The sequence below is a fragment of the Paramormyrops kingsleyae genome, chromosome 13, assembly GCF_048594095.1.
Source record: "Paramormyrops kingsleyae isolate MSU_618 chromosome 13, PKINGS_0.4, whole genome shotgun sequence".
In the NCBI taxonomy this organism is placed as follows: domain Eukaryota; kingdom Metazoa; phylum Chordata; class Actinopteri; order Osteoglossiformes; family Mormyridae; genus Paramormyrops; species Paramormyrops kingsleyae.
Window position 1 is genome coordinate 26,286,960 of NC_132809.1, and position 130,668 is coordinate 26,417,627.

General features: G+C 49.4%; 3 protein-coding genes, 2 long non-coding RNA genes and 1 other non-coding gene across 15 annotated transcripts; 3 read left to right on the top strand and 3 right to left on the bottom strand.

The window, feature by feature from the left end:
- Positions 1-2,697: 2,697 nt before the first annotated feature.
- On the bottom strand, positions 2,698-8,246 carry LOC111857398 (F-actin-monooxygenase mical2b; the record flags this gene model as incomplete). The annotated part of the gene is given in 7 exon segments (XM_072698466.1): positions 2,698-4,423; positions 4,710-4,783; positions 5,868-5,967; positions 7,260-7,344; positions 7,544-7,648; positions 7,979-8,055; positions 8,135-8,246. Coding segments are annotated over 7 exon segments (627 nt in total), but the record flags the coding sequence as incomplete, so codon positions are not given.
- LOC140577532 (F-actin-monooxygenase mical2b-like) lies at positions 8,240-35,961 on the bottom strand. 6 transcript variants are annotated; one of them, XM_023838214.2, is made up of 25 exons: positions 35,873-35,925; positions 35,409-35,633; positions 31,231-31,541; positions 27,316-27,523; positions 26,742-26,858; positions 25,661-25,762; positions 23,392-23,547; positions 23,078-23,178; positions 22,654-22,911; positions 22,193-22,308; positions 21,841-21,967; positions 21,591-21,681; positions 21,150-21,297; positions 20,559-20,758; positions 20,014-20,099; positions 19,563-19,628; positions 19,302-19,439; positions 17,873-18,059; positions 17,563-17,642; positions 17,032-17,080; positions 12,949-13,030; positions 11,448-11,494; positions 10,630-10,704; positions 9,126-9,214; positions 8,240-8,850 (listed from the first exon to the last, which is right to left on the bottom strand). In XM_023838214.2, exons 3-25 carry the CDS (start codon positions 31,492-31,494, stop codon positions 8,542-8,544), a joined length of 3,096 nt encoding a protein of 1,031 aa, XP_023693982.1. In that variant the 5' UTR covers positions 31,495-31,541; positions 35,409-35,633; positions 35,873-35,925; the 3' UTR covers positions 8,240-8,541. The 6 variants fall into 6 exon arrangements, 5 of the variants coding, with proteins under 5 accessions (XP_023693982.1, XP_023693981.1, XP_023693992.1 ...); XM_023838213.2 differs by having other exon boundaries at positions 35,409-35,961; XM_023838224.2 differs by lacking the exons at positions 35,409-35,633; positions 35,873-35,925 and adding an exon at positions 34,727-34,855.
- Positions 35,962-36,212: 251 nt separating this feature from the next.
- Positions 36,213-36,284, top strand: trnad-guc (transfer RNA aspartic acid (anticodon GUC)). The gene has a single exon. It is a non-coding gene; the product is annotated as a tRNA-Asp (tRNA).
- Positions 36,285-37,868: 1,584 nt separating this feature from the next.
- Positions 37,869-108,060, bottom strand: LOC111857388 (neogenin-like). 5 transcript variants are annotated; one of them, XM_023838192.2, is made up of 29 exons: positions 107,550-108,060; positions 74,592-74,915; positions 68,286-68,561; positions 67,592-67,742; positions 61,816-61,952; positions 59,345-59,499; positions 58,878-58,998; positions 56,148-56,376; positions 55,564-55,718; positions 54,806-54,954; positions 54,177-54,315; positions 53,944-53,993; positions 53,484-53,628; positions 52,219-52,329; positions 50,703-50,897; positions 50,437-50,532; positions 48,465-48,697; positions 46,913-47,051; positions 45,995-46,102; positions 45,290-45,484; positions 44,567-44,599; positions 43,980-44,045; positions 43,405-43,543; positions 41,978-42,216; positions 41,509-41,601; positions 41,010-41,156; positions 40,435-40,662; positions 40,199-40,335; positions 37,869-39,647 (listed from the first exon to the last, which is right to left on the bottom strand). In XM_023838192.2, the coding sequence occupies exons 1-29, from the start codon at positions 107,635-107,637 to the stop codon at positions 39,639-39,641; spliced, it is 4,287 nt and encodes a 1,428-aa protein (XP_023693960.2). In that variant the 5' UTR covers positions 107,638-108,060; the 3' UTR covers positions 37,869-39,638. The 5 variants fall into 5 exon arrangements, with proteins under 5 accessions (XP_023693960.2, XP_023693954.2, XP_023693963.2 ...); XM_023838186.2 differs by having other exon boundaries at positions 37,869-39,496; positions 107,550-108,059; XM_023838195.2 differs by lacking the exon at positions 41,010-41,156 and having other exon boundaries at positions 37,869-39,496; positions 107,550-108,059.
- A 5-nt stretch (positions 108,061-108,065) lies between these two features.
- LOC111857392 (uncharacterized) lies at positions 108,066-115,815 on the top strand. Its single transcript, XR_002841351.2, has 3 exons — positions 108,066-108,199; positions 114,132-114,240; positions 115,179-115,815. It is a non-coding gene; the product is annotated as an uncharacterized lncRNA (long non-coding RNA).
- Positions 109,251-110,577, top strand: LOC140578218 (uncharacterized). The gene is made up of 2 exons (XR_011982309.1): positions 109,251-109,345; positions 109,819-110,577. It is a non-coding gene; the product is annotated as an uncharacterized lncRNA (long non-coding RNA).
- Positions 115,816-130,668: the final 14,853 nt, after the last annotated feature.

Genomic DNA, 130,668 nt, shown 5'->3' on the forward strand with positions numbered 1-130,668 from the left:
TGGGTAAATCTGCAGTGCTGATGTGGGTGGGAAGTGCATGGATCCATCTAAGGGTGATAAAATGAGTATTTTAGGTCCACATCTGTGCTCCCCCACCAATAAAACACTTCAACAGACATTCAAGGTGCTGCTGTCGTAAACCAGTTGGGGGTGCGGGAGGAGGGGGGGGGGGTCGACAAGCAGAACTCTTAACCTAATGGTAACTGGTGATAGCAGCATGGCAAGGACACTGACTGAAGATCTGCTCTGGACATCAAAGCCCCCAGGGAGGGATGAGCGCCCCTCACACAAGCAAAGGAATTCTAATTGGCTCCTGGCATCTTGAAATGATACCAAAGAAAGAGCTCTTTCCCCATAACCCATCTACATAGATGGGTCCTCAATTCTGTTAAACGTCTGCACGTGGACCAAGGTCTTTGTGTCCAAGGTCTTTGTGTCCAAGGTCTTTGTGTCCAAGGTCTTTGTGTCCAAGGTCTTTGTTTTGTGTCCACAGATTTGGAAAATCACAAAAGAAACATTTTTAAGTGGAACACTCCATCCTGTTTAAGGACACTACACAGATTTCTCATGCCAAGTCACCTTTACTGGCTCGGGTTAGATTTTTTAAAGCCCTGAGTGTTTTGAGCCCCCCCATAAGGCCTACTGTAGAAGGTAACTGCAGCCAGAGCCAGACCCTGCGCACCTATTAGAACCCCCCCCCCCCACCACTGCTGTCCTTCTTACCCATAAACCCCTTCATCAGTTTCCTCCTTAATATAATACTTTATATTTGCAGCAGTTTAAAGCTTATTTTGGTAAGGCTTTCTATGAAGGCTGTATCTGTATGAATCTATGAACACGTCCATAACGTACTACAATGCATTCATAAATTATTATAAACATGGCTATAAATGTTTAAAAAAATGTATATTATGTCCATGCTTATTATGCATTATGAATGCTTTATGAAGCTCTCATCTATAATGCATTATAGATACTTTCACAATGCAGTACAAAGCATAAAGCATCCTTAACTCTTATACTGACCATTATAATGCATTGTGAAGGGTTCCTTGGAGCTTCTGCAGTATTATAATTAATGCTATAATGTATTATGACTGTCAATAGAAGATGCTGTAATGCTTCTTAAATCTTACGCCATTATGAAGTAATCTATAATGTGCTATAGATGACAGCTTTAAGTAAAGTGTTACACTTTTTTCTTCCTGGGGAGCTGTGAGGGTTAAGGTAGGAGCCGGCTCTCAGTTGCACTGCACTGGGTAAATTACCGTACCTGGAGGGTGGGGGGCAGGAGCGGGTTGCATAATGATGGCCAGTAGCTGCTGTGAAGCTATTCACTCAAATGCTCCTCTGCCTAACACTGACTCCTGAAAGGGAGGATGAAAGTCCCTACGGTTCGGTTATAATAAGCAGGTAGGACCTGTGACAGAACAATGGCTCATTGGATGTCACTGTCACACCCCCACATCAGCACACTCATTCATCCTGACGTAATACCAGCAGAACAGGCTGGTGCACGGCCTCCCCAGCACTTCCGCACTCACCTACCCATCCACCTGGGCAGCTTGTGAAAGGCAGGGTCATCCTGCCAGGCGCAAGATGTCTTCCAACTGACCATGAGCCGTAGGCCTGCAGAGATTGTTTTGCCCTGATTGGGGCGCCGTGGCCTGTGGTCTCTAGTGGCTTTGTCATGAGGACAGTATAGAATGAGTTCAGAAGAAGTAACTTGGTTCCTGAACACCAGTTAGACAAAACAACTACGACGACTGAAACCTCAGTGAATCGATCTTCCAGGTTCCACGTCAAGCTGAGATGGAAGCCAAGGGCAGCTTGTGAGCCCTCATCCTGTGCTGAGGGTGACCTTTCTGTAAGCTGCTTTCAGCTCGGGGCTTAGAGCGAGCATAAAGAGATCAACAGCACCGGCAATCACAATAAGAGACGCCGAGGCCAGAGCACACAAATGTGATAAATACATAAAATAAAACAAAAGAGAGATGAAATGAATGACCGGTGGAACAGCAGAATCTCAGCAGAATCTCATCCATGGTTGCTTCAGCCCTGGAACATTCACCCTATTCTGTAGTTACCTTTAGTTTCCCGCGAGTGGTGATGCAACCTGAATGGGCCTGAAAAGCCTTTTCGGTTGCAAAGGGTCTTTATTGATCCTGACCGTCTTGGCATTAGACTTGAAAAAAGGCACCTTTCCAGCTATATACTGCTCTATAGAACATATGAAATAGCCCCCTTCCAAGAAAAAAAACACGCTTGTGTTTGAAATAGCGGATAGTAATGGTACTGGAGGCTGACCAGAAAGCCGGGAGAGCAATGCTGCACTCACACAGCCTCCAAGCCACCCTGCGGGTCTCATTCAGGCTGCTCCTACCACACATTCACGGACAGACACATGTGAGTATCAGGCCACGGGATAAGCCAGGCTCCTGAGCTGACGCTCACTGGAGAAGCACATTAATCCTGCAATCTTTGGACTGACAAACAAAAAAAACGGCCACATTATTCCCAAACAGACAGTGACCATCCATGTGTCAGACAGGAAATCTAAATTCATTGGCTAGTTCCACCACGGACGAGACTGGCAATTTAATTTATTTAATCTTGCCCCAAACTATTCTTACATTTAACAATCGACTGACATCCAGCGTTGTGTCACGTTTGTAAGAATTAAACTCCTACATTCCATTGGCATGAACATGAAAACATTTTATTGTGAGGATACAAAAAGCATGTTTTCACAGCCATGGAAGCATGAGCATGGAAATGGTCTCCTGAACCCTCATGTGAGATGTCATTCAGAGCAGACGCCTTACAGCTGCTCTTAAACAACAAACATAAATCAGTCAGGAGCTACAGATCACTGGTCACCAAGACCTTAGCAGCACTAACAATACTACAATTATAAATGGAGTTTAATTAAGACTAAGAAATTACAGTGGTACATTGAAACTTAATTCATTTCAGAAGGCTGGTCAAGTTGCAATTTGGTTAAGGCCCAAGTCGAATTTCCCCATTTAATATAAAGTAAATTAATTTAGTCTGTTCCAGACCCTCCAAATGTTTGCCTATTTTAATTTATCTGACTACCTACCTAATGATAAAAAGCATTAACAATCATTATAAAACTAATACACACAGGAAAATCACAGGAAAAAAGCAATAAACATAAAATAAATGACAATCCCATACAGTACGTGCACCACCTTCAAGTCTCGCTATAATTTCCTTTTAAAGTTCCAATTACTCTCATTACTTTCCACTTTGGTTTGCTGCTATCACTGCTCACTTTCTTAGGGGCCATGATTACTGTATCACTAAATGTACTGTAGATAAAGCACAAAAAATTCACATTGAACACAGGGACACAACTTTCGCATGTCGAATTCAGTTGAGAGGTACTGCAAAACTGAGAGAAATTCATATGCATCAGCATCCCAGTAGGTCCGTTTGCCTTTGTGTCAGTCCATCAGAGACGCGTCTCGATCTGTATAAGTTTTAGCAGGTCTGTTTTATTTTATCGTGTTCTAAGTTTTTGGTCGAGTTGCGGTAAGAATTTTCTCAACTGACCCATTCAATGTCCTAATTGGTAGAGCTGAACGCGTATTGACCCATACAAGTTTTAGCAGGAACAGTCGAGTTCCAAGATTTAGGTTGAGGTATAAGTAAAAAAAAATTCAACAGACCTGTTCGATGTCCGCGTTGGTCGAGTTAAGGGGGGTTCGAGTTCCAAGGCTCTACTGTATTAAGACCAATTACCTCAAAGGAATGAAGACCAGTGATGTATTTTGCACAGTGTAGCAAATAAGCACCAATGTACTGTACGGTCTGGAGGAAGTTAAGGTTTCTGAGGACCTGTATAATAGTACATAATGATCATCTCCAGGCCCGCTGGCTGGGTGTGGGTGATCATCCCCTGGTCCGCTGGCTGGGTGTGGGTGATCATCTCCAGGCCTGCTGGGTGGGTGTGGGTGATCATATCCAGGTCCGCTGGCTGGGTGTGGGTGATCATCTCCAGGTCCGCTGGTTGGGTGTGGGTGATCATCTCCAGGCCCGCTGGCTGGGTGTGGGTGATCATCCCCTGGTCCGCTGGCTGGGTGTGGGTGATCATCTCCAGGCCCGCTGGCTGGGTGTGGGTGATCATCCCCTGGTCCGCTGGCTGGGTGTGGGTGATCATCTCCAGGTCTGCTGGCTGGGTGTGGGTGATCATCTCCAGGTCCGCTGGCTGGGTCTGGGTGATCATTGTCAGGCCTGCTGGCCAGGTGAGGCCACTCACGCCCAGCGAAGCTGATACCCCCCCAGCAGCCGGCTCTCCAGGTCCTGTTCCTCAGCCCTCTATTTCAGCCGTCGCTCCTCAATGAGAACCACCAGCGTGTCCCTCTTGTCCACCACTCACAAGGGCTCTTCCAGGAATCTGCAGAGGGGTGGGGAGCACATGTTGGAATATAACCATGTCAGTCAGTCATAGCCGGCTACCATCCATGTCACAGTGACATCCTCCGTTTAATGTCAGACATTGAATCTACCTCCTTCTATTCGTTATTGGCCAAACAGACAGCACTGAAAGAGCATTTCCACTACACTACAATCAGGCTGTTTCTCCCTATTTTTATAATAACTGTAGGCAGCCGGTATATTTATACTGCAGAGTTCCTCTTATCGATCCCAGCATGCATTGCATATATAGAGGGCTCTCTGACCACCAAGGAGCATCCTCCGGCGTAGCTCCTGTTGAAGCTGGCTCTGAATGTCTTCCAGTTCCAACTCCTGGGCACTGGCACACAGACGGGTAACTTATTAACACTTAGTAAGGAACAGGTTTCTTCAGGATTGTCAGTGATATTAAATCTTGTTTATATGACCCGCGGGTGGTGTGGTTGCTTCGCTGTACCGCTGTAGTCTCTGATCTGCAGGCTTGTGGGTTTGTCTCCAGCCTGGGCTCTGTGAATATGCGGAGCTTCAAGTGCTCCCTGCATTTTTGTGGGTTTCTTTCCAAAGGTGGTTTATGTGGGTTGGTGTCTCTATTGCTAGGTGCATGAGTGTGTGCCCTGTGGTCCTGTGTTGTCCTGACATGCCACTGGGACAGGCTCCATGATGCTAAATTACATGAACACTGAATAAAGTTTAATTATTAACAGATCAACAGATTAACGGTAGGACTCCTATTCATCCTAATTTTAAAAAACAAAATTTAGTGTCTGGGTTTTCTGGCCAAGGACAGAGGGAATATGAGTTTAAGAAGATGATCACTAAGGTGCAACGAGGTTGAGTGAGGTGGAGTTGTGAAGTGAGGTGGGGTGAGATGGAGTGAGGCGGAGTGAGGTGGAGTAAGATGAAGTGAGGCGGAGTGAGCTGAAGTGAGGTGGGGTGAGCTGAGGTGGAGTAAGATGAAGTGAGGTGGAGTGAGATGAAGTGAGGTGGGGTGAGGTAGGGAGGTGCAGTGATGTGGGGGTGTGGTGGAGTGAAGTGTGGTGAGGTAGAGAGGTGGAGTGAGCTGAAGTGAGGTGGAGTGAGCTGAAGTGAGGTGGAGTAAGATGAAGTGAGGTGGGGTGAGGTAGAGTGAGATAGAGTACTGATTTGTGGGTACTGAGCATGTTGAAACCATTGTGACCATCACCAGAAGAAGCAATATGAAGAAAATAATGACCATGGATAGTGATGATGAACATTTTGTCCACAGGCCAAATGTAATCTACACCCCAGAAACCCCTTCAGAAGTGAGTCGGTGTTATTGTTAGCCATATCTAACCTGTATTCTACAAACCTGCACTGACATGGGTTAGGGTTAGTAACATGTTTGCTGCACTCCATAAACCGCTGTCACATCATTATCCAGAACTGCTCACAGTCACACTTACAAGGTCACAAGGTCCGATTCGTACCGCGCCAGCTTGCTCTTCTCCAGGACCAGCCTGAACCAGGCCTGCAGCTTGTGGGACGTGTCACCACTGACGCCATCTTCAAGCAGAAGGACAGACTTAAGCTCAGACTCTTGCGTGAGATCACATCTGCATTTAGCAAGGTGGGCGGGGCTGCCAGACCAGGTCACCGGCACTACAGGCCAATGGGAGGTGTGAATGCGACCTGATGTGGTGAACAATGATGCATCCTTCAGGAGAAGTGAGACTCTTGAATTCATTTATTTATTTATTCATCCATCCATCCATCCATCCACCCTCTAAAAGCCACCACTCTATTGCAGGGCAGGCGTAATATCCTTCTGCAGGCAATTTAGAGAGAAACAGGGAAACATGCAAACTCCACTGACAGAGAGCAGAAGCGGGACCTGAACGCCAGAGGTGTCCGTCACTGCTGCCTGCTGAGCCACAGAAACATTCTTAAAAAGTCCATTACTGTGTAGCATGGTACAGTTAACATGTTTATCTAAGGCAAAAGTTAAAAGCAACAGTATTTGCAAAAAAAAAAAAGTTTTAATAATATTCCACATTTTGGTAGAATAAATCATTTTGAAGTATCTTCCATACTTCCATAGTTTTTTTTTTACCAGGCCCAGTCCAACGCTCCCAGTGTGAGACCCTGACATCCATTTCAGCCAAATACATGAAACACTAAGTAGCTCCTTGGAAACAGAAGGGCTTTCGCTTTTGCATTTGAAAGAGCCACTTGCTTTAATGGCAAGCACGTAGGCTCCTAAATAGCAAAATGTCATTTCTAGAACCTTCTGATTTACTCAGGAGGCCCATTACCGGTTTTGATGCGTCTCTAGCTTCGCATAACCACTTGGAATGCAAATTAAGGCCATTTTATAAACAATTTCCCTCTTAGCCCCGGAGGGCCATTAATTTTGCATTTTTGAGGCACATTAAACAGCAGTATTGGCATAAAGAGCCAGCCACCCCCATCCGGCAGAAGACTGCGGTTCTTTCTGGAAGAACGCTGCTCTCTGATCAGTGGGGACCTGCTGTCCTACCAAAATCTCTTCTCATCTTCCTCAGTCCACCTCCTTCTCCTGCCCCAGTCCTCCCCTGAAGAGGAGCACCAGTGAACTGTGTTGACCGAATAAGGTCCTAGCATCATATAGGAGCCTGGACTATTTAGGATGGGGGGGGCGCTGTGATGTGCAGTAGGAGACACCCCCCCCGATGCCCCCCATAATGATGCACTTGGAGTTCCCATAATTCAGCAGTAAAGATTTAATTTCAGCGTCCATTTATCAGCAGAGATTGACAGATCCTATAATCGCCAATCGCAGGTATAGGGGGGGCAGGTCACACCCCCACTCTGCTCACCTGTCTCTCCTCTCAGGTACTTCTCCAGGGTGACACTCTTTTCCCTCAGCTTCTCCACCACTTCCTCCAGCTGCCTTTGGATCACCTGAGCTTGCAGCAGCAGGACAACACCATGCTCAGGATGGCAATGCTATCAAACTCCTGCCCTCCTGTCTATGACCCAGGCAGCAGGAACGAGGCAGCATAGGTTTGCTTGGCAGGGTCTCAGTTACAGGTGCCCAGCCTGATGCTCCACAGCTGGGGGCCTGGAGCACATCTGCATCTCCACCTGCATCACCCTTCACCTGCTAGCTGCCCATCTGAGCTCTGCGGAGCCTCCTCAGTTGCTCCTGCCTGGCCACCTGCTTCACAACCTTCTCCTGTTTCCTCCTCTGTCTCTCACTGGGACCCTAAAGTTGGCGAAAGACCTGCCATCACATGGTGCTTGCTACTGTGACATCACACTGCTCAGCTTATTACACCAATAATGTCCCCCTAATTAGCAGGTTTAGAGTCCCAATAAGGTCACAATCCACTTAGCTTTGGGTGGCAGCAGAGTATGTATTTGCTTTATAAATATATTGAATATATTGAAATATATTACAAAAATGCAATTACTGTAAGCAACCCAAAGCCAAAGAGGTACTACAGTGATACAAGCATCACAAGCTCCCATGTCCTTCATACCATCTCATTTCCATTTCATGGTTTGACTCTCTGGGGTGTGAGGGAAGACTTACCTCCTGCCTGAAGAGGTCGTCCTCCTCCTCACTGGATGAACCAGATCCACTGGGTTCATGGTGTTTATGGGACGAGGCTGTGGACATAGAGAGTGGGTCCATCACTCAGGTACCAGCAGAGTTCTGAGTCACAGTACCAGGAACCACCGAAGGTACCTTTCTTCTTCAGGTTGGAGAGGATTGTGCAGGTGTCCTGGCCCAGATTTCTCACCACCCCCCTCTCTTCACTTCTCTTCACCCTCAGGGAGGAGAAGTGGTCCAGCTTCGGGGGGGGGGGGGGCAGTGAGAAGAGGTCATCCTTGTAGCCCTCTGGGAGTTGGGATCTCCCTGGCACCTGCTTCTGAAGCTGAGACAGGTCCACACCCTCAGGACCGCTGGGTTCTGTGCTGGTAGTTCTGATGCCGTCCGAAAAGGCAGAGGGGTGGGATTTAGATGCGGGTGGGTTTGTGTTATGGGAGGTGGTCGGAGCCTGTTGGGACGGGCTATCAAACAAGGAGCTAAAGTTGAAGGGTCCCAAAGATTGAGGCCTGATCTTTGGGTGGTGCTCAGGGTTGTGTGCTCCCCTAAAGGCCCTCCTGAGGGCGCCGGTCAGCTGCTGCCAAGCCTTCAGCTGGGGTGTTGCATGGGGGTGCACTGGCTGGGGGGGTAGCCTGAGCCATAGGATCTCCCAAGTCCCACTTTATCAAGCGTCGTTTTTCAGATGGGGAGAGGGTTGGCTTATTTGTCCCCATCTCTGCAGCCTCCAAGTACTCCCCTATTGGCTCTTGAGATATGAGCAGCTCTCTGAGGGTGTAGTTTTGATCAGCATGGTCTGCCTGATTCATGGCACCCTCTAAAGGAGCGATGGCTACACTGGGCATCCCTGCTGACTCCTGTGGAGTAAAACACTGGTGAAGATCTCAAGAAGGCTCCCAAACAGTGCTACCAGAAAAATACCTGTCCAGGGTTAGGGTTAGGGTTAGGGTTAACCCTAAACCTAACCCATTTTGTTACAAAAACCTCCCCTTTAAAGGACTAAGATGCTTATTTGATGGGATTTACAATATATAATTTTCAGACAAAACTGCAGTGAAAGTAATGTTCTGTATTGGCAGAGCTTGTAAAATCAACAGGACAGTGACCTATGCTGGCTGTCACACACACTGACCTCCCCAGAAGGTGAGCCCAGGGCAAGGGGTGCCTTCTCCGTGCCAGTGTTGCTGAGAGATGGCACTGTCACTGGGATGTGTGGGAATGCTGGGAGAGGGAAGGAAGCCCATGCTGGCAAGTCAATTCTATCCATTTTAACATAGATTAGTGTTTCCCAATCCGGTCCTCAGGGCCCCACAGACAGTCCACATTTTTGAGGGAGCATGTGAACTTTGCATGTTTTCCTTTGGCTTCCTCCCACAGTCCAAAGGCTAACTGACGTATCTGTGTGTTACTCTGTATAAATGCCCTGTGATTGACTGGCATCCCATCCAATTCGTACCCAGGGCTTAGGCTCCAGTGCGACCTTAACTAGGATAAGTATTTAGAAAATGAATGAAGATCAATAAAGAAAATGTTAAAGTAAATGAACTTAGAAGTTAGAAGGACTTATACTTAGGCAAAGACTGTTTTGGGGTCAATAGTGACCCCTAGTGGCAAGAATGCTTTTCTGGAAGATCTGCAGCAAGTTCTGATGCTGGCCTCATAATAATGTTGAATGAGAGCCATATGGAGTCAAAGAGACAGATTACAGATGCCCAGGAAGCTAATTACAGCTTGGCAGGCAGAACATATGTGTTGGAGATATGCTGCGCTCTAAGACATTAACATTAACTTCATTTCTTAATGCAATATTAACCTATACAGTCCACTGAAGCTAAACACAGTGATATAACATTCTGGATTAGCCAAAGAATTGTGACTCATCCATCCATCTATCCATCCTGGTCAGGGTCACAGGGGGGCCTGGAGTCTATCCCGGGCAGCACAGGACACAAGGCTGGGGTCCATCCTATATAGAATGAAGGCTGGGGGGGTTGTGTAGCTGAACAAGTTAGGATGCTGCAGCTGTGTTCGGAAGGTTGCAGACTCAAATCCGAAGGCTGACAGTGTGATGTCACTGTCGAACCTCTGAGCTCCAGGGACTGGCTGACTCTGCTTTCTAAAATAAAATGCATATCATTCGGATAAAAATGTCTTTTAAATAAAAAAAATGTAAATAATAATTAATTTGGCTAATTCTCTGAAAGATTTAAGAGTGACCAAACCATGCAGAGACCTTAACATCCCAAAATATGGTTTTATAAATAGAAGCGCGGAAGTGGTCCTCACGGGGTTAATGACCAGTGCCAGTCCCCTGGGACATGAGCTCAGCAGACATATTAATAACTTCAGTAGGAACATCTGGTCCTACTCAGAGGAACCTGCTTTCCCACAGCTCTGATTGGTCCATGACTCTGAGAGAGGGACTGGAGAGGTTAAGAGACCCGTACCACACACGCAAACATGACCCAGCACAGCCGTGCAAGAAGACAAGGAGGAAGAAAGAACAGATAGGGAAGTGGAGAGTGTGGGTCAGGCAAGGGACAGCATGGAATTCTGACAGATGAGTGGGTGAGCTTAGAAAGACAACTAAGCAAGTGTACAGACAGACAGACAGACAGAGAGACAGGGGGCCTTACCGGCTCTGGTCTTCCCTCTCCAGTGGTTGGTCTTGTGCAGGGTGGGATCTCTGGGTGTCTTAAAGCTTGGAGGACCTGCACAGAGAGTTTCAAGGATTAGCCGGCAAGTTCACTTCATTAAACTGTCAGCCAGCAGGGGGCATCTCATGCCCAGAGTTTGGGCAGGGTGTGAAGAACGCACACACTCCAGACTGTCAGTGTGAACCCCCTGGGACCCCCTCACCATGTGGCACAACCACTGGGAATGGCATCACACCCTGGTCAAACAGAGAAGCACATTCAGCAACAGCTGCACTGCTCCAGCGAGCGCTAAGGTCTTTACTCCCATTGCCATCAAATGCTACAAGCCCTCTAGAAAAGTATTTTATTTAAATGTTTAAATGTTGCACACTTTATTTTGCACATCGTAGTTTAGTTTTGCATTGTGTCTTTTGTATATGTACAGTGATATCACATTGTGTGTGTGCTGCAGTAACTTTTGGAATTGCCTTTGGGATTAATAAAGTACTACCACTTATTCCGGGACAGGGGGTTCCCTTTACAGCAGCTGTGGGGTGGGGCACGGATGGGGGCCAAAAAAAAAAAGCCAAAGGTGTCACTTAATCAGTTTTTAGAAAGCCTAAAAGTCAAATGTGATGCTGTGTCTGTCATCAGAAGGTAGCTGGTTTGAATCCCCCAGGAAGCCCGTAACCTCCGATGACCCCAGGGACTGTCCAGCTCTGCCTTCTCAAAAAAATCTACGTTGCTCTGAATAAAAGCATCTGCTAAAGATGAGGTTAAAGTGGACAATGAGGCCGGTCGGGAAGGGGTGGACTCACTGCTGGGACTCATCCAATACTGGGAGACCCCCACTGAGGTGTCCGTCCTGTTGGGAAGCACAAAAGAGAAGGTCTCACCCCCCTTTCCTCTGTAAGGCTCCCAGAAGGCTTTTAAAGCATCTGTCTCTGCTGGTTTCATCATCAGTCACAGCTACTTAATTACCGCCTAAGGGTTCAGCATATCGCACAGCGTCGAGAGCGATGCAGACCTTGTTCAGACTGGTCCCTCACAAACCCCTGACTTGAATGTACTCGAAACGCCTCCAAAGGCCACGGAGAGGCTCCAGGCTGGTGATTTCTAAGAAGCAATGGCATGAAGTACAGGCACAATCCGCACCCGTCGTCCTTCCAGAAAGACCCGCGACGCTGATGTTCCAGTCTGACTTCAGGGGTACAATTAGTTACGCAATCAGCATAGTTCAGTTTTTTTCTTCTCCTGAGTTAAATATCCTATTTGTGCTTTAAGGCTTCTAATCCCGCATGTCAAAAAGAGGCCTCAGTTATTTTGTGTTCTGCAAAGTGTGACATTACAGAAAACTGCAGCACCTGTGAAAAGTATTCACCCACCTTGGATCTGTGTTTTCTCAATTTGCAACATTGTGCCACAGTGAATTTTATTAGGATACTGATCATTTATTTAGTTTTTAAAATATGTGGGGGGGCAGTAGGGCCCAAGAAGCAGTAAATGGGCCCCTCCCTTTCCCCACTGTGCGGCCTGGTGGCAGCGTCACACCTTGGGAATGCTTCTCTGCTGCAGCTCAGATTGGGAAGGTTGAGGGTACAATGACTGCAGCCAAATGCAGGCAGATCCTGGAAGGGAACTGGAGGGAATAGCGACTTGGGAGAAGTTTTTATTTATATTTAAGACAGTGACCCCAAACATAAAGCCAAAGCAACACAGGAAAATGGTTTAAAAATAACAAAGTCGATGTCCCACTGTGGCCAAGGCAGAGTCCAGTCCTCCGTCCAACTGAGCATTAGTGGCAGGACCTGAAAATAGCCGCACTCATGGGTCCCATGTAACTCGACAGAGCCTGAGTAGTTCAGCGCTGCAAGAAATGGGATCGCATTGTTCAGAGGTACGAACTAAGACCTGGTGCAGCACAGACTGAAAGGGGCCTCCATTAAATACTGATTTAAAGAGTCTGGATACTTATGCTACTTATTTTGTGTTTTATATTTGTAATTACTTAAATTCATTTTGTAGAGATTTATTTTTCCCTTTGACATTAAAGAATCTTTTGTGGCTGCCTGATGTCACAAAGTCTAATTAAATCCACCGTGACAGAATTTTGTAAAACAATAAAACATGTTTAAGTCTATGGGGGAGAATACATTCTGTAGGCACTGTTCATAATCTCTGTTCTATCCACGTGGCTAACAGTAACATGCTAGCATGCGGCTCTTTCGATACGACCAGCCAGAGTAGCATGTTACGTACCCCAGCCGCTGTAGTGTTTATACTAGCGTTAGCCTGTGTAACGTAGCATCACACACTTACTGGTCGTGCTGCTGTTGGAGGTGTCTCCTGTCTCTGGGGAGCTGGGTGGCCCCATCAATCTGGCCAGCAGCACAGTACCTGCCTGGAGCATCAGGACAGACATCTGGCACATCAGGAGGAATCGTCTGCCGGTTACCCTCACACCTCCCCCCCATGACACCATGTTAGACCTCACGCATGTCTGAAGGAGACTGAAACCCTTCACATGGGCCAATCCCACCATCTGGAAGCTCAAACCGAAGGTCTTAACATACCACCTGCAGTTCAGCCTAAATAATCCATCTGAAACTAAGCAGGTTTGGGCCGGGCCAGAATTTAGATGGGAGACCAACTAAGAAAGCTGGGCTTCTGCTGAAAGAGACGTTGGTGTGTCCAGAAGGTTAGTCCACCTGTGGTCTATGGGGATGTTGTGCTGTAAAAATGGTGTCGTCCTTCAGATGAGATGTAACACTGGGATCCTGACTCGTCGAGGCCCTATCAAATCTGGCCTCCTAATTATCCCCTGTATCTAATTGGTGAGTTTTCTCCCGCCCCTTCACCACCTTAGCTACAGTGTGGTGAGCGTACTGGGGCAGAATGGCTGCTGATGCATCACCCAGGCAGGTGCTACACAGGGGTGGTGGTTGAAGTGGCTCCCCATTGCTTCTGGAAAGTGCTATATAAATGCAACACTCATTCATTTTCCATGTGCAGCAGGCCCAGGTTTCTCAGCTACGAAAGACACAGCCTACTGGGGGGCTGTCAAGATTTAGAACATCATCTCTGACATGATAACAGAGCCAGCGCTGGTGAACACACTCTATATTAATGCCTGTCATTCCTCAGCATCAGTCCTGACAGGCTATATGATTGTTTCAACACTTCCATGCCTGGAACCCTCTGAGAACATTGACAGAGTGTCACTGGCAAGGCCTGGAGCCCCAGCTTATTTCCCAGGTACTTAGACACCACAGTCTGAGCAACAGAACATCTCTGGCTGCTCTATCTGACCAGAAGATCGCAGTTACCCTCCCCTTCTTAGTTGAGGGGGCTGAAAGTCTTGAATGAAAGGAGATTTGGGCGGGGCAACCTCAGGTCCCAGCCCCAAGGGGGGGGGGGGGGGGGGGGGGGAGGTTAAGGGAAGGAGAGGATGGAAATAGAGGCTGTATGAAAGTATGTGTTCACTTAAAAACCGACCATCTGTGCTGGATCAAGAGTCTAAATCTAGAGTCTCAACCTTCTGATGACCACGGACCGGCAAAAAATTGACATACAGGAAGATTACATTCCATTAATAGGAAAATACCATTAACATCATAGCCTATGTGCTAACTGAGACGTCAACAAGTCTCAGTGAATGACGCACTGGTATTTAAGCTTCCACAACAGAAACAGTAACACCTACTTACAGTCATTGTCAGTTTACTTTTGTCAGTTAACCAACCCCTCCCCCAACCAGCCAGCACCCTGCAGCCCAGTGGACCGGCACTTGGGAGCCCCTGATCTTGGGGAACGGATTTCCTGAACAAATAAAATTGGCCTGCTTTCCCCAGTAGAGGCAGTGATGAAGCTGAAGCTGTGCAGCTCACTGGTCTGCACCTCCTGGTACGCAGAGCGCGACCTCCCTCCCAACTTGGCTACTGGAGCTAGGAGAATAACCAGTTTAATTGCATCTCCTTCTCTTCCCCAACACACTATGGTGGGGTGGGGGGGGCATTCATGTAGGAGCTGGGGAGCCAGCAGGACACGATGATTCATACCTCAAAGGGCGCAGAACCAAGGAGACTCAAAATCCCACGGTCAACTCCAGGAATCCCTCCCATCACCCTGCCCTAGATCCACCACTGCAGAAGCACCAACCAGACAGCCTCATCTCAGGCCAGTCAAGCTGCACTCAGAGAAACGCATGTCGGCTGATGGGGGAAGCAGGAGGCGTGTCCCCTGGCAAACGACTGCCCCGCACTCCTCTTCACTCCCAGCCAGAGACGGCTCCCATACTGCTTCACATGTAGGGACCACAGCTGAACCAGGTCACACGGTCACGGTCAGTCTGAGTTCACCCTGGTACAGAAAACACCAGTTTGGTCTGGTCTTTGAGAGCAGTTGCTTGGGTCTGGTGTACTATGACAGCATGTAGTAAGAAGTCTGTATACCCCCCCAAATTTTTTTATATTTTTCTTTATTCACAATATACAAACTTTTAAATTATAGATATGAGGAACCAATGGACTCAACACCCAAAAAGGTGTATCTGGACTCATTATGGAGGGTGAAGGCCCAGTAGATGTAGCCCAGGAGATCACGGAGCATACCAACATAGGCCATGGAACCCAAGACCACATCTACAATGGTCAAGGACACTGGCATCTGTGATCTGGTGAGAGTGAGGCTAAGCATGACAGAGGTCCAGCCAATGGGAAGGCCTGAGTGATGATGATGTCACTGCTGGTCTCCATGGCATCCATATGTGATGTTTGTTGATCTTAAATAGATACCATCTCAATCTTATCTTCAATTTTTTTTAAACTGTAGCATACAGCTAAATAAAAAAAGTATAATAAAAAAGAATGCACATTATTTAAATAAACATTTATTTTACACATAAACATTCAAAATTATAAAAGAAAAAAATTAACAGGTTCTCACTGTAGTCTTATTTACATATACAGACCAGCAGAGGACACACAAAATGTGCAAGTTCAGGATCTTCTGATCAATGACTCCTGAACACGTCCACATAGATGACAGTACGTATCCATGTGGTCAAAATGCAGAGAAGCTTTGGTATTCTGCAGAGGTCTGGGAGCCGATGGGGGAAGCAGGGATAGTAGTTAAATGTTATCAAAGAGAGGGACAGGCTCTGTCGACAGGCCCAAAGCAAAACACAGTGGCGTTAGTATCGCAACAATGTTTCCCTGAGATTAGAAACTGTTTGTTATGTTTAATACACAAGACCCAGGCTACTGCTCTCAGAAATATGGGTCAGCATGAGGTTAAGGGCTAGCAGTTGCAGCGCAATGAGCCTGGACCGTGTGACACCAAGCCCAACACCATCCTGCCGTGCCCATCCAACCAGCTGGACACTGCAGGAGACAGCAGGACACCTCAAGCAAAATGACAGAACGGAACATTTAAGGTAAGAAAGACGAAGGCTGTTGCTGTTCGGTTAGGGTTAGACCCATTTAAATACAGGAGAGCGAGAGCAAATGAAACAACCCAATGGATGAAGGAACAGAAGCAAAGCTCCCCAACTAGGAAATCTCACAATCATAAGGAACAATGTGTTTAGAGAGACACACAGAGGTGGTTTCAGGCCATGGAAGAACTTGGGGCTTGGAAAATCCATGACCTATGAACAGATCCTGTTTTTTTTTTGTTTTTTTTAAACGGATTAAAATTTTTCAGTCCAGTCAGTACGTTGACTCAGAAGTATGAAGGAACATGTATATCGTAAACATACACTTACGAGTTCCAGTGAAGGCCTATGTTGCGGATGTTACATTAGAAACCGCTTGGCATCAGTGTTTGGCAACAAAATCATAGCGATGCACACAAGAACCAGGACACAGGTACGGCCCAGAGCTGGAAGTTCTGCCTGATGTTCTCCACCTCATTACAGAATATCCTCAAATCCCACATGCAGTGCAGGCATCCCCATAAGTATTCAGGTAGTGCCTAAGGGTTATGATTAGTTGTGATGGGTACCTGCTGCCCATAGGAGCTGATGATGTCATCGGCTATTACCGAGGCCCCAATGCAGCGTGATTACAGGCTGCCCTATAATGTGCCTGTGTACGTTTGCTGTTGAGCACTGTGCGAGAGAGGAAGAGTGGGGACCCAAGTGCAGCACTGAAACCCCATCCTGTTTAAGGGGTGCCTCTCACAGCCTCTAGGTGGTGCTGTGCTGCAGCGGCAGGGACTCAGCATAAACCTGTGTGAGGACGTCCGCCAGCATGGCTAGCAGGGGGACGCCCACGCTCAGCAGCTCGTACAGGAAGGCGTAGTCCTCCCTGCGTGCCCTCAGGTGGCGATTTGCAGCACACGCCACGCCCCTCACACGCCATAGCACCCCCCTGGGGCCACGGAGGAGGGGGCGCAGGGTACCTGGAAGAGGGCTGTGCTGGCTGCCTGTGCTGGACCCTCCTGGGAACACCTGGCCAGGGGCATGAGGGAGGGGGAGCCACATCAGATTACAGAGAGAGAGAGAGACACACACACACACACACACACGCGCACACACGCATGTAGGGTAAACATTCATTTCAATGGGAAAAATGCTAACGCTAACTATGACAACCTTAACCCCTACCCTGCCCTAACCTTAACCATAAGTAACCTAACAAAATACAAGACTTATGGGATTTTTTAGTTTTTTTGATTGCAGTGACAATGGTCCCCACAACAAAACAACAGGTTTTTATCACACTGAGGGATCACTGGGTTCCTACAATGTAATATATACATAACCACCCCCCCACACACACATACAAATACACACACCACCTAACAAACTGTCCTATTTCTGACAGCTATAACACCATCCTGTTTCAGCTGTCAACACACTTCACTTTAAAGGAATCTGAGACAGTTCCACTGTACTCTGTTTGTGAGTCTCAGCATCCTGAGTGTGATTACCTTCCACGAGGCAGACATCTTCTCTCTTTGGCCACTGTTTGCTTTCTGTTGTGCAAAGTGAGTCTTACAGTAGAACTTGCCTGTTGAGACAAAACGGACTAAATGGCAAGTGACCACCTGCGTGGTGTTCACCACCACTCAAACCACACATCCGCCCCCTGTTGGACCCAAACAGTTACTACACTGCTGAGGGGGAAAAGTAACTGTGTGGGACCCCAAAAACAAACAAACCCAGCCCTGGAGACCACTAGACACCCCCTCCCCTCTTTAACACCCAGCAGTGGCATGGGGTGGACAGCAGGTGGCGTACCTTGCTCCACGCTGAAGACATGACTCCCCAGACACAGGGCGGAGTTACAGACGGAGCAGCGGAAGCAGTCGCGGTGGAGGAAGAGCGATTCGGCGCCCAGCCGCTCCATGGCGTAAACACGGCGGCTACAGACGTAGCACGTGTCACTCCCCCTCAGTGGGGTGGGCGGGGCTATACGCAAGGAGGCCTGTAAAAGGAGGGTCACGCATGGTTACACACCCCCACGCGCATTTACCGCCATGAAAACCCTCACCGACGCCGGCTATGAAAATTCTGAGATGTGCTTCTTTAAAAAACAGGAATATACAAAGCCAAATATGATGCACGCAAACAGGCATGACTCAGACTGACACCTGTATTTAACAAAGACAGGACATTGCTGCCTTAGAAAGGGTTCAACACAGGGCTACAAGAATGATACCTGGTCTCAGAGGAATGTCTTATGAGGTTAACTGAGCTGAATCTGTTTGGCCTCAAGCAATGGAGACTAGGGGGCGGACATGATCCAGGTCTATAAGATTCTGGATGCTGTTCAGTCAAATAGTTACTTCAATATTAGTTCAAAAACAAGAAATTGTGGTCATAGGTGGAAATTAACGGGAGAACATTTTAAATTGGATTTGAGAACAACTTCTTTACACAGCAGGTAGAGTTTGGAATAGTCTTCCTGTTAGTGTAGTGCAAGCTAAAACCTTGGGTTCCTTGAAAGCAGAGCTAGATAAGATTTTAACAACTCTGAGCTTTTAGTTGAGTTCTCCCTGATCACCTCTCCTTTGTACATTTATGTTATGTTCTTATGTACAAGCCACCCCCCCAAACACAGCCTAATTAACATTATATTAATATACAGTTGCATTGTACAGAATGGAGTTTAGGTCCTAGATATTTTTGAGTTTTTAATAATTCTGTCGTAAAAAGTGACTTAACACACTGGGCTGCAGATCCTGGACTCCCCACTAGGTGGAGCCTGACTTGGTCCCCAGAGTACCTTCCTGGTGTTAATACATTTGCAGGCCTGATGACAGTGGCTGCTACAGTACAGCACATGTATAGCACCAGAGATCAAGTGGAAAAAAATACTATGGCCCTAATTGACAATTTGGCAGTATGTCACTGCTCATACTGGTCAGACTAGTCCAGAAGGTTGTATGCCTCATACATCCTGGTTACTAGCCAGTTCTATTTCCGTGTACGTGGACGAGGCCATCACGATGAAGATCATGCATTTATGAAGAAGTGGAGTACTGAGCATCCGGCCTGATGTTTGTAATTTAAACATCAAGGTACATCAAGCTTAAAGCCCAACCATAATGTGCACGCCGACCACTGCAGAAGATGTCGTCTAAGCTCCAGCTCAGGCTAGCTGAAGTCCAGCAGGGACAAAGAGCTTCCCCAGCAAACCCGAGGCAGCAGTGGCGGCCGCTCTGACCTGCCTCCGGACCAAAGAGCTGGGGGCGTTCTCCTCGAGCCTGGCCTCCAGCTGGGTGGCCATGAACCTGACCTTGTTCTCCTGGAGATCAGCACCCTTGATCCCAGAGGACGACCTCTGAATGGACAAGTTGGTCACCTGGCAGTGAAACACAGCACTCAGCAGACAGTACAGCACCATAGCCGTTCCCAGGAAGCCACTACTGTGTCATGTTTGGACCAACATCACTGTACAACGCGGGTCTGTTCGGGAGAAACGGACCTCCTCCAAACGAGCCCTCCGTCTCCTTTTGTACATGGACTCATTGTCCTCAGACTTCTGCTGCTCCTGAAAGGACAGAAGCACTAATTTAAAACACATGAATTATTCATCCCCCGCCTGTTTTCTGCCCCCCACCCATAGAACAGTGGCCTCTTCTCCAGCACTGATCCTTTGTTTCATTCCTGCCCTCCACCACCCTGCATAGATACACTCATTGTTCCCCCCCCCCCAGTGATTAACACTAAAATCCACATCATACTGGTGCAGGCTGCCCTTTGCTGCCCTGCTTGATAACAGAGCCAGAGCAATTCAAAATGCACCACCTTCTTGCACTGGAGGCATGGTGCTTTAAAAGTTCTCATTCACTTCGCTTCGATCCTTTAAATTTGATGTCATGTCAGAAGCAGAAGCAAACGTCATTCGAACCCAGGTCTGGGTCATGGGGCGGTACCTTTGGCATTCGCTTCTTCGGCGCCATCGGGATCAAACAGGAGTTTGAACGTTCCTTGCTGTTCTCATCCTTTTCTTTCTGAGGAACTTTAAAAAATAACAATGTGGTCATTTCTCCCCGCTCAGAGGCAGGCGGAAACATCAACAGCTGGGTATTTAACAGACGCCAAAGGAAAATACTGCGGTGAAAGACGGCATGAAAACACTGCGTTTTACTTTTCAATTATCAGACAAAACTCTGGAATGTTTAACAGGAAATACCAGCTCAAGAACCTTTAAAAGAATGTATGAATGACCCAGAGTCCAAGCATCACGTAGAGATTGGCACATGCCCTCTCTCAGCCTATCAGATCTACCTGCCTTTCCCAGTCAGACAGGTGAGCTAACTGGGAGTGTTCTCTACAGATGGAATGCAGAGACAGGTATGCCTCAGACTTCATAACTGATAGGTACACACAGTTGGGACGTCACTCTAAATTGAACACACGCACCCGATCCAACAATGGGGCTTCTGTTTAGGAGAGAGTCTATCAGTCCCCAGTTTACCTGAGACAGAAGAGGGGGCGCTCTGGAGCACATCATAGAGCTGAGACAGATACATGACCAAGCTGAGCTCGTCCGGCTTCAGGTTGGCCGCCATCTTGGCGCCTGTGGTCAGTGGTGGGATGCCGAACTCGCATTCGGCGACATCGAAGGCTATCTGGTTGTTCCTGGCCGAGTCTCGAGGGTTTAGGGTGCTGTAGTCCCTGCGGGTTACCGAGAGGTGGAGGTGTGGTTATGGATTTGCATGTACTAAAATGAGGCTGCTATCGCAGCAGTGAAAAGATTTAGGTGTGTTGGAGGGGAGAGGGTGCCAGGCAGCATACATGGCATGTGCCTCAGTGGGGTAGATGCTGTGTCTGACTGGAAGGTCGTTGGTTCAAATCCCAAGGTTAGTAGAGAGATTTCCCCCCCCGGTGCAAAGTCCCTAATCCTGAATTGCTCAAGATACTGGCTGCTTATATGTATGTCACACTGGATAAAAGAATCTGCTTAATAAACGTTGATATCTTTTAACATGGACTGGGGACTAGTGGGCATGGGGCTTATGAGTTAAAGAACAAAGGGGGGCGGGTCTTTGGGGGGGTCAGTGCTTACAGGAGATCGGGCCGGAACCGGTGAATGAGGGCACAAAGTGCCAGGCCGCTTGTCCAGGATGTGGCCAAGTCCGACACATCCACATGCGGGTAGCCCCGGGTCTGTGCCTGGCACCAGCTCAGCAGCTGCCCGGTCCGGATCTCAGACTCTACGGGGCAGAACATCCAGCGGGACACCACAGATCAGAATACACAGCTCTGAGGCCCGCCCGGACCACAAAACCATCATAAACCTATAAGCAAGGAGACCTCAGAAGACCTCAGAGAAACATCTAGCTTGGCTCTGGCGGCTCAGACGGCTGAAAACATGGTAAGTTTCCCGGATATTTTAAATATGCACTAGCAAAGGAGCAGGTCCACCCTGAAGAGGAGAATAAAGTCTCAAAAGCAGGACCCCCATGCACCACTGGGCACCGAGAGCGTCAGTCACAGCCGCACTCACCGCGCTGAGACTCCTTAACAGACCGGCGCAGTGACTCAGAACGCTGAACGCGGCAGGGCTGCGATTTCCCATCGATAAGCAGATGGCACACCTGCGTCGGGCAGGAGAGAGTCATGGGGAGGAGAGGCTGGGACCATCCCAAAACTCACAGGCACGATAAGGAGACGTATGAGTATATGAAATAATTTCACTTTCTCCCCGCATGGAGAAGCGGAGACTGGTGCAGTAGGTCCACGTTCTTCAGCCTCACCTGATGCAGCCGGACGCAGGTGGTGCTCAGGTTGGGGTACCGGCTGGCTGGGTCGATGGTGTACTGCTCAAAGTTCTTGGTGATGTTCTCAGGGGTTGTCTGGGGCAGTAACCTGTAAAGACTCTCCCTGCAAACAAAACATGAGTAGCCAGGATATCAACCACAAGGACCACACACGCTGACTCACAGATAGCTAAACACCACAGAACAGAGGCTGAGAGCCTCAGAGCATCGTAATATATGGATTACATGCTGTTTTTTGGTTTTTAAATAGCAGTATTGTGGGACCTTATGTCGCGGTAACTGAACACAGTGTAGCCACACGCTTGTTCACAACTGTTCCGTCACTGACCTCTCAGCCAGGAGCTCCAGGGGTGCCCGCTCCTCCGCCCAACCCCTCACCATCCAGGCCGTGTCGAAGGCGGCCAGAAAGCCACGGGCACAGCCCGTGCCCATTGGCCAGAAGGGCTGGGGAGAAGGAGACAGCCAATCAGGAGAGGATACGTAAAACAGGGCACGGCTGAGAGGGAGAGAGCAAACAGAGCGCATGGGGGGGTGGGGGTGACCTGTGCGCGCGAGCCACCGCTGGGGAGGACCCCACTGCCATGTGCCACCCAGGCCAAACACGCAGGGTGGGCTGATGAAAAAACTGAGTGCAGGATCTGTCGTGGATCATGGCTGTACGGCCTGTTCTCCGACCAACGGTGAAACGCCTTCAGCCTCTTGGGCAAGAACACCGCAGAAGCTCGAGCAAAATATCAGTACGGTTGATTACCATGGTGACCTCATACACTGGATCCCGATGTCTCTCACCTCCAGTAGGCTGTCCCCCACCAGTGCCACCAGCAGCCCGCGGCCACCACTCTGCCGCACCAGCGCCGCGTTCTCCGAGGCGTACATGCAGGTGAAGTCGAACATGGCGACGTCTGGCTGCCCGTGGTGATTGGTGGCGAAGTCCAGCGAGGGCAGCTGGTAGTTGGTGCCGTAGTCGGCGGCTTCGCGGGCGTAAGACTGCAGGGCCTCCTGGTCCACGTTCTCCCCGCTCAGGAGCATCTCGGTGTCCATGTGATCCTGGCCAGGAGAGACCAATCAGGAGAGGGAGGTTAAACCAGGAGGTCTGTGTGAAGAGAAACGATGAGAAACGAGCAGAGACGCAGAGCAGCCGCCATGAGACATGCAGGCTTCTGCCAGCCCTGGCGTCCTGCAAAGCAAAGCGCGCACATCTGCGCAGACTTACGTGTAGGATGACGCCCTTATCTAGCAGGCTTTGCTTCTTGGCCGTCATTACAAAGTAGTGGGTGTTGTCCTTGTAGTAGACAATGTTCTCTAGGTCGATACCTGCAGAACAAAAATTCGAATGTTCTTGTAACGTTCTTCAGATTGAACCCCAGTGACCAGGGTAAGCTTTTAGCTTCTCCGCACTGCTCTAAACCACAGACAATCGGTACCTGAGCACCAACCCTGGAAGCCGACCATCTCAGACTGCACCTTACATTAAAGGTGTCTCTGTTAAAAGAAGAAACAAACCTGAACCCTCCCCAGCTAACTCACCCATTTCATCCTTCAGGTCCAGAAAGAACTTCTGGTTGAAGATGAAAGCCACGCCACTGATCTCCTCCACCTTGGCTTCAGCCGTGGTGTTCCTGTTGATGAAGTTGGCAGTGATGGCGATGGCCAGCTTCCCGCGGAACTCCTTCCTCCTAAAACCTGGAGGTGAGGGAGCGATAGGATTGTTATGAGGCACCAATTTCAAATGGGTTCTCTGAATTCAGGACCCAGGAAAGAATATCATATCGGGCCCCTGAACCCAGACCAATCCATCCATCCATCCATTTTCTGTTACCGCTTGTCCTACTCAGGGTCACAAGGGGTCAGAACCCTATTCCAGAGGCTATGGGTGTGAGGCAGGGATCAACCCAGGATGGGGTGCCAACCAGACCAATCCAATTATGTTCCAAATTTTTTAGGGCCCCTGGCCATCTGGGGCTCTTGAAATCATCCTAATCGTACCCGTTTACGGTGGCCCCGCTCAGAAGATACAGAACTGACGAGCATATGAAACAACAAAGACATGGAGGTGCATTGTCATGACATAACAGGAGACACTTTTAAAAGGTGCTGGGAATTTTTCAACGATGTACTGACACAAAGAGAATAAGGAATATAGACAAACACATTTCATACAAAATTTTGCACAAGTTAATTGTAGTAAAACTAGATTGCTTTAATAGCCAAACTCTGGATAAGAGTCTGTTGGAATTCTCAGAACTTTTCTTCTGATGCTTATTAATATATTACACATGGGCGTCGTCAGGCCTATTTCGGGTCGGCTTCAGCCCCCCCAAAATGATCCCAAGCCCCCCTAAAAATATAGTAATTATCATACTATTTTTGAATTATATATACATACATACATTTCATACAAGCCATCACCGAGCGCAGGTACACACTTAAATAGAAGCAAGACTATGGATTGAAATTAAAAATAATACTGTAATTCTAGCTATCATTATTTAATTAAAATTATGTACTGGCTGTTTAAGCTGCTATTGGCAGTGACGTTGTTGGCTATTTTAAAACTAATTTAAACTTACTTGCCCACATAATGCTGCTGTTATTGTGATCAAAAACTTGTACAACAGCAAAAACAGGGACACTGAAGTAGCATGTTTTTAATGAACACAACCCCAACATGTAAGCTGTTAAAAAAAACTCATGGACTCATTTAGACTGTAATTTAAAAAAGGCAGACATCCTAAAGACCAAGGAAACCAGAGGCTGGGAATCCCCCAGAGAAGCCAGTGAAATGAAGTGAGCCAGATAACAGCATAATTACTGTACATGAGATAATAAAATTAAAGAAGCCTGTTTAGGTTTGGTGAAAAAATTTCAGCCCTCTAATTCCTTCCTACAACACTGGGAGCTAAACCCCCCTTGTCTTTCAATCCTAGTGACGTCCCTGATATTACATGTATCAAGCTACACAACAGCTGCCTTTGTTGTGGAGGTCTGAGCTAAAGGCACACAGAATACCTGTCTAATGTACACAGAATACCTGTCTAATGTACTGTCAGAAGCTATGGGGGTCATTAAGGCTGACAAAGGCCCTGTCGAGCATTTACGCATTTGGGAGTGAATCTGCACAATAATTTCACACCATTAGCATATGCGGTCTCATCCTCAGTCATGGTGTCTCATCTAATCTCCTGTCACATGAATCCAACAGGGTGCACAAGCTGCTGCACTCCCTAGGCCTTCCCAGAGACCCGTGAGGGACCGTCATATACATGAAATAGGACACAGAGTAACTCTCATATCCTCGCTTTTGCTAGTTTGCAGCCCAGGGGAGCTTCTCAGTGTTTACTCAATGGAGGACGAGCTCCAGAACAGCTTTCCAAATCCCTAAAGTCACTGTAGTGAGTCCCGCTGTTGGGGCCTTCGCTTGCTGGACACCATCCCGGCTCTCCATGCAAGGCTTCCAGCACGTCTCAGAGGCACGACCTTATCTTCAGAGAAATTTTGCCTCATTTTTTGGCCGAGCCGACCGTCCCGCTATGTTTACACCGATATAGAAGAGTCCCCAATCCCCCCAAACCAGCGCCTCACAGGGGAGACTGCTTCCTTCTTCACTGTGGACGTCTTCTCAAAGGACCATGTGGGCTTATTATCCATATGAATGACTTCAGAAGCTGCCAAATGTGGATTTGGGTGAAACGCTGCATTTCGAAGATCATAAAAACATGGACACTGGCACTAATATCCGCCTTTCGACTAAATATGAAAAGCAGTCAGTAGATGAAGCGGCATTTGGCAGTTTTACCTTCTAGAGTCTCTTTGTGTCCACTGGCACCCACCAGCACGTCGAAGCTGAAGTCTGACACGCGGTGACCCGCAGGTCGGATTTCCGCCCTCCAGCCAGGCCCTGCAACACCACGCATGAAGCCATCCTAAGCGAAGGCATGTGTGCCGATGACCCATCAGCTACAAAAAGCTATCCACTATTCTGAGAGAAAGCAGAGACCCTACAAGAGGGGTCGCCTTAAGATAATCCAGCTCCTACTCGTAGGATTTCAAGCCCTTTTTGCATGACACACTAGTGCACTTGAACAGTCAGCATGTTACACTGTGGCTGTCTGGCTCATCTTATCTCTTATCAGCTCTGCATCAGATCTACCTCGGACTGCTGTTGACACTTGTTTACACAATCACCAAGTCATATGGCCACATTCACCGTATTTTACCCTATAACATATTACGCATCTTATCTTATTCAGGTCTTATGGTACGTTCTACCTACCTTTTACTTGAAATTTGCTTATTAAATTTCATTGCACATCGTGTGAAGCAGATTGAATTTGTGTTATTTATTGCAACCTGTATTATTTGTCCCGTGACTGTCCTTTGACGCGTCTTTGTCGTTTACTGATGCCGCTATGGACTGAGCCAGACAGTTTTTATTGCATGTGTAATCGTTCCATGACAATAACAGTTTAAATTAAATTTACCCACACTTAAGTGGAAGCCCATCCCCATCATGTGATCAGTCATGCCAGAAGTTCCACCCCACAGGGTGAATCTCAAAATGCATGCTTGAGCATACTTGTGTTCTCGTGTGCTCATCTTGCATTGCCGAAAACCAGTTCCAATACTAAGAACAAGTACAGAGGACAGAAAAAAATCCCCAAATGTCTTGCTCCACCCCAAATATCAAGGACACATGGGTTGCATCCTCGCCAAATGAAACCAATCCCATGATTCATAGCGCCCAAGTTCATTCTCGGGGTGCAAGATAGCAAGACCGTTCTTGCCAATATCACAAGTACGATCTTTGCCTTCTTGGTATTGAGATTCACGCCGGGTCTCCTCAGCGGTTCGCCCGCTACTCTGGGGCCCCGGCTCACCCTCTCGGTCCAGGTGTTCCGGCGGCTCTCGGAGTCCGATGAACTCCACGTTGACGTGGACCTCCACGGCGATGAGCAGGCACACCTTCAGCAGGATGAGCTGCAGCTGGCGGATGCCTGTCAGGCCGGGACAAGACACCAACCCTAAGACCCAGAACAAACTCACAGAGACACACAAGCCCACCTGAACGGGGACTCTGAGGACTAAAGCACACGTAGAAAGCACACCAGTTATATTATTTCAGATTAGTCACACCCTTATTAGTCCTTTATGTTAAGAATGCAGGTTCTGTTCCTGCTCTTATTCCCACATACAGGCAGTTTGGTGCCCTCCACTCCCCCCTCAGATGTCTCAAGAACTAAAATAGCTAATGAGTAGAGCTAGCTGGTTAGTAGAACATGTTGCTTCAGCACCTCCTAAACAATGCATTTATATAATAATTTATGTAATGACTGTTTGTGGCCAAAAGGGGCAGTGTGTTTTGAGAGGTGATTAACACCATGCTGCAGAGAAGCTGAAAAACATGCAAAGGACAAGCAAGGAGAAGCCCGCCGTGGACCCAGAACCACTCACTGATGTGGTCTATCGCTCCGGCGCAGAATTTGCCGTAGAACTTTTTGGCACCAAGCCCACGCAGGTCATGGATGGTGTAGGGCCACAGGTGCAGTACATTGTTTCTGGAGAAGGTGTCCCTCTTCTCGATCAGCACCACCTTAGCTCCTAGAAGTGCAAGCTCGATGGCCGTCCGCAGACCACAGGGGCCTGCACCGATCACCAGGCACTGGGGGGGGTGAAGCCAAAGACGTCACAATCAGTGGGGGCAGGGGGGGGTGTTGTTAGATATAAAGCTGTACTGACGCACAGACCCCCCCATTACCTTAATCATAAAAATTCCTTTCTTGAATGTCTGCTGCAAGTACGAAATATACTGTAGTATTGTATTATCATTCCTCAGCCAAAATAAGCATTATTTCAAAACTTTCCTTAGCCCTGTCATGTTATTACACAATCCGGATTTTTGTTTTGCGTGCAGATTGCTGCGTGCACCACGGTGCACCAGCTATGACATGCATCCCGCGGTCTACAGACCTGGACCGCAAGGTGCATGCCTCAGCTTGTATGTTGGGTTCAACGGCATCACTCTGACATTATGGATTAGAAATTATTCATTCATTTCCCATTATCACCAATCCCTAAACTAATCTACTGCCAAATATAGCAGCTTGTTAAAACCTGAACATGACATTTTTCACGTGCCCCAGTAAAGGGGGTCCAATGACAACCGTAAGTGGGACTCAGGCTGCCAGGAGACGACCATAGGCAAAAATCCAGACTGCAAAGTCAGTCATACCCTCCTGGATGTAAACATTATCATATCTGAGCAAGATTATAAGGAAGCATTGCTTTACACAAAGACTGGTGACAAAAGAATTAGCTCTAGCAGTAACAATAGAAGTAGTGTCTAGAATTTTGTCAATTTCAAGAGTTATTGAAAGCACAAAAAAGCATGGTTTTCACTGAGGTTTCACTTGGAATGTTCAAATGAGGTTCCAGGCAACCACTGACGGTGGATGTTCTGGAACTTAAGCAAACTGTAGAAGAGAAGATGCAGCACCAAGCCTCTATGTCATTCAGTTTTCGATCTCACTGCATCAAACATACAAGCTCTGTCACACCCCACCTGATGAGCTGGATCCTTTTTGGAGTGAAGGTCAAAATGAGTCAGCAGAAGATGCACATAACCAGCCTTCTCTACTCGGTGGGTGAGTAGGGTTTCATAGGGCCAAACAGACACGTTGTCTTCCTAGATCTACACAATAACATCCAGGCTTTCAGGCTCCCAAACTGCAAAATGTATGCATCTCAGGAAGCTAGCTGAATGCTGCTGAGGTCTGGCAGGGTATAGATCATTGGTTGCGGCTAAGTTCTGGAGGACAATGCCTAGAGCTATCAGAGCCAGCTGTATGTGCCGAAAGGCACCTGCCATTCAAGCAGTGCTATCTTCCTGGACAGCACCTTCCTGTGCGCAGCTAACCCACAGACTGGATTCTGGGTCAAAATGCTTCTCTTTCCTGTATAGGAGGGGGGCTTCAGGTCGGCTCACCATAAACCATGCGGCAAGCAGGGCTGCAACTAATGATTATAAAGATAATCAAACTGATTATTTTTTCTATTAGACTAGTGATCATCTGCACTGAATTTGAACCATTGCAGTATAAGCAATGACTTTTTTCGGTATAAAAGAACTCAAACTTACTGGATTTACAGTCTGGCCTTCTTCAGTTTAGTTTCCAGTCACCATCGTTTTAACTTCCATAAGCAAGGCAGTAAGTGATACTGCGCTTGGCACTTCCTGTTGCGTACCGCATTCTATTGGAAAGTTAAACATGAACACTATAGTGCTTTTTCAGTAAACAATGAGTCAACAAAAATCCTTGTTGGAGGATTTTCATCGATGATGCTGTCAACCAATCATTGTTGGCCTACCCATAAGCCCATCAGCAGCCAGATGGGTTCTCACGCAGAATGAGACTTGGTGCGGTACTACCAGTGTAACAGAACCGGACCAGCTTCTCATTTTCTTCAGATTACAACTTCTGTTCAAGGAACCCTTGGCATCCAGCAGCGCCAAGTCCCCACAGTTGCCGAGTGAAACCCGAGCAGACTGTAGCAGTCTTAAACTTAAGCAAACTGTAGAAGAGAAGATGCAGCACCAAGCCTCTATGTCATTCAGTTTTCGATCTCACTGCATCAAACATACAAGCTCTGTCACACCCCACCTGATGAGCTGGATCCTTTTTGGAGTGAAGGTCAAAATGAGTCAGCAGAAGATGCGCTTGGCACTTCCTGTTGCGTACCGCATTCTATTGGAAAGTTAAACATGAACACTATAGTGCTTTTTCAGTAAACAATGAGTCAACAAAAATCCTTGTTGGAGGATTTTCATCGATGATGCTGTCAACCAATCATTGTTGGCCTACCCATAAGCCCATCAGCAGCCAGATGGGTTCTCACGCAGAATGAGACTTGGTGCGGTACTACCAGTGTAACAGAACCGGACCAGCTTCTCATTTTCTTCAGATTACAACTTCTGTTCAAGGAACCCTTGGCATCCAGCAGCGCCAAGTCCCCACAGTTGCCGAGTGAAACCCGAGCAGACCACGGCAACACGTTGCTAACGACCGTCGCCACAAAGGAATCATTAGACCGTAAACTCATTACGAGTTTAGCCCTTGTCTACAATTGTCCGCTGAAGGCAGCATCAGGCGGACCAGTTAGTCTCAGTACAGCATACACAACATCAGAGGTGGAAGGTTCAGGTCCACAAAGTAAAAATCCAGACCAAGATTTTGATCCAACCAACCAAGTGAGTACTCTGTGACTATCACTATTTATGCTCAACTGGTTGGTTGAAACAAAATCTGGATCTGGATTTGTATTTTCTGAACCTGAACTTTCCACCTCTGCACAGCATACGTTCAGGCCAGAGTGAAGGACCAATTACAGGACAGGCTGAAGCATCTGTAATACAGTAAGAGCAGCAGGAACCTGCGGAATGTGGCCCTTCGATGGTCCTAAGGCTGCAGTGTAGGTGCCATTTGACTGCTCTCAATAATGCTGCATTCTGGCTTCTCCAGCCCCAGGAACCACAAAGTCATGGAATCGGATCTTGAGAGACACCAGAAGCACCTCCATGCCAACACACGTGCCTGCTCAGGGTAGGGGCACCTCCTATGCTCCAGCAAATGGCCTTACTAGATGCCTCACTCCATACTTATTTTCCATTGTGTTTCTACAAGCAACGTACGCAAATATAAAAACATCAGCGTTAAAGTAGTTCACTTTTGGAAGGTTTATTAAAGTGTGGCTCTTCAAGCAGAGACCTCTAAAAGCCCCCAGAAGAGGGCCAGTGTGATTAGGACCTGGAGCCCTGGGGCTGAAGTGAACATTTAGATTGACATCTCGGTAGTTTCATCATCAAACCAGCTCTCCAGCTGCGCCTACTAAATGCAGTTGCCAAGTATTTTCCCCAGATGCAAATATCAACTTTTATGGCGTGTGACAAAACAGGTCAGAACATTTGCTTCTCTCCAGGCACTGTCTTCTTTTAGAAGTAAGCTGAGGTCAAACTTGAAACGAATGCCATGACTATTACAACCCTTCCAGAAGATTCCAGCTAGGGCGTGAAGCGGTGGCTGAAAGGGGAAAACCAGGCATCGCAGGGACACGGGCTTGGCACAACATATCATCATTCTCAATGGGTCTCCTCAGGGCTATTCTAGGATTTTTTTAAAGGGGGTGGCATAAAAGGGGCCATAATTTATATGGACGGGCCATCCTTATCATTAGCCAGTGATATACTTTGAATTGGTGAGTTACAGGGGAGGGGCACTCTAGGGCCCAATCAGCTTTCACCATATGGCCCCACCCCTGGATTTACTCATTGATGCTGTCTGGACCTGTCATGTTTCTCACCCTCCTTCCTACCTTAGTTCCCGCACAAGCGTTCCCTTTCCTGTACTCCTTGTGGGCCGCCCTCTTGTCCAGCTTGCTCCAGAGGGCCCGGGCTTTCCAGGAGGTGACCCCGGCCTTGAGCCTGCTGTAGAAATTCCTGTGGTCCAACGGGTCGAGCTGCAGATGTCTGCAGAGGGCGCCAAAGGCCTGCAGGGTGTCGAGGCAGGTGGAGGCCTGGAGAAGCTCCTCGAAGAGCTGCGCCGCCCGGGAGCAGCGCTCCTCCTCCGTCTCGCCCATTGCGCCCGCACCTCCTCAGCTACGCTCTGACCTTGGACATCGCCCGTCTGATCCAGGGGAGGAACATTGTTAGACATCAGCTCAAACCAATGGGATGTCAACACATGCCACATGGGACACTGAAGCCACAGTCACGAAGCTCTACGTGAAACAAGCAATGCAGTAGAAGCACGAGCTACAGCGACGGCAAGTCGCTGGTTGAGGAAGAGGGCTAGAGCAGCAGCGGTGTTTACCAGCCTCAAACCACGCATTTGCATGGGGCCCCTGATGTTTGAGGGGCCCCTACTGACCACAAATAGCCACTACAGTGATTTTTCATTTGTTCCTATTAAGAAAATTCTAAAGATGAAACTTCCGCTAACCTGTAACTTCAGCTACAATCTTCTGACTCTGCAGGCTGTTTATTTAGTTTTTGAGTCAGGGCCCCTAGAGACGACAAATCAGCCCCAGTACATTTGTTGAAGCCTCCCCACCCATGACAAAGACTCGCTTGCCCCTGATGTTTTGGGTGGGGGACCCCAGCTACATTAGCCCAGTAACGCTGTCTTTGGCAGGCATCATGACGAAGATGGGTGCTCTCATCCAGGTTCTCCCATGTCATAAAAGCATTATTACTAGGTCACAGTCCTCTCTGACTCAATCCCACATCACAGCCAAGAGGAGCTGAGCCTAAGCCCAAATGCCCATGTTTGGTCATGAAGCAACAAACAGTCTAGACAGAAAAAAAACAAATTTCAGTAGCAGCGCCACTAGCATTGCTGCTATCTGGACAAAACCAACACAATGCTGACCACATCGATATCGCAAGAGGTCTCGACACCATCCACAAGCTTCTCACTTGGGCCAAGTTCAAGCCATCACAGACTAACGTCTGACCAAAGGTAGCAGTTGGGCTCTTACAGTATGACAAAGAAATTTTTTAAAGGACGAAAGTTATTAAAAAAAAAAAAAAAAAAAAAAAAAGAGACATGCTCAAGTTTCATTTCATATAACTGGAAAAATACTGCTTTGGAATGTTCAGGAATGTCAGCATTTATGCTGAATAAAAAAAAAAAAAAAAAAAAAAACAGCTGCACAACAAATAATGAAAATCGGGCAACACTAAAAAAAAAACAAACAAGACAATTGTCAATTCTGATCAGGCAAGATGAGAGCAGAATATAATCAGTCTGTGTTGTCAGGGTAAAAATGATTAACAATTTGGTCAGGCCTGTTTCATAAATACCCAGTCATAAGGACACCTCAGCCCACAAGTATTTCAAAAGCTGCAAATAAGGATTGTCCACAACTCTACGCCTGTCCATCGATTCAACCAGGAGGGCTGGACGACCCTGGTTTTTATTACGCATTTGGCAACCGTAAAGCTTTAATTGTAGAAATGATTGCATGATTTCTCTTAACATTATCATCTGAAAACATTGTGGTAAACAGTCAGTCAGTAAGAAACATTCAGCCCGGATCTAACACCCACTGTCGCAAGCGCCAGGATAATAAACACGGCACCCGGAACATTCCAGCGTCATCTGCTCCAGCAGTTTTCCACTCTACAAGTCATCAAGTTGTCTCATTCCCTCTGAAATATATAGATACTGCTTAAATAAAAATGCCCAAAAATACACCACCACAACCAACAAATCAGGCATGTGACTGCTGTCCATACACTATGCATTCACGGTGTGTGTGTGTGTGTGTGTGTGGGGGGGTGGGTGTGACCTCACGTGTCACAGTGACAATGTGTCTGTGTGTGTGCCCTCTGATGGGGGCAGGTCTGCTTTCCCTTCTCAGCCTTTGATCTCATTTTTGCCCCCTCAACTAAACAGTGCCATTATTGTTACCCACAATGCACTTTGCTTTGCACTCCATGTCCAAACAACTAAAGTCAGTAACAGCTGTGTATTCAGCAGCATGACTGCTGAGTTTTCCACATTTTCTCTCACAAGTGTCAGCTGATTCTGGAGGCCTGGAAACATGCATATTAAAACGACACCGTGAGAGACGAGGGAGCCAAACAAAAAAGGGCGTTCTCTGCACATTAATTAAAAAAATAAACTTGTGTAAGTGTTTATAAAGAAGGGCCAGACATCTACGGAACACCAGACAAGCAGCCTGCCCAGGACACGAACCCCAGAAACAACTGCAGCTAAGGTGGGCTTAGGAAATTCCAGAGGAAATTCCAGAAGGATGGAAAGGAGAATGTGGTTATAGGCAAAAAAAAAAAAGGAATAAATAACCGGAACGCACTGTTTGTCCAACTCCGACCACGCGGCTCTTAGCACACGGTGCTCTAGCAGTGTGTTCCAGCTGGAAACGGTGGTATGGTGAACAAAGCCAAACCCTGCTAGCTCGCACGCCCTGGTCACATGACCACTAGAATATCTGGGCTTGGGTGACCTACGACAGTCTATTAGTGCCACTCCTTATTCATTGTTGGCTCTTTTCTGACACACTACTCCTTCTGTATGGCACAAATTGGTGGGTGGTGGTAGTCCCCAATTTGCCCCATACTGGACACACAAGCCACCCCACACAAAATCAAACCACATGATCCCCCAAACCAGGAATGCACCATTAGATCGTTAGCATCATTGCTAACATCACCTCCAAGCAAGACATACGTGCCTCTTCAAGCAGTCAGCAACAAAGGTAATATCTCCAACAAGCAAGGCATATCAATTTAACTTGTTGGCAGCACGGTAAACACCACCTTTGAGAAGATCATGGAGGCATAGGGGCACCTGTCGTGCTCTCACATGGACTGGGGAGACCCATACGGCACAGAAGCCAGAGGGATCACACTTTCTGAAAGGGCATCTACCTCAAACGTAAATCCAGTCAGAAAAGTTTCTGCGCAGACCAGAGGACCAACAGAATAGATGTGCAGGTCAGTCAGGAAACATGGTCACTTCAGACCAAATAGGTCGTTCAGGGTATGCTTGCTTTTCCAAATTTGTTTGTTTAAAACAGCACATCGGGAAGTGATTGATTCATCGGCACATTATCTGTCTGATAAAAAAAAAACAACTTGCAAATTGTTATTACAAAAAAACACGTTAATAATACATAACTGACACACGTTTGTGTTACAAACTATAGACACATGCACCAACTCGACTGAGGCTGTGAAATTATCTGCTGCTGCCTCTTTGGTTTCATTTGTACTCCATACGCTGAAAACACCCAAATAACTACATAATATCCACTTTTACTTGTAATTCATCCAAAAGCTTCTTACGATAAAGAGACTGACGATGAGGCAGTCCAACTCAGTGGCCGGCAGTTTGCCGTAAACCCCGTATCCATGCTTTCCCTTCTCGACTATCTCCACGCTATTCGTGTAATATTGTTCAGCTACTATCAACCGATTGCATTAAAACCACGTCTGTCTCCCAGCTGTGACAATTAAAGACATGCGCTTACCAAATCCCCATTTAGACCATGTTTTACTGGTGTTTTCCTATTATGTGATTGACAAGAGCGAATAAAAACTTTCTTACATCCTACACATATCGGATCAAGTGTTTTAGTATTCAATAAGTGGCGCCAACTGAGCATATTACGAATATAATAAACTTTGTTAAAGTATATGTATGCAAAACTATCGCGTTTTATTGGCTCACAGTTTTATGTATGAACTTAGCATAAATTAGAGGTTTGGGGCGAATCAGCCCCGCATGAACATGAGAAGCGCTGGCCATTTTAAACTTAATAATTTAGGGGTGATGGTTCACAAAAGCACCGATCGATTCCTTAATAACAAGCGGAGTTTCTCAAATGCGCCTCTAATCACGCATCACAGGCGCTTGATCATGACACACTGACGCTCCTAAAAGTGTCAAGCCTGATTTTGCGTCTTGATGAAGAGCAAGATCACTAATCTCGCCCAAAACGCAGAAGACCGGAGTCACCTTACTCACCTTATTCTCCAGAATAAATGTATGCTTCTGAGGGTCTCCTATGTCCTTCAGACGAGGTGTTCTTCAGACCCTTAACGGGACTGACGGGCTGCTCCCACTGAAGGTCCGACTCCTTGCCGCCCCGCTTTGAAAGGCGGCGCTCCGAGAAGCGCTAGTCCAATAGCCAAATAACAGCCTGCGCCTGGTACAACTACCGCAGTTTCCACTGAGGACCGCTTTGGTGACCTTAATGTCATCATTCACAGACGTTTTTTGGGGACGAGATCAATCACTTTCAATTTATCATTTCGAATAATTGCATAAGCAGTAATTCATAATTCATTATGCTGATAAAAAGCAACTGAGCGTCTTACAAAACAGTGGGGTTGAGACTTATACATGTCAGAAACTTAATAAAACATTTGTATTTTGGACCAGAAACGCACAGCGAGTTGGGGATGCTGACTGTGCAGTTAATCACTCACCTACGTTATCGTTATGTCTGAAATATCATCAGACCGCATTGTCTTGCTGATGGAATTATTTTCTCTAAGCAGAGGAAACAAGGCAGTTAGTGACTGAATCTTCATGGCTACAACAGCGTTTCTGGGTTTATAGTCCGGCAAATCACGTACAAAAGTCTGTTACGCCCTCTAGTGGTAGCTGGCGGTTTGAACAAAAATATGAAGTAGCATCACTGAGATGGTGAAGCCTGTTTTTAATAGTCATATTAAACTTCATTATACGTTTCAGGCATCCGTCCATTTAACCTGGTCAGGTCCTGGTAGGCTGACAGGAAGCTTTCATGGACTATATTGACCGTAGTCCTCGTTAGTATAGTGGTTAGTATCCCCGCCTGTCACGCGGGAGACCGGGGTTCGATTCCCCGACGGGGAGCAATTACCTTTTTTCCTCCCCATGAGCAATAACGTTCATCTAATCTTTGACAACATTGGTTCTGACCAATACCTGAGGACTCATACTACGATCATGACACAAATGATGAAATTGTAATACAGAGTGATCTCAAGATGTCGCACAATGAAGACTGCACCTTGCCGAACATATACGTACCGCATCTTCCTGAAGAATGCCAGGCAGACAGTATAGAATTTGGCATCACACCTTTAAAGAAGACTTAACGCCAACTAACATTAAATGGGAAGAAATGGAGGACACTGGGAAAGACAGAAGGCACTGGAGAGAGCTTGTTGACCAGTGGGCACAGGCGGTCCTAAGTCTAAGTCTATTTTATCACAGGACACAAGCCTGGGGTACATTCTGGATAAGACGTCTGGCCATCTCAGAGAACATACATCATCACACAGCATGGGCAACGTACTGACACCTAACTGCATGTCCCTGAACTGTGGGAGCACATTTCATAAAGCGTGGGGTGAACATGCGCGCACACACACACACACGCATATATATATATATATACACACATAGGTTTGTAATTATATCTTTGTGGGGACTCTCCATTCATCTCTATGGGGAAAACTCTACTCCCAACATGACAACCTAAAACCCCTGCATTCATTCATTCATACATACATACATACATACATACATATATATATATATAGTATTTTATTAATAGTTATCTTAGGTTTTATTCATATTTATACCATGTCTACGAGACTGTATTCTATATTAATGTGGTACATTAATGTACCTCTTTGCTGCTGAGCCGTGAGCTACCAAACAAAATTTCGTTGTATTTCTGATACAATGACAACAATAAAGTCTCTCTCTCTCTTTAGTTTTTTGACTACATTTGCATGAAAAATGGTCCCCACAATGTCAAAACAACAGGTTTTTATCACATGGTGGGGGCCACACAAACACACACACACACACAGGTGAGATGCAAATCCCCAGCCCAGAAGATGTGAGACGACAGCGCTGCCTGCGGAGGCACCATGTGTAGAAGGTTCCTGTGTCACATACCCACCTCCAAACCCTATAGCTAATTATAACCAGCCCATTAAATCAGTAACAGCATCTCGCAGTGAAGAGAGAAAGCAGGAAAGTGAGCTGGGGAGGTGTGAAGTGTGAGCCTCTGTGGGTATGAGGAGCCAACCTCATCTGAGGTTCGGAACATCAGTATTTCATACGAAATCAAAGCACCCTCTTCAGTCCTTACATCTCTGGAAAAGGCTCTAATGGAGACTCTGGGTGGATTTAAAGGGATATACTTCACAGCTGCCATGTTTGCCAGAGAAAATAATCAGCAGAATCATCCCTTTAAACACAGAATCAAAGAGACATGCAATATACTGACAACACCGCATTTCCACCCAAATGCAGAATATAAAATGCATCAGAGCACCACTTTAAATCAGGATAATGAATGTGGTGTTTTTTTCTGGTCTCTTATTTTTAAGCCACAGAGATTCTTAAAAAAATGCAGAAGAATGTGTCTGTGACCCCATTTCCTAGAAAAGTACAAAACCAAACAGCAGCAGGCCTGCAGACTACAATCACACAAACAGTTTTATTCTTAAAAACACAGGATACGTAAGAAATGCAGTTCTGAAAATTGTGGGAAAAAGTGCAATACTATTCGGCTTACAACATAACAAACGATCCCCCGGTCGATCCTTTAGAAACGTCTTTTGTTTTCAGAAGCAGGATTTCATAGTTACATTAACATTCAAGAAGATGTAATTCATGAGAAGTGTGACATTCAGCAAGGTGCAGGGGAACAGCGATTGCAGTGACCTCTCTCTTTGGGTAAAAATGGGGAAAATTAAGAGCAGCGTCTGCCACACGAGCATTCTGGTAACTTCTTTCTAACACTGACTCTGTACACAAAGTTCACCCAGGCATCCCCTGCACTGGTGACCAGTATGATCAGCAGGCTGTATCCAGCATGAGGGCCCAGCCAGCCCGTACAGAACCCAGCCCAGCAGCCTCGCTTAGAACCAGGGCGGTGGAGGGGTGGGAGACAGAGAGCAAGGGGGGGCGACTCTGGTGATCATGTCAGAGAGCGGTGATGTGTGTTCAGTGGGGTGCGCTGGTGGGCGGGGGGCGGGGGGGCAGCTGTGGTGTTTCTGGGACAAACCTTGAGCTTCACTACTCTTCAAGGGATGCAGAATTGGGGTCTACAGAGGCCCCCTAAGGCCTCAGAGCATCTGTGCTTCTTGGCTGGAAGGCAGGGAGAGCGTCGCGGCAAAGCAAAGGGGACCTGGAGCTGCTGTCACCCTGCAGACCCCTGAGGTGACAGACAGCAGGGATGGACACTCACTTTCCAGTGGGATGTTCTCACACATCCCCCTAGAACAGCTAATGGGTGTGTGTGGGGACGGAGGTGGCGTACTGCACATATGAATCCTTGGAAATGCCCCCCCCAGGTAACAGCATATGTTAACCAATCAATGACAAGCGGCGTGTCCGCGGCGGAGATCCGCGATTCCGGAAATACAACAATACAGAACGGAAATGAGGCAGTTAAAAAACATATATACATATCTATATGCATACGAATATAAAACAATACATATCAGCAACATATCAGACCATAATAAAAGCATGGCACAATATATGACAAAGGAGGGAGGTACGAGGCCTTCATACTGAACAGTCGATATAAAAATGTCCAGACGGTAGGAATGACGGACTGTGGTTCCATGTTTACTTCGTCAGAAAGCGCACGTTAACGACAAAAGCCCTGCAGTCTGAGCGCAGCGGGGGCTTCAGGGGCGAGCACCACAAAACACAGCACCCTCCATCTCAGGGAGGGGTGCTAAAGTCACCTCCTTCGAAATGGGTTCCCCCGGCAACCAGAGGAAGCCTCTGTCTGTTGTGTTTGTTGTTCTGGAAAGAGCAGTCTTCACGAGTGAGCACCAAGACTTGCGAACGAAAAAAGGTAATTTATTCCTAAGGATACGCAGCTGCTCTCTTAAAATCGGCCATCTCACTTCCTGAGACAAAGTGAGTCAAGCCAGATGATGTCCTCAAAGCTTGATATGAGTCAGTCCATGCAGCCTGTCGGACGGTCAGCCCACGTGGCGCATGGCTCATGCAGTGGTGATGGTGTTCAGGTCCTTCATCAGCCCCTCCAGGTGAGCCATCTCCTCACTCAATTCATCTCGCTCATAACTCTGCAGGAAGGGAACAGTGTTACTGCGGAGGCGGAGCCAGCAAGGGGTGGGGCTATTTGGGGGCGGAGCCAGTCAGCAGTTGGCCAGGAAAATGGGAAGCATTGCAGATTAGAATAGGAGGGAACGGGAGGCAGGACATGGGTCAGAGGGACTGTAACATAAATCAAGGAATTGGGGGGAGGTGTGGAATAAGGTTATATTTAAGAGCCAAAGCATGAGGAAGAAGCAGAAAGACAATAACACAGAGCCCAACAATCCATGGGAGTTAGAACAAGCAGCAATGTGGTTAGAAAGATATATCGGCCAAACAAAGACAGAGCAGCACATCAGCACAGGAGAAAGAAAAATGAGAGGGAAAAACATCATTAAAAAATACAGGTCAAATTAAGGATGGGACAACGAGTGTATAATTACAGAAATAGGGAAAACTCAACGGTGATGTGCACTGCGGACACAAGGGAATAATCCCACATTCAGGACATATCGGAGCGCCTTTAGGTCACCTTCTAAGTAATGCCGTTCAGTAGCCGTTTGCTGAGTAGACTAATTGCGTCTAAGGTTCATTCAGGCGTGCCTGGGAGGCACAAAACTCAAGAGCATTGAATTGGTGTGAATCATCTGCCTGCAGTACAATAGGGTTTACACACGCCCCCTGGTGTACTGGAGGGGAAGTGATTTGGTGGGGGGTGGGTATCCACTCACACTCTCTGCTTCCTCGAGCATCTTGCTAGTCTCGGGGATGTCTGGGGCACTGGGCACCGTCACGGCCATGGGGGGGCGTGCCCGGTTCAGCGTACCGACAGAGGCAGTCTTTACCGAGGCCAGCTGACTGGGGGGGCCTGAAACGACAGCACCATACCACTGAGCACCTGGGGGGGGGGGGACCTAAGGAAGATACACTGTGAAGCGAGCCTTGGTACTGATCCAAAAGGACTGACCTGTCAGGGCAGCTGGTTCAAAGGCGGGGCCGTGCGCGGGTACAGGGGGCACAGCAAAGCTCTTGAGAGGGTGTGAGGGCCGGACGTGAGCAGTGGGGGGGTGGAAGCCAGACTCGGCATCAGGGGCAGAGCCGTGGAAGCCGCCTTCGGTCTGAGCGTGCTCAGTCGGGCCGCTGTGCGGGATGGAGCCCGGCAGCGGCTCCACGCTGGGGGTGCTTCTCGCAGATTCTGTAACCGCACAGGTACAGGCGTCACGCGGTGGGTGGGCTGGGTAGCAGGTTACTGAAGACAAATGGCCCCTTTAAGAGTGCGCCACCTAGTGTCACAATCCCAGCTGCTCTGCCTTCCCTACAGATAGCGGGCCAGCTGGCTATATTCTATAATTGCTCAGCTTAACAGGCCCAGCTGGGTGTCGCTACTACTGGAAACACTGTCCAGAAACAGAGACAGAGCAGAGCATCTTGGGGATATTGATGCCCCGAGGATATTCATTATTGGGTCTTCATTGCTTATCACAGGCATTATGGAATGTGAATGACCATGAATGGAAGGTTAGAAATTACCAGGGATATTACCTGCGGAGTCAGACAGGTCTGACTGGGGGGGGGCGGGGGGGCCAAGGCTGACAGGGTAGCGGAGGTGACCGCATGAGGGTGGGGCTGCCCCACCCACAAGCGGGTGGTGGTTATCGAGCGATCGGATGGGATGGGCACTAATCACAGCTGCGGATGGACACACACAAGCACACGTGATTCAGCATGGGTAACGGAGGCAAACACGCAAAGGAACACGCGTGACACACGCTAAAGTGACAAATGGGGACACACACTTCAGTGAATGAGTTAGATGTACATACAGTGACAGGCTTGTTATTTTTCTACTTATTAATTCACCATCTAACATCACGCCTGGCTGATTTACATGCCCCTTAGGGAGCCTGAAACAGCAGCATGAACAGGCCAGGAGTCATTAAGAAGTGACTGTTGATGCCATCGATCAGAGCAGACTGGGTTTGGCCTTTGGTGAACCTGAGACGCTGGACTGGTGGTGCCTGGTGGGGGGGGGGACACTCACGCTGCGGAGGCTGCGTGTCAAACGGCATCACTATCTTGGGCCTGATCCCACGCCTTCCTCCGAGTGCCGACACGCTGTCCTCTGCCTCGAGGCCTGTGGACGGTGAACGAGAGCGCTCAGGTGGTCCTTGCATGCCCAACGTTATGATTCATCATGACAATGGCTCCTCCTGACCTCCCCCCCCCGCAAAATACTTGGAACCCCCATACATGTTGGAACATCGACCCCCTGGTGGAGGAGGCTGGGAGATGCTCCTGGCTTAATCATGGAAGCATTTCACAGTTAGATCTGATCATGGGATTATTGAAACCCTGACACCTGTAGATGTCATCTAGATTTGCCTTACACTAGACTCAATCTCATTCAGTTTCATTTACTTCAACACAGAATGAAGGCTGTATCAAGCTTCTGCTTATAGTGAGGTATGAATCTCTCTAAAGTGGGTGAGTTTCCACGGTGACAGCCTTACCGCGGTACGAGTTGCGCCTCTGGTGGCCAGAAGTAGTCACGCTGGTGTCAGTGGGCACGACGTCCTGGGAGGAGTGGGTGATGGACGTGTCGCTCACAGCCGGGTTGGGGTCCGGAGACTTGTCCATGGGCTTCAACTCCAGCCGCTCGTGGTGGATCCACAGGTCTGGTGGCTTCAGGTCCTTGGAGCTGCCCTTATGCTTGTGGGAGCTGTTGGCGGACTTGCTGGCCGCCCGTTTCCTGTGATGTCATAAGGGCGAAGGGGGGCAGAAGTCAGCCTGTCAGCTGGCTGCGTGGTATAGGACCACCTCATGGAGCAAGTGAGGGCCTCAGCCGCCAATTTGAAATATCACATGGCATTTATCACAGGTAGGGGTTTCATACAGAACTGTGAGTCAAGAAGCGTATAGCAAAATGAAACTATAGAGGAACAGAAACGACAGCAAAGGAAACACAGGTCAGGCCTTGAAAGGCTACGATCATGGGGAGGATCCAGGAACCCAGTCTATCTGAATCATAATCAGGCTCAGACTTAATCAACCTACCAGCTTCCCAGGAAGCTGTCGCTAACAATGTTAGACTAACAACATAAGGCTAACGACATGATGCTAAGGACGTGGCGCTAACAACATGAGGCCAGCAAGATGGTGCTAACAACATGATGCTAACAATGTGAGGCTAACAACATGATGCTACCAGCCTAAGGCTAACAAAGTGAGACTAGCAGCATGACGCTAACAACGTGAGGCTACCAACATGACGCTAACAACGTAAGGCCACCAACATGACGCTAACAACATAAGGCTAACAACATGATGCTAAGAACGTGGCGCTAACAACATGAGGCCAGCAAGATGGTGCTAACAACATGATGCTAACAATGTGAGGCTAACAACATGATGCTACCAGCCTAAGGCTAACAAAGTGAGACTAGCAGCATGATGCTAACAACGTGAGGCTACCAACATGACGCTAACAACGTGAGGCCACCAACATGACGCTAACAACATAAGGCTAACAACATGATGCTAAGAACGTGGCGCTAACAACATGAGGCCAGCAAGATGGTGCTAACAACATGATGCTAACAATGTGAGGCTAACAACATGATGCTACCAGCCTAAGGCTAACAAAGTGAGACTAGCAGCATGACGCTAACAACGTGAGGCTACCAACATGACGCTAACAACGTGAGGCTACCAACATGACGCTAACAACGTGAGGCTAGCAACATGATCTTACAATGTGAGGCTAGCAGCATGACGCTAACAACGTGAGGCTACCAACATGACGCTAACAAAGTGAGACTAGCAGCATGACGCTAACAACGTGAGGCTACCAACATGATCTTACAATGTGAGGCTAGTAACATGACAGTAACAACAATGCAATAACTGAATATGAATACTATTTCGCCCTCCTACTTACTTCTTCTGATGGGAGCTGCTGCGTCGTGTGCAGAAGAAGGCCCCCACCAGCACCACGATGATGGTGAACACCCCCATTGAGATGACGATGACAATGACCAGCAGGTGGCTGTCACTGCTGCCTGACATGCCGGGCTTATCTGGATGGGAGGTACGCAGTGGGCAGTGGGGATTGTTCAGAATCTGCTGGCTTAATCTTTGAACTGGCCTTAATTATAATATAAAATTACATTTTTAAATATAAATTTAAATAAAATATAACGTACAGTCACTTGCTATAAATCAGCCCGACTAAAATAACAGCGCAAGGTATATGTGTGAACATATGCTGTGATTTCAGACCAAAAAGCGTTAGCTTTCTCACTTAAACACCATCTCCCTGTTTTGTTGTGAAGTATAAATGTCTCCACCACACATAGTCATTACTGAGCTGAAAATCAGCGTGGGGGAATCCATTCACCGCATCAGAGCAAATTTGAAGTGGGGATTCCATGGAGACAGACACGGGACTGGTGTGTTAGCAATGCCAGCTGTGTATGACCAGTGCAATGGACCTCGTGGTTGAGGGTACGTTACCAAATGGGGACCTGGGGCTGTGGTCTGGGTCAGAACCTCGTCCACCAGGCTTCATTGGACCGGATGCTGCAGGAGAGAGGAGCTTGTCAACCAATCATTATATACCGATCATTCTGCCTTTGAATCCTAACCTTGATAACAATAAGCTCTTTATTAAATGAAAAGGATGCTTGGGTCTCTGTGCCGCTGTAGCCACTAGGCAACATAGGCGGGCGCCTAGGGCGCTAACATAAGAGAGGGTGCTGACTTAGCAAGATAGTTTTGCTTTGTCGGAGGGGGGGTGCCAGCAGGGAAGCTTGTCTAGGATGCCACATGGGCTTCGACTGGTTCTGCTGGGTCTAAAACAGCTGGTCCATTTCCTGAGCTGTGGTCATTTCGTAACATGAAGGTGAGATCAGGGGATCAGGGTTAGTAAACATCAGAGACGTTCTGCGATCACAGCACTGTCTTGTTTCAACTGGGCAGAACAATCTGTCATCATGGAATGGGAGATGGGACTTTAGAGGAGACGAAAGGCTTATCACTGGTAAACAATCAGTGGGGGGTGGGTAGGAGGTGGGATGACAAAGGGAATGTGAGATCGATACCTTGGTCATTAGGCATTTTGTCAGAAGGTTCCACTAAGAGGCCGAGAGCAAAAGGAAAGGGAGAGAAGATCGGTTAGGGAGGAGGCCGGTGTGGGGGAGTCACTGGGTCCCAGCAAGGGGTGGGGGAGGGGCACGGCTAATTAATCCAGGGACATCCCCGATGTCCAAGCAACCGCATGGGCTGGCAAACTATGGGAATACTGGACTCAAATGACAGCCAAGTTGGACCCATAAAGGCTTTGCTGAGAGCTTGGCTTGAGTCCCTCAATGACATCTTGGCAGAGGGAGTTGTCTTTGAGGGATATATAGATGGCATTCATCAAACAGCAGATCTGCGCAGTCGAGCTATAAACAAAGCAGCCCTGGTAACCAAATGTTCCTCAGCTGAAGGTCAGGTCTTCATACAGCGGTGGTTCTGGGGACTTACTAATGAAACCGTGAACATATTTCAAGGCCTATCTGCACTGCTACGCTATGTAACTAATTCCAATGGGATTTTTCTCCCTAATGATGTGCAGTTATTAAGTGAAAAGTGAACATTCCCCACAAGGGGAACTGATAATTATAATCCGAAGCAAAACCAAACAATCTGCAAAGACACAGAAGGAAGTCAAATGAAACCAAAATATTAAATGAAATAAACTAAAAAGACTTGCACAGGTGCAGAGGAAGCAGAATATCCGGCGATTAAGGAGAGAGCGCCCCATCGGGTGCTGCACTTACCCTTAGGGGTGCGGAACTGAACGGCCTCTGACATGGGCCCCATGCCCTTGGAGTTGCGAGCCTGGAGCTTGAAGTAGTAGACAGTGTCCAGGGTGAGCTCCTGCACCTGGTGTGTGAGCCGGTTCCCCACCACGGGCTCGATCACCCAGTTGTGCACCTCGGCATTGACGTCTGTGCTGTAGTAGATGATGTAGCCTGTGGCAGGGTGAGGGGAGCGATGAAGGCCTGTACCCTCCCCCACTACAACAACGCCATTCCCCAAAGACACCTTCTGTGGCACAAATAACCGTTGTGGTGAAGAGAACCAAAGTCCTAGATACCGTGGAATAAATCTGAGTGAAATTACGTCATCTACTGTCCAGAGTTACTTTAAAGACTCAAATAAAAGATGAGACAGGGTTAAATCCTGCATACAGAGCTGTACAGAGCTGTACAGAGCAGCAGCTGTCAGTCTTTGAGTTAAGTTAAGTAGGGGTGGGAAAGTTCAGGTCCAGAAAGTTCAAATCCAGACCAAGATTTTGGTCCAACCAACCTGCTGAATACTCTGTAAATGAGATTATTCATACTCAAGTGGTTGGTTGAAACAAAATCTTGGTCTGGATTTGAACTTTCTGGACCTGAACTTTCCACCTCTATTATTAAGATCAGAATCGCTCTCATTAACACAAACGGGTGTGGACTATGTCCCCCCCCACCAAACCCAACCTGTGATTTTCCCATTGGCCTCTGAGGGGGGCTGCCAGTTGACGATGATGGTGCGCGGACGGCCCTCCTTGCTCACTACCGTCACATCTTTCGGGGGCGAGCTGGGAACTGAGGACAGAGCAGGAGGTTGGTTTTCACAGCCTGCATAATGGGGAATCTTTTCAAAGCAGGTGGAGCTCATTATCACTTCTCCATCTACCACCCAAAACACACAGCAAGGAGGAGAAGAGTCATTTCAACGGAGAACCAGGTCACACTGCAGAGGAACATACCAGCTGTCACGATGGTGTACACCTCAGGCGAGGTGAGATTCACATTACAACACAGCAGCGCATCTTTTGGCGCTTTTCCACTGCCACCAGGAACCGAGCCATACCGGAGCCATAACCACGCTGACAGAAGTGTGACCCAACCAAGCTGGTTGCATCACCATCATCTGATTGGTCGATGATGCGATGTATAAATTAGATTATCAATAACTCAGAATTTTTTCAATTTCCAACCTCCTACTTAAAAGAGCACCATAGAACAGCTGAACAGAATGGATTCGTAACGCAAATTAGCACAAGTGGATGCTAATTCTGCTAATGTTTGATGTTTGCATAACGTGTCTCACAGATGTGTTAGAAAATTAAGAAATTAGCGCACAGTAAACCATGGTGTACGCCATATGAACAGTAAATAAGCGTCTCTTTGGTTTTACATCACTGCGACTCTACAAACCCGGAAACGCTTTTACTGAGCCAACCCTTCTGCAGTAGAAAACCGAAGCAAGCTGGAACTGCACTGTAACCGTACTGTAACCAGTCTCTTTCTGCAGTACGGCTCCGGTACTCCTGCACGGCAGTGGAAAAGCACCATTTCACCCTGCCAGTCTCAATCCCGGCCCTGAATGGTTGGTGTTAGGGTTCCGCTTACTGCTCTCAAAGGTGGTCCCATGGGCCGTCATGCTCCAGGTGCTGATCCTCCTGCCCTTGGTCACCATGACCGAGAATTCATACAGCGTGTTGGGCTTCAGGCCCGTCACCATGTGGCTGAGGGTGGTCGTGTTTGCAGTCTGGAGGGAGGGTGGGGAAACAGCATGGGAGGGGCATGTAAGCACAGTCAGGGGGCTCATAACTGAAAATTCATATCATCCAGTAAACACATGCTCAACAACCCTTAACCTTGATTCTTCACACTGAGATGTTTTACACAAACACAACAGACCTGCTGACAGTTAGCCAAAAAAGGAATTAAATACACCAAGCACTACACAAGCGGCCTATGTTCTGAAGTGCCAATGTCACATTTCCAGACTGAATGGCTTTAAATATGATGAAAGTTGTTGAAACAAGAAAAGCATCTAATTTTGGCATCACTTCATATCTCAGCCACTTGGTGGCGCCAAATACATGCTGAAACAGTTATGGGATAATATATATATATTTTTTTAAGAAACCTTCTGACATGTCTTCCACCGTGCAGGCAGAAGAGATTTATCTTGGGAAAATCGATCAGAAATACCTTTTACCTTATAACAGGTAAAGATTTATATACATGCTGCATTTGTTTCCTTGGTTAGTATGAACATAAGCTTTAAACATGACAGGATCCGGCTTGTCAGATCGAGACTGAGAAGCAGATGGAGCAGAGAGACATTCTTTCTGATTTAGTGTCCCGAACGCGCCCTGCGCTCTGTGTCTACGCCTGAGAGATGCTGCCATCGTATCCTGCGACCTCGCTGCAGAGGCATGCGCCGTGGGGGGGGGCGATCTGGCTGCCAAAGAGGAGAGCCTGGCTGTGTGCCACGTCCCCCCTGAAGGTCCTCCACAGCACACAGGCCAGAGTTTGGCATCCTGCCTGCTGTATTTGGGAGGGCGGTGGGGGGTATATTGAGGGCTGAACCGAGGCCCCCATCTTTAGCACCCAGCTCAGGGAGCCCCAAACAGGCATGAATTCAGGAGGGTTAGGCCCACAAAGCAGCTTTATATGAGCAATTAACACCCCTCCCCCCACACGCTCACACACTTACCACCTTGATTCTTTTGCATAAATGATTCAGCGACAGCCCGTCTATAGCTGAGAACCCCCCCCCCCCCCTCCCCCCGAAAAAGCCGTCCGTAGCTGTCCAACAGTCACCTTTACAGGAAGCTCCTCTGGAGGGAATGTAGAGAGGCCAGGCTCCCTGACTCAGCATTGGCACCAGGAGACACACAGACCAGCAGCTGACAGACAGTATTATGGGTAACACCATTGTAAGTCTGTTCTTTACACCCTAGGCGTGTCAGTTTGTCTGTTCTGTGTGTTGCAGGGCTGTCAGGTGTCACATATACATCCTTTCTGGATTTTATTAAGGTATCTCCTAGCATGTTTCTCTTGACACTTGCTCTTCAGCTCCTGTTAACCCAATGTCTCCCCATGTCATTCAGCCCCTCCAGGGCCAGGGGGGCATGGATGTTCCTAGCTGTCCCTCCCAGGGTAGGCGTACCTTGAACTTGGTGTTGGCAGGGATATTGGTCTTCCAGCGCACCGTGTACCACCGGCTGTCCGTGATCTTCTGGTTCTTGGGCAGCGAGTTGTCGGCCCAAGAGACCTTGATGGTGTCATGACTGAGGACAGAAGCCTGAACACCCACGGGTGGCAGCATGGGGCTGGGGTCTGGTGCTGGGGTGAATGGGGCATGTAAGATTTCGTAGAAATCAACGTCAGGGTCTATGGGGTCTGCAGGCGGTTAACGTAGCACAACACAAGCAAACGGTAATGGGGGGTGTCAATATAAACCCAAACAAACAGGAATCAAAGGAACAAATGATGTGGGAGGAGCAATGGTGTGGGAGGGGCAGGGTTTGAGAAACGTTAATGGGTTAAGATGAGGGGTTAGGGTTCAATGGAGTTGGGAGAAGGTGAAGAGAAAGAGAGAATATTCTATTAGAAAGCACGTCAAGGAGCACTACGCCAACGACGCCCATCAGGCACTCTACATACTGACAGCTAAGTGATCTACACAGGCATTACTTCCACTACATCAACAGTTATAACAGGGGAAATGATGTGTCTACAACAGAGCAGAGTCATTTACACAAATCATGCTGCGTTTGAGTGATTCATGGCGGGTGTCGCGGGGCTAGCGTGCCAACGACAGCGGCTAAAAATAATTTCTAAAAAGTCATCATTTCTGAATCTCAGCTCATGCATACAATAGAAACAGACCCACAGAGGCATTTTGTCCATAAATAATGTCCCTTGTCATTTAAATGATGTGGGGACTACTTAAACTCAAATGTTACAATCACGTGCAAGACGCCCCAATTTCCGTGATGGTCATAACTGCATCGCACCGGCACCAACTTCAAGGGGATGGTCGCAGAGAAACACTGCAATCTGGGTAAAGATATGATTGGCTCCTGATCAGGAGGACTCATTCCTCCAGCCGGGTTTGAACGTCATGGGCTAAAGAGGGCTCTCCGGAGAAGCAGAGCAGATGTTTTCTGCCTAGTCCATCACTCTAGGAAACCGCAAATCCGGAATGCTGGAAATTTGTCAGTCAGCAAACACACACAGAATGGAAAACCATTCCAGAACATCCCGGAAACCAGTTAGGAGGGTCACATCTGCCACATTCAGACTAGGTAACTAAAAAAGGCGTCCATTTAATCCTCAGTTACATAAAGTTACATAAAGGAGGAGAGCCTTATCCCATAAAACGGGAGCAATCGGGAACATGACTCCGAGCGTGTGCAGACTGAGACCCTGCACCTCGCCATTAGCCAGGGAGACCACATAGTGATTACTGACCACACGTCTCCGAGCGTGTGCAGACTGAGACCCTGCACCTCGCCATTAGCCAGGGAGACCACATAGTGATTACTGACCACACGTCTCCGAGCGTGTGCAGACTGAGACCCTGCACCTCGCCATTAGCCAGGGAGACCACATAGTGATTACTGACCACACGTCTCCGAGCGTGTGCAGACTGAGACCCTGCACCTCGCCATTAGCCAGGGAGACCACATAGTGATTACTGACCACTCGCCTAAACCTGGGGATGTTACTAATGAATCAGATGTTTCATCAAAAAAACCCTCTGTGGTGGTATATCCCACAGGTATTTACGGTGATGTCACCCAGCAACCTGACAAAGAAACACACAAAACAATGCAGACTTAATCACAGATCCAAAACCAGGCCACTCAGAATCTTGGCCCAACAAGGTACTGCTGAGGGCAAGGCAGAGCTCCACTAAACTAAATGGTCATTGGACTTCTAAACAGCTTGTTTTCCACCATCTGAGATTTGACCAATCAGAAACGGAACTGCATTTTGGCACCGTTTAGTCATGGCTAGGTGATCTTGTAACAATAAGCTGTAGCACAATTACAGCACTCCTCAGGTCCCTGCACCACTGAGGAGGTTCCCTCATCCCACTCCGATGAACACTTGCTGGGGGGGAGCTACCTTACCTGACTGCGGCCTGGTGATGGCGCTCTCGTACAGGGGCAAGCCCTCACCCAGGTTGTTGAACGCCTTCAGCGTGATCACATAGTTGGAACTCGGATCTGGGGGCCAGGGTCAGAACACCAAATAGGGTTTCATGAATTTAAGCCTGAATTTAAGCCTGAATTTAAGCGTGGGTCAACAACAATAGGAAGATTAGTTCAAAGTCCACACCCCATAATAACCCCCCAACAGCAGTGGCACCCCCTGCCCCAGGGCACCAGCATCTTACCCAGGTGCTCAATGCTGTAAAACCTCTGCTTGTGGTCCACCTTGACAGTCTGAGCGTGGGGGCTTCCGATGCCGTAGCCGATGGTGTAGCCACGCACCACCACATCCTGGTTCTCCGGAGGCGTCCAGCTCACCACGATACTGTTCACCAGCGGGCGCACATGGAGGGAGGTGGGGGCGTCCGGCACACGGCTCTCTGCAACAGAGCATGTCATTGCGGGAGGGATCAATCATGTGCATCATCGCCCTCTTGTGGCAAAACTCACATGCTCTAATTCAGACATTTTATAATTCTGAATTCTAATTTTCAATTATACTTACTGAACATAAACTTAATTACATGACATGTCTTCAAAAAATGACACTGTTCTACTTTAATTTCCTGATGGATGTGATATGAACTGGTAATGTTTTTAATCCCTCTGAAGTTACAATCGCTCATCTTAAGTGTTATTGAAAAAAGTGTCAAAAGCGGTTTTAATTAAATGATATAGTAAACAATTAACAGAAAATTAATCAGAAGATTAGGGCTTGTAGGGCTGGTTCAGGGGAAACCCAATCTACGATTTCATCTCGGCTGCTATGCTTGGGATTAAGGTTTAACAAAAGCAGAAAGAGAAGATCAGTGACACTCTGGTTTCACACACACACACAGGTTTTTAATTATATCGTTGTGGGGACTCTCCATTCATTTCTATGGAGAAAACTCCCAACATTCCAACATGACGACCTTAACCCCTACCCAACCCTAACCTTAACCATAAGTAACCAAACTAAATACAAGGCTTTTGGCATTTTTAATTTTTTGATTGCAGTCACAGATTTTTATAAAATTGAGTTTCTCTTTGTGGGGACTGATAAAATGGTCCCCACAATGTCAAAATAACAGGTTTTATCACATTGTGGGAACATGTGGTTCCCACAACATAATATATACATGACCAGCTCTTAGCACATTAAACGTGTTGACAAGAAGAGCAGCACAGTCCCTAATCTGTAACTAGGAATCGCAGAGATCAGACCTTCCTCAGCCGCGACTCGGGCCACGGATTCAGCTCGTGCCAGAGGAGATGAGAAAATCGATCTTGTGTGACGGGAGATGAATCGAATGATCCGTCTGGGCAAACTCACCCCCCACCCCAAAATCTCGCTTGTCAATCATGATTGAAGCCTGCTTGCTGGTGATGCCGGGAGCAGGACGCGAGGCGTGCAGTTAGCCTGTGTGAGAGCTAATGGGGTAAAGTGATATGGAACCAACACTCACCCCTTTAGGCCAAAGGGCCCGTTTTGGCCAGACACGACCCTCCATGTAATGCCAGTCAGGTTCTGTCTTTCCAGAATGTTCTGAAGCTGTCGAATGCAGCTTGACAGCCCAGACCATCGCTCAGTACAGCTCAGCTAAGCCTGATGCATTCCCTGCTCACCACTGGGGGAGTCTCTACAGGCCATCAGGCAAAACGGAAGGTGCTGGAAGCATTTTGTGTGCTACCCATTCCTTACCCACTCACTCTTCTTACCATCTAGGTCACTCTCGAAGGTCTCCGCTGTGGCCCAGTCGGTCGCCGGTCCTGAGCCATTCACGGTGAGCGCCAAAACACGGAAGCTGTACTCCGTCCCACGCTCCAGACCTAGGGAAGGGGTGGAGCCCACATCAGCACTATAGACAGACCCCTCCGAAGCCCAGGGCCTCCCGTAACCCCCCTCGAACTGCCAAGGCCTTGCTAAAGCTACACCACTGCACTGATGGACTGGGGTGTTTCTCACAGATAAAAGCGTCAATTAGCCCAAGTGAGTGTAAATTTTAAACTGACTGATTAAATGTAGCCACCACTCAAGGCTAATGTACTGTTAGCGTCATGCAAACAGTAGGGAGACCTCATTAGGAATTAACCACACAGACAGCAGATACCTAAAACAACATGTCAGCAGTCATTCGTGGCCGGTCTGCTGTCCCTATACCACCTTTCAGCCTGGGGATGGCCGTTCAACACCTGCACATGGTCCTGACTGACTGACAGTGAGTTTTTGGTCAGCATGTGGAAAATCAGGATGAGAAAATTCACGCAAAGTGGGAATCATTTTGCTGAACTCTTGAAATGAGTAAATTCGGATATCTGAGTGGGTACAGCAGGAGACTATTAATCTCAGGGTTGTGGGTTCGAGCCTTACACTGGGTAATGACTCAGGTTTGCGATGTGCTATTTGCCTCACTTGTAAGTCGCTTTGGACAAAAGCATCTGCTATATAAAATAAATGTAAATGTGAGTTTATTTACCATCACTGATTAAAGCTTGACAACACCATTTACAGCTAGCTTATACTTAATCCGGCTTACCCTGCTAACATACATGACAAATAAACAAATACACTGATTAGAAGATGAAGAGAGATTCAGTCTTAAGGGGAGCTGGCTTTATCCAGCCTGGGGGTGACAGGTGGCGCGTCTGTCGTGTCACACGGGGACAGCAGCGGCTCCCGGGTGCTAACGAGAGCCTGTTGAACTTCTCCTCGCGGCACTGAATGTTAATTCCAGCGCCTCCCTCCCTTGGAGAGCTGGGAGCGGCTCTAACCGGCTCTGCGATGATGAACACTCTCATTTTCACAGTGAAAAGCACACAGAGGCTCACTTCCGAGAGCTCCCGCCCGCTCCCGCACCATAAAACGCACAAAAAAACAGACTTGACGAGATTATTAAAGTGCCGGTGATTTTCTTCCCGGTCACGACGTCACCTGCCCCCAATCGAGCGCCCCCCAGGGGGCGGATCTCACGCTGCCGACTCACCGTCGATGAGCTGGTACAGCTGTGTGCCACCCGTCGTCTCCACCGCTTCGCTCTTGCGCGACCCCTTGCGATAGCGGACCTTGTAACCAATCAGCTCTCCGTTTTGGGTATCGGGGGGCGGGGGCTGCCAACGGACCATGACGCTCTGAGGTAAGAAAGAGCAAGGCACACCATGAATGAAAAGTCTGTCTCCAGGAGAGCTATTAGGTAGAATGTACACAAGTACAGGATTGTGGGGTGAGGGGGGGCTGGTGCAAATGGTGCCCTCTGCTGGACGAAAGGTAAAAATGGTGGCACAGGTCATCATCTGAAAGCTGTGAGAGGCAGAAGCACCAAAGCTCCAGGTGACCATGACTAGCAGCAGGCTGATCAGGATCTGGGTGTATTATGCTTATATTAACTCCAGCTTCATCTGCTCCAGAAGGTCAACTGACCAAATGGTTCTCTTACAAACACTTACCTTTGAGTTCTGCGCTTCCAGGGTGAGGTTCTGCGGGGGGGCACTGGGGACTGGGGGAGGGACAAACAGGTGTAGGTGAACAGAGTCAAACATGTGCAGAGCAAATATCCTGGTGCCAATCATGAAGTTTTGGTGTCCAAATCATCTCTGGGTCCTGACTGGTGTTTCATCCACCACAATAACATCTACAGAAGGTCCATGTCCATCCCATCTGCACCAGCACACGGCCTCACCGTCAGAGAGGGTCTTCACGGCCACGTCCTCTGTGGAGACCCCAGGCCCATGCTTATTGTAGGCCACCACGCGGAAGCTGTACTCCATGAATTTCTTCAAGCCAGTAAGTGTGTAGGACAGGCCTGCCACGTCAACATCCTGCCATGGGACACAGGACACACGAACCGTGAGGCTCTGGGGCACAAATTCCAGGCACGGCTCAGCTTCACTCTAATCCTCCTTCAGCGACTTTCAGCTGCGCAGATCCATTCAGAAAAACATCAGCATCACACTATGAAGAAGGTTTGTATGGGAACATCTGGAAGGCGACAGAAAAAATATGGAAGCAGGTAAAGCAGGTCTGGGACTCAGGGGGCGTCTTTCAATTTGATCTAGCCGATATGTAAAAGGATTTGAGATGGATAGGGCTTCATCCATCTCAAATCATCCCCCGGCAAGAATTAGACTCACAGGAGCGGAGGTGGGTTTGATGATCCTGGGGTCAACACGGGGGGGGGGGGGGGGGTTTTCACACGAATGCGTAAACTGCTGCTGCACCGGAGCAATGCAACCCGCCTCTATAACCCGTCTCTGTGCTTCTGATCTCTCCAAATAGCCCCCTACCCCCCAACCCCTCCCCCCGTCTCACCTTCTCTCCGTCCAAACCCTTCTCCATGTAATACAGCTTGTAGGCTTGGATCTCGCCGTTGCCCGTCAGGGGCGTCCCCCAGCTGACCGTGACAGAGGTGGGGGCAACGGACGCCACCTGGAGATTAGGCGCAGGGCCAGGCACCTGGACTGTATTGCCGAAGCAAGGTGGGGGGGGGGGGGGGCAAAGACAAGGTGGGTACAGGCAACACAGCTCAACAACATCCTACGGCTCACACAGCACAGAGTTTAATTGCCGGGAAGGACGGGCAGTGCCAGAGGCAGACAGAAGCTCTCTGGACCATGAAGACCCCCAGACCATAATGGTTGGGACACCGTTAGACACCTCGACTGCCCACACATGCAATCCCCAGGATTATAAAGAACTAATTCTTAACGGCACTCAAGAAGCCGGCCTCCGAGTTGGGCCACAGATTAAGATATGAAAGAGACCAAATGCTGGAGCGCTGCATCATGGGAGATCTCTAAGGCCGGTTCTAATACAAGACCTGCATGGCAAACACCTCGAGGGTGACAGTGTGCACCTGCAGCCCGACTGGGAGAAGGCGGCTTTCCGCTCCATTTAGCAGGATCCGCGTCGCTAACCCAGGCCTGCTTCGGTGCTGGGGGGGTGTGATGGCTAGTGTTTGTTTTCTTCACAAGCTCATGAATCATTGCTTTCAATTAGCTTCCCAAGAACAGGCGTGAAAGTCAGGATGGAAGAGAGCGTGTGTGTCTGTGAGTCTCTCTGCTGCTTACGTTCAGGCTGGGTCGCCACGATGATGGGGGCCGAGCTCTCTCCAGGGCCGATCCGGTTGTGGGCCACCACGCGGAAGGAGTACCGGGTGTCTGGCAGGAGGTTCTGCACGGCCACCTGCAGGTCGCCGGGCCGCGTGCCGTTCTGGACCCGCTCCCTGTGCAGAAGGATTGAGGAGGAGATGAGAGGAGGAAGGAGCCTCCTTCAGTGGAGGAGACGCACACCTATGGAGGAGGAGGATGTGTAGGAGTGCAGAAGGAGCCTCCTTCAGTGGAGGAGACGCACAGCTATGGAGGAGGAGGATGTGTAGGAGTGCAGAAGGAGCCTCCTTCAGTGGAGGAGACGCACAGCTATGGAGGAGGAGGATGTGTAGGAGTGCAGAAGGAGCCTCCTTCAGTGGAGGAGACGCACAGCTATGGAGGAGGAGGATGTGTAGGAGTGCAGAAGGAGCCTCCTTCAGTGGAGGAGACGCACAGCTATGGAGGAGGAGGATGTGTAGGAGTGCAGAAGGAGCCTCCTTCAGTGGAGGAGACGCACAGCTATGGAAGAGGAGGATGTGTAGGAGTGCAGAAGGAGCGTGGCGTACCTGGCTGCCCCCTCTAGCCGGTGGAAGACTGAGTAGGTGAGGTTGTCGCCGTGGGGCTCGGCGGGAGGGCGCCACGTCAGCTTCACGAAGCGGGTGGAGACGAGCGAGGCCACGACATCACGTGGGGCGGAGGGGGTGGGACCACGGCCGCTCCCTGGGGGGGCAGGGGCTACGTGAGCAGCAGGGGCAGTGGTTAGTGTGGGAGGAGGGGCAGTGGGAATGGGGACATCTGTGTAAGTGTGGGACAAGTGGCGTGTGCACAGGAAAGGAGGCGGGGCGAACAGCACAAGGGGGAAGGGCCAGGGTGGGGGCGGGGTTAGAAAGGAGCGGGGCGGCAGGGCGGGGTCACAGAGTGCAGCCATAGAGGGAGGGGCAGCGTGAAGGTGGACCACAGGAGGGGAGAACATGCAGGAGGGACGGAGAAGGGAGCCAAAGAGGAGAAAACAACAAAAAACATGACATGACGAGAGGCAGCCATGACAGAAATAAAAACACATACAGTGGTGCACAGAGAAATGCTGTCTAACTACGGGCTGACGTGCAGGAGAGAGAGACGACAAAGACGAGAGACGCAGGCCCACAGGGGTGGGGGGGGGATCCTTATCACGATTCTCCAGCGAGGCCACGGAGACGGAAGATGCTCATTAAAGGTGTGAGAAATGGGAGACCTGTGCGTGTGTCTGTGCGTGTCTGCGTCTGCCTGTGCGTGTGTCTGTGTGTGTCTGCGTCTGCCTGTGCGTGTGTCTGTGTGTGTCTGCGTGTGTCTGCGTGTGTCTGCGTGTGTCTGCCTGTGTGTGTGTCTGCGTGTGTCTGTGTGTGTCTGCGTCTGCCTGTGTGTGTGTCTGTGTGTGTGTCTGCGTCTGCCTGTGCGTGTGTCTGTGCGTGTCCGCATCTGCCCGTGTATGTGTATTGTCCCTGTTTGCCTGGGCGTGTGTCTGTGTGTGTCTGCTTGCTGGTGTGTGTTTGTGTGTGCAAAACAGAAAAAGAGAGAGAGCGAGCTGGAGACAGAGGCAGAGAGGCAGGCAGGTAGAGAGGGAGCAGTAAGGCCTAACAACACCAGCTCCATACAGACGGAATAGGGCAGGACACCCATCCCTCCATCAATCCATCCATCCATCCATCCATCCACCAATCAATCACTCAATCAATCACTCAATCAATCAATTATTAAACCACTGGGGGGTGCTGCAGAATCAGCAGTGAGGAGGTTAAAAGGGTGTGTATTTTAGTGAATAGAAATACATTTTCTCTCTCCTCAAATACTTCTGCTTTGCACATCACCCCCCCTGCTGGGATGCCTCAGAGCAACTGCATCCATCCATCACACTCCTCGCTGGCACCATGATTCACTTTGGCTCATTATTTCTGCGCAAACAGGCAATAAAAAGATTTTAAGGTTGGGACCCCAGGATCAACAGGATGTTTCCCCTCCCCACATACCACCTCGGGTGAACCATAAAAAGCCCCCCCCCCCCCCCCTCGCCCGGCGACTGAGCCCCTATCCGCCACAGCCTGTGTGGCAAGGGGGTACCGGAGAGCGTGCGTCACAGGGTGGGTGGAACATAAACAACACATGGTGGCTTTGATGAGAGACACCCACGCCTGGCACGCTCAGGGGCCAGGGGTCACAGCCAGGGTGAGGGGTCGGCGGCGGTGCTGGGAAACGGCACGCGTGTGGAAATGGCCCCCGCGGGGCCAGCGAGGAGGATGCTAGAGGAGAGAAGCAGGAAACAGGAACCAGGGCTGAAAACTAGCCTGCTGCTAGAACCGGCCTAAAGGATCTCAAACGGAACAAACAGCCTGGGGTGACTGTCCATCCATCCATCACCCAGAACGTCTGTCCTGTGCAGGGTCACAGGGGTCTGGAGCCCATCCCACACTGGGGCAAAAAACAATATCACACAATCACAGGCGGTGTGGGATTACCCCCAGCCAAGGAACAATGTAAACATGTTCAGAAATTGGACTGAATCCATATCATTTGACTGAATCTTATAATGGACGCAAAATGCTCCAAAAACACCAAACTCTGATGGTGCTTTGATTTCAGTTTATTCCAGAAATACTGAAATACACATTCATCATAAGGCCTATCCCACCCTCCCAGGTAGGTAGGGCACTCAAGTAATGGGAAAACGCTGATCTGCGTAAATCGGCAGGTGCGAGCAGCGCTAATGAGCTCCTTTCTTAATTGGGAATGCAGCAGCCAGCTGAAAGAACCACCTTCCTGTCAGGAAACAGGTGCAAACACGGTCGCGGGTCCGAGGGCTTGCAGGCAGGGGCCGGTGAACTGGCTGGTCAGCAGGATGCGGTGTGTGTATCTGTGTATTTACCAAACCACAAGCGGTTTGGAGGAAGGTCACATGCTCAGACCGTCGTGCCAGCAGTGTGTAAGCACATTGATCACATGATCATAGTTTCTTTGCACTGAAACACACGCGAATCCTGCTCAATGCGGTTCACAGCTCTGGTCCGGAACGTTCTGTCTGGCACACACGCTGCTTACACAGCAGCCCCCCTCATTCCTGAGGCACCATGGGAAGGCGTGGATTCAGCAGCTCAGAGATTCGCAGTGGCTGCTGGGAGAAAGGCATGCTGGGAAGGTTCCCCGGAAGCCACCTGGACAGCCCCCAAGCTCATGTGCCCCCGCAGCAGACATGACAGGAGCCTGTCTTTGCAGGAGCAAGACACCTGACACCCCGCCTTGCCCGCCCACCCCCCCACACTCACTGTGATCCAGAATAATGAGCTGCGCGTTGGACTGGATGTTCCCCGCGTCGTTCTCCGCCAGGCACTGATAGAAACCCTCGTCGGACTTCACTAGGCCCAGAATCAGCAGGTCATGCTCGTTCTTTGGGGACACGAATGACACATGGGGTTTGAATACTGCACACATGATCCAGCCCTCAATAACACCTTTCTACTAGCTGCTGGGTTTGCCATTTAATACCAAAACACCACCTTTATCAAGCAGTAGAATACCTCAACCGCTGTTATCTAGTAGAACATACCACGTTCCACACAAAAGCAGTCTTTAAGCATCTCGACAGGCTGCTCTTTAATTGAAAGGCTTGTGATAACCATGACAATGATAACAGCTGTGAGATGACCTCCCACCAGCAGGGGGCAGCATACTCAGACAGTCTAGAGTGTCCAAAGTACATGTCCCCGCCACGTCAAATTTACAATAAACTTACAATTATTTTGAAGTAGTCCCCTGGAATAATGGCGTCTCCGTTTTTCACCCACTTGACGGTTGGGGGTGGGGAACCCGTGACATCGCACTGAAAATCGATGTCCATGGACTCGTAGGCGTAGATGCTGGAGGGAGTCTTCAGGAAGCGGGGAGAAACTGCGACAGAACGAGACAGATCAGCATCTATGTGTGTGTGCGAGTGTGTGCGAGTGTGTGAGATGTAGAGGGCAGAATCACCCCCATTAGCGTACAAGGTAGCCTGATAACACCCAGGTCTGCAGAATCCAAACTTCTCTAGTCCTTGTCCATATTGCTGTATAAAATATAACACACAGTGCTTTCCTCGTGTGTGACACACCGATGACCCTCCGCTGGTAACTGCACTGACCTTCACAGACAGAAAGTTCCGGTAGACCCGAGGTGGCAGTGCGGAAAATGGCGCATTTCGAGAAAAGCGGCACGCTCTACCTCGTATGATCCGGCCGGCTGGCCAAAGCACGCAACCCATTTTTTCCGAGTGAGTGGCTAGCAGGCAGATGAACGGCGCCCCCTGTCAGGCAAGGTCAGTGACCCCATAACGCACGGGGGGGCGTCACACACCGTGACCCTCCTCGACTGTCCTTGGGAGTCTTTTACGTCTGAGTTGGACACGCTCTACAAACCAACCCATTAGCTGTTATGGAGGATGAACAGAGGATGACGTGCAAGAACACTATGGGTTCAAATCCCCGACAGGTGTGGTGGCACAGCAGGTCAGAGCCACCAATGTCAAAGCCACTCGAAACAGGGACAAATTCTCGATTCTCATCAATGGTAACTGGTCTGCTTACAACATTTTTGGTGCTTTTTCACTGCACCAAGTACCGTATTATTGGTATGGTACTTTTGGTACTTTCCATTTTCCATTGAATTCTGGTCAGTAGCAAAAGTTCCAGTACCGAAAGTACCAAACCAGCTGGGGTACTTCTTTGGTACTTTGGTACATTGAGGTGGGACTTTCTTTGCCGACTGATTATTATGCAAACAGCCTGCTGCTGACACACAATACAAAAGCAGGGGAGGTAAACTTTAAACTGATTTTTAAAGAATAATAATTAACCTAGCCAGCTAAGGTTTTTTTTTCCTATGACAGAGTAAAAATGTTTTAGCGAAACTTTAACCCCCGCACTATAATGTCCGTACAGAATTGAAAGTAAGAAAAAGGCTGATCTTAATCTAGCTTACTTGCGATGTAAAGAATCGCATGTGCAAAACCTATGATGCAGGTATTAATATCGCACCAGCCCTATAATATACTACAGCCATTTTTTGCATTCAGTAGAAAATACCCACCTTGCATTGTGATGTCATTTGGCACCAGTACCAGTTTTTATAACTGTGGAAAACCAACACCTTGGAGTACCCTACTTTTGGTACTTTCTCGAATGCTTTAGTTAGCTGTGGTCCTATAACTCTTCCTGTCATCACCCTGTTTACTTCCATTCACTATTTATTCATTTTTTCACCCTTTATTTCCCCCCGTGCTGCTTCTGACTGTAGGTCGGCTGTCTATTTTAAAATGTCATGTGCACATACTTCTAAACTGTCTTAAATTGTGTTGAATGTTGTATTATACTGAGGCACGTGCACCAGGATTCCTGGCATGTTTAACATACTTGGCCAATAAAAATCTCTCTGGTCCAAATTCTGATTAGGAAACATCTTCTGAACAATCCTAAACACACAGATCCCATTCAGCCATGGCGGTCCCTGGGGATTGATCTCAGTGTAAACTGTCCCAGCAGCGGGGTGGGGGTGCGGGGTGGGTCACTACACAGACGTCAAACCGCACAGCCAAATCCCTGCTCACTAATTACACAGATCCTGAAAGCAGGAAATGATTTGTTTGACAAACAGATGAAGGGATATTCATTAGGCACCAGGAGGAGGGAGCTGGTGGTCTGTGGGCTCTGGGGAGGGGAGGGGGGAGGAGTGGGTGGTGGGTGCAGCCGCAGCAGTAATCCTACAACTGCGGTAATAAAACAGGGGATGTGTGAAGCTGAGGGACAGGGTGGCTCCTGATATAGAAACTCCAGAAAAAGCCTGTGGAAAAACTACACCCTCGAGCGCTTGGTACACCCCTCCCCTGGTGTGACTGCCGTACGTGAGACATCCCACCCCTGTGCAAACAACCCGCGCGTCATCAAGTGCCCTGTGACTGTGACCCCCACCCCAGCCTCCCCTGAGTGGGGCACATGGCACAGAGTTAAAAATAACATCACCCCCCCGCCCACTGAAACTCAAGTGTACTCATCAAAATTTCATATCATCAGCAGAAAGATGCAAGGAAGAACAACCTTATATGGCTCCCAGCTCTAACCTGACAAATTCAGGAGCTGAGTGATGCGCCCCCCAGAGGCCTGGAGGCTCAACACTCCCTTCAGAAGCACATACGGCTAACAGCCCATACAGCGAGATCCGAGCAGCACGAACCTCGCACCCGGAGCTCGGCCTCCGCCTCGATGGTCTCATTCCCGCTCTCTGCCAGACAACTGTAGGTTCCTGTGTCATCCTCGGTCAGGTCCATGATCCGGAGGCTTCCGCCACCCACAATCTCGAAGCGTCCATCACTGTCAGAGAAAGAGTAAGGAGATGGGCCCTCAGAGCAGCCGGGGGGGGGGGGGGGGGGGGGCACGGACAGGGGTGGCCACATAGATACTCATACAAACAGTAAATAAAGCTTCATTTAATTTAACATTGAATGTCAGGCAGCACTGTAAACCTACAACAGACCCCACCCCAAAAACAGGCAATAACCCCCCCCCCCCCACTGTACTATAAGGCCCCTGTGGCGCCTGCAGTGATTAAAAGGAAGGGGGCTTTAGGGCAGACTGGCTCACAGGGTGGGGAAAATAATGACAGTAATAAAGTAGCCCCCCAGGAGTGAAGACGAAGAGGCTGGAGCCCAGCAGAAATGCAAGGCTCATGTAGGGGGTCAGAGAAACAAACAGTCCCACCACCGGTATGGTTAGGTGATGTTAAGCAGCGGAGGAAAGCCTGTAGCTTGCAGCTTATAACCTGCCTCCTTTAGCTTTTAGCCTATAGCCTGTGGCCTGCTGCCTATAGCCTGCGGCCTGCTGCCTATAGCCTGCGGCCTGCTGCCTATAGCCTGCGGCCTGCTGCCTATAGCCTGCGGCCTGCTGCCTATAGCCTGCGGCCTGCTGCCTATAGCCTGTGGCCTGCTGCCTATAGCCTGTGGCCTGCTGCCTATAGCCTGTGGCCTGCTGCCTATAGCCTGTAGCCTGCTGCCTATAGCCTGTGGCCTGCTGCCTATAGCCTGCGGCCTGCTGCCTATAGCCTGCGGCCTGCTGCCTATAGCCTGTAGCCTGCTGCCTATAGCCTGTGGCCTGCTGCCTATAGCCTGTGGCCTGCTGCCTATAGCCTGTGGCCTGCTGCCTATAGCCTGCTGCCTATAGCCTGCGGCCTGCTGCCTATAGCCTGTGGCCTGCTGCCTATAGCCTGCTGCCTATAGCCTGCGGCCTGCTGCCTATTGCCTGCTGCCTATAGCCTGTAGCCTGCTGCCTATAGCCTGCGGCCTGCTGCCTATAGCCTGTGGCCTGCTGCCTATAGCCTGCGGCCTGCTGCCTATTGCCTGCTGCCTATAGCCTGCGGCCTGCTGCCTATTGCCTGCTGCCTATAGCCTGTAGCCTGCTGCCTATAGCCTGCGGCCTGCTGCCTATAGCCTGTGGCCTGCTGCCTATAGCCTGCGGCCTGCTGCCTATTGCCTGCTGCCTATAGCCTGCGGCCTGCTGCCTATTGCCTGCTGCCTATAGCCTGTAGCCTGCTGCCTATAGCCTGCGGCCTGCTGCCTATTGCCTGCTGCCTATAGCCTGTAGCCTGCTGCCTATAGCCTGCGGCCTGCTGCCTATAGCCTGTGGCCTGCTGCCTATAGCCTGCTGCCTATAGCCTGTAGCCTGCTGCCTATAGCCTGCGGCCTGCTGCCTATTGCCTGCGGCCTGCTGCCTATAGCCTGTAGCCTGCTGCCTATAGCCTGCGGCCTGCTGCCTATAGCCTGCGGCCTGCTGCCTATAGCCTGCGGCCTGCTGCCTATTGCCTGTGGCCTGCTGCCTGCAACCTGGAACTGACTCTCAAATTATATAGAAACACACAGGCACATTGTACAGAGACTCTCATTCTACTGTTATTGCAACCATTGATGAAGTATATGCTCATTTATACCACACCATACATGCCATGTCTACCAGTGTATCAATGAACATTCACTATTTATCACACGTGTATATAATCGTACAGCATTTTCTAGCACTTTTACATTATTCAAATTAGAGGCCAAACTGCTTTTTATGGTTTGAGTATTTGTACACTGTGCCATGACAATAAAGCTGAATGTTTATCTAATCTAATATAAACAAGTAAGGAACCAGCAAGCTGCAAGAAAGATTCAGCAAGGTTCTGTCACAGTGGTAGAGATCCAGGCGGGACCGTCCAGCACAGGACCACGACAGAATCGACTGCTTCCGGCCGGACCAGAACCTGTGCCCAAAACGTCATGTTCTAAGAGACGGCAAGGCTCTTCAGCCGGACATGGCGTGAGCGGGCAGCCGTGAGCTGGGCATCAGCAGCAGCCGGTTTAATTAAACCAAACCATGCCCACAAATGGGGGGGGCTATCTACCTCCCCATGAGAGGGTAATTGGACAGGATCCTCGGCACCCACAGCAAGCTGGGCACGAAGCTAATTAAACACCACAAGGCCGATTTAATTAGCCTGGGGGTCTCTCTGTCTGGTCACACGGAAGTTGTCATGCGGCGCCTCAGGTGGGGGCCACACCCCACCCTCGCTGTGAGCCGCACCTGCCCGCACGAGACTCCAGGACTCCCCGCTGTGATGCAAGCTCAGAACCTTCCGGCTCCTTAACCATGACGCCCCCCTGCGTCGCAGCTCTCGGTGTGGGCGGGGTCTCCCAACTGCTCGGCGTCCTTAAATAACCAGGACTGTGGAAAACGGCCCAGAAGCGTGACAAACGGCATGAAAATACATAAAATATACGAGAGGCGGAGCTCATCTAGGGCCCCTGGCAGCTGTCATTGGACTGTTCCGGATTGTTCTTCTGGACCTCATGCCCAGCGCGGCCTGCTGCCAGCTACACAGCACCAGGCCACCATCTGGACCTTCACACGGCCTCGCGTCATCAGCGGGCACTGAGGGCAGCTGGGGGTCACAGGGATGACCGGACGGGTTACGGGGGGGTGGGGATACCTTGGAATTATCTTCAGTAGTATGACATCAGTGCTGGATCAGACACCCCCAATCAATTTAATTTATTTATCGCAACGTTATTTTGCTATTTATGCTTAACCTGAGTGAGCACCTCACCCCCCAATGCACTCCCACACCCTGAAAGCACAGCAGAGTGAGACAGCTGGCCTGGACTAGGGATTGTGTCACATATCCGGTAATGAGCGATTCCGGAACCTCACGATCGCTCATCTTTCCTCATAGAGCCTCTTTCAGAACCAGGTTCTAAAGGCACCTAAGGGGGGGTACTGTGAGCAAGACAGCAGGTTCGACCAAATGCCAGATCGGCATGACAGGTGACATTCTCATCAGAGCCGGTAGTGTGGGCCGTCTGGCCCGAGTGGCGCGGTCACTCAGAGTAGCGGGTTACTCTGCCAGAGTAAAGCGGTTACCGTGGGTTACCGTGGGAACGGCGGGAGCCTGCAGAGCCCCTGCTGTCGATCTCCTGAGAGACGGAAAGCCATTTTCGCGCAATGTTCCGTGTTTGCCAGCTCCGAGACCCAGGGAAACGTGCAAAATCACACTTTCGAGGAGAGCCTGCGAGTCACAGCAGCGCCCCCTGGGGGCAGAGGCCCGGCCCGCGAAGGTGCGCTGAACCGCGTACACTCACTCTGCAAACATGACCGTCCGTCCCGCGCATCGCTTTCATGCGTAAGTAAATATCATTGCAGTGTGATGACATTTGGGGGGTAGGATGGAGGGGGGGCTTGGGGGCTGAGGCACTGACTTCGATGGTGTGTCAATCTCACAGTCCATACATTATTCATGTTTGCCTGGAAGTGCTGAGGAATTCTATTACAGCCCCAGCCGCTTAATTTTCACCCCTACAGTCCCCCCTCTCCCCCCCCCCCCCGCCACCCCACAGCCTCCTCTGGGTCTGTTCACATCCTTATTACATTCACGCCACGTGACCCTTAGTGCTACAGTGAGGTGAGGTGCTCTTAATGAGACCTTAATGAGAAGCCAATCCCGAAGGCTGTGTAGGCCTACCCTCACCTACCAGCAGATGGCACAGCAATTACCCAAGAGCATTTTACATTAACAGGCTGAAGGTTCGAATTCCAATGGTGGCCTGCTGCTGGACCGCTGAGAAGGATAAACAGACTACTCCAGTAAGTATCTGACTGGGCTGATTAAGGGCGTACTCACGCTTGGCACAGTTGCCCTGTACTGTGGCTGAGAATGATTGTTCCCCCCCCCCCCCTCCCCACTTGCCTGCTGGTCTGTAGTCACATTTAACGCTCCGGGACCGAGAAAGGTTTCATCATCACTGTGTGACTTGTTGTGTTGAAGAAAACATAGGAAGAAAAGCATTATCACACAGCACAATGGAGTAAATGATTAATGTCCTAATTCTGTGGATTATTTGGAGTCGTTTGGGGTGCGATGATGACACATGGCCCTGTTGTAGATTTATTAAGTATACAATGCAGTGATTTTCATTCGTATAAGAAGACAGTCCCATATTTTACCAGATATTTCAGGGTTTTGTGTTGCTGCATCAAGTTGTTCCTTGATACTCTCGTCAGCCTCTGCAGTAGACCAAAGTGATCCCTTTGCCATAATGTTTGTTAAATGTTTGTCGCAGTGACACCTGATCTGTTCCTTCTAGGTCTGGTTGATTTATAGTGTACATGTGTGTGCCAGTCACATGACATGACGTCATGCTCAAGCACGGTTAGCAATCATACTGGAAGTGTACAATGCCCAAGTCCAACTGAACTGTTCCCGGGCCCACCTCTTGAAACAGGCCGGGTGTTAAAAGGGTCAGCTGGGCATTAAAAGGGCCAGATGGGAGTTAAGAGGGTGAGCAAGGTTAAAAGGGACGGTCAGGCATTTAAAGGTCAGACAGGCGTTAAAGGGCCAGCTGGGCGTTAAAGGGCCAGCCGGGCGTTAAAGGGCCAGCCGGGCGTTAAAGGGCCAGCCGGGCGTTAAAGGGCCAGCCGGGCGTTGAAGGGCTAGTCGAGTGTAAAAGGGACAGTCAGGCATTTAAAGATCAGCTGGGCATCAAAGAGTCAGCGGAGTGTTAAAAGGGCCTGACAGATGTCAAAGGGCCAGCCGGGCATTAAATGGGCCAATCAGGTGTTAAAAGGGCCAGTCAGGCATTAAACAGACCAATCGGGTGTTAAAAGGGTCAGCTGGGCATTCTAACTCCTTCGCATTCACCTGCAGAGCAGTGTAGTACTGTAAGCAGGAGGAGCAGTAGTAAAAGTTCCTTTGATCTGTTTTTTTCATGTGACAGGCAGAAATTTCTCCAAGACAAATGAGGATCATTTTTGGCTGAGCTCCCGGATCTGGCACAAGCGTTTTCCCTCCGATTAATATCACTACATCTAACTCTACAGTTCTAATTCAGAACAGCTCTGCACAAGGGGCGCCACTAGTGGGCGCCACTTCAAACTCCCACAGGGACCCTTAAAGACAGGCAGAAAGGCACCTTTGCTTCTGTAATGGGCCACAGACAAACACACAGCCACCCAGCTCCATTTCTCCCTCTGTTCCACAAGCCCCAGGCAAAGCATCAACTCAGACCATCCTGGGTAAAATGCAGGCTGACAGACTGTAACTGATCTCATACCAGTATAAGCAGCATCCCAGTCCAGCCGGCTGGTCAGACTCCAGCCCACTCCCCCCGATAGGCATAGCCAGTGTGGGTCTGTAGGTGTTTGCGAAGGTATTTCACCAGAACGTAGGAAGACCTCCCATTAGAGTTTAACAAAGTGAGTTTATGAAGATCGCTACTGCCCCACTGGGGCATTTAGTCTGCAGGAGACAAGTAGAGGGTATTTAATAAAGCTGCAGTATCAGTCCTGACCACGCCCCCTTGCTGGACGTGATGTATTGCACTTTAAGGTGAAGATTCTTCCAGAACCTTTTATGGGGGTGAAAGGTCACACAGACAGTGCATCCTAAACACAGGCTGAGGCTCAGAGCTCCCGCTTTAGCTTACCTGTCGCTGAGGGGCACATTATCCCGCTGCCAGCGCACACTCGGCCTGGGGTACCCCGCAGCCACGCAGGGCAGCAAGGTGCCCTCCCCAGCGAGGACCGTCACGGACTCCGGCTGTCGCAGGAACTGCAGCTCCCTCTCCGTCCCATCCTCTGCGAAAAGAGCAGGATATTGGCAGCATAAGATATGGCTAAACTAGGAAGAGAGATGCGAGGGTGAGGGGCTGTGGTCATGTGACACCTCCTCAGGTGGGGTGAGGGGCTGTGGTCATGTGATACCTCCTCAGGTGGGGTGAGGGGCTGTGGTCATGTGACATCCTCAAGTGGAGTGTGGAGCTGTGGTCATGTGACACCTCCTCAGGTGGGGTGAGGGGCTGTGGTCATGTGACACCTCCTCAGGTGGGGTGAGGGGCTGTGGTCATGTGATACCTCCTCAGGTGGGGTGAGGGGCTGTGGTCATGTGATACCTCCTCAGGTGGGGTGAGGGGCTGCGGTCATGGGTGCCCTGAGCTCTGGGGTTAACCCTGAATCTATCTCTGATGTTCCAGAGCAAAGTGAGATAATTGTAGACTTCAAGCTCCAATAATCTGATATGTGGTCATCTCACCCAGATCAGCATCCAAACCCCATCCCAGCTGGCAAACTGGACTGGGCCTCGATTCTGTGCCGGCGCAGAGACAGGCCAGCCGTACTCACCTGGGACGACCTGCAGCTCAACCTCCTCGCTGGCTTTGGAAGGCCCCAAGTTCTCCAGCACGCAGCGGTAGCGACCCACATCAGCCTCCGTCGCAGTGCTGACCACCAGGGCTGCGCCCGGCAGCTGCAGCACCCTGGGGCTCAGCTCTAGGGGCTGCCGATCGCGCTCCCAGCGGGTAAAGCGCGCCAGGTCCAGACTGACATCGCAGGTCAGCACCAGGCTGTCGCCATGATGCACTGAAGCCACCTCCGGCTGACTGGAGAATCGGGGAACAGCTGCGGGAAATGAGGGTGGGGAGACAGACATTACATCACTTCCAGAACGACCTATACTCCCACCTAACAGGACCATTCCCCTCCTGTCTGGATGCCGATGATCCATGGGCGACAGGAGCCCCTCGGAGCATCACCATGGCGATAATTAAAACAAAATCTGCTGCCTATTTGTGCTTTTCTTGCTCTTTCATCTCCAAAAGTTAATTACTTTCTGGGTTTCAAGTACCTGCTCTGATATCACGCTTGCATGAACGTCTTTCCGAGAAGGTGGGGTATATGGGGGGGGGGGTCGGTTACATACAAATCAGTGGAGCTCAGATGTTACAGCGTGGGGGAGGGGCGTCTTCTCACTTGCTTGGAGGAGAAAGACAAAACACAGCTGGACGGGTCAGAAACCTCAAATCCAGCTGGGGCTGGCTCTTGGACCCCCCAGTGCATGCTGGTCTCTGACCCAGACAGCGCAGTAGACAGAATTCCCCCTACCCACCATCAGTAGGTGTGGTATTTCTGATCTGACAAATAACCACATTCCTCCCCACAGCCTCTGTCTGAATGGCACTACGCAAATAATGGATTATATTAAACTTAAATCATAAATATTCAATTATGGAAAAGTGCTGAGAGGAGGGGGCCAGATACAGAGTGGGCAGTGAAGAGGCTGCCAGAAATCGCCACAGCAACAGTGAAAGTCGACACAGCTCTCCAGAATGGTGACGCGCATCAGGGATGGTGCTGCTGTGGGGGCCACATGCCAGATCCCACGCCAAGCGAGGCCCTACCCCCCCAAACCGCAGGGAGCAGGCTGACATCTGTCACCTCACTGGCATCTCAGGATAGATCCAGGAAACTAGAGCCAGCCCCAGTGCAGGGGAGTCCATAGCAGGACGGGCGGCAGCCTCAGAAGAGACCAATCACCCCCCAGGTGTGCCCAGGGATCTGGCAAGGCTCTTCAGACAAAAGTAATCAACACCAAATCACACCCCAGCTCTACAGATTAGGGAGCGAGCAGAGATGTCCAGACATGACTAATCAACACCAAATCACAGCCCAACCCTGCAGATTAGGGAGTGAGCAGAGATGTCCAGACAAGATGAATCAACGCCAGATCAGAGCCCTTAACTGCAGACTCAGGTGCAGAGCTGGTGTTCAAACAAGACTAATCAGCACAGAATTACAGCCACTTTCTGCAGAGTAACCAGTGAGTCTAACATAGAGCAAGAAAAAGGGGCAAGAAAAGACTGGAGATGCACAAGGCAGGAAACCACCACCCAGCACTGCAAGGGTTTGGGAAGGGGATGCATGTCAGTCTGGTTTCCCCAGAAACCCCACTGTGGTGGTCAGGACTGAACCCCGATTATGTTTGCTGAGTGCAGCAGAAGCTGTGCAGAGGTGACTGCACTGACTTCACAAACCAGTGAGGGGTCATCTGTACATTTGTGCCCGTGTGTGTGCGTGTGCGTGCAAAACCCGAGTGTGACGACACCTCATACACGTGAAATTGAGCTGCAGTCATAAACACTGCTGCTGATGCGATCCCTGGCCATGGCATGACTGTGCACTAATCTCCCCCCCCCCTCCATCACCTCCCCACACTTTCTCTCCTCTTGGAGGTCGGTTCAAGGCATCAAGTCTCTGGTTACCAGATGCCAAGAAAGCCAGTACACCCCCCCTCCCCAGGCTGTGATCCCAGTGGCCAGGCGGGTCCCCCTTTCACAGGCAGCCCACTCAGGCTGTACAGACACCCCCGAAGCACATACTGCACTCCTCTGGGGGCAGCTGGGGGCTCCTGGAGGCTGCGGCAGGTACTGACAGCCCTGGCACAGAAGAAATTTCGTGTGGGACAAATCAGTCTAAGTGACGGGGGGCGGCTAGACAGTTGGCCCCTATGCTCCCCAGTGACACCCATTTGGACACGCCTCCCCCCCCAGGGATACCCCCTTGTGGAGACACTCAGCCAACATTTGAAGACAACTCCCCCCCAAGCAACACTCCATTGGAACACCCCCCCCCCCAGGGACAGCAAAGCCTCCTTTCGGACACGCTTGGTGCTGAAAGGGGCCGGCATGTTCAACGTGGCAGATCAAGCTGCCGTCAGCCTGAGAGAAAGCACTGGGTCGGCCTCCGCTACCAGAGCAGACACAGAGAGAGACGAACAGAGAGACAGACTGAGAGCAGCGGGAGAGACAGAAACAGTGAAAGCAGACAGGGTAAGACAGACATACAGGAAAGAAAAAACTAACTGGCACACAAAACAGAACATGCAAAAAAAACATGCATTCAAAAATGTGAACATCTCTCTCTCTCTCTCTCACACACACACACATACAATATTTGTATTCATATCTTCGTGGGGACTCCCCATTCATTTCAATGGCAATCTTAACCCCTACCCAGCCTTAACTTATACCAAACAAAATTGATTGCAGTGTCACAGATTTTTTATAAAATTCAGTTTCCCCTTGTGGAGACCAAAACGGTGATCCTCATAATGTCAAAATAACTGGTTTTAATCACATAATTTGGACTTTGGGTCCCCACAATGTAATATATACATGACCACATTCACACACACAGTCACACATTCACACTCACACACACTCACACGCAAATGTTATTTCAAAATGACCCCCAGGGCTAACAAGCAGGTCTAAGCAGTAGATAGCTGCCATTTCTGAAAGCCACTGTCTGGGTGTGAACCAAATACCAGTGTCACATCGGGGCGCCCGATGAAATATTTAAAAGGACAATCAAAAAAACGCAGATTCATCAGGATGCTGCAGGCTCTCGCTCCTGCTAGATATTAGCTTGACATGTTTTATCTCCATTTTTTTAAACCCCCCCCCCCCCACAACCCGTCAGGCCAAAAATAGCTCCTGGGAACACTTTCCCCCTGCGCTGCAGGGAAACACATTACAGGCAAATCACACCTTGACAATTTTATCTGTGAGAAATTGTTTTCCAAAAAAAGCCCTTTTTTCCATGTAACACTTCACAAGCAAGCTTGTCATTTCCATAAGAAAGCAGAGTGAATCTCCTGAAATCCCCGCGCAGACCTGCCGGCCGGGCGGACCCAGCTGGGGCACCGCAGAGCGCACATGAATCACACGTCTGATTCAGTGGCTCCCGCCGTAGCAGAATTTAATATCGATAACGAAGGCGGAGCAGGTCGCCTCCGACCGGGCTCAGGGAGCACAGATGCCGGAGTCCGCAGACCACCTGTGCCACGGCAGAGGGCGTCTGCCGTCTTCAGAGGCTTTCCGAAAACACCCCCACCCCGAGCTTTGGGGCTTCTGAAAGTGTCTCTGAACGTAAACGTAATTTCACTCTGCATCTCTGGTGGGTTTCACGGGGAGGGGGGCATTTATGGCACTTTGGCAGAGCCCACCCAACTCCCTCCTCGGGGAACGAGAACTGGCAACACGGCGCGTCTGATTCTTATGGGCCTGCAGCACCTGTGTCCCTTAGATTGGTCTGAGGGAGGAGAAGGCACGAGAGAGAGAGAGAGAGAGAGAGAGAGAATGATGAGAACAACAAAGAGAAAGAGTTGTGAAAAGGCAGTGAGAGACAGAGAGCAAGGGAGAAGGAGAGAAGGTGATAATGAGACAGATAGAACAACTAAGGGTCCCTGATTGAACTGGGTTGGAATAAAACACAGCTCAGTGGCACCCCCAGTGGTCAGAAAGGGAGATGTTTACCATTTAAGCTGATGAGGATGAGGGTGAGGAAGGGCAGCCTAGACCCTCGGAACCCCCATGACGGCCACTCTGGAGCCTCTGATGGCTGGCGGAGATCCCTCTCCAGGCCCTGCATTGATCCCGCCTCACCCTACCATCACGGTTTCACTCTAAGGTTGTCCGGTTTCATTTCAACTCCCGCTCGTTAGAAGATTGAACGCCCTCATTAGATATGCGTGTGGCTCTGAGCATGCTGGGTAATTATGGGACTGATTACACATTACCGCTCCTCATTTCTGCACATTCATCTTCCTCATCCGCTAACCGGCGTGCACTGAGGCTACACACTCGGGCCACTCCGAGAGGAGGGAGTGAGTGAAGCAGCGTGACAGGTAGAGGGCGTAGCGGTGAAAGGGCTCTGCTGAATGGTTTAGCAGCAGAGAAATTTGCACAGCACGTACAAAACAAAAGCATCTCAAAGTTAGGCTTTCTTCCAAATCGCCACAAAAATTACTTCTGTTGATGGCCTTGGGTGTGACCTGCAGGGTTTGGGTTCAGTTCCCCTCCTCCACCAGACTGTATCGGGTTCTTAACCCAGAGCTGTTATAGTACCACAGTTTTACTTTTTACATATTCTTCATCATTTTGCAGTGTGTGTATGTGTGCAATGAGTGTGTGCATTGTCCTGTGTGCGCGTGTGTGCAGTGAGGGAGTGAGAGAATGTGTGTGCAGTGAGCGAGTGTGTGTGAACATGTGCATAGTGAGTGTGTGTTTGCACAATCCTGTGTGCCTGGTGAGTGTGTGCACACAGTCCTGTGTGTGTACAGTGGTAGGACACAGTGCCCACCTCCTCCCTACTACAGTGAATTGCTTTTATCTCCATTCCCAACCTTATTCCCAGCCCATATTGTCCCTGCGAGGAACCTAACCTGTGGTGTTGAGCACAGACTCCCCATTTCATACCATCTCATCGGGAGGGGGGGGGGCTGTCACTTTAAGTGGTGTGGAGGCCATCACCATGACAACGACCCACCTCCCCTTCAGACGCGTGCAAACAGAGCGATAAGACTGAAGGGCAGACAGGGCCTGTCCATCACAGTGTGGCGTCAACAGGGACGCAGGCGGACCAAGGGGGGGGGGGGCACAGGCACACACATGAAGGAAGACCTCCATTTGCCAGAGGGGAGACAGATAAAGAGAGATGAACGGATGGACAGAAAGAGACAGACAGACAAATGGAGAGAGAGACAGAGAGGAAGACAGACAGACAGGGAGACAGAGACAGACAGGGAGACAGAGAAGGACAGACAGATAGGGAGACATAGACAGAAAGGGAGACAGAGACAGAGAGACAGAGACAGGGAGACAGAGACAGAAAGACAGACAGGGAGACAGAGACAGGGAGACAGACAGGGAGGCAGAGATAGAGAGAGACAGGGAGACAGAGACAAAGAGACAGAGACAGACAGGGAGACAGAGACACAGAGAGACAGAGATAGAGAGACAGAGATAGAGAGACAGAGAGAGACAGAGATAGAGAGACAGACAGAGAGACAGAGACAAAGAGACAGAGACAGACAGGGAGACAGAGACAGAGAAACAGAGAGACAGATATAGAGAGACAGACAGAGAGACAGAGATAGAGAGACAGACAGGGAGACAGAGACAGAGAAACAGAGAGACAGAGATAGAGAGACAGACAGGGAGACAGAGACACAGAGAGACAGAGATAGAGAGACAGACAGAGAGACAGAGATAGAGAGACAGACAGAGAGACAGACAGAGAGACAGACAGAGAGACAGAGATAGAGAGACAGACAGAGAGACTTGCCAAGCAGAGGGGTCTGACTGGGCAGAACCGCTCCTCTATTGTCTCATGTCTTTATTAAGGAGCTGCTTTGGGGGGGGCGGGGTACCCCGCAGGGCTGACGTTTCCTGCATGCTGTGAGACACAGACAGTAATGGATCCAGGGGATTCGCCACCAGAGCCTTGCAGGGGCCCAAGCAGAAAGGACTTTGAGAAGAATGACATAGTCGCTGGGCACTTCATGAAACATTTAAGCAAAAAAATCCCAAATGGGGATGAAGGACTTAAATCCGCTGGCTGAATAATTTCAAGGGAGCAGACCATTACGGGATTTCAGTGGTAATGGTGGCAAATTGCTGCAGACGAGGTTATTTTCTGCAATGATTAATTATGGAGACTAAGGCAGTCTGAAAGCAGTGGAAGCCCCCCCCCCCCCACAGAGGAACAGTTTACATGAGAAAAAAGAACCTTCTGGGTACCGAGCATTACTCCCCGAGTAATGCAATGAGAGAGTTGCCATCATGTCGACCATGCCTGCAGTACCCTTACCGGCCACCGTGAGGCGTGCTGTGCGGCTGCCGATGGAGCCCAGGCCATCGATGGAGGCCACGCACTGGTAGACACCCTCGTCGGGCTTGTTGTTCTTGCCGTGCAGCACACCAGAGATGAGCAGCGAGCCGTCAGGGAGCAGCTGCCGCCGATCGTCGGTCGCAGGGTCGAGGATGGCGCCATCCTTCCTCCACTCGATGCGTGGGGGTGTCCCCCAGTCACTGTGCGCCGAGCAGTTGAGCAGGGCGTGGCCGCCCCGCACGGTCACTGTGTCCGCAGGCTCAGCCGAGAACCAGAAGGCGGTAAAGGAGCGAGGAGACACACCTGTGGGAGGACAGAGGGACGGGGGGGAGGAGCAGTGGCATTTACAAGGAGCTCTACACTAATTATCACACAAACATGTTGCTTATTTAGGAGATGCTGAAGCATGAGTTCTGCTAACCAGCTAGCTAGCTATGATCTTCTAACCCTACTCACTGGATATATATATTTTTAAGGATCGGACACCCCAGCTCACCAAGTCTGTCCCTTAACTTCGGGTATTTGTTTCCTTAAACTTCTCACTCGCATAAAAAAAAAAAAAAAAAAAATCCCAGACCAAATATTTTGAGTATGTACACCATATAGGGCGTGCCTGCAATGTCTGCGGCGACAGCAAACCGGCGTCTTCGAGGGGCTCTTGTGATGCGGGGAGGAGATGCAGAGAGAACAGAAAGCTAACGCCGCTCTCGAGAAGCGCGGAACGCCGGGAAACCCCGACCTCACCATACAAAGTCAGCAGTTTTCCGGAAAAGCCCGCTGTCCTAGACGACGCCTACCCCGAGACACGGGAGTCTCAAATGCACCCGGAGCCGGTGCTGCGTTTACGCACGTGCGGAGCGAACGGCACCAGCCGCGACGACCGGGCGATCTCAACCAGCGGCATGCAGGTGTGTCACAGGCCACTGGAGGGCGCCAGGACTGACTCTGCCCATTTGGCTGGACAACGTGTTTGACCGGATACGGGTGGGTGGAGCCTAGAGGGGAATTCAGGGAAGGGATAAAGCCTCTGAATGAGACACACAACCATGAGGGTTTAGAGTGAAAAAACAGAAAATGAAAAAGCAAACACAGGAGGGAAGAGGGTCGTAGATAAAGAGCCTGTAGTCACAGGAGCGAGGATATCAGAGTCAGACAACTGACAGATGGGTCTCAGTCTGGGAGATGCTTTTCTTCACAAGAAATCCATTAGCATCTGATGGTAGGACTTTTAGAGAGCACTCTCTGGACACACGAAAATTAAAGAAACTATCTAGAACATTCTCTCTTGTACAGGAGAGTTTCAGCATCGGCGGTGATGTGGAATGGTGACAGAGGATGGCGATCTTTGAGAAACCGGGCACAGAGCCTGAGCGAATCACAGCCCAAAGTGGCCCGGCCAGTCCTGAGGTGCGGGCTGTGGCCTCTGGGGGGGGGTGGGGGTTAGTCCAGTGTTAGTGTTAGTCCAGCAGACACAAAATACAAATCCTGGCATGTGTGTTAGTGTTAAGTGTTGAGCTCAGATGATCCAGGCTGATTGCAGTGGGTAAACCCCTCCTCACTCAAACTGGACCCACAGCGGAGCCATAAGAACCCAGGACCGGGAGGAGGATCAGAACCTTCCCCCACTCAACCTGCACTGAAATCCACTGGGGATGTTACTTGACAGCAAATGACTCGAAAGGCCTGCTTCCCGAACAGGCCCGGGATGTGGTCTATTCCAAATGCGGCAGGCTGTCAGATGAAGATGTGACACATCTGACAAACAAACGAGGTGACCTCCCCTCCCCCTGTCTGTCACCCGGCTTCCCCCGCCACGGGGTCCCGATTGGCTGGCCTGCGGTCTACAGCCCCTCCCCCCCCATCCTCTCACCTCCCTGGCTGGTCTCTCCATCTGCCAGCAGACGCCACGCACAGAAACCAACAGGGAGCTGAGAGGGAGGAGGGAATCGAGCCTGAGGGGGGAGGGCCGCTTACTCAGAGCGTGCATCCTCCTCACTTACAAAGAACCACGTGCTCCTCAGCTCAGACTGAACACAGATTAGGTATCTACGGTATATCTTTGTGGGGACTCTTAATTTCTACGGGCATAAACCTAATCCTAACTATGACAACCTTAACCCCAACCCAGCCCTAACCTTAACTACTATTAAGCAAACAAAATTCAAGACTTTCCGCAATTTCAGTTTTGTTATTGCAGTCACAGATTTTTATAAAATTGAGTTTTACCGGAAAAAATGTTCCCGCATGGTTTAAATAGCAGGTTTTTATCACACTGTAGGGACATTTGGTCCTCACGGTGTAATATATACATGCCCAGCTCAGGTGTGTAATTAAGGACCACTACGGCACAAACTGCATCCCGGCAGGGCACCCCCGTGTTCTCCTGCTTGAGCACTGCCCGAGCGAGGGCCACAGCAAAGACCCGATCTGGAGACAGAGAGAGCAAAAGCTTTTAAATTGCAGCCAAGTCCATTTCAGCCAGGGGTGCGGGGATGAGCATCTTGGAGACATGGCTCAACGGGCCAAGAAATCCTCGTGGCGCTCAGCTTGGGGCACAGTTCAAACAGCAGCAGCTTCTCCCTGCCAAAGTGCGGAGAATCGCTCCATTTTCCAGGGCCCTCATCAGACCCAAAGCCCCGGAGTGCCCCGTAACCCCCACCCCGATCAAGACACCCACAGGGGCTGGACGTCGTCAGCCATTTGGCACGTTTGAGGTAGGCCACTCCAATCTGAGGGCTTCCTGAAACACGGGACCGCAGGACAGCAGAGAATACCTTTCAGAGTCTGTCCCAGCGGTCACACAGGCTTCCAGGACAACAGAGCTCGCCATATCGTAATGAAATCACTGCCCCCACTCTGTCCCTGAAACCCAAGAAGAAACTATGGTAACCACCCCCCCAGGACGTCAAAGCTGCCGGGACACCTTGGTGTTTCCAGGACCCTCAGGACCGGAGCATGGAAACAGAGCCGCCGTTCAGTCACTAGGAGCCGGGACCACAGAGGGAGTCTGACTCATCTGCTGAAAACAGAGCAGGCGGCAAGGTAAAGGAAAGGACAGCCGAGAGGGTCAAACATGCGTCAATCATACTGCTAAACCGAAGGATAAACCAATAGGGGGCGAGGGGCGGGCACAAAGAGAAACCGTGCGCAAGACACTGTGTGATTCCAGTGCTCAGGCCGGGCTTCTCTGCCGAGCCACCCAGTGCATTTTCCTTTGTACAGCAGCAACAAAGCTGACGTAACGGGATCTGCCATGTGTTCCCTCAGGGAAACGCAGCATCACGGCTCATACATAGGATACGGGAAATCGATCCCTCCCGGCTGCACCGGAGGCCCATGCTTCCGTCACGTGTCAGCAACGGATGGATCTGCGCCGTCACACGCCTGCCACGGGCTCACAGACCTCGAGCCGATCTGAGTTTATGCGGAAAAAAACGGCCGCCAAACCAAGGGCTCTGCAAGCCGACAGGTCGTTGTCTTTTAAAAAGAGACAAAGCAGAAAATGGGGGGGGGGGGGGGGATGTTGATAAAAGAGCAGCAGAAGATGTGTGTGTGCGTGTGTGTTAGTGTGTCCATGTGTGTGTGTCCGTGTGCGTGCGTGTTTGTGTGTTAGTGTGTCCGTGTGCGTGCGTGTGTGTGTTAGTGTGTGTGTGCGTGTGTGTTTGTGTGTGTTAGTGTGTGCGTGCGTGTGTGTGTTAGTGTGTGTGTGTGTTAGTGTGTGTTAGTGTGTCCATGTGTGTGTGTCCGTGTGCGTGCGTGTTTGTGTGTTAGTGTGTCCGTGTGCGTGCGTGTTTGTGTGTGTTAGTGTGTGTGCGTGCGTGTGTGTTTGTGTGTGTTAGTGTGTGCGTGCGTGTGTGTGTTAGTGTGTGTGTGTGTTAGTGTGTGTTAGTGTGTGCGTGCGTGTGTGTGTTAGTGTGTGTGTGTGTTAGTGTGTGACGGCCCTTTGGAGCAAATCTCCAGCGGCACGCGAGGCACATGAAACCCAGCCAGGCTCTGATGGGACCCGGAAAATGCTTTAAAGAGCTCCGGCAAAGTGTGTGTGTGTGTGTGTGGTGGGGGGGGGGGGGGGGGGGGAGTGTGTTTGGTGAGCTAAGCAGTGGCCCTGAGTCCCAGCGCCGGCCTGAGGCCATAAGACGCAGTGCTTTCCATACAATGAGCAGCAGTTAAGCTGAGCTGAGCTGAGCTGAGCCATGCCGGCTCAAGCCAATTTGATCTGAGCCCCCCCCCCACGCCTTAGTCAGCCAGCCCCACCAGCCCCGGTATTAAAACCAACAATAACAGATGCCAGTACAAACAGATAAATGAAGACGGGGTACAAACCCTCCTAACTGGTCTAATATCGCTAACAGGGGCGGGGCTCGACGCCGAGCATACACACAGGTACAGTGGCCAGTAGGGGGAGCCCTGCTAATGGGGCGCTGCTTGTATTAAAAGGCAGCATTACATGGGGGGGGGGAAGACGACCCAGGGAAACATGCGAGGTATAAGGAAAGGCTTGTTACGACAAAGCCAGTGCACACAGACGAACACACAAACGAGGTCAGTCGGATTCACGCAGCCGATCAGATTCAGCCCCTAAACTGCGTGACAGGATATGTAGCCCCGCCCACCACCTGCCACAGCAGAAGTGATGGGAGCGCAGGTCTATCTGCTGGCTAAAGAGCATGGAGACACTTGACAGTTCGAGTGCATGTGTGTGTCTGCAAAGAGATGCCAACCGGTGAAGATGTGGCTGTGCCCGTCTGCATACCCACTCCCTGGCACAAGGGCTTCAGTCTGCCAGCCCGTCCGCACATGAAACGGCTCGTCGTTCGTCCGCCCAGCTCGCCCGTCTCCCTCGCTTTGATCACAGCTGGAAGCCCGGCTGAGCTGCGCGGCTCTCCACGGCAGCGCCGACTCGCACAAACCAGCCCAATTTTTCAAAGATCACGAGCGAGAGCCAGAAAGAGGGCAGTTCACAGCAGAGGGTCTCTCTCTGGGCCTGGAGGGAGGACCGTGCCAAAATCCAGCCACTGCGCAGCCCCGTGTTTCACTGCAAAATCATGCCCCACTGCAAAATCATGCCCCACGCCCCTGTGAATGTGAGACCGGGAGATGAGCTGAATCGGTGAATGGAGTTTCACTGGAATGAGCTGGAAGGTCACTAGATTTTTTTTTCCTGGGTTGTTGAGTCAGTTTTTGCCTCCAGGAGCTTCCCATTCACCGAGATAAAGCACTAACTGTCTGTAGATGTAATGTTATGGCTGATCGGTTAATAGGTACACCAGCTGGGTTGCGGACAGACTACTGAAGAGAAAAGAATATTTTCCTTAAAGCATCTCCTTGTTGACCTCGTCCCGATAGAGAGGTCTCCTAAAAGCCTTCGCTAAAGCGTTTGGATTGTATGCAAGCCGTACCGGAGCGGTGACCTCACTGACACGGCCTTGCTTCTGCGTGACCACCACCTGATTGGTCAAAATGCACGGAGATACTGGTGTCCTGTGCATGGATTATCTGAAGGAAAAAGCATATAATCTATATATTATTCATTAATAGTAGTATCACACATCATGATGCATTCCAGAAGCCTCGGAACTTCCAACCTCCTACTTAAAAAAGTACTAAGTACTATAGAATGGAATGGATTTATAATGCAAATTTACGCGTTTGATACTCGCATAACATGGCGATTCTCACAGATGTGCCAGTGGAAATTAGCACACGGTGAAAAAGATAATAATTGCACATAGTAAATCACGATGATACACCATGTGTAACAGTAAATAAGCATCTCTTCAGCTTTACGTCACTGTGGCTCTCCAAACCCAGCATCCCCATTTCTGAGTCGACTCTTTTGCAGTGGAAAACGGAAACGAGCTGGAACAGTGTTGTGCTCGCAGCCCGGCTCGGGTACAGGTTGGTTCCTGTATAACAGTGGAAAAACGCCATTCGTTTTCACATATCCTGTCTTGCGCTGCTTTGAGACACGCATATATAGACACACGCACACATATAGAGGCGAGAGTGAAGCTTGGAGTCTAAATGCAAGGTCAGCTGCCCCTCTAGTGCTCCTGGAACATTCTGGGGTGTTAAGAACCCAACGGAGATGTGATTACCCTGCTGAGCACAGGACTCAAACCGACGACCTTCCGATCACAGGCACAGAGGCCTACCGCGCAGAGTCACGGGTGAGAGGCAACAGCAGGCTGGAGTGTGACATCATCAGGCGACACTGGGAGCCCCTGCTGGCTGAGGGACGCCATGACCTCTGAGAGCACAACATACCCAAGCAGGAGAATCACAGGAGGCCGGTAGGTGTCCCCTGGGAGGAAGGTCACTGCTGTCTGTTCCTACCACAGCGTCACTATAGCTACGTCAGTCACCACAGCACAACGGGAATGTGCACCGCTGTCACAGAGTCATGGGGTTGTGACACGGTGGAAGAGCTGAAGCGGGAAGATCCTGACGAAGACCTGCATGTCTGGCCAAAACCAGAACCAGAACTGGGATCTCCAGCTAGCCTGGTAGCCTGACCCGGGACAGTGCGTCTCTACAGTGTGTGAAACACACCCACCCAACAGTGTCCGGGGGCAAAATGGAAATAGGAGCTACAGGCAAAACACGCACACACACGTACGCACACACGCATGCACAGACACACAGGCAGGTGGCAGAGAGCCAGGGGGACCCATGCCCGCTTACACACGATGCCCAGGCAGCTGTGCCACAGCGATATGAGGCAGCCAGCCTAAGGGTGCTGAAGATTCTGGGAGTCGGATCGTTCCAGCTCACTCATCTGGGATGTGGGGAGCAGGAGAGGAAGTGTGAGCCTTTGGGGGGGGGGGCGCCAGCATCAGAGTGATGTCCCAATCCACCCCCGCTGCTATTTAATTGGATTTCAAGCATCAAAATACCACCAGAGTCATCCTCTTGTGGCAGAGGATGGGGCAGGTTCAGGAGCAGAATGACTGACAGGTCCAGCAGCCACAGGGATTGGCCGGCTTGCATCTTCTTCGTTAAAGTGAACGGAACAGTCAAATATGTACAAATCAGTATTATCAGAGTAACTTTATTAAACCAGCTAACTGCACCTGATCTGTATCTGCAACCTGGCTGAGGAGAGAGCAGGAGTAAGACCCAACTCAGCAGCTGGCGAACTGCATCACTAAAGGAGAAAAGGGCTGTTTATAAGGGAGGTGCAGCATTAAATGCAACCCAGAGGCATCCGCAGCAGCGATTCCGGTTGCCAGTTGTTGCTCGGGATGTTCGCTCTCACACGGCTGCAGTGAGGTGCTATTCGTCTCCCGCTGGAATCCCGCCATCACGCAGTGATACCACACTGGGGACAGGCCCAGCTTTGCGTTTGCAGACAGCTCTGCAGCAAAAGTGACTCGACTGAAAGAAGGCGGAGGAAACCCTCCATTCTGACATCATGTGAGGTGGACAGGGATGAGGCGGGATAGACTGTTGCTATTAGGGCCATTAAAACGACCCACCACCAGGGGGCAGCACTCCAGCCAGCCCCAGAAGATGCCAGCCAATCTTCAAACACAGGTAAACAAGCCTGATCATAATATCAAAAATCCTTAGTTTGCATGCTTCTCATTGAGAAAGAAACGAAAAGAAAGGCACTGCATTAGACCGAGTAGCACCCAAGCAAACGCATTTAATACTCCATCCAATAATCAGGAGTAAAAGGTCTGCGTTACACCGGTAACCACACCTAGGGGGCAGTGCGTGGCTCAGAAACTCTTTGCTTGTGATTGGAAGGTCGCCAGTTCAAATCCTAGGGTCGGCAGAGTGAATTCACTCTTGGGCTCCTGGGCAAGGCCCTTAGCTCCTTTGCTACAAAGATGCACATCACATTGCATAAAACAGTCTGCTAAAGAAATAAAATGAGGACCTGAATATAGAACCATCACAACAGACATTCAGGGATGTGGAATGACCTGGAACCGATTCCCCAGCATCTGGGTTGGGGCACCGTGAATACGCCACCCACGTTCAAACACTATCTAGGAGCTGAGGGACGTCACGGGGGTGGAGATCCGGCTCATGGCTGCAAAGCTGCTGAAGTAAAAATGGGCAAATCGCGGATGGTTTTTCCGGGGCTCCTGCAATAAACAGACAGGGCAGGGTAGGGCACCCCCCAGGTTTCCCTGATTGGCTCGTGCAGGGTTCCTGGAAAGGGGGAGGGGCCAGACGGCATGAGAGCAGAAGCGAAGACAAAGACGTCTCAATCTGACCATGGGGGGGGGGGGGGATTCTCCCTAAATCTAAATCTCAGCTGAAACAGAGCCGACTGAGTCTCTTCCCCACCCTCAATGTACAACCCCCACCCTGCCCCACCCCACAGTGAATAGTAGGATTCTGCAGCAGACGCTATAAGGATGGGGGGGGGGGGGGTACCCTGCCTTCTCTCTAATCCTCTTTGATCACATCGGCACAACTGCCCCCATCCCCCCCGCCATCACTTCTGTATACCAGAAGCGTCCAGACCCCCAGCTCACCCCCCACCTCAGGACAGGTGTCCCGGCCTCTCGGCAGGGTGTGAGTGTGGCCGGGGGGGGGGCACCAGCCATCAGGTTTGGACTCACTGGGTGACCATGCAGATAATGTGGCACCTCTGAGTCTTAATGAAATACGGAGAAAAGCGGGTTTCTACAGAATGAGCCAGACCAGCCACAAACTGGAGGGGTCTCGGGTACCCACCTCAGGTCGGGGGGGGGGCGGGGACAGAGCGTGAAAACAGGGGCCAGGAACACAACAAGCCGCACAGAGCAGCTTTGCAGGAAGGCAGCCGGATGGGCGGACCGGGCCCCTGGTGTGCTGGCAATGGTAACCATACCAGTTACCCTGGTAAAGGCCAAAAGTGATGCTCTGGTTCACAGAGCTGTAAGATCCACCATAAATCACATCCACCTGCTGCATTCGACAGCCCAGGTGGTCGATCTCACCACCCCCCTCCCCCGGAGGGACAGCCTGCCTTGCTTTTGCTCCCATACCTATCCTGCCACTGCGTTCCCCCCTCCCCACTCTCATTTAGACACGCCCCAGCCTCTGGTCCAGTGCAGCACCATCAATCAAGGCTGCTGCTGTTGAACAGGCAGACGGGAGCAATTAGCGGCGTGTGATTCGGGATGAAGCACCCCGATGGTGCGTACACACACACACACACACACACACACACACACACGCACGCTGGCGAGCACCGACCGAGCAGCGCCTACAGGTCCAGCCATACAATGAGAACCTGCCAGACTATGTGATTTGGGGAGGAGGGGAACACCCGGGGGTGGGGGGAGGGGTGCGTTGCAACTGTTTCCATGGTGACCACCTACCAATTGACAGGTGCTTCACTATCCCCCAGAGACTCTCGTCTGAGTCGGTTTTGATGGGGGGGGGGGGGGGGGGGAGATGCTTGGACTGAATGGCCCCCACTCCCAGCCCCCTCTAAATTTACCAACCCTTTGTTACACTGCCTCTGTAGATGACTGACAGCCCTGACTCCCCAGGGGGATTCAGATCGTTTACCATCTTTTTCATGAGCAAATGTATGAAGGACAGAAGCTCTGGTGACTATTGCTCTGCTAACAGGTTCCTCCAATGGGATTTACAGTCTTACCCATTCATACCAGTGGCACGTTACTTTACAGATTATCTACCTCGCTGAAAAGGCACAATGCGCCCCATTCGAAGCCACCAGCGACATCATCAGCTTTACCTCCTGCTGCTGTGGTCACATGATACCAGGGAGACCCCAGGGAGACCCCAGGGAGACCCCAGGGAGACCGGGATTGCAACACTCACTGTGAAGAGTCTTTAAACACGTCTGCTAACCACCAACAGGAAATGTGCTGGGACTTATTTAACCTTGACTCTGGATCGAATATTAACCTTAGCCTGCGTGCAGAGCTCTTTGACATTTTACTTAAGGCCATGGTTTTAGTAATTCATAAACACATTCATAACGCATTATAAACATGGCTGAAATATTTATAAAAAAAGGCATAACACATTATAGCCATGTGTATTATGCATTTTGAAATGCATTATAATGGTGGGTATAAGCGTTAAGGATGCTTTGTGCTGAATTATAAAGGTATGTATAGTGCATTACAGAAGAGCTTCATAAGCCAGTCATAATGCGTAATACACATGGCTATAATGTGTTATGCCTTTTTATAAATATTTATAGCCATATTTGTAATGCTTTATGAATGCATTATAATGCATTATGAATGCATTTGTAAATTACTAAAAACATGTCCCTAAGTAGTGTTACCTAGAGCACTACCTGATCCAGGGCCAGTTCTACTAAAAAATAACTTATCACACTGGTAAAACAAAGAGCAAAAATCTACCTGATCAAAATGCCCAGACAGTGTAAATCAGACTGGAATAGGGTACTTTGTAGTACCGCCGCCTCACACTGCACAGCTGTAGGTTTGTATGCCACCTCAGCCCTGCATGGTCTCACTTTGCATGTTCTCTCCATGTTGCACAGGTTTCCATGCCGACATACAGTGTGGTGAACTGGAATCCAGTGAGGGCGCCCTCTGATGGAGCCCTGTGCCCTGAGATAGGATCCAGAGCCCCAGTGACCCTGTACTGGATAAGTGGTTAGAAGATAGATGAATATTTACAGATAACTGCAATTATAATGCATGACACATACACTTCCCCGCGCAGTGAATGATTTTATCATTAACTGGCTCTCCTTCTAACTCTCATACCACTATAGATAAACCTCGTAAAATAATTAAGCTGCTTTGACCTTTCGGATATTAATAAAGATTTCCAGCACCGGACCCTTGTGGGGCTACAGTTAGCACCACCATTAGTTCTCGGTACTGCCTCTATCCTGAAGGGTCTCTCCAGCGGTCAGGACCCACCGAGGGATCCCGATAAACCTCTCTGCGTACTCACAGTCCTCACTGATCAATCCTGATCAAAAATAGACCAACGGGGTAGAGCTTCATCCTCCAACCAATGGCTGGTGTGCCTAAAAACAGGCCCTCCAGTGTGGTTTGAGAGGCGTATCCCAGCATTCCCTCTGACAGGCGGCGCTAAGGTGCGGCTTTAGTGCGTCTCACTCTGGACGTCTCATGTTTGAAGCCTCGATAAAGAAAGAAGCTGCCGAACAACAGACACCTGATTCTCTCTTCACCTACAAGGAGCACCACATGACCCTCAAGATCTGTTCCAGGAGCACCTCTTCCATCCTACACCACTGAATGTTCCCTGAATGCTCTTAGTGTTACTCTTGGTCTATTGATTAGACTAGCTGCTTCTTAGGTTCTTTCTTTCTTTGGGAGATACTGTGTAGCTCCTGCTTCAATACTCTTTACACCTGGGCATTGACTGGAAGCTCAGCCTAGTTGCACTTATGCCTGGTCTACTCTTTGACAGCCGTATGTCTGTAATGTGCCTCACTTGGACCTCAGCTCGCTCTCCTGCAGTAATCCAGGAAGACTCGTTTTCTGCAGCTAGTCTTCAGCTCCCTGTCCCTCCCTTAAAAAGCATTTTAATTGTAAGCTGCGCTGCCGTTTAATTACAGACCTCGTTTGGAGCCGATCTCGCTGAGGGGGCTAAATGGAGGGAGTCTGGCCTCTCCCATACTCTGTGACACGTGCATGCGAGGGTATGAGCTCCAGCCAACGCATGTCCAACCAACAATGCCACCAGGAATGCAACCCCTGACTGAGGCAATAGGGGGCCCCAGTGCAAATGCATGGTTTGAGTGGTTTGAGTGTGATAAACACCCACTGCACGCCACTGCATGATGATTTCTACCTCCTTACGCTGAGATTAACAAACGGCACGTGTTGCTACTAGAGACATGATTTTCCATATGTGGTGCCAACCAGCTGTTCCCAGTAGCCAGGATGGTGCCTATGCCAGCCCATGCAGGGGAAGTGGCTTTTGGCCAGAACCCGTCATCCAGAAAGGATGTCCAGCAGACCATCCAGCTGGGACCACATATGGAGAGATGGAGCCTGAGACGGTGCAGAGATGGTGCCACAGGAAGCTGGAGCCTCATCGGTGTAGACAGTCAGGAAACCTCGAGGTGTGAGACGTGATGTTCTGTCTGTCAGTTGGGCCGGATTTGGGGAAACGCCCCTGTGTGTCTGCTTGCTGCTGGAGAAGTGCATGTGATCATCCAAGCCACAGGTTTTCTGGGTGTTACCCTAAGCTCTTTCCTAGTAACATCAAAAACACAAAACCCCTAAGCCTCCCTCCCATCACCCCGGGGGATAATCCTCTCGTTGGTGGTCCTGGGCAGGGAGGATTGAGGGGGGCGGGGAAGCCGGCAACAACATTATGTTGGGTCACTTGAAGGGAATCAGAGGGTTAAGGTGAAGTTAAGGTGCATTTTTTCCAGATGGAGTAAGAAGCGAAGACAGAGCAAAGAAAGAGGACTGGGAAGAAAGAGGGAGACAGACTGGGAGAACGAGAAGACCCCTGTGAAAAGCAAAACATGCTGGGCCAGCCGTAGCCTTTCCATGAACAGACTGTGTACAGCAGGGATCCTGGGGCTGGTTGGCACCTAACTGTTCTAACTGTTCTTCACGGTACCAAAACACCTGGAGAAACACAACACGATGTGAGATCAGAAGCTCGGCGTCGATGTCGCCGTGATTTCACTCGAGGGCACCTCCATGCAATCGATTTCTCAAGGACTTACTAACTGACTCAATCTCACCTCAAATTAATTCCAGCGTTATTGCAGGATTCATTTGCCCCCTGATAAGTGAGATCTTCTGAGGCATGTGCACTAACCTTTACAAGCAGGTTACACCACATGACTAGATGTTGAAAATCAACAAACCCACATTTACACATGTAAAAAAATTAGTCTGTGGCCTCGATGCCACTGAAAACACAATGAAAAAGCAAACTGAATTTCTTTTTTTTGGGGGGGGGGGGACTTAAAACTTAGGTAAGACTGGAAGTCCATCTCTCTTTCTAGGGAGAGCTCAGACTTGAACAATATCCTTATTCAATGCAAGAGCAAACTTTCAAGGAAAAATGACTGACCGCTTCTGGGAGGAGTCACCAGTTAGCTGGAGAAAGCAAGACCATGTAGGCAACGCCTGATGGACATGAGGCACAACAGGAGAGGCCCAGCGGTGTGTTGGAAGCAGATGGGAGAGCTGGAGATGGGGAAGCAGTGTAATTACTGCACAGTGAGCATGTGACGGGCACCAGACGGGGCAGCAGCACCACAGCAGATCAAAGCCACCATCGTGGAGCTCCTCACCAGCAAGGCGCCGGAGACCAGCCTGGGGTGCTACTTCTAATTTCTACCAATCATCTCTGAGATCTGAAAAGGCCCAAGTCCAGGCTCTCAGCCATCATAGCAGGTGCTGGTGGACACCTCCCCGGATCACGACTCAACCAAACTCAGGGATGTGGCTTTCTTAGAAAGCATTTAGCTAAACATCAACAAGCCTTGTCAACAGCTCTCGGATTTAGCGCAGCCCACAGGGCCAGTGTAATAACCCAGTAAGTACGTGGATTTATAAGGTTACATAACAGCCATAGACCTGGTCAACATTCAAACCCTTGAACCACGTCATACTGCCAAGGCTTTGAGCGATGCTGTTGGCTGTGGTTTCATTGATCTCTGTGACGGATACCGACTGCAAGGTTTCAAGACAGTGCTCAGCATGGCACCGCGGGGAACAGCAGGTGTTACCCAAACATGAGCTCTGACAAGCCAAAAGGAAGAGGGTCAACCGGAGTTCAAGTGGAACTCGCCGGCTCGTCCTTATAGCATTCACGCTCAGAAATAAACCAAGTGCAGGATGTACGAGACACACAGCATTCTTGCGCCAATCACAAGCAGCCAGGGGTCAGACTGATACAGCCAAAGACACATTCACGCACACGTCATTACAGAAGTCTGTAAATAACCACAGGCCTGAAGACTCTTTTGGCAACTCCTCCTGGTTGACGGTGGCACGTGGTGCTTTGTGGTTGTATAGAGCCTATTTTACGCCCGTCAAAAGCCACAGAAATCCAGCATCGTCCTCCTCCTTCTCTGGCCCGCGAGGAGCTATGTCACCTCAAAAAAGATTTAACGGCAAGCAAAACACAGGATCTTCCAAGATTGATGCTATTTCTCTCTTGCTCTCTCGACAGGAGGGTTTTATAAGGTCCATATAAGGTTTACAAGGTGTGCTTCACCTGATAGCTGCCATTTTTGCATTTATTTGTTTATTTAGCAGACAATTTTATCAAAAGCTCAATCTTTTTAAATATTTCTGAGAAAGCAGGGTCAGACAGTCTCGAGAGCAACTGGAGGTGAAGGGCCTCGCTCAAGGATGCAATGGTGACATCATTCTGCCAACCCTGGGACTTAAACTGACAGCCTTCCGATCACCAGCACAGACTCCCAACCTGCTGAACCACATACCACCCACATTTTGTGTTCAAACTATTCATCTCTCCTGTCTTCACCCACAAGCGTGTCATCAGTCCATAACCTGCAGCTCTCGGCCAATTAAAGGCCACATCACAGTCTCCAGGGTGTCACATGACAAATGCAGGTCTTCTGCACTGTTCACATCATCAGCAAAAGGTTCCTGGGATATTCTGTTCTGCCACTGGTTCTAGTAGGGCCATCATTAATTGGGGGTGGGGGAGGGGGTGATGACTGCCATTCATGTATTCCGATTTCATGCATAATCATCAGGCCAATCCCTGAGTGACCTCTGACCTGCCTTCACCAATAGTGCTGGAACGTCAAGAATAAATCATGACCTCTAGTGACCATGAGGCAGAGCTGCATGGGCCCAGATCTTTGTTTGTCAGCAACAGCTGAAATGTAACTAAAACCAGTATGGTATGTTCGTCAGTAGGAGAGATATTCATTAACAGCCAATAAAAAAATCACTGCCTCATGCTGGATTCACATGCATATTGCAGATGGAAGACCTAAACCGAGTGATGGTCAAGCAGTCACTTGTTACCCAAATAGCACTTTGGACATCTGACTAATCCATTTCACTAACCTATTAGCTGCAAGGTGTTTTGCAGACTGGTGGACAGGCGTGAGCCTAATCTGATTAACGCAACCCAAGGCTGAACTTCAGCAGAAGCCATTTGAAGAAGATGACTTCTGGTCCATGGAGCAGATTTGTGCAACGGCAGCCTCACTGGGTCATCAGACACAAAAGGGCCAGCAAGCACACAGTCACCTCCACTGGCAAACACCCATCTCCAGAGGGACTAAGCAAACAGGATGTTCCACTGACCGTGAGGCTGATCGATGGGGTGCCAGCGCTCATGGAATGAGATGCTCCATCACAAGAGCAGTCAATAATCCCACTGCAGATACCAATCATACCAATGAAATCAGGAGTCATCCTAAAAGGAAAGGACCTACTCAACCAGATCTTCTTCTGATGTTCACCTTGACCCAATCATCACCTTGTTATCAGTGGTGATACTTCGACATGAGATCTAAATGAATGCAGCAGACTGTTGTCTTGGTTTTCTTGCTGTATAAATATGATTATAGCAATCTTGGCGAAAACCATGCCCCATCAGCAGTTGGCTGGTTTTAAGAAAAGTACAACATGAACCCAAATTCCCTCCTTCCCGTATTCTCCCTGTGAACCCAAAATCCAACTGAACAATCAGAACAATCTGCTGGTACAAACCACCCAGACCACCAGCAAGCCAACATCAGCATCCTCCACCAGCAGGAACAATGAGAATCACCCTGCATCCCAATTCAAGTGCAGGAGCTCTGGTGAATGCTAGAGAAAACCAAGACCTTCACTGTAAAGACTGAACACAAATGGCACAGCTAAGCAGTTAGCTTACACGTGTTAATACCACTTCATGTTGCACCATTTAGCCCCACATCATATCTTGTCGAGGAAGTGTCTGAAACACCATTCAAAAACAAAGAGATCCAGATACAGATCAACCCCTGACACAGAATTTACAGATGAACCACTACCAAGAGGAGCCGTGGGGGGGGACATGGGTCTTACTCCAGATTCTGCCAGCTCTCGTGTCACCCCCCCACCCCCACATCACCCCCCTCACCGACAGGACAGGTTTACAAATCAGCTGGTCATGTGACCCTGGCCATTGGGGAAAGCCCCTCGATCACTGGGCAGCCTGAGATGGAGAGATAATGGGTTCCCCAAGGACACGGTCAGCTTAGATGTTTGGGAGTAGGGCGCATGCACACACACTCACAAGCACATAAACGGACAAACACAGATACATATACACATGGAAACACACACGGACATGGACAGACATACACATACACGGATGCACACAGATAGGCAAACACACGCTCTTTGTTGGAGCCCAGCTCCCACATATAAAATCCATCACAGCGATGGAATATAAGATCCATCACAGGACTCCGAGACCGAAGCCCTGCGCCGGTTTGTCCATGCAGGACTCCGAGACCGAAGCCCTTTGGTACTAAAGCTGCCTGATTTAGCTTGGGAAAGAAAGATCCGGAGAGAATTCCCAATGCAGCCACAGCATCATGTGACCCGACGGAAATGGTGAGTAGAAATGAAGGGGGGAAAAAGAAGAGACAAAATAATCTGGGGCGGGTGGCCCGGGATGGAAGATCTGAGCTGGGAGGACAGGCAGCAGGAACAGGGATAGACCTACAGTGAAGGGAGGGGCGAGGACAGAGCCCCAGCCCAGGCTCCCCTCCCCCCACCCCAAATCACTAAATGAGGAGCTTGGGATGAATTATTCATGGCTGCCCTTTGCTTCCTGTCAGCGGCTCGACTGGATGAAATGATATTTATGGAGTCCCATGGGCAGAGGGGACGAGGGGGGACAGGAGTTAACCGATGAAGGGGAATGGGTTGCAGGTGGGGGTGGGGGGGTGGTCTGCACAGGCAGGTGAAGCGAATAGGAGCCTCGAGGAAAGCAGACAAGCAGTAGTTTGGGGGTGGGGGGGTATAATGAACAGGCGATGACCAGCTGCAACATCCATAATTCAGCTGGGGGGGATGACTGCAGGCTTTACAACAAGAGACGGCACACTGGGATGACTGGAAACAGCCTCTGATACAGGAGGACCTGTGGAAACGGGAGAAGGACCTGTGGAAGCCTGAACCGAGGAGGACCTGTGGAAGCCTGAACCTGTAGAAGCCTGAACCGAGGAGGACCTGTGGAAACAGGAGGAAGACCTGTGGAAGCCTGAACTGAGGAGGACCTGTGGAAGCCTGAACCTGTAGAAGCCTGAACCGAGGAGGACCTGTGGAAACAGGAGGAGGACCTGTGGAAGCCAGAACCGAAGAGGACCTGTGGAAACCTGAACCGAGAAGGACCTGTGGAAGCCTGAACCGAGGAGGACCTGTGGAAGCCTCCACCAAGGAGGACCTGTGGAAGCCTCCACCAAGGAGGACCTGTGGAAGCCTGAATTGAGGGGGACCTGTGGAAGCTGGAAGTGGAAGCGGGAAGTGGGTCTATGGAAGCCTCAGCGAAGGACCCGTGGAAACATCAAGAGAGCAATGCCTCAGGCTTTTTTTGTTTGCAATGACCTAGAGGGCAACAAAACAATCAAGGCACCAGCATAAGACACCTGTTTTTTTTTTGTCAACACATTGTGGCCTGGAAACATCCAACAACTATGGCGACAGGGGTCAAAAAGTTCAAACAGTCACTCTCGCCAGGCACACATCCTGTCTGGAAATGAGGGAGAGCATTTGTCACATGGCCCAGGGCTGACGTGTCACCACTAAAGCGCAATGACTCCTCGCTTTCACGGAAACGTGGGGGCATCACCGGCGCAGTGAAATCTCTGTTGTTCCTTCCTCGTCATGTAGCATTCACAAAACGCCTGTGACACAAGGATGATGAGAAGTCATCGCAGCCTTGCATGTGGTAAATAACGCCATCACCGATTACAGCTTGAAAACAAACAATGTACCTGCGTCCCACAATGCACCTCAACAGGGCCTCATCACAGTGTAAGAAGGTGTGAATAAAGAGGTAAGCTTGCCTGAACAGCGCACACTCCTGTTTAGGAGGGGATTGTGTGGATGGACAGAGTACTACAGCACAGGGGCAAAAAACCCTGTCTTATAGGAGCTCAAAAGGTTTAGTAACTTAATACTAAACTAGAGCTATATTTGCTGGACCACAAACAAGGAATATAGCCACAGCATTCAAGCAAAGGTCCTGGCATTTCAGGAAGACCTTTCTTTATATACACATTATCAGACAGCACAGATTTAGACTTCAAGGGAAGAGCAGAGGAGCACAACCATGTTTTTCCACTTCTTCTTGTTGCCTAATTAGCAGAAAGTGTCATTTATTAATTGCATGAGAATCAGCTATTAATGAGAGACCGCTGTCCATCGGAGGGGGTGGGAGGGGGTCTCCATGACGACTTGTAACTCTACGTGGCACTCCTACTAATAAGGATCGCATAAAGCATCCACCCACCTACTGGACCCACACTCATCACACTTGCATACAACAAGCATCAATCTGCAAAGGGGGGCTGGGAGGGGCGGTCAGGGTCAGAAGCTGCACCTGCCGATGGGGATATCTGGCCACGAAGACGCCCCATTCCAACAGGATTTCCAGAGACATTAAATAAATTAAAACTACCAGTATGTCACTGCACACCATTCCCTCCTAACCAGCAGACAGCAACCCTTACGAAGACCGCAATGTGTACTGCATCTGGCCTTAGCCTACATCGGTCAGCAGGTGGCGTAGTACTTAAGGAAGCAGACGCTTGTGTTGTCACAGGTGGGACCCAGGAGGAGGGAGGCTACCATTATGCGGTGAACTTTTAACCTCCAAAACGCAGGAAGAATTGCAGAATTGTTGTTGCTGTAAAACGAAGAGCAGCAGAGACAGCAGAATAATGTGAACTGCAGTCCGCACTCAGCAGCAAAGCTGCCCCCAGAAGCTTCCAGAAATGCTGACTTACTAGCTTTGTGATAAAGCCACTTCCATCCAAAGCACGTCTCGGGAACTTCTGCAGCCTGAAAGCCAGCCGGCTCCGTCTGATCTCCCATAAACCGACGCAGGCGGGACACCGCCGCTGCCAGTGTCTCCGGGGGCGCCCCTCTTTTTATTTAAAACCCGCCCGTTTGGGCAAATGCCGGAGCTTCGGGCTGAGACGCCGCCTCTGAAGGCCCCGGCCTTAAATTCCTCCTCAAATAGACACACAACAGACGTCTGCTTGCTCCAGAAAAAGCTATTGGTATCCCTTGACAACACGGAGCGCGGAGATTCAGAATGCAAATTAAGGCAAAGCTGCTGAAGACCATGGGGGGGGGGGGGGGCACCCTTCAAACGCCTGGCACGGTGACATGACAAATTTATTAGCCCAAATAAGACATTTACCTGCTGATTTAACGCAAAGCACAACGTTTAGCATTAGCTGGTTAGCATGCTGGCACCTAACAATACAATCCCAGGCTAGATCTGCCGCACTGCTCACAGCCCCCCCCCCCCCCCCGGCCAGATAGCATTCAGACACTACGGTGAGGAGGCCACATCCCACACAGCCTCAGAAGCCGCCAGAGACAAAACGAGTGACTGTCTTTAAAAAAAAAAAAAAAAAAATTTTAAATCACCTGTAGTGAGTCTCATTAAGCACTCAAGGCTTTTATGCAAATATGGCACGCTTGCGCTGGAGGAGAAGACGGAGAACTGCCAGTCCGTGGGGGCTGGGCACTCAGTCTGAGCAAACCCATGGTCCCGTTCTGTACAGGTTCCGCCTCTGACGCCCATACGGTCCTACTGCTGGAGCTGCCACCAAGAGATCGGAGGCCATACTTGTTACATTTACACTTGCTTATTCATTTAGCAGACGCTTCTGTCCAAAGCGACGTACAAATGAGGATCAGAGAGCAGGGTCTGCCAGTGTCCCTGAAGCAGGTGGGGGTTAAAGGCCTCGCTCAAGGGCCCAACGTTGATGATATTACTGTCTGCCCCAGGATTTGAACCCATGACATGAGCAGAGATCCCCAACCAAGAGGCAGCTCCACAACACAGAACGAACAACCTGAATAAGGCAGTTAATTTCAATAATCACAAGCTATTCATGTGGGTTTGTTCACTACTATGTAATTACTAGGGTTAAAGTGAACCAAGGCGGCAGGTAGCCTAGTGCATAAGACGACAGACTCATAGCCTGCTTCCAGTCACCTAATCTGAATTTCTCAAGTGAAAATGCTTTGCATATAAATTGGTAAAGTGGGTCAGCTAATTAACACAATACCAGTGTGTGGTAATAATAGCACAAATATTATGCTGGAGCTTAAACAAAAACAAAACCAACAATATCTAAAGGAAATCATAATCTACAGAATAAGTAGCTTTGTGCAATTGGATTTTTTATTGAAATACCACCTACACAGGCGATTCAACGGCGCTAATCTACTTTAGTAGTACTCTAGTTTCTTTCATGGGGTAGAAAGCTTTTGTACTGGTATCAAGGGTACAGAGGCAGATAAATGCTTCCTCTAACACACACACACACGTGCAGAGGGCAAGCGATAGCAGGGAACATACACACGCACGCATACACACACTCTGATATGTGCGGCCAGGAAACAGAGAGCCCATCTGCCAGGATGATGGAGATCACGTCATTTCCCCACAGCCCCCGCAGTCTCAGGAGCTCTTGACCTGAAGACGCACCTCCAGCTGTTCCATCCGTCCGCATACCTGGCACGGATTCAGCAAAGCTCTCAGCGTGTTTGAGGGTGCAGGGGGACCACATCTGCTGCCTCGAGATCAGCACTCCCTCGAGTCTCGTAATCTGCGACCATGATGCAGATAATTGGGCTGGAGCATTTGTCTCAGAAGCCCAAACTGCTGGCCCTGTAACCCAGGGGCTTGGTGTGGGTACACAGGTATTTTTTCCCCTTTGTTTACAAGTAGGACTCGGTATCCACCTGTGTCTCTGCATCTTCCTATGTAACCTGCAGGACACCGGCCGTGCTCACAGCATTCTCCACTCCACCATTCATTAGCATTAGCGGCACTGAAGCCAAAGGGTAACCCCAAGAATAGAAAGAGGCCAAGCCCATCCCCATAATCTCCCAAAGGGTCTCACAAGTCCCTCCCCTAACCTTCAAGGTGGATAAGCCAGTGAAAGCTATGCCATCCGGACCTTGGTCCCAGTAAGACAGGAAATCAGTACGATAAACTACAAAGACAACAGGGGTTAGCCGCTAAGGAACCCTGAACTGTCACAGACGTTCTCCCATTGGTAACGGTTCCCTAATCATGCCAGGGGTCACCAAGGTCTCCTCGAGGGACCTGCTCATGGCACCAGGAACTGCAGACCTGAGAACCCCAAACCATTCTGGGAGAGATGCTGCAAACTAAAGCTACACACCAAACTTTGGGGCAGAACAGAACCTAGAAATGGCTTATGTTACTCCAGAAGGGAACACAAACTTCCAGACACCCCCCACCTAGCCTCAGGTTGGTGTTCTGAACATCAAGAATACAGGACAGACTCACCGTTCCCTAAAGGACCACCTTGCTGACAGACCCACTTAACCACCTGATTTTCATTGACTGCAGGGTAGCAAAACCAGGCAGGGAGGCAATCTGGCAACATTGTTCAATAGCGAATAGAAAATTAGCCTCGTCTTCTATGACATGGCTATGCAAAAAAAACAACCTTCCATGCAGGGCCTTAAGTGCAACATGAGGCCTCCTCGTCCTGTTCTACCATCTTGACAAACAGCAGGAGACAAATTGTGGAATCTGTCTCCGGCCAGACGGCAGACCCGGAGCCCCACCAGCTCCCAGGAAGTCCTCCAGACTCCCGCTTTTACTCATCGTTACCTTGTTTTCGTTGAATGCATGTTAGTATGAATGTTAGCTGGCCTCGTACACTGCTTCCCATTCACTGTGACCCTTTACTGTCTTTTCTCCTCCATTTCCTTCAGATTTTTGTTAGATGGACATTTTAACAATTATTCTTCTAGTCTGTAACACAAGTGGTCACACTAACTGGTTTAGCCAGGCTTAGCTCTTATCTTGCGGCACATCATGCATTCGGGAGAAACCATGCTGGGAAGTTGTAACGTGAGAAGGAACCGGACAGAAATCCCGATCAGAGCTGCCCACCCAGATCGGAACCAGAGAGGGCTTGCAGATCACAGAATCTCACAGATGGGAAATCGCACAAAGTAATTTTTCTGATCTGAGCACGGAAAAAAAAAAAAGACTAAATATCAGCTCAGAAGCACGTCGACCCACTGCACTCACACACACACTGGTCATGCCAAGCTGTCTAACGTAGGACTGAAAAATGTAGGAGCCTACAATTAACACAAACAGGAAACGGGACACGGACATCTCCCCGCCACGTTCGCGGAATGTTTGGTAGAGGGAACTGAGAGCGTGTGGGTATGAGGATGGACGTGTCAAACGCGGGGAAGGCTGGAACGCACAGATTTCATTTTTCATCTCAATTGCATTAATGATTTAATTACCACCTGTCGTTTATGAGTTCTGCCTCCCCAGAGCGGGTCAAGCACAGATATGTCAGCTCACAGTTAGGAAATTACATGGTGATACTCCCCGCTTTGACAATGATGAGGTGATATAAGTAGGTAGCTCCATAAGGAGGGGGTGGCGGCCTCTTGGTATGCCGCCTCCCCCCCCCCCCCCCCCGGCCCGATGGTTATGCAGATGAGCATTTCAGCCGAATCTTCCCTCTAACTGCAGGCGGAATTCTAGCCACACCTGGTCCTTAATAACAGAGCAACACTCTGGCAGCACCTACAAAATATATTATAATTAGTACCCAACTGACAGCTGAAATACCAGCGGGGTGACTTATTATTCAAATAATTACTTCATTAAAACAATTAAGAGGAGGAGCAGACTGAAGCCAAGGACAGCCTTTGGTGCTGGAGGACCGGGGTGACGCTTTACATCAGAGGGAACTATAGACAAGACTAACACACGCTTAGTCCCCAAACCCTGACCTCTCACATCATCTGTTTATGGAATCGTGGATTAACCTATGCAGAAATAATCCATTGACCAGTAACTACAAACCGTCCAGACATCCCAAATGTAAAGATATGAGGAGAAAAAAAAAAAGATTTTTTTTTGGCATCTTAGAAGCATTTCAGAGCAACATGCAAATGCTTGCAATGGTTTTCAAACAGCTCCTCGTCGTGGAGGAATTATGGCAAAAATACTGAAACCCAGTGACGTTTATAACCAGGACTTGGGGGTTTACAGTATCCAGCTGTGTGTTCAGATCCTGAGGACCCTCACTCCTGAGAAGACCCACCATCATTGATACCACCATCTCCATTTGGAGAGACTGTGGAGCTCCAGAACCTCAGAAACAACTCACGACTCCTTTTCAGATGGTCACACATCAATGGCTCCTGATCCAACCACACCATGCTGCTCCTCATGGTCCCAACAGGCACCGCAGACCTCACCGGCCAGAGCACATGCCGCGAATCCTTCCTGTGGAGCGCTAATTAGCCCAGATTAAGCCGCTCATCTGAATTAATTGTCAGGTTCAAATCAGACAAAACAGAATGCTTTATACGTGTCAAGCCAAACATATGGCTGAGAAATGCACATAACGGAATGGAAAAATTAATAAAGATCTTTCAGAAAATTAATTTTAATCAGTTGCTCACAGCATCTAAACAATTAACATAAATTAATTGCAAAGTCAGATTATCAAAGATTATTTTACATTTCATACAGAGCCAAGCAGGACAAACACCATGATGGGACAGTTTTCCGTCACATTTGCTCAAGTTTCTAATCTAGTGCTAATTTGGTATAACGAGCCCGAAGAACGCTATCGTGCTCTCAAATAATATGTTTGGCTGAGATCTCTAATTCAGCCTTCTGACTGCTAATTAAGACTAATTAAGAGCTCAGAAATAAACCATTTGACCCCCCCCAGCCTTTGTGGTATGGAGTAATCACACCCCCTTCCCTAGCTCTTGAACATGTGTGCAATTTACTAACAAGATCTACATTGGGCCAAAGCAGACCTGACTGTTAACAGCCAGCAGAGTCTAATTATTTTATTTGGACAGGAAATATTTTTACACCTGAAGATTGTGGATCTGAATACCTCTACACAGCAAACAAATAAAAGCAGAGCTAAACTTTTATTGTGCTGTTATTCTGTTTCACTCAGACTATTAAAAGCAGCCCACGCAGAGGTCTCATCAAATTCAACGTAAAACATTGAAAATCTGAGGGGGGGGGGGGGTACATATATTTTGATGGGTGCTGCGTGACCACAATGGGAAGGAGTGTAGGCAGGGCTGGTGCGTTATATCAGCTAATGTCAGGAAAGCGTGAGAATAAATTTAAAATGATGGAATTCAGTGGAGAGAAGAGGTAATAAACATGAATTTTTAAAAGGGAGCAGAGAAGCCACCAACCCCAGAATGGGGTGGGGGGGGGGGTGTATACGATCAGCGTGGTTTGGTGGGTGTTTACTGCACCCGAGACATACCACACCGTCACTCACGTCACGGGGGCGGTGCGTGTTCCAGCACACTCCCTGTAAACTGGCATCCCACCGCCGCGAGCCGGCCCGCTTACGCCGGGCGTGTTTACACAGCGAGCGGGGGGGGGGGGGGGGGGGGGGGGGGGCTGAGCAAGCCTCCGCTTCCTAATGGCTTCCTGCTTTTCACAGAATTGTTTCCCCTCAGGAAATCTTATCAATACAGATGGCAGTGGTGTGGCAGGACCTGAAAGGGGGGGGGAGGGGGGGGCCGAGGGCTGGGCAGCAAACCGCTGGAAATCATCAAGCGAGCAGAGCCTGGAGCTTCCTGGAGGGGGGACGGCAGTCACACACACACACACACACACACACACATCTCTGCTACAGGCCTAATTCTTAGCCCATACAAACCCACAATGACTGTCTCTCCGTCTAAACCAACCACTGTAAACCCTGATATCGGATATTCAGCTTAAGTATTTCAGCTTCCTCACCCGTAGCGAAGGAACTGAACTTATTAAGCCTGGAATTGGAGCAGGAATGGGGGGGGGGGGGTCATTGAGAAAATGGACATTCAGGTTCTGATGCAGGTGTATTTATCCACCCTTCTACCGGCGTAAGTGATGCACTCGTTTGTGTGGTATTTACACACTGTGCCTCATGGGAAGGGGGGGGGGGAGGGGTACAATCCACTGGCTCACTGGTGAACGTTACACACGGTAAAGAAGGACACCCTTCAATCCCTGATCTCAAAGATCTCAGCGTAAACCATTTGTTGGCTTCACAGGAAAAAGGAAAGAAAAGACAGTTATTGTGAATTTCCATGAGCCTCTGGGAAAACATCTGGCCTTGGACGGCAAGCAAGCCTGGATTCTCCCAGTCCTGCTGTGGGGTCCACACCACCAGCATCAACACCGCAGTGATCCGATCCAAACAAAACCAGAACCAAGTGCACGGGGGAGATCATTAGCCAAGCCGCAGGTGTGCATGAGTGTACACATCCGTGTCCGTGTCTCCCCCTTTACATTCACACATTCACAGACCTGTATGCATGGAGCCCACACGCCTACAGATACAATCCCTGTGGGCCCGGGACAGTGCCCATACAAAGGTCAGGGGTCAGGGGTCGAGTGTCAGGCCTCAGAGCACCAAAGGACCCGGTTTTCACCACAGCCGTCAAGATAAAGTTAGACTTCACTCCCCCCCCCCCCCCCCCACACACACACACACACACATCTCATTAGGGACACAGAGGAAATCAGACGCTGCACAGGGCTGAAGCTGCACAATGCACACAGAAGACGAGGAGGCCGTTATAGCAGATCTGCTCCACCTGCAAGGCTTGTCAGGAGAAAGGTCTGCAAAGGCAGGACAGAAACAGGCAGCACCAGCAACCATCCGGGGCCTAAATCATACTGTGATGTATTAACCAATATCCAACTGCAAATGTGAGCCTTTCTGTCAGGAGCATGGTCTGTAATTACCTGCCAGTCACATAGGGATGCTTAAAGATGTTGTTTTCAGTAAACAGGGTCTCCCTGAAAGCTGGTGAATTTCAGGACCACGAGAAACCCGAAGAGTCTGAGTTATTCACACACCGCTGCTGCCTGTACTCTGATTTCAGAAGTTGAGCTCCTTGAGGGACATCATGCGCTACTTCTGAAGACTTTCCTCAGGAAACCTCACTGGGCCTTAGCATGGTAGTGGGTCTTAACCTGGGTTTCTCAGAGCTAAAGCAGGCTACAAGGGAGACACGTCTCCTCTGAAGACTCATGATGAACAACAGACCCAGTGCAGCCCCCCCCCCAAAGGAGTTGACACAGGGCTTCACTCTCTAAAATATCCACCACACTCACATTCCCACATCTGGCATTTATATGTCAGTAGGAATCATCATCATCACTGTCAACATCATTCCACTCACGGCAGCTCGGGTCACATGACCACCTCCGCGAGTCTCCAGTCGGCCATGATTAAGACCTGTTTACAGGCACTGCATTCCTGGAGCGAATCTCACCGTAATTTCTGAAGAACTATGTCATTTTAGTTTCCTCCATATAGACCGAGCGAATTGGTTTTCTCGCACTCCCTGGAATACTGTGAAAGCAACTCACAATAAAATATGCTGTTATAGATAAATATATTATATATTATAGATACATATACAGTGGTACCTCGGTTCTCAAACTTAATCCCTTCCGGACTCCGGATCGAATCCTAAAAAGTTCGAGTTCTGATCGAATTTTTCCCATAAGAAATAATGGAAAACCAATTAATTGGTTCCCGGCCCCCCAAAATTACACCTAAATATGTTTTTTTTTTTGTTTTGTTTTTTTTAGCATTTAAACACAAAATGAACAGGATAAAACAAGAAGAGCATTTTTTTCTTAATGGCTTCCAAAACGATAAAGATCTTATCCCAACATTACCCCTGTCCTGTCCCGATTGTTCGCTCCTTCCGTGTGCCACGCCCCCTCGTTAACCTCGTGTGGGATCCCCATGTGATCAGCTGTTTCTGGTTGTTGTCATTAGTCTTCTGTATTAAATCCGTGTTTCAGTTTGTTTCTCCAGTCCAGTTAAAGCAATGCATTCTGATCCTGACGCAATGCATTACGGTTAGATGCATTGCAACCTCTCACCCGGCTGCACAAACTGGAACCGCCTCCGTGATGACACACCTTTGCTCTTATTGGCTGAAGAGTTTAGTTACACGCATGACGTTTGTATCCCAGGCAGTTCCGATGCGTAATCTGCTATTTCTCCCGAATATCACGTAAAGCAGTGAGATCTGGTTTTCAGTTAATTTACCTGGTAAAATAAAGTTTAAATAAATGGCATAAATGCTCTAATAGTACACGTAAGTTAGTGGTTTATTTATTGTTAGTTACTGTAATGTTGCGCTGCTTTATTTGGTTAATCGTCCAGTCTGTGAAGAAGGCATTCAAGTAAGAATTGCATTGTAGTATGACTCATTTCCTGGCACGTACAATTTATATTAGGTCGGCGTTCCAGGTTCGACTTCTGATATTCAGATCAAGTTCTAGGTCAAACTGGTTTGTTCGACTTTCAAGAAATTCGAGTTCTAGTGAGTTCGAGAACCGAGGTACCACTGTATATCAATAACCAAATGGTGCATCCAACTGCAAAAGACTCATACAAATCATCACTACAGGTCCAGAGTTTCCATGAAACACTTCCGACAAACCCACAGATGTGACTGATGGGCAGCAATCAGGACGCCCATAGGCATGCTGGGTAAACGAGCTGATCCCCAAAGTATGGCCCAGCTTTATTCCCTGAAAGCCAAGCTGGGAGCTGCACAGAGGTGCGAGGTATACATAGTGGGGACGTGGCAGACATCCTCCCAGTCCGGCAGAGACACTGATATCCAGGCAGTTCCCAAGCAGTGTAAGTAATCCGGCCCACAAGCACTTACGTAAATCAAATTTTATGCTGGTGAAAATTTTTTTTAAGTCAGACTGACCCCGCCATACCACTCAAGAGACCTTATAGCAAAAAAAGTCATGCAAGAAAGAACTAAAGAACAACCAAGTATAAATGTATTTTCAGAACAGGCTGTCTTGAGTTAACACTTCCGTAAACTCGGATGTTATTTGAGCAAATCTGGCCTTACGTGTGTCAGTTTTACACAATTTGAGAGCTGCCTGTATACTCTATGTGTAACTTATTTGCGTCCAAAACGAATGGCACACATACAGCTAAGAGAAAGAAGAATAGGGGACCGCAAACAGGACCAAACAAACGTCACCCCGCAGCCCCCTGCTTCCTGGAGGACGCTACTGCTGGAATTCAGGAATGGGCATGCTGTGCTGGCCTGAAACGGGGGCGAGGGGGCGGACAGGTGCTCCTCATGCCTGGGCTGTCCGTCACAGGGGGCCATGGCGGGGACAGGGGCTGGGGTGCGGTGGGTCACTGTGGCTCTTATGCCGTCTTCCTGCTTCCAGGCAAGCCAGATTCCAGGGCCCACATTACGGCCAGCATGAGGTAGGCCTTGACCCAACCTGGCCCCAGCCTGACTCCGCCTAGGTCCTGTCCTGAGTCCTGACTCCACCCAGCCCCCACCCTGACTCCGCCCAGGTCCTGTCCTGACTCCGCCCAGCCCCCACCCTGACTCCGCCCAGGTCCTGTCCTGACTCCGCCCAGCCCCCACCCTGACTCCACCCAGGTCCTGTCCTGACTCCGCCCAGCCCCCACCCTGACTCCACCCAGGTCCCACCCTGACTCTGCCCAGCCCCCACCCTGACTCCACCCAAGTCCTGTCCTGACTCCGCCCTTCACTCACATTCCCACCCTATCGGAATCTTAAAAGCAGTTAAAACCGACAAAGACGCCGCCGAAGGGGGGAGATCCTTCACATGGCCGAGCTGAGACCCTCCAGGGTTGGGAAAGCAAATTAAAGCGATTAATCAAACTTACGAGGGCTGCCTCATGCCTTTTAATTATTCAGGATGGACACTGCCAGCGCGAGACTCGATTTAGGACCTTAAGAGGTATTAAAAGTGAGAAATGCATCTTAAATAAAAGGCGACACGGAGAAAGGGGATGCGTTTTAGAGTCCTGTTATTCAAACCGTAACTAATTCGAGAGCTGGCAGCGTTAGAAAGAAACCGAGGGGGGATCACAGTGACTCGAGAGGCTTCTATTCCTCAGGGAACATGCGATTAGACACGCCGGGTTCTGCAAGCGGCATGAGGCCGACCCCTCTCTTGAGCGGGTTCACGTGTGTGTGAACGGAAGGTCAGGCTGGATCCTGCTTTCTGTCCATTAGCTGATTTTTGGCAAACGAAAGAAGCTGCAAGCTCAGTTCCTTAACCATGACGCCACCTACAGGGCATTCCTCGACCCCACAACAGTGATACCAACTAAGCTTGGAAGGGACCAAGATCACTTTACAAAAACGCGAAGCCTGCAAAGCACAGACAACATCACTCTCATCCACCCACAAGGGCGGACACGATAAAACAAGAATCAAGTAACAGACACAGATGTTTACATCCTTGTCTGACCGTTATCCATGTGAAAGAGCTGCTCTCCACCCAGACAGCGCCATCACCTGGCTGGAGGTCTGAGCAGGCCGAACATCACCTCCACCTCTGGAAACACACAGATCATCTCCACCAACTAGAACCAGCACTGTCCAGAATCAGCAGACCTTCATCTCGCATCACCAGGAGTCAAAAACCTGTGAGGTCAGGAACCCTCTGCCCCTTTGGATCTACACCATGCGATTGATGCGATTTCAATTACAATTACAATCCATTCTAACTTGATTTTCAACATGCTGATTTGAAAGACTGAAAAAGAACAGAGCAGTAATATAATCTGAAGGACGACCTACAGCTGTCTGGTGAAGGTCCTGGTTTCGATCAAGGCACTGAACTGGCAGCCATGCTGGCTCCAATCACCGCACTGAGCAGGCAGCCATTTTGGCTCTGATCAAAACAGTGGCACTTGAGCCTTTCCCTCTGGAATTATGTATGATGCCATTTCAGAAAATGAGGCATTATGGAGAATGTATTAATATAAATGCCTTGTATCAGGGCAAACAGCTGTCATCCTGGCAGACTCATTAAAGCAAACATGAGTGATTTGCAGGCGATCAGGCCATGTCAGATGGCTGACCTCAGAGGGATGGTCACTGTGGATGACAAGGCTCCCGCACTGACACTGCATTTAGGATCCCTTTCCTGGGCTTCACTTGCACATTAGGCAATTAGCCAAGAGCTAATAGTCCAAGAAAATTAATAAATCAACTCAAAGGGTAACTACAACAGCTGGTGACCACGGAGACGCTATGCCAGGAGGGGAAAAAATACATTAAAAAAGAAAGAAATCGCAATCTATCAAGAGAAGGTCAATTTCAATTTGTGCTGTGCATCTGCTGAAGTTCCTGAGTTCTTCAGCTCATTTATTTCGGGAAAAACGACTCGATTGTGCCTCCTTTTCATTAAATTTGGCTGAGACAGAGTGTGACATTGTGTTACTTGATGCTGGATGTCCCTTTCGGCGTGTAACTATCAGTTCTCTGTACTGAAAACACCTGACCACCGGTGTTTGAGGGAGTCATGTTCCTGGAAGCTACGTCAGACATGGGGGACACAAGCACACAGGTAACGTCTCTGAAAGACAGCGAGTCCACTCGATATGCTGTCCAGATATACTGCACGGCACCCCCAACCAGGCAGGAGGGTCACGTAATACTGACCGGGACACCATTACGGGGGGGGGGGGGGGGGGCAGCTACACACCACATGCCGCTACACACCACAGAGGATCAGGGCAGCAAAGCACTTTTCACTGGTCTGCAGGACCACGTTTGGGGGAGGGAGGGGGCGTGAAAATGGCACGTTGATCGCAGCATGCATGAAAGAGTGGGGAGGGGGCTTCAGTGCCCGCAATCTCTTCACAGCATGAGGCACAGAGATACGTGGAAACCGAAATCAATCATCTTTTCTTCTAGGAGGAGACTCAGAGAGGCTGTCATTTCAAGCGGGAAAAGCGGGGAGAGGTCACAGCCTGGCCAGCAGGAACCGGACTGGCATCAGAACTGACGTCACCGTAACTTATCATTACTATCAACTAGCACTACCAAAGAAAGAACGCAGCAAAAAATATTCTCGATATCAGAGGGTAATAGGCCTAAACAAAATGATGTTCAGAGTATTTTGGGAGCTAACTTATGGACTGGGACTCCAAGCCTGGATACTGTGTCAGTTGTGTTCTGTCAGGAGAATGTGTTCTGAATAAAGGCATTTTTTTACCAGTGGATCAGGAACCATACAATCTGTAACCCAACACCAGCTCCAAAAGCACCTCTCACACCAGATGATCTGAAACCTTTCCAGCCCCCTCCCCCCCCAGCCCAAAAGTACTTCCCGCAGTTTCCCTAAATCTCTCAGGTTTATGGATCTGCAGGACCGACCGCTCCCCTTCCTCCACGTGGGAGGCTCCCATAAACGCTTCTCCAAATCGCCACTGTGTCTCCTGCCAGGAGATCCGGACCTCACTCTAACGACCAGCCAACCCGAGCGACCCGGGTAGAAATGCTAGCAGCACTGCAAGCAAGCAAAATAAATGGAACTGGGATTCAGATCTATTCAGACAGAACCGATCAATTTAACGTAACATAAAAACAGCAGAAACGCGCTTGGTAGCTGCGCTGCATATTAACTTGGAAAACTGAGGCAAACGTGATTTAATAACTAAAGCTGTGGCGCTTTGCATTGCCTAGACTGCGCCATCCGGAGATCACGCACAGTATCTCCCGTCCTAAAGGTTTACTTGGATAAAAAAAAAAAAACTGTGTCCCGGGGGATCCGCTTTTCCCCCAGATGCTGCGGAATTTGTTCACGTCTCTGCAAAAGCCGCAGCCGCAGCGTGGAGTAAAAAGCATCGGACATATGGCTCCAAAATGCTCAATTTCCATGGAGCAAATGGCCTCCCTAACACCCGTCTGTGTTTTTATTAATTCAGTACATGCCTCGGGGATTTTTTTTATTACTATTATTTTGTCTGTAAAATTCGAAGATCTACGAAGAGACCAAGGTAGACGGCATAAAGAAGCACTTTTAATCCAATGAAGACTAATAAATATAATTATTTTTCCTCCCCACCTGCTTGGCCGGCACGATTAGAAACAGATGAGTTAAAGGCACTGTTTTTAATAATCCCCTGGGGTTTATTCCCCAGACGTACAGCTACTTTTTAAACTCATACTATTACACACAAAGAGATAGCCTACGGATTTAACATTTACGCGATTGAACTCGTACTTATTAAAAATATGCAATTTCAACGCACAAAATTATGCATCCTACTTCCGATCCAGGGGTAGTTTCACTGTCCAGTTCTACCAGAATTTAATGAGCCTTAATTAAGCTGCAGACTGATGATAGCTACGAGCAGGTCCCTTTGAAACACACGGGCTGCCGGCCACTGTCACACATCACGGGGTGTCACCGGTGCGACAGCATTTCAGAACCGCGGTGCCCGCGATCGGACACCTACTGCTGCAGCTTTATCTCATGCATTACTGGACAATGCGCTTATTTAAAGCACATTATTATTATTATTATTATTATTATTATTAATAATAATAATAAATTGGTATTATTGTATTGTTAGTATTAATAAATTGCCGTTATTATATTTGATAAATATTTGTTTTAATTGTCATAATAATAGGAACAAAAGCAACTCGTTTCACACCTGCCAGCGCTAAAGCATCGCGCAACAAATTAAGCGAGGCGAGCGGCTCCATGTCTCCGCATCCTGAGGTGTCCAGGCTCGGTCCCCGACACCTGAACCGGCGTACAGTTCCTAGGCTGTCGGCTGGACATCGAACGTTACATTTACGTCTTCAGCCACCCGGTGCCCTAATGCCCCAACATGTGCACCGCAGCGTACTAACCTTAGATTGCGTGTGGGGGGGGGGAAGCAAACAGGAAACTTACCTTTGCTGGGGTGTTTGGACGGGGCAGACGGGTGAAGCAGGCTGGCACAGGAGAGCAAGAGGAGCAGCCCTGCTCCCCACTCCGCCATCACTTTTCAGAAGATTAAGGCTCGCAGCGGGGCACAAGCGGCTGGGATCCGTCTGCAGATCCTCCGTCGGTCAGAGTCTCTTACCCGTGATATGGGAAAAAACATGCGGAGCCGGCTGCGTGTCTGTAGCTGTCCGGATGAAACATGCAGCCAGCTAGTCTGCTGGGACCGGGGGGAGGAGATCAGATGGTCCGTCTTGAACTTCTCTGGAGGTTAAAGAAAGCCTGAAGTCAAGCCATTGATGCAAAGAAGACACCCTCAACACTGCGAGCTGGGGATTTAGGAGAAAAGCAGGACGGATTAGCGCGAAAATAACATCAAAACCGGGAATCGTGGCACGAGGCGGAGCGAAAGCACTTTTTAAAAGCCGACCCGTGGTAGGAAATGCAGTCACTACCACTGCCTACAACCGGAACGAAACGGAGCGTGGTGGGGCCGTGATTCGGGCTGGGTGTGCGGAATAGGCGGCCTGGATTAGGGAAAATGCCGGACTGGATCCAGCTGAAGCCGAAACTACGGAGCGATTTCTCCAGGATGAGGACTGCATTCCCAGCTTATGACGGTAATAAATGACATTTGTGTGTGTGTACAACGAAGAAACCCTAAAACAGTCATTTCTTATATCTAAATATATAGACAATAGAGAAGCTTTTCCTTGTATTAATTCATATTCTGGAACCTAAACATCCAAACTGATTATCCATGTGAAGGTGTGAAGGAGTCCTGTAATGGAGAGGCAGGGCTCATTAACGCACATAAAACACGAGCTCTGCGATCCAGGGAAAAAAAGAGAAAAAACGGAAATATTTGCACTTCAGGTCAGTCTGTTAGTAAACATAATGTGTTTTACTCTGATGTGTTTACGCAAAAATGAGGTAAACATGTACGATTTCGGTGGAAGCAAAAACTGTTTTCCAGGATACTAAAGGGCAGGCGTTTCACAGTACACAAAATATCCAGCTGGGATTTCGCACAGTCTGGTTCTAACGCATCGCATCGCATCTGTCTGAATGGGCCACCCAGAAGCCGCAATTAAACCACAGAAAAAGTCTCACGTCCCTCCCCCCCCCCCAGCACACGCCCATGCCCGCTCCCGCGCGCACACATACACCACAGTAACATGTCACTGCAGTTTTAATGTAGTCAGTATCAGCCGTCGACATGCAGTAGTGTTGCTTTGAGCTCCCAATAATGATTTAGAGCTTTATGCAAAAAAAGATGCCACAGGACACCTTAATGTTTTAATAACCTAAGTCAAAGTTTATAATGTAGCTAAAATAATATTAATTTACATATAAGTACTACGGTAAGTTGAATAGAGGTAACAGATGAAAATGGGGAAGAGCGTCACCTGCCGGCTCTTCTGTGTAATTGCACAAGACTGTGGTATAATTATATAAGGCACTTTCCACTATAAACTCGTTTTACTGTCGATCATGTGCTTTTTCTTAGGTGCTTTGGAAACCGTGACACTTACAGAAAATATTAAATCTGTATAATCTTATTACATAGTGAAAAATATCTGCAGAAATCTTTAACGTAAATGATATATATTGTAATTATTTTATGTTATAAACGCGTTGGACACTTAGATGTGGTATTGCAGTTCATCACAGGGATGAGAGGATTAGACCACCGCAGTCAGCGAGGGGGTGCCTAGATGTTCAGTCCATCCAGGATCAGTTATGAGAAACAAGGCCAGTCATAGGTATGGGAGGATGGGGGGGGGGGGGGGGGGATTTCACCATGGCAACAGGTAAAGCTGTCAGTTGAAGGAGCTGGTCAATTAAACAGACAGGAAGTCAACTCCTGTTTGTTTAACAGCTTGGCATTTTTACCAAAAGTGGTCAATTTTACCTCAAACTCAAACGTATAGCAGTCATTTTTTAGTCTTTCAATTCTGACTGGGGTTCCATAATCACAAAGCTACCTGCAGCCTATATTAGACAAACAGCAAAGCAGATCCTTCATTTACCCATGTATCCTAGGGGAGGACAGGCCTGATTCTGGAATAATGGTGGGGAGGGGGGTTATGCATTTATTTCATTATCAGACTTCATTAATTCACTTGTTTAAAAACACACTGCAGGATTTTTTCCAGCATCGTGCCTTCCTAGGAGTACAGCTGCCTTCCCAGCACCGGGTGCATTCAGACAGCGTTTGGTTTTTTGTTTCAAACAGGAACTCACATCTGTTTTTAGAAGCTGACAGGCCTGGAGGAGTAGCTCAAACTGAGACAGAGTCATCGCCTTTGGTTTCCCGCTGCTGCCCGCTGAACCATTCTGGAATTTTCTCCTTTGAAATAGACGCCGGAATCAGAGAAAGTCAGAAAGTGAAATTAGTTTACATTAACTGGGAAAACCTGTGTGAGGCAGACTCCGGGGCTACACTATGCTGACACACGTCAATACAGCTGCTTTTTAACAGACATACATAATGCATGCTATGGGTCGCAGCCTGTCATGGTCGTGGCTGCGAGCTCACGGTCACTGAGTAAATCCGCTTCCCTCCATCTCTAGTTTGTACTGGGGGGGGGGGGGGTTCACCGTGAGGTCACCTCCTCAGGACGGAGTCACCCGGGGCAGAGTGTCGGAATGGCACACCTCACGCACGCCTGTGCACAGTAACAGGCAGTAGGTGTCAGAGTGGTTGGGGTTCCCTCTTCCAGGCCAGTTCCCTTTAGCTGACCCAAAGACAGGGGTCAGACACCCCCCAAAACAACCCCATGTATGATAAAACACCATTCAGAGAAGCTTCCATCTTGTTTTTGCAGACAACTGCATTTAAAGCAGAGAATGTAAACGGAATGGATCAGAACAAACAGAGCCGAGAAACACAAATTCAGCAGCAGTTGTGATAAGTGTGTTGATTTACCATAGATATGACTTATGGTTGAGTTACGGTTGCTCTGTGCACATGACCAAGTTCTTTTTGTTCTTACCAATGGTTCATCGATTAAAAATCCAGGCAGGAAAAACAGGGGGATCACAGGAGTTACATCTGCATGGAAACACATGGGCTGAGTAAGCAAAGCGGTAGGAGAGCCTTGAGTCCTGGGAGACGTCAGGGTCAAGTGTAGGAGTGGAAGCTGATGTCCCCTGAGATCCTGTCCTCAGTCACTTACAGAGGGCAGCTGGTGAGTCAGGACCATCACACAGGGGAAGGTGAGCGGGAAGGTTCTGGAATGGAATGAACATGCTCCTAACCCTGCCAAATGTTAGCCACTGCCAGGAATAGCTTTTCAAAATGGCTTAACAGGAGTTGCAGACATCTTGGACAGCAGAAGCAGTCCATGTGCAACAAAGGCATGAGAATATAAGCACCTTGATGGAAATAACTAAGGGCACTGAGAAAGGAGCCCTGGGCAGGGGAGGGTAGGACAGCAGTGTGGCCCCCATTTACACACATAAACACACCCTCTCACAGCAGAGGGGCACATAAATCCCATTACACAGACCCCCCCCCCCCCCCAAAAAAAAAAAAACTCCGGCACACACTTAAACACTTAACATCACATATGCTTGCACTTAACCAGCAGCTCAAAGATACACCAGCACGTCTCACAGGGGGCAAGGAAACTGGAGCAGGATGAGACAAAAGGGAGGAGCTGATCCCACTTTAGGATGAGCTTCAATGTCACTGTCCCTGCTGAAGTCTTGTTCTGTCACACCAGCTTCAGTGACCCTGCTGAAGTCCCGCTCAGCCATATCGGCTTCAGTGACCCTGTTGAAGTCTTGCTCAGTCACGCCAGCTTCAGTGTGTCTGCTGAAGTCCCGCTCAGCCATATCAGCTTCAGTGACCCTGCTGAAGTCTTGCTCAGTCACACCAGCTTCAGTGACCCTGCTGAAGTCCCGCTCAGCCATATCGGCTTCAGTGACCCTGTTCAAGTCTTGCTCAGTCACGCCAGCTTCAGTGTGTCTGCTGAAGTCCCGCTCAGCCATATCAGCTTCAGTGACCCTGCTGAAGTCCCGCTCAGCCATATCGGCTTCAGTGACCCTGTTGAAGTCTTGCTCAGTCACGCCAGCTTCAGTGTGTCTGCTGAAGTCCCGCTCAGCCATATCAGCTTCAGTGACCCTGCTGAAGTCTTGCTCAGTCACGCCAGCTTCAGTGTCCCTGCTGAAGTCCCGCTCAGCCATATCAGCTTCAGTGTCCCTGCTGAAGTCCCGCTCAGCCATATCGGCTTCAGTGACCCTGTTGAAGTCTTGCTCAGTCACGCCAGCTTCAGTGTCCCTGCTGAAGTCCCGCTCAGCCATATCGGCTTCAGTGACCCTGCTGAAGTCTTGCTCAGTCACGCCAGCTTCAGTGTCCATGCTGAAGTTCCACTCAACCATGCCAGCTTGAGTCTCCCTTCTGAATTCCCACTCTGCCATGCCAGCTTCAGTGTCCCAGCTGAAGTCCTGCTCAGCCATGCCAGAATTCAGCATCCCTGTTGAAGTCCCGCTCAGCCATGCCAGCTTCAGCGTCCCTGCTGAAGTCCTTCTCAGTCACGCAGCTTCAGTATCCCTGCAGAAGTCCCGCTCTGCCACGCCAGATAACATTTTGCTGCTCTATTCAGCAGCAGGAGGAAGACTGGTGATGAGCCCAAATGAAACTGGGAAAGAAACGGTAATCCCAGGATTATCAGCAGCAGCCTGGGTTACATTATTCACAGGCTACTTGTGACATTTTAATGAAACCCAAACCTCTAAATGGACTGTTTGATGTGCATGTAATTTTGAGCATGTGCATGTTTGTCTGTATGTGTGTTTGTGAGAATGTCTCTGTGTGTTTGTGAGATTGTCTGTGTGTTTGTTTGGGAGTCTGTGTGTGTATTTGTTCATCTGAGTGTTAGTGTGTTTGTCTGGAGCTGTGTGCCTAGTTGTATGCAAACAGACTTCAAATGCAGTCAAATATTTTAATCTGCCATTTCCAAACTAAATCTCATTGGTCCTGACCATCTCAGTGGTTTCTGTGCACCATTTTGGTGGGAATCTGCAATTTAATGAGCGGGGGGGGGGGGGGGGGAGCCAAAAAACAACTTTCACAGGAAAAATGGGGGCTAGTCACTGCATTGTTTGTTAGGCACAGATTTCAAAGTCTTTGGAGGAAAATAATAATGGAGTCTAAAGCAAGAGCCCCCACGCCTGCCCCCCCCCAAAACCCCACCCTCATCCTTCTGCGGGCACGGGAAGGCTTAGCTCCCATCTCCGCGGGGGGGCCGGGGTAAACACAGCCTTCAGAACTGTCTCCATCATGAGACCCGTGGGCCTTGCAGCCAGTTGACAGAAGGTCCCCAAGCACGCCGCTTAGTTCTCAGCCGCGTCGGCGTGTGGACTGGTCTCTGATGGGAGACCAGCACACTAAACTGCGAGGCAGGTGCTCTGAGTGCCGTTAGCATTTCCCAGGTTCGTCCAGAACCGTGTGAAACAGCCAGGCGTGAAGCTGGGTGTGTTCTGCAAAGATCCAGACTGTGCCATTTACACCAGGAGCCTGGAAGCTTCCCAAACAGGCTCACCGACATGCCAAGAGGGGTGCCGTGTGTGTGTGGGACTCTGGCCAAACTAACCGATTAAAAAAAAAAACTATCAAAAAAATGTCTTTTAATGCAGTCATGTTCTCAGCGTGTTCCTACCCTCAGAAGACGTTGAGATGTTCTAGCAGAGGGTCGACTCCATGGCCTTGTTGAGAAGAGCTGCTTCAGCTCTGTAATTAGTCCAGCACTCAGGGAGGGGGGGGTAGGGACCTGTTTGCTTATCTTGCCATAATTTCTCATTATGTCTTTACAGAAAAGCCTCCTTATTATTTATTGTGCATCGTTTTCTCTGCCACAACAACCCCTCATGATCAAGAGAGCAGTGTGGTTTAAGCCATCAGAAATTTCGGTGACGGGGCTCGATGGTCATTACCTGAGTGACGGGGTGAGAGCGTTCCAGCTCTTTTCCGCCCCTGTCAGCTGATGACGGGGGAGGGGGTTACGGCCCACAGAAAGTTGCCCTGGCCGTGCCATTTTAAACTGTGGAAGACTGCCACCTTGTGAAACCTCCCCCCATGCCAGTTTGAAAGATCATCCAAATTCCCAGGCTAGTGCCAATGACGTGGGCATGAGGAATCGGTTGTCTGTAGCTGCGAGACCATCTTGGCAACATGGGTAACAGGAGCAGGAGGGAGTTTGTCGTTTCCAGGGCCCTACTCAAAGTCCCCCCCCCAGGTGATCCATCCATCCATCTCCTATAACCGCACGTCCTATCCAGTGTCGTACCTCTCCAGGTGATTCAAAAACTAAATAAATAGCTAGTGAGCAGAGTCAGAAGATCATAGCTCCCCAGCTGTTTGGCACAACATGCTGCTTCAGTATCTTCCAAATACAGAACAAGTTTATTTACTATTCAGTGACTGTTTGTGACCAACAGGGGACCCCTGAACCCCACACAAATGAATGGTTTGAGTGATGGTGACCAACACCGTTGTCACTATCTGTCGCAAGTTCATAATAACTGTAACTACCATGCCCACAGGTGAACACAAGACCCCATCATCCCGCATGAAGCCCTACTCTTCCCTTTCCTGCTGCTATTCTGAGAACCCAGCCGCCACGCTGAGTTAACAAGATACTCCTGATACCAGGTAAGTAAGGCGGCTGCTTCCCCACATCGCTCCACTACAGAGAGAAGCAGCAGCATCATGGATGGATGGATCTGGGTCGACCCCGTGGGTGGGGATTTAGTAGCTGGCTAAGGGGCGTGTGCCCGCTGCCCCCTCTGGGGGGTGTGGTGAGTAGTGGCAGAGTCCATGCCAAAGGACACAACAGAGGGTCAGACGTGTCAGGAGTGGCAATCCTGAACACAGGTAGACATCTGGCCATGATCCAGGGTTAACACGGGAAAGTGGAGGACATGGAAAAGGACATCATTAAAGAGGAGAACTGCCTACAGGAAAGGGTCCATCTCCAGCAGCCTGATCTCCTACCTGTCCATCCCTCATCCCTAACATCAGCGTATGATCAAATATGATATCTCTCTGAGCAATGCATTGTGGGAGATCCAGCCTTGTTACCAATGGTGACCAGGGAATGCCAATGAGATGTGAGTTCAAGAGCAGCTTTTTTTTCCTGTTCCTCCACCGCATGATGATGCAACTCTTGCATACGTGTGTGCGTGCTCATTGGGACGACGCCATGACCCCCCCACTCCGAGCCAGATGCTGAGACCCCTTCTCCCATAACTCAGACAAGCACCCATCAGCTCTCAGTGTGATGCAACCCAGGAATGGAAAGGCGCTTCCAAAACCCTTCCTCTGGATGTGTAAACATGGTCATTTTTTTTCCTTTGGTTGATTTCTAGTCCTCCCCTATTCTCAGTGCTGGTGATGGATCCCAGTAAGGTACACAGGCATGGGAACCATCCACAGCTCTATAGAACCAAAGAGTAGCTCATTCGGAGAGGAAGGAAGCACCTTCCATCTGCTTATCTGTGAACATAGTATCCAGTGCACTTTAAGTCATTTCATAGCTCTGCCTTCAGAAATGATGCATCGTCCGTTTAATGAAACATTTTTTGTTCTAGGTGTTCCTGAACGTATCTGAACACAAGCCATCCAAAAAGAAAGTGAGCAGGTCTCTTTTCCCCTCAGTCTGGAGCCTCTAGATCATCAGTTCTGCATTTTCTGACGAATTTGCTGCTTCCAGAGTGCCTGTGCTGCTTCTTTCACACGTTATCACGCTTCAGAAAACCCCGGTGCTGCTCTGAACATGTACCGCCCCAAATAATCCTGCTGCCGGCATCCAACAAATGAAAACATTATCAATGTTTCACGGCCCTTATTGTTAATTCATACACTGTATATCTTTAATTATTGAGTTGAAAACTTAACAAATTCATGAAATCTCCAGGGGCAGTATCATAAATATGCAGTTTGTACTTTAATTGGCTGGTAAAGACACTATTTAAATACTGTCAAAGAGTCTGGAAAGGAAGTTTATCTGTTCTGGGTAAGAGGTGGCATTGAGAGCTACTGAAATTGGTCCTTATCTAGCACTAAAATGTTGCTCATATACACCCTAATAAAACCATAATATTTTCCATGCTGGCTCATGGTGCTTCACCTAAAATGTTAAGGTTCAGCTGCATGACAGGTAACATTGTAAGCTGGATTTAAAAAGCCTATGCTAGAAAATGACAGATTGCTGCATCACATCAGAGGGCAATCCAACCTTAGATTCTATCAACAAAGTGTTTATAGTTTATTTTGGAGACGTTTTTATCCATTCTTGAGAAAGCAAGGTCAGACAGTTCCTAGAGCAGGGGTGGGGAACCTGTTCCATGGAGGGCCGGTGTGGGTGCGGATTTTTGGGATGGCCTCTCAATCAGCCAGTAATAAAGCAGTGGTTCTCAACTCCAGTCCTGGGGACCCACTGTGATTGGCTGATTGAGAGGCCATCACAAAAACCCGCACCCACACCGGCCCTCCATGGAACAGGTTCCCCATCCCTGCCCTAGAGCAGCTGAGGGGTTAAGGGCCTTGCTCAGGGGTCTGATAATGACATCATACTACCCAGAGATTTGAACCCGCAACATCCCATCCACAGACATAGCATCCTACGCCCCTGAGCCACACTCAACCCCTAGCTAAAGGCATTGTTTAAATACTGACATGTTTCTATAATATGTTGGCTTTTCTGTAAAATGCCCAACATTCCTGCCCATTCCCACTGCTGGAGCGAATGAGGCGCGTTTTTCTGTAATCAAGAACTGGCGTGCCATCCTCCTGTCACTGCCCTCCTGTCCCTCTGTGCCGGAGCGGTGGTCTCAACCTGCACAGCTGATAAGGGCCCGGCCCCAGCGGGATATGCCAGCCCCTCGAACAGGTGTGGCGGTAAGTGGCCGGGGGGCCTCTGACGCGGTGAGGGGGCCACCACACTGCCAGCCAATCACAGAGGCTGTCTGTGATGACATTCAGGAGGCCTTCTGGAGCACGGGGGAGGGTGGGGGGGTGATATTCACGGGGAACATGGTGCTATGATGACGGTCTGACACACACAGACACACGCTCCCGTTTCCATCTGAGAGGGAACCCTCAAGTCGACTCGTATCACATTAATACATTTATGTTCCCACACTTCACTCCAAAAGTGAAGACAGTCGGAACCGTAATTTAACGCATGAAACAGACACCTATGTAAGTGTTTACTTTGTGTAAAGTGCCCCACGATGCCTGGTTTTCAGACGTTACTGTCTTTATGAAGACAGTTTGCTATCAGAACAAACTGCTGCTGTTTATCAAGTACCCATCACATTTGAAAGTGAGGCAACGCAGTTCGCTTAATTCCTCAGTCTAGTGTTGTATTTCACTCAAAAATTCGCTGCAAAGAGGCTCATTTTTGACAGAAACAAGACATGTGCCTCCATGTGCATTTACCATTATTGGATTCTTCCCCCCGCCCCCCCCCAAACCCCTTCATATGGCACAGGGCAGTGTGATGCAGGTCAGCGACCAGCATCAGGATTCCTAAGCAGGCAGAGGTTCACGCCTCACTACGCCGTAGCTTATAACGGCTGTTGTTGTCTATGCAAGGGACAAAGACCCCCCACCCCCCAACATAGAGCCCTCCCTCACCTCCTGTGAGCGCCACACACTCGGGCAGAATACTGAAGTGCTCCAGACAGTAACGGCTGGGATGATAATGAAGAAAATGGGCACCCCCCCCGCCCCATCTTGGTTAATTATGGTCTTCCATTTCCCCCCACAGTTACCTGCCCCCCCCCCCACACACACACATTCAGACCTTTATTCCCTTAATCTCCCCGGCATTTTCCTGTCTGACACCTTCAGCTGAGGCAGTAATTGCATCCTCGTTGACGCTTCAGCGAGGACTTTGACTAATCTGCTGCCTCTTTGCAGTCGTGGTGATGAGGCCCACTATGTCTTACTCAAGGACTGTACCTGAAATTGCTACAGTGGATGACAATGCAAACAGTATATAATTTGCATCTGTAAACTCTGCAAGTTGCATAAAGTAATAAATAAGTGACAGTAACTACTTCTGTTCAAATATGTTTTTCCAACGTTCACCCTAATTTAAGCTCACGGCTTAGTACTTGAATGTCTAGTGTCTCCACCCTACTTGGAAGCCTCCAGACAGGCCATCTGTTTGCCAGTGCACTCCTTGCCAAGGTGATTACTTTCTTTACACACCGTGGGTCACCCTGATTGGAGGAAGAGCGCATGACCTTTGAGCCAATGAGAACATTAGACATCTTCCCCTTTTTGGGCAGTGTGGATTGAGAGGCTCACAGCCCCTGGCTCCCAGCTGTAGTCCAGTCCATCTGTGTGACGCCAAGGAGGCCAGTCCATAAAGGAGCAGAGGAGCACAGAATCTCATATGGAAACATCACGGCAGCCAGGTTCCTGCTCAGATATCAACCTCGGAACTAGATCCATTCTGTTCTCACCTCGAATTCATAGAATGAATTTGATGGCACTTGAGGGAGGTTAATTTGATCTTGTGATCAGTTGATAAAATGCCTGACATTCATCAAGGGCAATAAATCATTCATGTCAAGTTTATTTGATGAAACAAGGAACCTGTGAGCCACACAATGGGCCACACAATGGGCTATTTCTGTTACGGTGCCCCCTAAACAGGCACTATGCATTTTAACCGTATTTGAAGGGGAAAAATGTATTTACTCACATCTCTCACTGTATTCAGAAATGCAGCTGAACTGAACTGTGACAATGATGCTTTCCTGCCACAGGTCCATCAATATGCAGGCATTAGTCACCCAGGCAGAGCTGTGTTCACACAGTACTACCCCTCATTAAGCTCATCATTTGCACATTTTTAGACTCCCACCCAGGACGCACCCCTGCCTCGCTCTCTGCACTTCCTGGGATAAGCTCCAGGTAACCCTCTACCGGATAAGTGGATGGAAGATGGATGGATGGAACTATATTAAAGACTGCCTGACTGACTGAAGATAGCTGGAGATCAATTTAGTGTTGCTAAATGGATTGTAAATCAGCAAGACATAAATCCAGGGCATCTGCACTGTATGGGATGTAGAGTCAGAGATGCTGCTTCGGCGTATTGGCAGATGGTTACAAGGTGCTGAATCAGGTCTGCACATCTAAGCATGTGCAAAGGTGTGAAACTAGTATGATGAGTCTCTCCTAACTGAACAGATTAACTTCTTTTCACACTAATAACCATGATTAATGGGACTTGGGAACTGTGGACATCCCAACCTTCCATGACCAGGGTGTTGCGTCTCATTTAAATAGAGAAATGACCTCTAACCTCCTTGTTTTGTTCATTTTTCATGTGGGAAATTTTAAAGAGCCATTACTGCCAGCTCTTCGCTGATTTGCAGGTCTCAGCCATTCAGAAAGTATCATGTCTCACCTGCAAGCTCCTGAGCACAGGAACAGCATTTTCTTACCTCAGGGTGCAGGGGGTGTGAGACACACCTGTCCGCAGACGAGGCCCTGTAGAACACAGAGACTCTAGCCTGCTGCCATGGACAGATCTGGGTATAAAGTACAGAGGATTCAGACAGCGATAGGAATGCTGTGGATACAATTTAGGACAAAAGAAAAAATAAAAACCAGAGCAAAAAAAAAATCAGACAGAGGGGAATCCAAATCAGACAAAAAAGATGTACAAAATCAGACAGAGAGGGAAATCCAAATCAAAGAGAAATAATATACAAAATCAGACAGAGAGGGGAATCCAAATCAGAGAAAAAAGATGTACAAAATCAGACAGAGGGGGGAATCCAAATCAGAGGGAAATAATATACAAAATCAGACAGAGAGGGGAATCCAAATCAGAGAAAAAAGATGTACAAAATCAGACAGAGAGGGGGATCCAAATCAAAGAGAAGGGAGAATATAAATCTGAATACATGTTTATACTGCTTTTGAGTAGCCTAATTTTAGCCTAATTCTTTGTAGCCAGTTGCTGGGATCAGAAAGAAACTGAAGTCGACCTCAAAGGAAACCTTAATGTCACCGACTCCTTACTGCCGTCCAAGTGGAGATCTGAGCGTGTGGCACGCAGATGCTTCTCCACCACTTCATAAGGGTAACCTTAATCTCTCAGACTGCAGTCCATGAGGACAGGAGCTCCCAGCACATCACTTCAGAATGAGGAGCGTGGCGTCTCTCGAGGCCAAGCAGGCGGCCCAACTTCAATCCTCCATTACAGGAGGCTCCACCTTTACCACACAGCTATGAGGAAATCAAAGAGCTGCAGCGGAGCCCAAGCTCCGATCTCCTATGCTCTTTGTACTGTAAAGAGAGACCTGACAGTCCTGTGCTCCAGATAAGGCTTTACACGACTATCCTCCCTGGATATGATCAAAGAATCAAAGACAAGGTGGGTTTAGGGATGGATTAAAATCTATAAGCTCCATTTCCGCTTCAGGTATTCTGGCCAGGGGTGGGGAACCAAGCTGTACCTGCCCCCATCTCACCAGGACTCTCTAGTCCATCCAGCAGAATTTACCAGAGGTATTCCAGAGGTTTCACATCAATTTTTAGACCTGTGGTGTTCAGGGTGAGCTGTGATTCTCAGAAATGGGACAGAACCCCAAAAGGCAGTGGGTACCCCCAAAGAGGTGCTGAAGCACCTAGACGGATCTCCTGGATGAAATAAGCATGGGAGTTATTCAAACATGGCAGTCATTCACTTCTAGATGCTTCTAAATCGGCACAGGCTTAAGGTGGACAAAGGACACACTGCAGCCAAACATGGAAAATTCCAAAAAACGAGAAAATAAAACTGCAGCTCTGAGCGCAGTGACCTCTTCAGGCCACAGATACCAGTACAGGCCCAGGGAAGTCTGGGAGTTTTGTGTTAAAACTATAGATTAGGGCTGCTGTTCATTCAGCTGCAGAGGAGACCTTTAAAAATCATCGCTGCCAACCCAGACATGGCACATAGGTAGTGACCAGAAGATGAGGAAGAAGAGAACCTCACAGCCTCAGCTAGGGTTCCGTACCGGCCCAATAACCTGCGTCCCACACAGACCCCACCTTCTGCTGTCTGGCCCACCCTCACCCTGCTCCCTGATCAGGGCAAGAGCAGCAGAAGCCCTCATTTGGCTCTGCATACCCGAGCCATGTCACTCCGGGAAAAAAAATCACAAATAAAAACTCAAGCCACAAACAAGTGACTAGCCCTGTCATTGATAACGAGCTTGCTAATTACCATAATTAAATCATCTGTATTCAGTTACAGCTCCAGAGGAGCAGCCTGCTCAAATGGCAAACTGAAAGGGTGATCGTGGTCCGCCCCCTTCCGATTCGCCTGGGTGAAGACGGTCCTTTTTCATTAGGTATTTTTGAGGGTTGGCTAATGACGGATTATTACTTTCGGTCGATTTAGGGCCTGTTACTCGTAGTTCACAGATCAGGAGAATGGAAATATTGTTCACTACAGCGCAAAGCACCAGGGTAATGTTTCGGCTGTGCGATCGGTGCTTACGAGGACTGAATCATCACGCCGGAAAGTTTGCCTATTCTGCTCTGCCTTCCCAATACACTGGGGGGAGCTAACATGTCACCAGGGGAGATATCGCTGTTCCCAGGACTCTGAGTCCGGCTTCTGTCATCTAACGGGATGGAAGAGGTGTGAGCGGAGCCCCAGCTGTCCCTGTTTGGCATGTCACGTGCAGGGACGTCACAACGGCGTTCTGATTGTCTTCAGAAATTCTGTAATTAAGAGGAGCACACAGCTACCGCGTGGTTAACAGCCAAAAAAGTGAAGAGGGGTCCGATGAAGCCTCCGTTTTGCCTCTAAAGTCGAGCACTGGGGAAAACGCTAATTAAAGTTACAGTGTGAATCCACTTCCATTGCGTGTCATGCTTAATATCAGCTCTGTGGCTCGCGGCGGCTGCGAGTGGCACACTGGCTTTGATTAGTGTAATAGCGCACCGCGGAGGTGCCGTCAGCACAATCGGAGGCACACCTGCTCCACCGTGGGGGGGACCGCCTCCTCCCCACACACCCCCGTCTGTCTGATACGGAAATCCATTACAAATCCTAGCAGCATGTAATGTGGAGTGAATCCTGAGGTTCCAGGTTCTCTGCACTTGCCATGAGAACAGTAAATACAGGGATCAGGGGCCTGGCTGAATCTCTCACTAACTGTGGTTAAGGGCTGTGGCTGTCATGCAGGTGTGGATTTGAGGTGGGTGTGGCTTTGGAGTGGTTGTGGATTTGAGGTGGGTGTGGATTTGATGTGGATGTTGCTTAGACTGGGGCTCAACTTTAAAGCAAATGTGTGGTTAAGAGCTAACAATTAAATAAGGCGGAACTTCATCTAGAACCTGGTCATTAAGGCAGTTTGTGGACTGATGGGTTGTTTATACCTAAATAAGGGAATATCATGAGAATGATGGGCGTGGCCTGACAGTTTGACTGATCCCCTACTCCTTTCCCGCTGGAAATACCCGTATCCCATCGCTCCACCACCGGTTCTTCACTGCGTCCACGTTAGAGAACCCCAGCTCGTTCACTTGCCCAACCAAAGTACTGTCCACAAGCCTTTCTCCACACCTACACCACTAGGAGTTCGAACCCAAGTCCTCCGATACAGACACACAGCTTAGCTGCCAGCTTAGCCCCACATGACGGGAGTGCTTAACCCATGCAGCCTCCTGGGGGGGGGTTAGGGCCCATTCTGATAAAGATTCTCGCATGGCTAAGTGCTCTGTCACAACCTGCTGCTAATTCTCATAAAGAGGATGGATGTGTGCAGCGGCCTGCCAGCACTAGGGGGGGGCGGGTGGGGAGTATCGACACGGAAGGGAAGTGCTGCTTCACTCAGATGCCCGCCCGCCCCCCACCCCTGCTGCCGCCGCACGTCGGCCGACCTTGAAAATACTGCAGCCGCTGCTCTGGGAGCAATTACTGCCTGGGCCCCCTCTGATTAATGGGGACTGGCTCAGCTGAGGGGCATGCAACCCCCCCCCCCACACACACACACACCTGAAAACAAACACACTGCCACACAACCTCTCTCACATACACCCAGAAGCCTTTGCTGAACGCACACAGCTGGCTTCGTGCAGCTGTGTGTGCAGAGAATTAACCTGGGGGGTGAACACCTTCCCCCTGCAGGGGTCAGGCTGGTGCTTTGGAGCTGAGAGGGAGAGTGGGTGTAACGGCACATACCTTTAAAACAAATCCCTTAAAAGACCCATTAGCTGTCTGTCTAACTGCTGTGCTTTGGGGCACCGGTGATATGGAATAGTAAAGTGGAGTCAGCTGAACTGATCGGTCCTGCTGGGATGGGAGAGATGGGGACTTGGTGGGGGAGGAAACATGCCTCATCACTCACACTACCCCCCCGGGTAGGCCTCTGTGCTCACAGCCCCATTCTTGCGAAGGCAGGGCCTCCATGCAGCCAATCAGAGACGGGTAGCCATGGAACCTGGGGGCTGCGTCATTGGCCGCGAGGTTTTTCACACCAGCTGCTCTTCTTCTCCAGAGCAGGAACTGAAACTTCCACAATTTAGGAAAACCGTGGAACCATGTTGGACCTCCAGAATCCATCCCAGATGGGGCATGTCGGACCTCCGGAGGTCGTCCCCAGATGGGGCATGTCGGACCTCCGGAGGTCGTCCCCAGATGGGCGTGTCGGACCTCCGGAGGTCGTCCCCAGATGGGCGTGTCGGACCTCCGGAGGTCGTCCCCAGATGGGCGTGTCGGACCTCCTCAATTTATTTTGGCAAGAAACAAATCTGCAGCATCACTAGTAACTACAACTGGTTCAGGAGCTGAGTCGTTCATGTCGATACTGGATAATGTGACATCCCTTTTCACGGTCAGGATCCAAAACACCCTTGAGAAGTGTTCATGACACCAGATAAAGTTAGGGAACCAGAGTGATCAGCGCCATGAGTCTGTGTATGAGGGTGAGAGGGTCTGTTCATCCTTCAGTAACAGACATGAGATGGGTTCAGGCAGACTGTCTCATAAGTGGGGATACGAGCATGCCCCCCCCAAAGGGAATGACTCATCTGTTCTGTAATATCCCAGATCCTGCAGTTTAGATGAAACCCTCTGTTGCGACACGCTGTCCGGCAAGCAGGCAGGACAATGCAGAGACTAACATTAATGACGGATCTAGAGATACTGACATAGACGCGGACTAAATACACAAGAAAACCAGGATTCACAGGAAACAGGTGATAACAATCGGGAAGTAACACGAGGTAACGAGGTGGGCACACAGGAGGGGCGAACGAGCAGGTCATGACATCCCCACCTGACTTTCGGATTTGTTCCTTTAGCCAAAAAGTTGCTGTAAATGCCTATTTCATGCATTTCAGGTTTTTTGTTTAAAAAAAAAAAGAAAAAAGATGAAAATAGTTTAGACTCTGACCTTTTAGCTGATTCCAGACCAGGCGAGCTCAGGGTTGGTCTGCGTTTGCCGTGTGTGTGCTTACCAAGCTGCGACCTCCCAGAGGAGGCAGTCACAGACTCACGACCGGTGGTCAGGCTTCCCAGCACGGTGGCCAGAAAGCACTGGCAAACATGAGAATGAATTCCAGGGAAGTGGGAGGTGAGAGAGCGGGAGATGCCGAGGATCGCTGGGATCGGAGGGCCTGCAACAGTTCAAGAACACGGCCACATTCATTAAGCGGCAGCCAGTGACCTCGGCTGACCGTGAGGAAGGCCTGACCGCGGGGGTCTGCGGGAGGTTAATCTAAGCGGCTTCCCTTGTCTGGTCATGCTCCCCCCCGGCCGTGGGCGGGAGGACACCTCCCTCCTCCGGACTGACTCACTCTCCCAAACCCGCTGTTTGCCGGCACCATCTGAGTGCCATGTGGCATTACCCGGCCAGGCAGGGGCCCCCGCCCTCCACCACGCCGTCTATCCATTTAGAGGACAACGGACGGAACACACCGGCACATCCGCAGGTGCTGTGGCACTCTGAGCTTGCCGGCTTAACCTGAGCTGCCAAATCTGTAATCTGTACCTTATTTATGTACGCCAATCTGCTGAACAGCAAAACATATTTTAATGCACAAACACAGACATTACACATTTTCTAGCAGTTATCATTGAATTAGCATACTAACAGTTTCACTCCTCACTCACAGAAAAATCCGAAGCCCTTCTAACAATCACATCTCCCACACAGATCACCCAGCCAGCCTCCTAATTAAAACCAGCCGAGGCGGACTGATGCTTTTTAAACATGCCCTTTCATTCTCTGCATGGGGGCACAGAGGGAAGCACTGAGGCCTCACACCTCTAGCTCTCTGGGGTGGGGTCTGCATGTTCTCCCATGATGCTGTGGGTTTCCTCCCAGTCCATGTGGTTTAAGGGTATTGCTTTTTCTGGGTTACTGGTAGTGTGTGTGTGTGTGTGTGTGTGAGCAGGTATACCTTACCTTTTGGGGACATAATGTCCCCACAACATGAATTAAAATAGGATATGTTTACCCGACATGCGTGTGTGTGTGTGTGGGTGTGCGTGTGCGTGTCCTGCCATAAATTGGTATCCTGTCCAGAGTACCCCCCTGCCTCCTGCCCTGTGAGACAGGGTCTAGACCCACCGCCCCCATATTCTAGATAAGCGATCACGGATGAGTGGATTGGCTTTGTGTATAGCAGCCTAGGAAGACGATAAGGGGTAATAGAATATATCAAATTTACACCTACTTGATCTCTAACCTTATCTAAATTTATTCAACCAGCTAAATTTCCATGCATCTTCAAACCACTTATGCAACACAGGGACACAGGAGGAGACCCAGAGCCACTCCCAAGGTGGCGAAAGCGGGGGAACAGCCCGGTCATCACGGGGCACACGCCCACACACTGTGGGCAATACGCAAGTGCCAGTTAGCCCCACTGCATGCTTCTGGACTGTGAGGGAATACCAGAGCACCCATGTGACATGCAAAAATCTCCACATGCAGAACGCTGGTGGTGTTAGGCAGCACCATATCAGAACAGAGGGGGGGCCGTAGCGTGTCATGCTTCGAGAGGTCAGGCTAATGCAGCATGATCACTCACATTACTGCAGCGATGCTCGAGCCCGGGGGTGGGGGGGGGGAAGGGGGGGCTCATCACATGCTGTTTCATATGAGAGCTACAATATACAGGCAGCGAACTGAAGTTAACAGAGGTGGAGATTTCAGGTCCAGAGAGTGCAAATCCAGACCAAGGTTTTGTTTCAACCAACCAGTTACTCTGTGACTGTGACTCTTTATGCTCAACTAGTTGGTTGAAACAAAGTCTTGGTCTGGATTTGTACTCCCTGGACCTGGAATCTCTACCTCTGGAAGGTAGAAGCTGCCTGTTTAAAACTCTAGATCAGAGCTGAATCATGCATGCAGAGACCCAATCTGCCTTAAGCATTCAGCTAAAGCAAACATGAGCTTGAACCCAGGCTGATGATCTGTAGGCCTGTCACCCTCCCATGACCGTCCTGGTCTGTTTCTTTTTATTTGCCATAATTAGTTTTTTTGGTCTATGCTTTGAATTCTTTCTAGGTGCCTTTTCTCCCTGAAATGACTCGCAATGCCTTTCTGCATACGGTGGAATAATACGCCACATGGGGGTTTGCAAGGAGAGCCGGGGGGCTTCTGGGAGGCTGGGAAGGGAGGGGGTGATCTTGGCGGGAGTATCCAGCCCCCGTGTCCTCGCTCCGGAGAGGGAGACGACATGGGAGTGTGCGTCGCTGTGCCATCTGCGTTAGATCAGAGCTCTGCTGGGTGACTTCATCGAGAGGCAAACAGTCTGACTCCTGAAAACAAATGACGCTCACCGTGGCGGGACATAGATCACGGGCAAGCGGGCGGAGTGTCAGAGAACCAGTGAAGCTGAACCTGTATCCTCTATGCGCCCCAGATGAATGGGAATGGTGGGAAACACGTTCACTGATTTTTTTTCGGTGCTTTTAGCCAGTTTGTGCCTTCCTCAGGGGTATGGAGCAGCTAAGCCCCTCAGACAGCCCACCCTCAGGTCCTCTATCCTCAGTCGCCACGCCAGGCAGAGTGAGTCTGTGAAACATCTTCTCCAAAACAAGACAGTAGATAATGCTGAATTTATCTAATGAAGCTGTCAACAAATGCGTCCACACGGTGTGTGTGTGTATGGGGGGGGGGGGCGTATTGCTGCAATCTCCGGAGAGGAGGAGGGGCCGTTTCCTGAGAACTGACTGCCTGGTGAGAAACATCCATCAGACGGAGCAGCGAGATTCGCTGGCCCAACCCTCGGGGAACGATACTTCCGAATATACCGGGGGGGGGGGGGGCTCGTGTAATAACACCGCCCCCGTGCTACTTATCGAGGACTGTTTGTCTTCAGGCAACATAAAACTTTTATGCTGCTATATTTAAACTCCTTTTTTTCATCATCCAGTCCGCGCTGCCAGGAATCGATCGCCGGCTCTGTGAATATGCACCGGGATGAATGGCCACGTGCCACTTACTGGGGGAGGCCGGCAGCGCCAAACCAGCGGGCTCCGAGGGCCCTGAAGAGCCAGTGGCCCTGTGACCACACATGTGGCACCGTAACTCTCCACAGGGGTGACACAGGACGCAGTACAGTGTTCAAGGACCTTCCACTGTCACAGTCGTCTCCGTCTACAGGGATTTCAGAAGCCTTCCTGGCTTAAATGAAATCAATACTGTGTGAACAACATGCAAATATGGCTATCTGGGGGGTAGCAGGATCCACAACAGACACAGTGTAACTGTAGCTAACTGGGTGGGGTACTTGTACTGTCTAGGTTAGGCACACATTTAAGCTTCCAAACGCTAGTTTTATTAGGACACATATTACCGTTGCCTTACCAAATATGTTTGCATTGGTTAGTTCTGCATGACTAGGTTAACTAGGTGAATAACCTGTAGCCTGAGCCTCACCACACAGGATAATCACTGTGACTGCACCCCCCTCCCTCTCGTCTAGGTGTTGGTTTCTGTGTGAGCGAGTCACATCAAGAGTGTACAAAGGAGGCTAGAGATCTGGACAGTTTTATCAGAATGATCAGTCAGGGGATGGTTACGGTCGACACTCTGGGCTTCGAGCACTTGGTGACTGAGTCTGAGACTGGGATTAGTGTAGCCTAACGCAGGATCTGCTAATCGCCTGGGATGGGTTATGATGTGGGCAAGGTTTTCTGGCGGCTTCCGTGCAGCCAATAGGAAGGTAGATGGAGATGATAGGTGGGAATTCTGCTGCGTGCAAAGTGGGCTCTCGCACTGCTCTCCAGGGACACAAAGGTTTCTGAGGGAGACAATCAGAGACAGAGCTGTACCAAAACCACCCCCCATGACTGACAGCATTATCTTCCTTGTCACCTCTTGTAAAAAGAGTATGATTCAAAGCCCATCACAAATGCATGACTCCAGAAGCTAACAATGGTACTCTGGTGGGTCTGGGGGGATTTACAGCGATCCTGAAAGAAGGGGGGTGGGTGATAACATCAGAACAGGAGCACAGACGTAGCCACGCCTTGCTAACAGAGCATGCCGGACACCGCTCTGATGGTTCCCCGTGCGAAGCCGAAGCGTGACGCCACACAGCCAGGCACCGGCGGTGCGGTTGCTAGGCACCCGGTGGTCAAATAAACCCACAGGTATCGGAGCGGCGGCCTCAGCGGCACTCTGAAGCGGCACTTCAGATACACGGAAGACAGCCACCGATCCAGATGGACTTGTCAGTCACAGGAAAAGCATTCCGGAAGGAGGGGGCCAGGTGAAAGGCATCACCCAAAAAGCCTAGGGGCTGGTGGCTTTGGGGACAGATAACAGATTGTGTCCCACCTCTTACTGATAATGCATGAGGGACTGCCTTCTGAAAAAAATCAATGGCTGTAGCTATTAAATCACAGAGAACACTATCACTACCACTACGTATTGCTGCTGTTATTATCATCATCACTGTGAGATGGCGGGGTGGGTGGGGTATAGCCTACATGGGCACTACAGCGCCCTGGTGAGATTTCCACCACAACCCAGCCTTCACACTAATAAATGATCTCCAAATCCCCTGCTTTCCAAACACAATGGCCGCTTGTGGTGTCTGAAGGGGCTGTTTTCAGTTCCATTCACCCCTGCACTTCTGTTCTGACTGTGACTATTTCTGTTATGACCGTTATCACTAAACTCATCTGAAGGGGGTTATTTACTTGGAAAAAAAAAACATTTATCTACTGTTACCCTTAAAAAAAAAGAAGAAAAAACATTAATTTGCAAAGGCAGTAACAATTTCCATTCCTCTGGGTCAACCCCCATGCCAGTGACACAGGAGGACCTACTGAACCAAGAGAAACTGGTGGACCACTGCCCTCTGCTGGCCACCTTAAAGCGACGTTACTGATGCTTCATCTTTGCATACATGTAAGAACACTTAGATAAACACTAATTTGTTTGACAAATTGTTCCATTTAATTTATGTTCACTATGCATTTTCCAAACCCCATTTAAGGTCAACCTTTGCTTGGTGTCCTTCTCAGGACACAGAAATCTGAGGTGTTATTCTGATCATGTGCAGGTCTTAGGCTACTGAATCACCACACTGTGAGCACCAGTGGGCATAAGCAGAAGTGAAATATATGACTTTGATTGCTCTGCCATGGGCCTTATTTCCAAATGAAAAAGGGCAATTTACTACAGTGGCTGGTCGCACACAGGCAGGAGTCATGGCTAAAGGAGACTGAAGCTGAACAGCTCGTGCGTCTGCATTATTCTCTGTCATGTGCTGCGCGCAGTGCCCACGGCAACTCAGGAAATGAACAAGGCGGGAACAGCGAGCAGCCATGTCTTGGGGGAAGACAGTTTCTGGGGAGATGTGCACAGATAAATAAAGGTGCTAATTTAGCCGCCCACTAACCATCTCCATGCAGGCAGGTGACAGGTGACCTCCATGCTTCACAGCATGGGACTAACAAACTAATTTATAAGCGGCTAAGAGAGCCAAGTGTTTGCAGATTTAAAATAACTACAGGGCTAATAATAATAATGCACTGAATTACATTTACATTACGTTTATTTAGCAGAAGCTCAAGGGGCCATGGTGACATCACTCTGTCAATCATCGGATTTGAACCTTCTAATCACGGAGTCGCAGTGCCCTTGAATCACAACAATCAGGTTGGAAAGTTCCTTGGGGCGGTGTATTCAATAAATATTTACTTTAACTACACAGCTTACAAGGAAATGGTTAGCACTGAACTTTGAACAGTATCGTCATTTCAGTCAGAATCTGATAAGAAGTTCTTGATATTTATCGCAGTGAAAATAAAACAACATTTCACATGTAACCACGCATGATTAAAAAAATGAGATAACCTCCTGAGATCCAGCAATTCAATTTTGTCCGCTGTAGAGTACATCACGTTTTTGCTCACACCTCTCACATACTCACATACTATAAATGCCACTTTTTAAAACTCCTGTTGTTCCTTTACAAGGATAGTTAGTGCTCACATATGTGACAGTGTGCTTCTTTACCATTCTAACACTTAATTTATATAACAATAAATCTAAATTAAAAACTTACCCTGGATCTCAGGAGGATACATAAAAAGGCATAGATAAACATCAAAAGAAATGTTATTGAAACAGCCCACACATACGTAGTGTGTCTATCCATCCATCCATCTTCCAACTGCTGATCCTGGACAGGAGGATATTATGTGATATAGATGCTGTTATTTATATGATTGTTTATGTGATGTTCTGAAACAGGGATACAAATCCTATTTGCCTTTGAGCAAAAATACTGTAATGACCTCCAGTCTCACTGGTTTGATTTTGCGAGTGATGTTGCTCACATAGCCCAGCTGCTCTCTTACAACATGGTGTTTCAGCTTTGCTGCTGCTGTGCGCATTTAATTTGATGCGTTGCATGTTGTATGGGTGGAGCCCCTGGGAGAGCAGGATTGGGAAACTTTGTATTTGGTCTGGGAGTCGAGGGGTTGAGGACCAGCGGTGTGGGCTCTGACCGCTAACAGGGACCCGTGAAAGGTTGTCATGGTGTTCAAGTTAATGCTGGATCAAGTGACAATAAAGTGCGACATCA

Bases quoted from the DNA above. Each gene is read 5' to 3' on its own strand.
- LOC111857388 (XM_023838186.2), bottom strand. From the start codon at position 107,637: ATGGCGGAGTGGGGAGCAGGGCTGCTCCTCTTGCTCTCCTGTGCCAGC. The intron at 61,953-67,591 runs GTAAGCTAAAGC...TTTCTCTGACAG, and splicing joins AATGTGCCCCTCAGCGACAG to TGATGGACGCTTCGAGATTG. The intron at 47,052-48,464 runs GTACGCCTACCC...CCCTCCCTCCAG, and splicing joins CTGCCAACACCAAGTTCAAG to ACTGCAAACACGACCACCCT.
- LOC140577532 (XM_023838213.2), bottom strand. From the start codon at position 31,494: ATGGGCGAGACGGAGGAGGAGCGCTGCTCCCGGGCGGCGCAGCTCTTC. The intron at 23,548-25,660 runs GTAAAACTGCCA...CCTCACCTCCAG, and splicing joins ACACAAAGAGACTCTAGAAG to GTTTTAGGAGGAAGGAGTTC. The intron at 20,100-20,558 runs GTAAACTGGGGA...TATTTTTTAAAG, and splicing joins CGCCCCCTCTTCTGTCTCAG to TTCCTCAGAAAGAAAAGGAT.